This window comes from Mobula birostris, chromosome 12, assembly GCF_030028105.1.
Source record: "Mobula birostris isolate sMobBir1 chromosome 12, sMobBir1.hap1, whole genome shotgun sequence".
Classification (NCBI taxonomy): domain Eukaryota; kingdom Metazoa; phylum Chordata; class Chondrichthyes; order Myliobatiformes; family Myliobatidae; genus Mobula; species Mobula birostris.
The window spans coordinates 45,929,467-46,073,645 of record NC_092381.1 but is presented as its reverse complement, the minus strand read 5'-3'; the positions used below and the strand labels follow the sequence as shown (position 1 = coordinate 46,073,645).

The 144,179-nt window shown below is 40.8% G+C and overlaps 3 protein-coding genes and 1 long non-coding RNA gene across 7 annotated transcripts; 1 reads left to right on the top strand and 3 right to left on the bottom strand.

Moving 5' to 3' along the window:
* Window positions 1–23,005: 23,005 nt before the first annotated feature.
* LOC140206317 (uncharacterized) lies at window positions 23,006–26,546 on the bottom strand. Its single transcript, XR_011888113.1, has 3 exons — window positions 26,372–26,546; window positions 23,703–23,958; window positions 23,006–23,604 (listed from the first exon to the last, which is right to left on the bottom strand). It is a non-coding gene; the product is annotated as an uncharacterized lncRNA (long non-coding RNA).
* A 23,552-nt stretch (window positions 26,547–50,098) lies between these two features.
* coa7 (cytochrome c oxidase assembly factor 7) lies at window positions 50,099–56,193 on the bottom strand. The gene is made up of 3 exons (XM_072273732.1): window positions 55,832–56,193; window positions 52,111–52,251; window positions 50,099–50,622 (listed from the first exon to the last, which is right to left on the bottom strand). Exons 1-3 carry the CDS (start codon window positions 55,935–55,937, stop codon window positions 50,174–50,176), a joined length of 696 nt encoding a protein of 231 aa, XP_072129833.1. The 5' UTR covers window positions 55,938–56,193; the 3' UTR covers window positions 50,099–50,173.
* zyg11 (zyg-11 family member, cell cycle regulator) lies at window positions 56,145–107,022 on the top strand. Its single transcript, XM_072273730.1, has 15 exons — window positions 56,145–56,601; window positions 66,711–66,876; window positions 70,933–71,690; window positions 74,169–74,309; window positions 75,712–75,888; window positions 77,349–77,413; window positions 84,744–84,843; window positions 85,813–85,863; window positions 90,149–90,310; window positions 94,843–94,890; window positions 98,269–98,336; window positions 101,575–101,704; window positions 102,412–102,464; window positions 103,081–103,178; window positions 103,689–107,022. Exons 1-15 carry the CDS (start codon window positions 56,599–56,601, stop codon window positions 103,898–103,900), a joined length of 2,232 nt encoding a protein of 743 aa, XP_072129831.1. The 5' UTR covers window positions 56,145–56,598; the 3' UTR covers window positions 103,901–107,022.
* On the bottom strand, window positions 91,521–139,288 carry echdc2 (enoyl CoA hydratase domain containing 2). Of its 4 annotated transcripts, none has more exons than XR_011887991.1 (12): window positions 138,999–139,287; window positions 129,712–129,779; window positions 127,387–127,474; window positions 124,293–124,379; window positions 123,063–123,155; window positions 117,152–117,208; window positions 112,193–112,380; window positions 111,882–111,932; window positions 108,181–108,228; window positions 107,973–108,096; window positions 98,377–98,453; window positions 91,521–92,116 (listed from the first exon to the last, which is right to left on the bottom strand). XR_011887991.1 is itself a non-coding variant. In XM_072273731.1 (11 exons), exons 1-10 carry the CDS (start codon window positions 139,195–139,197, stop codon window positions 108,019–108,021), a joined length of 957 nt encoding a protein of 318 aa, XP_072129832.1. In that variant the 5' UTR covers window positions 139,198–139,284; the 3' UTR covers window positions 97,777–98,453; window positions 107,973–108,018. The 4 variants fall into 4 exon arrangements, 1 of the variants encoding a protein (XP_072129832.1); XR_011887990.1 differs by having other exon boundaries at window positions 91,521–92,113; XR_011887992.1 differs by lacking the exon at window positions 91,521–92,116 and adding an exon at window positions 99,555–99,672 and having other exon boundaries at window positions 97,771–98,453; window positions 138,999–139,288.
* Window positions 139,289–144,179: the final 4,891 nt, after the last annotated feature.

Sequence of the window (144,179 nt, the reverse complement as noted above, 5' to 3'; positions counted from 1 at the left end):
ACACTATAATCAGGGTTGATCATCTGAGGGTCTTTTGCACAAATGCAACGGTTTTTCATATGTTTGTTTTTAATTTTATAAATTATATGATTATATGATAGCCCAGTACCCACAAAATCAGTTGTCCTCAGACAAGAGATTATCATTTCAATTTGATAAAAAAGTGTGAAAAAAATCATTTAAAATGTATAATGTATATGCCAGATGACAGAGTAGAGTCAAAAACCTCTTTAAAACTAAAAGCAGTGAATTTTCAACAATATTTACTCTTATTTTGTGGTTGCTCAGTATGTGCCCCAAGTTTTTGTCAACACTGTCAGATATTTATATTAAAAAAAAGCAATAAAATCAGGCAACCACATGGTCAACTATATCCCTGAGGACCCCCTTTCCACCTTCCATATCTGCTAAATGCAGCAAGGTCAAACAAGCTCCTGTAAGTTTGCTATTTTTTCAATAACTTTTACATATTTATTGACATTGCTACTGTCACAACCATGACATGTCAACACTGTCTCTTTTGTATAGAAAGAATTATTTTAAATAATGACATAAATTTATGCATTTTAAGTAGAGGCCAGAGGCAGCCAGCAACAGAGGGAAAACAAGATGGCTCCTGTATACCACTCATGCATGTCATGTAGAAAAGTGTGTTTTGTCACCACCGTCAGACGTCAACACCGTCAGGTTTCCTGTCTGACCGTGGTGACACATAGTTTGACGGTTTGACAAAATCATCCAAATCATCCTCAGTGGAGGCTTGAATATAATTTATGATCACAATAAATAGTATATATGGCTTGCAACATTTCACTAACCTCTTTATTTATAATATACATAGTTTGCCCTTTATTTCTTCCGCACACAGGCCTACATTTCCTTACTATAAACAACAGAAGGGTCTCGGCCTGAAACGTCGACTGCACCTCTTCCTAGAGATGCTGCCTGGCCTGCTGCATTAACCAGCAACTTTTATGTGTGTTGCTTTCTTTACTATATGTATCCTTAATGACTAAAACCATAAACGAATTTAGTTGCACCATTTCATACTCATTTTATAAAATTTCACCAAATTAAACATAATTAAATTCATAGTAATTTTGCACAATTTCATAGTAATTCCATTAAATTCTGACCTTTTTATGTATTTTAGGAAGTTATAGCTAGGCAGCAGCTATCAGTGGAGGAGTGAAGGAGACGAAACAGGGAATACCAAAAAAAAAGCGGAGAGAGAAAATATATAGTGAGCCAGAGTTAAAGGAGGAATACCTGAGAAAGGAAGATCAAAGATAGAAGAAGAGAGGAGAGGATGGGAAGATAAAAACTATCAGTGATTTGAATGAAAGGGAAAAGAGGAGTAAGAGAAAGTTGTGGAAACGTGGACAACAGGAGTCAAGAGAGCATAACAGAAAGGGCCCAGAATGCCCAGAAACTCCCCCAGATAGTCCATTGGATCGGACTATACAGGAGCCAGCTCGCAGTAAGCAAGCTATAGCAGGGGAAAGGGAAACAAAGAAAGCAAGAGCAAGATACTTGAGAGAGATGAAAGCTTTGAAAAATAAACTTTAAGAGATAATAAAAGATAGGAACAAACTGAAAAAGCATTGGCAATGAGAGCAAACTAGAAATAAAAAAACACACCAAGAAAAAACACAGAGCAGATGCTACAGGGAAGCAAAATCTTCCATGAGATTATTGGGAGAAGCCTTTGTAGTACTTAGTTCTATCATATTGCTGAAGGTGACATGCAGACATATGATGCACTCCTTTCTCACCACTAAAACCTGTACCAGCAATGAGGAAAATCCATCAGGTCATACCTTACGGAAACAGCATCCATTGCAGATCATTGTCGTGTTCCTGCAGTGAGCTACAGATGTGCCAGTGTTTCAGCCCAACAACATTTCAGTTGACTGAAAATACACATGCCAGGGTACAGGCTGAGGAGAATGATGGCTCTACCACAATGGGAAAGAACAGAGGGCCTTTGGCAATGCTGATGGAGGAAATGGAGCAGGAACCCCGGAGTGGTCCTGAAGGGACTACGACAGATATATCTGCTGGTGTCATTAATTGTGGAGATTGGCTTGCAGTCATTTATAACCAAAATTGGTGGTTAGCAAAGGCTGTCACTGTAGATGCTCATCATCAAGATGTTCAAGTGGAGTTTTTGCACCCTCATGGGCCCAACACGCACTTCCATCCAAAAGCAGGTGGAAAGGATATGTGCTTCATGCCAGTTGAAGATATTCTGGTCAAACTGATGGAGCCATCATCACCGGGTCGTGCAAGCAGGACGAGGGAGATCTACCACCAGTCTGCTGAAGTCATGGACTTCATAGAGGAGGAGCATATTAATCGTCTACTTCCTGATAAAGATGACTGAACGTTTTCGAAGATTTTCAAGCCCAGAAATGGATAGAACTTTTTGTTAGTTCCTGGTGTGTTTTCTGATGTTCATGCTTAAACATTGCAGTTGTACTATAGTTTTCATTTTGCTGTTTACTGTTGTTAATATTTACAGAAGGATAAAATGTACATGACAAATTGTTAAACAGAGTTGTTGGGCGAGGAAGCATTGACTTGAGTGGTGAAAAGGCTGGAATTGTTTGTTGTAATTAGGCCACTGCCACCACCGTCAGGTCTCAGTCACCACCGTCAGACGGAACTTTGTTTTAAATTAATATGCTTACAATCTGTTCCTCCAAAACAGTTGATTTATTAAAGTAATTGTCTCTTTAAAATTAAAAATGTTTTTTATGTCCAAAATTGTTATTTTGTATATTTAATGCTAATGATAAAAGTTGCATGATGTAAGAGTTTTTAAAGGAGTACACATGAAATAGTATAAAAAATGAACAAAAGTGAATATTCAACATTTAATAGCGTATATGTGTACCTATGGTGTAGACACAATGATTTAAAAGCTCTAAATCTATATGACTAAATAAATAGGAATAATTAGCTTTTTATTGTGTCTGACTGTGTTGACAAAAACTAAGTAATGACAGGAAAAACACATATTTTATGAAAAAATTACAAAATCAGGAGGTTGCACCGAAATGTCACTTGATTGCTGAGACCTTGTTCTATAAACATATGTTTAGATTTCTTAACATTTAATTATTTTTCTTTTCAAAATTAAAACCTGTTTTATCCAAATTCTCAAGAATCAGTGCAATGATATCACTGGTTTAACAAAGACTGAGTTAAGAACTTTAAAATCACTTATCCCACAAAAATCTGTTAACTGAGCTGAAGCTGAACAGATGAACTAATGGATTAGCTCAAAAATGAAAATGGAGGCAAAATAGGAAAGATGAGCTATTCGCTGTCTAAATTTGCATACTTCTTCCTTCACTCCTTGCAGATTAGCTCTAAAGAAGGACAATTACCTCTCCAGAAGAATCTTGGTTGATTCATTGTCACAAACACTTGATCTTCAAGACACATTTTTTCCAATTGAATTGAATAAATGTGAACAATTTAATTATTCCTCAAAACCCTAATAATTAAATGTTAAGAAATCTAAACTTATATGTTTATAGAACAAGGTCTCAGCAATCAAGTGACATTTCGGTGCAACCTCCTGATTTTGTAATTTTTTCATAAAATATGTGTTTTTCCTGTCATTACTTAGTTTTTGTCAACACAGTCAGACAATTGAATAAAATGTTCCAAAAGGCTGCAGACTTGCAAGCACTTGTGCTTATTATTAAGTTCCTATATTGAGAAAAGGATAATATTAATATCACAGCAGAATTGTAGTCAATTCCCATTAGATTCTGATAACTGCCTCATTTGCATTATGAAAACATTTAATAACATTCGTGTACTTTGACTAGTAAAGCTGTCTGCCTACTGTTTGAGTATAAAACCAATCATATCACATGGATTTTACTGAGCTGTCTTACTTATGCAAAATAAAGCCTGAATTGAAGGAAATTAGGAAGGCATTATTTATCTTTATGTCCCTGTGAGGCACAAATATTGCACATTTCTCTATCTGAATTATTTTTAGGCCTGCTCCTGTTTTTGACAGGAAAATTGGCTCCTAAGTCAGTGATAGAACAGGAGGCCCTCCAGTAGTAAGCCAGCATTTATGGTGAGATTCTCATCCTGCTAATGCTTGGTATAGTGTAGGGACTCATGACAAGATGTAAAATGCAGAATGTAAGTCTCTCATTCTTTCATGAAGCAGAGAGATTCACCATCCCTTCAAGCAGAGGTTAATAATACATGCTAATATGTGTGATGATAGTGAAGTTATAATTGAAATGTTCCAGAAGGAAATGACTCCAAAACAACTCTGCCATACTTTAGCAACCTCGTGCATAATAATTGCACAACATTAGCATGAATGAGAATCCATTTAATAGACCTACTCATTTTTATTTCTTATTGTTATTGCAGAAAGTCACTGAGTCCATCTGAGAGGTATTATAAAGTACTGGTCGACCTTCACTAATCTGGCACCACCGGGACCTGAGGAGTGCTGGATTAGTGAAAATGCTGAATTACAGAAGGATCACATTAAACATAATGAGTGCTGGATTATCGAAGGAACTGGATTACAGGCAGTCGGATTAGCGCAGGTCGACTGTAGTAGCTAATTAACCTACCAGCACTTCTTTGCTGTGCAGGAGAAGAAAACCAGAGCACTCAGTGAAAACTCATGTGATTACAGAGAACATCAGAGGTCAAGATTGAATGTAAGTACATAGAATTGTGAGGTATTAATTATTGCTCCACTGATGACTGAACTAGAAATAGTTAGTCATGGAGTAATGGAGAAGTACAGCCCAGAAAAAGGCCCTTTGGCCTCTCTAGTCCGTGCTGAACCATTTAAACTGCCTACTTCCTTCAATCTGTATCAAAACCATGGCCCTCCATACCCCTACCATCCATGTACCAACCTAAACTCGTCTTAAGCATTGAAATCAAGCTTGCATGCTCCACTTGTGCTGACAGATTGTTTCACACTCTCTGACCCTCTGACTGAAGAAGTTTCCCATCCTGTTCCTCTTAAACTTTTCACCTTCCACCCTTAACCCATGACTTCTAGTTGTGGTCCCACCCATCCTCAGAGGAAATATGCTCAGATAGAGATAAACCATCTTTAAAATGGCCAGAAAAGAGAGAGGAGAGGAAAGAGCAAAAGTCCACGATTGAGTAGACGGAGAAATTAAATGATAAAAGGTTACAAAAGCCTAGAGGAGCTGAAAATGTTGAACAGGTATCTGTAATAATGAAAAGAATACTGATAATCAAAAATGCTTATCATCTGAAAAGGTTAAACGCATGTAATCCATCAATAGAAGGTGAGGTGTTGCTCCATCTTGTGTTCTGCTAATATGGAACAGTGTAGGGGATTGTAGATACAGGCGTCAGAACAGAGTGAGAGGAAGGATGAAAGTGAATAGTGAGCAGAAGGTGAGGGTATAACATGTGGACTAAGGTGGGTATTCTGCAAAGTGGCCATGCTATTTGCTTTTGGTCTCTTGATATGGAGAGATCACATCATGAATAATAAGAAAAGGTAACGGAAATAAACTACTGCCTTGTGTGAAGAAGAGTATTTAATGAGAAGATTTGCATTTTGATTTGGTTATATATCTATGATTATTTATACAGACTTCTTCGGCAAAGAGCAGACAGCTTCTTTGTAATATCTAAGATATAGCATATGTTCAGAACCACAGGTATTTAATGAGCAGAAACACAAATATAATTTCAAAAGGAAATATTCTAACACAACAGAAAATATCAAATGTATCAACAGCACAGTGTTATTTAACAGATATTTCCATCTAATATTTTATGTAAACTACACTATATACTGTTTAATACGTGTGGAATATAGGATTAATTTTCTTTCATGTTCTTCTATCTTGTTTAACTGATGATCAAAATAAAGTACTAGATAAGGTTTTGAATAAATAATTTTATTTAATAATTTTGAAATGAAATAGAATAAATCTAGAAAAATTTGAGATTTGTAAAACAGAAAAACGAAACTAAGAATTAATAGTTTAAAAATAGCATACCAGCAATTATAATAAACAAAATCTTTAAAATACCAGTATGCAATTACTTTGCATATCATCCTTCAGTCTACAGTTTTAATGGGCAGTAAATAGTCTCAGACATCCCACCCTGCAAAAACTCATTTCAGGGAGGTAGCACCATCAATTTGTGGGAGACTTCCGGGAGAGGTGGGATGTCTGCAATAGAGTAGCTCTTTAGCAGCTGGCCAGCTAGTTTAAATAACGTTAGCTATGCTAATGAATGAATGACACCTGTTAAACTCACCTCAACATGTCTTTTACATTTTAGCCCACCATGGGCGATAGAAAAGCCACTGTTGCAAACAGTGCAGCGAGCAACATTGTCATTATTTTTGACCCCTATTAGGCGGGGTACACTTTAGGGTAGTATGGGGTGACGTACGATTTATATTTTCTTTTTTTGGAACACTCTCCCATGGCGCGCTCTCGCTTGCTTTCCCTCTCGCTCGGTCTCTCTCGTGGTCGCTCTCACGCTTTCTCACTCGCTCGTGCTTTCTCCCTCTTTCGCTCTTTCTTGCTTGCTCACGCGCTCTCGCTTGCTTGCTCTCGCTCTCTCTCGTGCTCGCTCTCGCGCTCTCTCTCTCTCTCTCCCTCTCCCTCCCTCCCTCCCTCTCTCTCGCTTGCTTGCGCTTGCTCTCGCTCTCTCTCGTGGTCGCTCTTGGGCTTTCTCTTTTGCTTTCTCTCTCGCGCTGTCTCGCTGGCTCTCAAAAAAATTGATTTCCGTGACATTATATATAATTTGTGGGCATCAGGGAGCCACTATTAATATGTGGGAGATTCCCGGAATTTTCGGGAGAGGTGGGATGTCTGTAGTCTAATGTGAATAAGTCATTGTTTATGTTAATATTATAGGTATAACTTTTGAATGAACAGACTAGTAACGCTGTATATTTCTAAATACTGAAGAAGATATGTAGGGATATTATACTTTTCTTGGCTAAAATACTGTCTGGTAAAATAAATGTCCTGAACTTTTTTTTGGTCAGAAAGAATGAAAATAAACAAAATATGTTCTGTTAATCCTTTTCATCAACAGATGCCATTTCAGAGTAAAACTCCAGTCCAACACCACTTCACTTGACAGTAGAACAACAAGTAAGGATTTACACTTGCAAATTCAAGAGTAAATTTGCACACCCTGTAACTGTACTGAGAGAGCTACAGAAATACTGGGTAGAAAAAAATTGATATAATCTTTCATGGGGTTTCTATGATTCCCTGTCCAAACTTCCAGTAGGTGGGGGTGGAGCTCATGGAAATTATTATTTCTAGCAGACCAAGACATGACCACTTACAATTTCATGCAATGGGTTTTTGAAATTTTAAACCTCTCTTTTGAACATTAAATAGAGATTTTATTAGTTTGTAACAGCATAATACAGCTAATTACCACAACCTTACACCTTGCCTATGATTCTCAGTTATGGGTAAGAGGGTGACCAACAAGTATAGCTGAAAATATGGTTTGTCATTCCATTCTAAAAGCTTTTGGACATCTGAGCTCTGTCTTGACTTATGATCTTTGGTGCAGTAACTGGAAGCCAATTAATCAGTATAAATGCTGTAGTACCTCAATAAACTTCGACACTGCAGGAGAATTTGCCGAGTAAGTTTGGCACTTCTGAGTTGAAGTTGTAGTACTGAAAGTTGCAGGCATTTGGCAATATTTGAGAAATTCAGCAACCCAGCAAAATGCAGGCCAGTATATTCAATTGTGTTTCCAATCAACCACCTTGGGGCCCACATCAGATACAGAGTATTGTCAGATATAGTGCTTCTGTTCAAAAACATTGAGCAGCATTACCAAGTATTTTGTCCCATATACAGTATGTATCACTGTTGAAGCCTGTGATAGCTGCACAGTACAGTGGCCAGCACTGGTCCACTATATTTTCCAGGGGGACAAATGCAGACTCTATAGAACTGAGGCAAAACAGAAGTGAAGTCATGGACCGTATACTTTATACTTTATTGTCGCCAAACAATTGATACTAGAACGTACAATCATCACAGCAATTTTTGATTCTGCGCTTCCCAATCCCTGGATTACAAATATTAAATATTAAAAATAGTAAAAATTAGTAAATATTAAAAAATTAAATTATAAATCATAATTAGAAAATAGAAAAATGGAAAGTAAGGTAGTGCAAAAAAACCGAGAGGCAGGTCCGGATGTTTGGAGGTTATGGCCCAGATCCGGGTCAGGATCCATTTAGCAGTCTATCACAGTTGGAAAGAAGCTGTTCCCAACTCTGGCCGTACGAGTCTTCAAGCTCCTGAGCCTTCTCCCAGAGGGAAGAGGGATGAAAAGTGTGTTGGCTGGGTGGGTCGTGTCCTTGATTATCCTGGCAACACTGCTCCGACAGCGTGCGGTGTAAAGTGAGTCCAAGGACGGAAGATTGGTTTGTGTGATGTGCTGCACCGTGTTCACGATCTTCTGCAGCTTCTTTCGGTCTTGGACAGGACAACTTCCATACCAGGTTGTGATGCACCCTAGAAGAATGCTTTCTACGGTGCATCTATAAAAATTAGTGAGGGTTTTAGGGGACAGGCCAAATTTCTGAGAAATACAGATTACTGAGAAGGATGTGTTTGCTGTTGAAGCAAACTGGGATGGACAAATCCTCAGGGCCTGACAAGGTGTTCTCTTGGACCCTGTAGGAGGCTAGTGCAGAAATTGCTGGGGCCCTAGCAGAGATATTTAAAACATTCTTGACCATGGGTGAGGTGCTGGAGGATTGAAGGGTAGCTAATGTTATTCTCTTGTTTAAGCAAGGCTCTAAGAATAAGCTGGGATTTGTTTGCTGGTGAGCCTGATATCAGAAGGGAGTAAGTTATTGGAAAGTATTCTCAGTGACCAGATAGATAAGTATTTGAACAGAGAGGGACTGATTAGAGGTAGTCAACATGGCTATGTGTATGCAAGGTTGTATCTAACCAATCTTAGAGTCTTTCGAGGAAGTTTTTAGGAAAGTTGATGAGAGCAAGGCGGTGGACTTGAGCAAGGCCCTTGACAAGGTCTCTCATGAGAGGCTGGTCAAGAAGCTTCAGGGACCTGGCATTCAGGATGAGGTAGTAAACTGGATTAGACATTGGCTTTGGAGAAGACAGAGTGGAAGCAGATGGTGGCCTCTCTGACTGCAGGGCTGTAATTAGTGATGTGGTGCAGGGACTGATGTTGGGTCCGTTGTTGTTTGTCATCTATATTAACGATCTGGATGATTATGTGGTAAACTCGATAGGCAAGTTTGCAGATGACACCAAGATTGGGGGTGTAGTGGACAGCAAGGTAGGCTATGAAAGCTTGCTGATGGATCTGAACCACCTGGAAAAAATGGCAGCTAGGATTCTGTGTATGGAAGTATGATGTGTTGCACTTTGGGAGGCCAAACCAAGGTAGGACTTGAATGGTGAGCAGTAGAACAGAAAGATCTGGGAATACAGATCCATAATTCCTTGAAAGTGGTGTTATAGGTAGACGGAGTCTTAAAGAGTGCTTTTAACACATTAGCCTTTATAAACCAAAGTAACCGAGTACAGGAGTTGACGATATTATGTTGAAGTTGTATAAGATGTTCTTGAGGCATAGTTTGGAGTGTGGCGTGCGGCCAAGTGGTTAAGGCATTGGACTAGTGATCTGAAGATTGTGAGTTCGAGCCCCAGCCACTGCAGTGTGTTGTGTCCTTGAGCAAGGCACTTAACCACACACTGCTCCAGTCCACCCAGCTGAAAATGGGTACTGGCAAAATGTTGGGGTTTAACCTCGCGATAGACTGGCGTCCTATCTGTGGGGGAGTCTAGTACTCTCAGTCGCTTTATGCCATGGAAACCAGCATAAGCACCGGCCTGATGAACCTATAAGGCTCAAGACAGTCTTTAGCTTTTAACTAATTTGGAGTATTGTGTGCAGTTCTGGTCACCAACCTACAGGAAAGGTATCAATAAGTGCAGAGAAAATTTGCAAAGATGTTGCCAGGACTTCAGGACCTGAGTAATCTGGAAAGGTTGAACAGGTCAGGAATTTATTCCCTTGAGCAAAGGAGAATGAGGGGAGATTTGATTGAGGTATACAAAATTGAGGGGTATAGATAGGGTAAATGCAGGTGGGCTTTATCCACTGAGATTAGTTGAGATTAGAACTAGAGGTCATAGTTTAAGGGTGAAAGGTGAAATGTTTAAGGGGAACATGAGGGGGAACTTCTTCACTCAGAGGGTGAGCAAGTGTGAAACAAGCTAACAGCAGAAGTGATGGATGCGATTCAATTTCAACATTTAAGAGAAAGTTAGATAAGTACATGGATGGGAGGTATACGGAAGACTATGGTCTGGGTACAGGTCGATGAGACTAGGCAGAATAATAGCTCAACTTGGCTTAGATGGGCCAAAGGGCCTGTTTCCGTGCTGTAGTGTTCTATAAGAAGCAGTAAAATGAACCTGCTTCTCCTCCCACTGCTTTACAGCACCCGAAAGTCATAGAATGAAAAGCTTTGTCCTTATAATTTGTAACAGCCAATAGTAATCATATTAAGTTCAGTTTCTACCAAACTATTAGATGTACACGAGTGTATAAAAAAAATTGTCACAGGTTCTTTTGTTCAAAAATATTGAAAATATTTTAAATGGAAGATTCTTGTATCCTCGAAGCTTCGGAATAGTCAAGAGTGTAATGTTTTTATGAATATGTAACTCCAAAACATAATTCTTAAAGACTCTCTTGTGTTCTAAATTTAACTTGTTAATGAATGTTCCCTGTTACAATTGGTTTTATGAAGACAAGCTAATACTTACAATGCTCTTTAATCACCATAGAGCAAATTGAATGGAGTGTCACTCAGCGAGGCCATCATGGTTTGCATCTTGGTATGGATTGCTATCCCCGTTTCTCACTTCCTTTGCCTCCGCTGCAACTATTCCCAGGATGCAGCCTTCCAGGACGTCAGAGACGTCCTCCTTCTTCAAAGAACGGGACTTTCCTTCCTCCACTATTGATGCGTCCCTCACCTGCAGCTCCGCCATTTCCCCAACATCTCAGGCAACACTTGACCTGTGAATCTGCTGGGGTTGTCTACTATATCTCATGCTCCCATATGGCTTCTTCTACATTGCTGGGATCCGTCATAAACTGGGGAACCTCCACTCCATTCGCCAAAAGCGGACCTTCCCAGCAGCCAAACATTTCAATTCCGATTCCCATTCCTGTTCCAACGTGTCAGTCCATGGCTGCCTCTTGTGCCAAAATGAGGCCATCTTCAGGGTGGAGGAGCAACACGTTGTATTCCATCTGGGTAGCCTCCAATCTGGTGGCATGAATATTGGTTTCTTGTTCCAGAAAAATATTTTTCCTCCACCCCCCTTCTATTCCTCACTCCTGGCTTCTAGCCTCTTCTCATCTGCCTATCAACTCCCCATGGGTCCCCTCTCCCCTTTCCTTTCTCCTATGGTCCACTCTCTTCTCCCATCAGATTCCTTCCTCTCCAGGCCTTTTATCTTTCCCACCCACCTGGCTTCACCATCACCTTCTAGCTATCTTCCTTCCCCTCCCCCACCTTTTTATTCTGGCATCTTCCCTCCTCCTTTCCCATCCTGAAAAAGGATCTTAGTCCGAAATGTTGACTGTTTATTCATTTCCATAAATGCTGCCTGACCTGCTGAGTTCCTCCAGCATTTTATGGGTGTTGTTTTGAACAGGATCATGCTAAACTTTGTTATCAGTTTCCACTTAGAAGGATATATGTTGTGTACATTCCCTGAGCAGAAGGCCATATGGTCACAGTCATGTGATACTGAAATAAACATAAAAATACTGGAAAATGCCAGCAGCTTAACCAGCTTCTGTGTAAAGAGGAACTGAGTTCTTTCATCAATCTAATACTGTCTGACCTTCAGCAAATTTTATTTTCAATTCAAATTTCCACCATCTGCCATTTTATTTTTCATTATCTGCTATTACTTGAAACTGTTCAGTCAAATGAAATTGAAGATTAAGTTGACCCTATTTACCTGCTTTGATTGTGAGGTGGCGGTGGAGATTGACAGGGGTGATGGGGTTGGGAGGTGTGACAACTAGGGGAAAAAAGGTGGTTTTGGCTCTTTTAGGATGAGAACTTTTAAAGAGGTATGGACAGCACTGATTTATGTCCGTTGTAATTTGCACATTTGATGTTAAGACTTTTCAGGTGTTCAGTGCAAAGTGCCTGTCAGAATATAATGAGGAACTTTATATAAACTTTATATTTATTCCTTTCTGTGATAATAATATGGCAGTCTAATTGGGTGAATCTCGGGTGATGAGCCTCTCACATAGATGGATTAACTAATGTATTTATCTTCACAAGTATATTGTATAGGAAGGTCCTAATCATATATTATGTCATTTCTTCCAAAGGGAATAGAACCGGTGACAGAAAACTTTCATGGATTTTTACTTTGGATGTGAACACCAGTTGATTATTAGCATTCATTGTCTCTGATACTTTAATGAGCAGCTGAATTGTGTGACTGAAACTGATGATTATCCTTACAGAAATCGTGGTGTAAATATGACTGAGGAATGAAAATCAACGTCCTAGTTGACCCAAAAAAGGACATGGAACAGATCAAATTGTAGTACCGACCACAATCTCTATACTGCCAATCGATAGTTACAACATTCCTTTTGTGTGAAAGTCCACCTTAAGTGATGTCTGTGCCATGATATTTCTTTCTCCTGCTGAGCTAAAAGCCATTGAACACTCTTGAATTTGATTTTGGATGCATCAAATGTTTCAATCAAAGGACCAGAACTTACTGATTGTGAGTCTGTTTCTAAGGCGATCCACACAAGGTCAGCTTCACCCTGACTTCTGCACCTGTGCATCGTCACACAGAAATCTCACTCTATTGTTCAACTTGCCACTGTATCCAGGGACAGAACGGAAATGTATAAATGTCCTAAGCTGAGGGGCTGGGGAAATTTTGCTGCTGGCCCCTTGTCTGGAACAGCTGGCATACACGGCATGATCCCAACAATTCAAATGGAATTTCTACATTAATTGAAAAGTAAAACGCAAGCAGATGTCATCTCTTATTTTACTTAATATGTGGCAACTAAAGTGTTTTAAGTATATTATATGTATTTTAAAGTATTTTTTAATTGCTTAAATCCTTTTGACCAGTTTTTATACTTGCAAATCACCTAAAACTGAGCTGAAAAGCAACTTCTCATGGAGGGTGATGAATCTCTGGATTTTTTAACTCTGGAAGTTTACAGAGGCTAGATCTTAGGGGGATATTTATAGGGGAAGTAGACAATTTTTTGAAAGATCAAGAGGAGTATGTGAAATGGGATGAAAGAGGAGTTAGAGACCTGTTGGGTCAGCTACACCATACTGAGTGCTGAGTTTGGCTTGAGTGGCCTATTCCAGCCCCGATATTCTTTGGATCTTGTTTGTCAAAAGGTCATCAAGGAGTTGGGGTTGGAGCTTTAGGATCCCTGACCTGAAGTATGGTCGCCATTCCTGAATTGTTCAGTCAGGTCCCTGGGCTAATTGAAACTGTGGAGCCATAGAAAAGTAAATGGAATTACAAGAAAAGCAAGGGAGATGAATCTGGGTGGTAGGCCCAGACCAACCTCTTTCCTGAAGAAATATGGTGTGTTAAATTTGTGTCCCATTTGTTTTCAATTTGCCTGAAAACTGGGGCATTATTTTTGACATGTTTGAGAAACGTTTCTGATTTGGGGTAAATTTAAGTCCTCCATTTTTCTTTAAAGGCTTCCAAACTGGAAATATCAATTAAATGTGTAATACAAATTTCACACCATATAGAAATGGAAGTAACTTGAAATTCCATTGGCTGTTAGGTTAGAGATATGGGTGTGATTTCCATTTTGACTAAAACTTGTGCCACTCATAAAAGAAGAGATTAGCTGCCCCCGTCTGATACCACCAATGCCAACTTCCAACACATCCTGGAAGGATGCAAGACTGCGTTGTCCCTAGGGTGCTACATATAGCAGCACAACTAGCTCCTAAAGAAGCCAGCAGAGACCCTAGAGACCTGTGGGCGAGATGCAAGAAGCACCCTTTCCGCAGCAGGACGACAAATCATCCCATTTGTTAATGCTGGTAAGAGCGCTGAATGCACCTGCCCAAGATCTCCTTCAGGACTCCTCTCCACAGGCAAGGAGTGGAATATGAGGGCATATCTCAGCAGAGAGCTACAGTTCCCATGGAAATCACCACCACATCTCTCCACCCAGACATGATACTGTGGTCCAAGGCCACCAAGGGAGTCCTCCTCATTGAGTTACCCATCCCGTGGGAGGAAGGAACGACTACCCATGAGTGGAAGGTGCTAAAGTACTCAGACCTGGCTACTGAATGTAAGGAGCTGGCTGGAGGACCATCATCTACCCTGTGGAAGTAGGATGCTGGGGCTTCGTCAGCGCATTGACGACAAGGTTATTCTGTGATATGGCAGTGACTGGGGTGAGGCTCAGGAGATCCACCGGACAGTTGTCTGAAGAGGCAGGAAAGGGCAGCTTTTGGCTGTGGCTGAGGAGGAAGGATAGAAATTGGGGGACCGACTAACCCCACTGGAAGCTGCAGGGGGAGGCAGGAAGACGTCCCACCACCGGAAGATGTACCAGGGCTAAGAGGGTGAAACACCACTGAGTGGTGGTGCCTGGCTGATGACCCTTCTGCTGACATAAGGACACTGCTGGAGTTGTGGCAGGCAGCAATTCCAAGCAGGAAGCAACATCTTCCTGTAAATCACATCGAGAATTATGTTGCTGCTATAAAATAGCGATGGTTTGAAATCAATCTCTTTGAGCATTTTATTGGCTTATAAAAGAAAGTGCTATTGAGTTATGCAGATTAAATTTAAGATTTTGGTCATCTTTAAAATCAATGCAAAATTTACTGCAGCAAAGTTTCCTAAAAGTACCTTCTGATATTTTTATAATTGCCCTCTCAGTTTATGCCAACTAAATAATGAAATCATAAGTTCAGCAGACTGATAAAACATTCATTTTATCATGGAAGATAAAATGATGCTAGAGAAAGATTTCTATTTTTTTGTTGTTTTCAATGTTACGGGAAATTTTTGGCTTTCCTGAAAAAATCTTGGAAAATGCTTTGGCGCCAGATATCTGTGGGAAGCAATGTTTTTTCTTTGCTGTGTGCAGGTGCACTAAAGACTTTGGTTCATTGTAACATGTAACTGAGGGACTTGTACAAGCATTTGGAATGATACTTGAAATTAGACCATGCAATTTGTTACTTTTTCCTCACATTGTGCTTAGTTTTTTTTAAAAAATTAAAGCTGTCTAAATTAAATTAAAATTGGTTTTATTCCATCGGTGGCCTATTATCCTATTTTGTCATTTTAGCACAAAAATGTTTTCTCTTTAAGTAACGCGTTTGATGTTTTGGATGAGGCACATCCTTGGTACAGATAATGAGATGATCGCTGCCAACAGAACAAATGTATTGATCAATGATGCATGTAATGGCAGGATGTAGTGCCAATATTACAGTAATTATTCTTGTTCAATTTTCATGTAATGAATGAGACTTAAATAAAGTGCTGGTCTGATTTAGAACTGCATGAATATATTGTAGTTGTAGTCATTTAGGAGCTGACAGATGATGTGATTAGTAAGAATTTGGAACAAAGGCTTTAAGTAAGAACACCAGGGTAATACAGAATGTTCAAATTGCAGTGTGGGAAATGAGTGCATATACAGCTTTTAAAATTGTGAAGAATTTGGACAGAACTAATGAGGGGGAGTGAACCAAAAATTGTCAAGAGATCAAAATGAGAGGCCAGGATTAATTTTGAGATTTTGTTTTTGAACTGAGATTAACAGAATCCAAAAACTTTGCAACTGTTAAGAAGAACATGAATAAATTTCACCAACACTATGGTATTACTTCACGGATCAGGAGATCTACTGCCCTTGCGGTGCGTCTTTACACAGCTATGCAGCGAGTTAAACACCTTCTCAAAAATCACCCGAGATGGAAGCTTTCTTCAGGATTTTTAATGAGGTATTACTTATGAAGCTACAGAAAGTTAAGTAAAATACATATTAAATTCAAAACCGGATCGTCGCTCACTTGAATATACTAATACTGCTGATAATTCTCACAACCGGTGTTAACACATGTGCATTACTCCATAACTATTCCATGTCAACAAGAGTAAACTATGGCACAATAATATCTTAATAATGATAAACAATAAACATTCACTTCCTTCAAAATATATCTACTAAATGCTTACCAATATTAACAAAAACTTAAAGACACAGAGATATTGCTGTTCCAAGGGCAAATATAGAGAGGATGGAGATGAATGCTTTTCCACTGTATGCTTCAACTCAAATCAAAATTAACCCGCACAGGAAATGATGTAAAAAACAGATTACATACAAGAAGTGATGTTCATACAAAATGAACTGTGCCTCTAGAGGCCAGAACACTCCCTGCCTGGCATCCATAGGATGTCAAACTTAACTACTGAAACTAAAATCAAATGATCATTTCAATGTCTTCAGTAAAAGAAGAATGGTCTAAGAGTCTGGCCTTGAAAACAGTCTTACTACACAGTCTTTAACTATTCTCATGTTGAAAATACCAGCCTTGATGATGTTCCTAGTGGGGATCAGCTAGGAACTATGTTAACCGTGAGGAGAGGGTAATTTGATTAACTTGGAGCCCTCTTCTGGCATGATCAGTTCTATTGTCTCTCCTGGGATGATCACATGATACGTTGGATTCTATTATGTACATAAAAATAGAATCTCATTGTTTTATTAAATATATAACTAAGCACAACCTTGCTGTTGGTAAAGAACTTGATTTCATCTAGTTCTGTGTCCATCTCTTCAATTACCTCTGCCATCTCAACTGCTAGAACAGCAGCATTGAGTTCAAGTCTTGGCATGGTGAGATCTTGTTTGGGAGCAACCTTTGCCTTGCCTAGGATGTTTCCAGCTTCATTATATCCAGTAGTGTATGTGACTTTCAGATATACTGAAGTGCTCAAGGTCAACTTATTAACATGAAGCACCCCTGAGTACTGACTGGAGCAGCAAATCCAGGAGGGTCAAGTAGACTGTTGATAGCCGATAGCATGTCACGATGTCTTTCAATATCAGCGACCTGGAAAGTATGGGTGTCAGGAATGATGTCCCATCCAAGGCCCAAACTGCACTGCATCGGACGGAGGCCCTGCCCAAGAATATCTGGTCTTTGGCCAGATCTTCAGAAGGGAAAGTTGCATGACCTCAACACTGCTGGATGCAATCTTATGCAGGCTGAGATCAGACTGTACCAGCATATCTTGTGCTGCTTTCAGCACGCTGACTGCTTCTGCACTAGAAAATGATTTAAGATCATCATTGTGTATGTACAGTCCCGAATTCCTTCTCTCTCTTGATAGCTGTCCTCAAGGCCATAGATTGCCGCAGCTGGCAAGGGACAGTTACCAAACACAAACTCTCACGTGGTACTCTAGAATCTTGTTGCCATCTGAGGTAGTTGCGATGATCCTCTCTCACTAGGAAGCTGTGCAACATTTGCTCAATGTTTGTCATCACTGTGACAGACGCAGTTCTGAAGTGCATGATGAGCCTGAGCAGACTGTTATGGAGGTCTGGACCTCGCGAGAGCACATTGTTCAATGATAGGCCTTTGAACTGTGCACTTGATCAAAGACAATTTGTATTCATGCAGATTTCTGAGCATGGTAAACACAAAAGTTGGGCAAATGCCAGGTTCTTTGTGATCTACTGAGGGTGCTAAGTCAGCATGATTGTTCCTGAAGAGTCTCTCCATGAACTCCATGTAATGATCTTTCATTTCTGGCTGCCTTCTCTTTTTTTCATGCTTTTACACGGCGCGGAGCGAGAGAGAGAGACAGACAGACAGACGCACAGCCCGTGTGGCATGCCACTCCTCACACAGACATTTCGCAGTATTTTTCCCTTTTATTTTACAAGGTCGAGTTGCGATCTCAACACTCAACCCGGCACAGATGGAAAGCATACTCGGGAGTGGATCCGACTGGGTTCGAACCCGGGAACCTCCGTTCCAGAGTCGGGCGCTGATGTCGTTGCGCCACCAGCCGGCCCTCTGGCTTCCTTCTCAATGTGGGACTGAGGGACATGAGTTGACTAAGGGCCTGTGCTCTGTTGTTTGGTAGGAGTTGTTTCAGAGGGCAGAAAGGAAGGGAAGCTACACAACTGTTTGCCTTTGCTAAGATCTTTGTTCATGATTCGAAGGAAGACCTCATCTTCGATGGAAGGTGCCAGCTCATAGTTATCTCCTGAGTGACAGTAGAGCAACTTTTCTAAATGCGGTTGAGCAGAGGCAAGTATGTCAAGAAGCTTGGTTTTCTAACTTACAATCTTCTCTTCCATACAGATTCTACTCTCACAACGTCTGAAATAATTTGGGCACCTGTTCTCCAGGACGTTCATCTTAAATGTGCTAACAGTGGGCTGATGAGCACCATCAAGGCAGACTTCACCCACTATGACCCAACCTCGGTCCGGTTGTTGGGCATAAGGTACATTGTGCCAATCATTGTGTTGTACACCTATCTAATGTGCATGGATGTTCTCTGCGCAAAGCAACAGAATCTCAGCAGAAGGGTCAAGTGGAGAATCTTATCTGCTATGGCCTTAAATAGTGAATGATTGCCTGCAGCTTCGGGGGTTAGAATTTCATCCCTGTTGTTGGGCATATGGTCCCACTGAATGAGGGTTGGCAAGGGTAAGCAGATCTCCATTCCTATTGACTCCATGACAAATCCACTAACTCTTCTTCCAGCAACTTCTGATGTTCTAGAACATGTCTTTAGAGTGTATGGGGAAACAGAACTTGTTAAAGGATGTTGATTTTTCCGATGACACAACCAATATCACATATGCCTTTTATTTTTCTTCAGGATGTCTTTTCGAGTAGAAACAGACTAGACGTATTTTTGAGCAAGATTTACCTTGCAGGCCTTTCTTGTATATCTCTGTGCATGAGGAAGTAGCTACACCTGATGGGTGTTCAGCTGACTCCTGCCATGCTCTTCTGTGGGTGTGCTAGAACCAGTGCGAGCCCAGAATGAAGTGTTGAAATGTGTTGGTCACTGTTGCACTAGTGCAGGGTATGATAGCTTCACAGCCTTTTGCTTGGTGTATTGTTGAAGCACAACGTTCGAAACATATTGAGTGCTCTTTTAGAAAATGGTTTCGGTCTGTGAGCAGTTTTTCTACATTTCCTTAAAGGGTGAGGTTCTTACTGACAGGGCATTATTTATCGGGGTTCATGATAGTTTCCTACTTCAGTTCTGTTGACCGTGATAGAGGTTTTAGTTTTCCATGCTTTTGCTGGAGAACTCTCTTTGAATAACATGTTATTGGAAGTTAAGAGCATAAAGCTGGGTTATTTCGCTTTTTTATGTGGCAGCAGATGAATTCCACAAAGAATGAAAATGATGGATCGGAGGCATGAGGCTTCATTTTATAGTTGAACCACTCCATTGTTTACTATTCTTGCATATTGTTGTGTAGTTTCTCCACCACAGGGGTTATTCCTCTTACTATATCCAAGAAACTCAGCCCTGGTGGGTAACCCTTGTTTTTGGTGGCTTTCAGTTCCAACAGCAGGTCCTGAAGCTCCTGTAGCTTCCGTGGTTCTTTGTGTGAGAGTTTTGGAAAATTATGAATTCTACTGTGTACATACATCTATTGATGCTTCTGGACACATCTTCAGTGATGTTCCTGGAATCATCGGGTGTTTCGGGTCTATCGACATCATACAACCTCCTCCAGGTGACCCAGCCGGGGCTGATCAGACCCCAGCTTGTGTCCAGATGGCTAGCTACTTATGACTCCATGGCTCCCCTCTTTTGAGCCACAGCCATCTTGAGGCCCTCTCTGCTGCATCGGTGGTACTGCGGATGGCTCTCCTCTTCCTCTCTCCCTCGATGCCCAAAATGCTGAAGGCTCTAACTAAAGACTGGGCTACGAATCCCCTACAACCATCCTCCACTGGGAGACACCTCGCTCCCCATCCATCCTGCTGACAGTTGCTGACCAGTCCTGCGTACTTGGACAGCTTCCTTTCAAAGGCCTCTTCCAAGCTATCTTCCCATGGGACTGTCAGCTCCAGCAGCACCACTTGCTTAGTAGACTCAGACACTAGGACAATGTCTGGTCACAGGGTGGTGGCTGTGGTATGGTTGGGGAACTTCAGCTGCCCTTCGAGGTCCACCAACAGCTGCCAGTCCCTTGCAGAGGTCAGAATGCCTGCAGATGTTCTTTTGGCGGGTATTGGCTGCTCCCCAGCTCTGACAAAGGCAATGGTCTGCTTGGAGGGTCGGGACCGCTTCGCCCACTCAACTCCTGCGCTGACGACTTCAGCGCTGGTCTTCAGGACCTGATCGTGCCTCCATCTGTACTGTCCCTCACCAAGTGCCCTTGCGCAGCCGCTGAGGATGTGCTCCAGGGTTCCTCGGAAGAGATATTTTCAAATGCCTCTGGAGAGCCATTGCATTTGTCTAGCCTCTGCGACAGCATTTGTAAACCAGTGGCTGGATTATTAACGCGCAATGCCCGAACTCTTCTTGCATATTGCAGCTTCTCCCCACCATTCACTTACAGAGAAGGCCTAACTCTTCGCTAGGTTTGAGACATAGTCCTTCCATGGCATCGCGAAAGCTTGACTTCCAGGACAGACAACTGGCCGACTGATTGTTGAGCACTTTTAGTCCTGCTGTGACTAGGTCTCGATGACCCAGATACCAAGCCTAATCTGATACACCTGAACTCCAGAATGAGAGCACGTGGAGACTGTGTCCTGGGATGGATGGACACAGTATGTCCATGTCTGTGCAGAAGGAGTTGGCATCTATAGCAATTCTTGACTCATGTTCTTGCTGTGGTAGAACTGTAGAAGAGGGTGTTGTGGGTCTTTGCTGATGTAGACGTTGGTTGTTAATGACTGGACTGTGTGAAAGGCATGTTGGCCATGTGGTGTGGACAGCTTCTCCTTGCAGAGCTAGAGCATTCTCTCTTATAGCCAAAATATGTAAGGTTCGTTGGTTTGTTGTGACAGCAAAGTATGATTGACTCCTGTTATAGACTCACCACCACCTCAGTCAGCTGCTGCTTCACACAACTTTGCCTCTGTGGAGGCAGTCTCAACTTCACAATCCACCTTGCCCCACACTTAATATAGCCTCTACACACGCTCTCCCCGTGTCTATACCAGCTTTCTCTATTTGCATCTCAACTTCGCCTTCAGCATACACTCCTTTCATTCTTGCTGCTTCAGCTCCGGCCTGAGCTCATGCTGCAGCTATGCTAATAATGGTTTTGCCCCAGTATTGCAAGGATGCCATCGGTGAGCCCCATTCTGACCTAACTTCCAGGCATCAGCAATCGACGTTGTTCAGGTTGGAATCTGACATTATCATTTATGACATTCAGGTGCTTCTCCAGTCCGTGGGAGATGGTTTAAGGCCATAAGACATAGGAGCAGAATTAGGCTACTCCACCATTCCATCGTGGCTGCTACCGGATCTCACTCAACCTCATACACCTGCCCTCTCAGCATATCCTTTGATGCCCTGACTGATTGGGAGACTGAGTTTTGAAGCTGAGTTATCTTTTCACTCTACTGCCTTAGCTATGCGTCTCCACACAGCTATGTGGCAAGTTAAACACTTTCTCAAAAATCACCAGAGACAGAAGCTTTCTTCAGGGTTATTTTTGTGTAATATTACTTGTGAAATTACAATAAGTTAAGTAAACTATGTATTAAATTCAATACAGGATTGTCACTCGCCCAAATACTGTTTACCAATACTGCTGATTATTCTCAAAACCAGTGTTAACACATATGCAACACTCCACAACTGTGCCACATAAACAAGAGTAAATTTGTGGGTTAATGATATCTTAATAACAATAAATGATAAACATAACACTTCCTTTAAAATGTATCTAGTAAATGCTCACCAATATTAACAAAAACTTAGCGTACACAGACATTGCTGTTTCAAGGGCAAATAAAGAGAGGATGGAGATGGATGTTTTTCCACCGCGTGCTTCAAATCATATCAAAATTAACCCGTGCAAGAAATGACTTTAAGAGCAGCTTATCTACAGAAGTGATACTCGTACAAATTGAACTGTGCCTCAGGAGGCCAGAACAGGTGGCACCTGTAGAAAGAGACAGAATCGACGTTTCAGATTATCAGAACTGGAAAACTGAGGAATTATGTTCATTTTAAGTTGTGGAGTGGGTGAAGGAAGATGAGACCGACGGGAAAGCGGTTGGTGAATTATTTGTACACTGTTCATAATGTACAAGTTGAGTGGTAGAATCAGGGAAGGAAAAATTGGTGGTTGATGATCGACACACAGTGGGCAAAGGACTTGCTTCTATGGCCAGCCTCCTTATAACTCTCCCTGATGAGGGAGGGGGTAGTTGGGCAGGATTGCTGTGGCGACTTGTTACTAATGAAGTTTTGTAGATGATCCATTAATGAGAGATTTTAAAGAGAGAAAAAAACCAAAGGGACAAATAAAAGCTGTGAAATACAAATCAGAGCAGTTGCAGGGAACTGAAATCAAAAACAATGTTGTAAATATCCAGCAGCTCAGCTAGTGTCCATGGAGAGAGATAGAACTAGGTTGACATTAATATTGATTGTTTCCTTTCTACTGAGTTGCAGCAAAGTGGTAAAAATCAATATGTTTAGAGGGATTTGAGGCAAAACATTTTGATCAAGTGGATGAGATTAATGTAGATTGATATTTGATGGAGTGTCTATACAAAAAAAATTGTCTATTTATTTTCAATAATTGTAAGTTTTCGTCTTTAAAAAATCACAAATTAGTACATACTTAACAACTCTTAATGTTGAAAGGTTACATGAATGACCACATATACTTCAGACATAAAATGTCCTCCTCATTAGCAAAAGAGTACACGCTCAGAACAACAAAAACTTTTTCGGGTTTTAATTCCTTTATCTGTTTTTGATGTTTAAGTGCCAGCAGAGGGTCGCGAAACAAAACGAACGAATTTACAACCAGTCCTTGCCGTTACAATCTCAGTTTAACTTTTGATCCACACCTTTGTGTATGGACAGAACTGCGTATGCAGTATAAAAATACCAGAACTAATACGGTACAAGTACAGTACTAATATGGTAGTGGCAATCCTGAAGGAACACAATACAAACAACATTAGAATCCCACCCACCCTGCATCTTATACATAACAGCGAAAAATCTAAGCGAATACATCTCATCTAAGACGTACACTCGTGCTGAACTTCCGACCAGAGACTAAACATTCACGCTACGCGGTTACATGCACAATCAGTCCCGATACAATAATGCTAGACAAAAGGTACACTTTGGCACAACTTTTACAAGGTATTGCCTGGTAGTTAAATTACAGCAAGACTGACCTACTTGGTTGGTGAGGAACTTTGCCCAAGCCAAGCGATCCAACGTTGAGTCATTCACTTGAGAAAATCTAAAGCATCCACATATAAAACATGTCAAATTACCAATATTCTCAATCCGCCAACAAGCATGAACGAATTCACATGGATATTGTCAATTAATGCTCACCTTTCCTCACCATGCCCAGCACACTCTGGCGGAACTCAATTCCAACGCCCCAACGCGTCTTCAGCAGAAAGCAAGACGGTCTCCCCACTGTCCCGCGCGTGCGTAATGACATCACTGTCTCCCTTAAAGGCACAGGCACCTATTCTAGCATTACCCAGGTGGATGCGTAAGTACACTTTTAACGATGCTGAATAAGATATGACAGTCACCCGGTTACAGATGGGATTAATGTAGATTGATATTTGATGGTGAGTATCTACACAAAAGAAAATTGTCTATTTATTTTCAATAATTGTAAGTTTTCTCCTTTAAAAAATCACAAATTAGTACATACTTAACAACTCTTTCCTTAATGTTGGAAGGTTACATGACCGACCACATGTACCTGAGACATAAAATGTCCTCCTCATTAGCATATTTCCATGCTGATCAAATTCCTGACTTTCTGGACTCTGTCGAAGTTGCATTCTATTCACTTGTGTGATCGGCAGGATAACAAGTATTACCGCTAAAACATGACCAAAGCGTTTATGGAAAGATCATCATAGTAATAATTATATCTGTAGTATTTGATTAATGTTCTCCTTAATTTACACTGGAATGCGTTTACCTTAAGAGTCATATTTATATAGCATGCAAGTAAGACTTTTTTAGTGTATTATTATTATCATGTGTACAGAGTTGCAATGTAAAAAACTTTTGTCTGTGTGCCTTCCAGGCAAATCATAAGTGCATTGAGATAGTAAAAAGACAACAGAATGCAGAATAAAGTGTTGTAGCTATAGTGAACATGTTGTCCAGGTAAACTAATACCTCGCCACAATGAAGTAGATTTGGAAATTAAGAATTCATCTTTAGTGTATGGGAGGCCAATCCAGAATCTGATAATGCAATGGAAGCTGTCTTTGAATCTGGTGGTACGTGCTTTCAAGCTTTTATATGTTCTGGCTGACAGGAGGGAAGAGCTGAGAGAATGATTGGGTTGGGAGAGGTGTTTGATTATGTCAACAGGTTTCCGGGGCAGCAGAAAGTGTGGATACAGTCCATGGTAATGAGGCTGGTTTGTGTGATGATCTGAATTGCATTCAGAGTCTGAGCAATTTCTTGTGATCCTGGGCAGAATAGTTGTCAAACCAAGCTGTGTTGCATCCAAAAAGAATCCTTCCTATAGTACATCTGTAAAGGTTGGTAAGAGTCATTCAAAACAAAATCACAATTAAATACAGTATGTGAGGCACAATGGCATGCTGACTATCCCTATCAGTGCTTTGTTTTGAAATGCTTGTAGGTCCTGGCTCATAGAATCTCTTCCAGTAACCTTCCCACCTCTGATGTTCAGCTCACTGATGTGTAGTTCTATGGCCTGTCATCGCAATCCTAACCGACCATGTTAGCAACTCTCTATTCTCCTACTACCTCACCCGTGGCTACAGGTGATAGAAATTTCTCTACAAGGGCCCCTACAATTGCTTCCCACAATGTCCTATGATACACCTGGTCAGACCTTCAGGTTAATCCACGTTTATGTGCTTTAATACAACCAGCACCACCTCTGTTGTAGTGTGCATATGTTCATCACTATTCTCTTCCCTCAATTCTCTAGCTTCCTTTGTCATAAAACATTCATCTGCTATGTTACTTCTAAGCATTTGAGTCAAGTAAAGTCTGATCAAAGTGTTTTCTGGTGAAAAATTCTTCTTCTACTCTGTTAATTAGCTCCTTCAATTTATAATTTTCAAAGAATACTTGGGTCTTTTAGCCCTATTCTAGGAAATATCTTGCACTTATTAAGATGAAAGGGTAGTAAGTATGAATTTTCATCTTTTCCCACCTGAATTTCACATTCTTTGTTCTACTGTTCTATAGAGTAACCATGCCAAAGTCAATTGATTCCTGGAAGATCATTACTAATGCCTCCACAATCTCTTCAAGCCACCTCTTTCAGAACTCTGGGATGTACAACATCTGGTCCAGGTGACTTATCTAACTTCAGACTTTCAGTTTCTCAATCACCTCCGCAGTAATGGCAACTTCACACCCTTCTACCCCTTGCACTCCTGCACCTCCAGCATATTGCTAGTGCCTTCCACAGTGAAGACTGATGCAAAGTACTTATTCAGTTTGTCCGCCATTTCCTTGTCCCTCATTACTACATCTCCAGCATCGTTTTCAAAGGTTCAATTTAATGTCAGAGAAATGTATCCAATATACATCCTGAAATGCTTTTTCTTTACAAAAACATCCATGAAAACAAAGAAGTGCCCCAAAGAATGAACAACAGTTAAACGTGAGAACCCCAAAGTACCCCCCCAGCTTCCCCCTCCAGCGCATAAACGGCGGTGAGCAACAATCCCCACCGGCAAAACAAAAAGTGCACCCGCTACTGAGCACAAGCATGAGCTAAGCGATAGCAAAGACACAGGCCTTACAGTTACCCCAAAGACTATCACAATTCATCCAGCATTTGGCAACCCTAATAAGGGAGAGGGAAGTGTTCCCCATTTTCACAGCAAGTGGGAGACATAACAACAACGATGTTAAAAAGTCTGTTTCATCATTTTTTACGAGCTCTGTGCCCGAAGATCGCAAAGATCTCAGGCCTTCGGGTCCACAGTGAAAGATTTTCCAGCCTCCCTGATGACACACAAGAATCCAGCCATGACACCGACCCTCAATCCGCCCATCTCCAGAGCCCCGACGTCTTAGGCTTCCAAACACTAGGCCACCTCTCAGGCCAATCCCTTGGTGTGCTGAACATCGGCCGGTCCTGAAACTCCGAGAACAGGTCCCATTCCTGCAAAGAACCGAAGTCAGCGTGTAACTCCAGGTCCGGGTCTTTAAAAGAACCCTGAAAGGGAAAAATAAAGATATTAAAGATGGAGGTAGAGCTGTTTCCGAAGACGCAAGCAAAGGAGTCACCGTTTAGCGCCATCTTAACTCCACCTATGTCTCCAGCAGTCTAATATCCATTCTCACCTCTCTTTCACCCTTCAAAGAAGCTTTTGGTATCCTCTTTAATATTATTGGCTAGCTAACTTTCAAATTCCATGTTTTCCCTTTTTTTTTAAGTTGCCCTCTGGTATTTAAAAGCTTCCCAATAAATTCCCTCAAATTTTTGCTTTATTATATGCCCTCTCTTTGGCTTTTATGTTGGCTTTGGCTTCTCTTGTTAAACACAGTTGTATCATCCTGCCTTCAGAATACTTCCTTTTTGGGATGTGTACCCTTCTGAAATGCTCCCAGAAATTCCAGCCATTGCTGCTCTGCCGTCATCCCTGCCAATATTCTTTTCCAATAATTTCTGGCCAGCTCCTCCCTCATGCCTCTGTAATCCCCTTTACTCCACTGTAATAATGATGCATTTGATTTTAGCTTCTTCTCAAATTGCAGGCTAAACACTATCATATTATGATCACTTGTCCCTAAGAGTTCCTTTACAATAAAGTAAGCTCCGTAATCAATTCCAGTTCATTACACAACACCCAATCCATAATTGCTGATCCCCTAGTGGGCTCAACCATGAGCCCCTCTAAAAAGCCATCTTGCAGGCATTTTAGAAACCCACCCTGTCCTGGAATCCAGCATTTTCCCAATCTACCTGAATATTGAAATCCCCCATGATTATTGTAACATTGCCCTTTTGGCATGTATTTTCTATCTCCCATTGTAATTTGTAGATCTTCAGTCCTGTAGATTTTGACCGCCTTTTACATTGCATCTCAACCTGTTGACTGCAATTTTGTCCTATCATCAGTCCGTCCTTGCTGGCAGTCTCACTACACACTACATCTGTTTGTAAATCAACAAACCCATCCTCAGCACTATCATTCTGGTTCCCACCCCCCTGCCAAATTAATTTAAACCCTCCTGAACAGCTCTAGCAAACCTGCTTGCAAGGATAAGAAGGCATATGGTGTATTGGCCTTCATCAATCATGGAACTGAATTTAGGAGCCTAGAGGTAATGTTGCAGCTATATAGGACCCTGGTCAGACCCCATTTGGAGTACTGTGCTCAGTTCTGGTCGCCTCACTACAGGAAAGATGTGGAAACCATAGAAAGGGTGCAGAGGAGATTTACAAAGATGTTGCCCAGATTGGGAAGCATGCCTTATGAGAATAGGTTGAGTAAACTCAGCCTTTCCTTCTTGGAGTGACGGAAGATGAGAGGTGACCTGACAGAGGTGTATAAGATGATGAGAGGCATTGATCATGTGCATAGTCAGAGGCTTTTTCTCAGGGTTGAAATGGTTGACACAAGAGGACACAGGTTTAAGGTACTGGGGAGTAGGTACAGAGGAGAGGTCAGGGGTAAGTTTTTTACTCAGAGAGTGGTGAGTGCGTGGAATGGGCTGCCGGCAACGGTGGTGGAGGCAGATACGATAGGGTCTTTTAAGAGACTTCTGGATAGGTACATGGAGCTTAGCAAAATAGAGGACTATTGGTAAGCCTAGTAATTTCTAAGGTCGGGACATGTTTGGCACAACTTTGTGGGCTGAAGGGCCTGTTTTTCTATGATATTGGTCCCCCTCGGGTGTCCCTTTTGTATAATTCATAACTTTCCCAGAAGAGATCCCTATGATCCATAAATCTGAACCCCTGCACCCTGCACCAGTTCCTCAACCATGCATATAACTGCCAAATACTCCTATTCTTGCCCTCACTGGCACGTGGCACAGACAACAACCCAGAGATTTCTACTCTGTAGCTCCTGTTTTTCAGCTTTCTACCTACAGTGGGTCCCTAAAATCTCTCTTTAGGACCTCCTCATCCTTCCTACCCATAGCATTGGTGCTAATGTGTACCAATTCTCCTGGCTGCTCACCTTCCCCTTGAGAAATCCATGGGCCCAATCTGAGACATCCCTGACCCTGGCACCTGGGAGGAAACATCCCATCTGGGTGTCTCTAACGTGCTCACAGAATCTTGTCTCTGTAATGTAGGAATGGGGACTGCTCTGTCGACCAAAACTCTTGTTTGGACTTGTAGTTTGTGGTCTTCAAAGACTCCTTTCCCTAATGGTGCATAGGCACTACACAGGCGGTGGTCGATCTTTGAGCCGATATCTGCTTTTGACGAGACAATGCTGCCAAGCTATTCAGGTTTTTGGGTAACTTGATTAATCTGCCATTAAACCTACCCCTGCCCATGGATAAAGGTCCGTAAAGAAGCTAATCCCAAACATCCACAGCGTGAAGGTAAAAACAGGTATCTCTAGCTGGTTAGGCTAAAGTTTGGATGTTAATGGCTGTTTTTTTTTAATGTACTAATCGATATTAAGAATTTGCAGTTTTATTGGTTACGTTCAGTTTAGTAATCTTGCACATTCAATTTTATACCCAGCAGCTTCCTAAGATGCAACTTTTGTGCATTAAAAGAACTTAACTGGCGTGAGGATTTAAATCACATTCTGCAGATGGTGTACTCGTTTCCAGAGTAACACACGCAAATTGCTGGAGGAACTCAGCAAGTCAGGCAGCATCTATGGAGAGGAATAAACAGCCAACATTCTAAGCTGAGACCCTTCTCCAGGACAAGTTCCTCTTAAAGGGATCAAGTTTCTAATAGCTACTGTACATGAGGCATAGCTTCACTTCAAGCTTCTGACTTTACCTTGTTAAAGTGTTATACATGATAACTAAGAATAAATTTATTACTTAGAGAACAATTCCTTTCTGCTTGAGTGGAGAGGTTTATGGGATTACCAGTGTTATGAATTGGCGATCATTAATTTTCTGTCCACAACTCTTGGTTTAACTATGAGCAAAGTGGCGCATATGACACCTTGCCGTCTATGGGGTATTCTAAAGGTGGATCTGTTCCGACAAAAAAGAACAGAATTTTCCAAGTGCATTTTGACATGTGTGTTTCCATACAGCAGGTGGATCTGAACCTGTGCCTCCTGATCTCCCTACATGGTGGAGTCTGAGTCTGCTGAGTGCAGCAGATTTGATGTCATTATTATGCTGTTTGTTGACTTGTATTTTCAATTCCTCTTGCTATAAAACTCAATATTCCATTTGATTTCTTAATGGACAGTGCTGTGGACAATGGCTTTAATTTTTTTAAGTGAGTTATTTCTATAGAGTATTCATGAAATAAAGATCTTCTGTTCATCCATGCATTAGGCTCAGTGCACTAATGGGAACACTTGAAAAGCCTGACCCAGCTGGTAGGTATTATACAATCTCATTGGAAAACATTTGCTTTCCATTCATAGAGATGCTCTAATGCTATTTTCTCATGCCAGATCTTTGATATACAGGATGTATGTGACTCCAAGGATGAGAAGGCAAAATTAGGAACAAGAATAACCCATCCTCTGAATTGTACCTTCTGCTCCATTCAGTTGGAGTGTGGTTTATCAGCACATCAATCCATCTTTGTTTTGCCTTTAAATACTTCTTCCAGCATCTAAAGCTATTTGGGTGAGAGTTTCATTATCTGTTGTGTAATTCTCCACACCCACCCCTGACTTTATTTTGCTCCTGATTAGATTTCCTATAATCTTAAGATGATGCCTCTTTAGTTCTTGATTTCTGCTAGAGAGAAAAGATCATCTTTATAGGCAGCTGTGCACAATTTTCAGAAGGTAATGTAGTGCTACCACCTACTGGAAAAGAGTATCATGTTAAATCCTTGCAAACATAAGTGGAAATCGCTAAAATGCCAATTTCATTAAATTTAAGAACTCAAAATAGGGAAAAAATAATATTTTAAGTATTGATATCACTATCAATGCCAGCAATTAAATAAGAAAGAACAAATTAGTGTCAATAATGGTGACAACAAATCCACCTGATTGTTTTATAAATTTACGATTACTCCTGTCTAGCTTCCAATGTGACTTTTAACTACCCTCTGAAATGGTCAAGCAATCCCGTCACAACTGAGGGCAATGAGGAATGAACAACAAATCCTGAATGTATCTATGACATCTACATCCTGGAGAAGAACTTAAAAGTTTAATGCTAGTTTTTTGAATTATTTAGGCATGAAATTTGATTCCAATTTGCATCCTCACCTTCATATGCTTTTGGAGGCCAGGCTATTGCAGTCAATAAAATCAGAGCTGCATGTACCGGCAGATTCCATCATCAGACATAGGAGCTGGAGATTAGGGGATATGTTTCATGGAATGGACGCTGGTGGACTCGTGATGTGTGCAGGGGACGGAGTTGTGACTACAGTTATTTGTTATTTATATCAATGATTTGGATATGAATGCATCAGGCTAGATCAGTAAGTGTGCAGATGACATAAAATTAGGAAGCCTCGTTAAGAGTGAAGAAGGTTATCGCAGGTTACTTGATCAGTTAAGAACATGGGCCAAGGGATGTCAGGCAAATGGATTTCAATACAGATAGGTGTGAATTGATGCATCTTAAAAAGTCAAACAAGTGTAGCGCTCACTGTGAATGGTAGGGCACTAGGGAGTGTGGTGGCAAAGAGGGGCTGAGCATACAAGTGAAGTTTATTGAAAGCAGAGTCACAGGTGGATAGGGTGGTGAAAAGGGTGCTTAGCACACTGGCCTTTGTTATTTTGTAATCCAAAACGTAAAAATTAATTTAAAGAAAAACAAAGGAGCTGGGAGATGGGTGTTTTTCTTTTTACTTAAATCAAGGCGCACGCTTATGTTGTGGTATGCTATTCATATAACCCTGTAATGAATTATATAATCAACAAGGAATACTTAATCAAACAATACATTTACAATATTACTGAAATATTAAATACACACAAATATATATGGTATTCTATGTAATGCAACTACTATAAAGACATCTACAGCATAGTAAATCTTAAAGTGTCCCATTCAGACCTAAAGACTTAATCGCTGTGGAGGATTTCTTACTCTTGTGGGATAATGTCTTTCCTGACAAGGGAGACAGGGTCACTCCCAGGGATGGAGAGGCGCTGGTCTTGGCATCTTCTGGATGTGTTGACGTCCCGAACCGTGCATGACAAGCTGCTTGATCTGATCTATCCCAGGCCACCAGACAAAGCTTCAAGCCAATGTTTTCATTTTGACCATGCCTTGATGACTTGTGTAATCCTTGTGTGTCAATGGTGTGACATACAGTAAGTGATGTTTGGTTTAAAGAGCTCACACGTGTTGTGTTGTGCTCTGAGCCCATAATCTTCTAATCTTTTTAAAACGGTCTTGAGATTTTTGGGGCTGTTCCTTGCGTCCTTACTGGTAACAATGATGACATCTAAGTAACACTGAGAGCCTGGACATCCTTGCAACACCTGGTCCATAGGTTGCTGTCAGAGTGCAGGTGCAGATGCTACTCTAAAAATAAGCCTATTATAGCGATAAATCCCTTTGAGTTTTTTTTATGATGAGAAACACTTTGGACTCTTCTTCTTCCATCCGTAGGTAGGCTTCAGCTAAGTATACTTTGTGGAAGAGTTTCCCTCCAGAAAGCTTTGCAAAATATCCACTATCCTGGGTAGAGGATATTGATCTACTTTCAGTACTGGTTTGATGGTGACCTTTAAATCACCACAGATCCTGGCAGACCCATCTTGGCTACTGGGATCACTGGCAATGCCCATAGGCTCCACTCAACCTGCGAAAGAATTCCTTCAGCCTCCATGTGATCTAACTCACTGACGACTTTATTGTAGATTGTATAAGGAACTGAACTGGCTTTTTCATTTAACACTATTTTACCTTTGATATGTTTGACTTTTCCAATGCCATACCTGAACACTGCTGTGGCATCATCCAGTACCTTTCCTAATTCACTTTCAGTTGACACTGCAGGGATCAAGTTGTAGTTGTCTCAGCCAATCACATCCCCAAATGTTGGCCCTAGTGTTTTTACCACATGGTCAATGTGGCTCGTTGGTTATTGCATTTCACCGTTACGAATGTTATTGCCACAGGAGTTACCTTTTTTCCACTGTAAGTTCTTAGTTGGATATCTGCAGGCTCCAGTTCGGTTACTTTGAAATGCCATTCAGACTCATTTTGTAGAATGACTGAAACAGTCGAGCCAGTGTCCAATTCCATTTTAATTAATTTGCTGTTCACTTCTGGTGTAAGCCACATTGCTTGTCTCTTGTTAGTTTTCATGTTGTAACTCTCTAGGTTACTCAGTCCTGTGTCATTCTCATCATTATCAGATTTTGCATTAACAGCATGCAGATTAGTGCTCTTTATGAAACTGCAACTTGACATTTTATCTTTTTCTCTTCCCTGCGCAGTCCATTTAGTTTTGTCTGCTCAACATGCTCTTTGTATGTGCCCTTCTTTATGGCATGTTCTGCAAATTTTGCCATTAATCCTGCATTAGTGTAGTGTATGTGAGCCCCTGCCACAACTGTAATACAATTTGTTTCGCCAGGCAGGTTTCTGTTTAGATGTTGCAAGTTTGTTCTAGCTTAGTTTCATTCCTGAGTGCAACTCAATTGTGTCTCAGTCTGCTGTTTCCATTGATAGAGTGATTTCACCTGCTCTTTTAAATGTGAGTTCTGCTTTAGTTAGGAGCTGTTTTTGATCTTTTTTTAAAAGAAAAATTCCACAAAATAAACTACCTTTCAGTATATCATTAAGCCCAAAACTGAACTGACAATGCTCAGACAATCTCTTCAATTCTGCCATGTCTGCTGAAATGGACTTCCCTTCCTTTTAATTTCACTTATGAAACCTAATGTGTTCTGCTATCAACAATGGTTTTGGTTCTAAATATTCCTGCATTACTTTCATGATATCAGCAAGTCTCATTTCAGCTGGTTTGGTTGGAGGAATCAAACCTCTGAGCAAATTGTATGCTTTTCCACCTATTACACGCAGCAAAACTGGTACCCAGCTCTCATTGGCTATTTAATTTGCTTTAAAATACTGCTCAATTCACTCAGTAGACATCAGCCAGCTATTCTTTTTGTGTAATCTACAGCTATCTTTTGGATGCAGCCAGCCATTTCTGCTCTCTTTTTTTAATTGATTATCATCACCTGGTACTCGCTGTTTATGAACCTGTGAATTCATCTGTTTTCTGCCTTTTACTGAACTTGAATGACCCACTGTGTTTTAACAGGTAGGTAGCGGACTCTGGTTTATTTAGTACTTCCTCATCACCAACATAACTCCAAAATATAAAACTAATTGAAAGATGCGTGTTTTAGTGAGGCATGTACTCATGACATGGTGGCATAATGGCATATACCATTCAGGTACTTTTACATATAACGGTAATGAATTATGTAATCTACAAAGAATGCTTAATCCAACGATATATTTACAATATTACGGAAATATTAAATACACAACAGCCTTCAGTTGTCATGCACTGAGTACAGAGGTTTGACATTACGTTGCCGTTGCACAAGTTGTTGGTGAGGTTGTTCATGGAGTACTGTGTGCAGTTTTTGTCGCTATTATAGGAAAGATGATGTTAAACTGGAAAGAGTGCAGAACAGATTTACTGTACTAGGATGTTCCCAGAACTTGAGGGACTCACTTATAGGGAAAGGTTTGGCAAGCTAGGTCTTTATTCCTTGGAATGTAGGAGAACATGGGATGCTCTTATAGAACAGCTTAAAATTATGAGAGGGAATGATGGGGTGGATGCTAATAGTCTTTTCTCCGGGGATCCAGAACTTAAGGGGTATAGTGTAGATACAGGGTGAGAGGGGGAAGATTTAAAAGGGACCTGAGGGGCAACTTTTTCATGCAGAGAGTGGTGAGTATATGGAATGAGTGCCAGAAGTGGTTGAGGTATGTACAACAGTCTCACTTAAGAAGCACTTGCATAGTTACATGGAGGGCGAGACTAAGGAGGAGTATGGGCTGAATGCAAGAAATTGGAACTAACGGGGTGGGCACCATGATCGGCATGGATTCATTGGGCTGAAGGGCCTGTATCTGTGCTGTACTGCTAATGTTAGAAGCCTAAAACTTACTTGTGGATGATATCAGGTAACTGTAGTAATGTAATTCCTCATTTAATATTTTTTTGAAATCATCCTGCGTGTGCAGGTTCTGAGCTAATTGACCTAGTGTTTCTTCCTATGAGATTTGTCCAATGGTATGTAGGAGTTGGAAGGCTGCTGAACATCTGCTGAGGCACTTGAAGTGACCAGAGGGGGCGTTTCTGCAGAGTTCTGGGCTTTGAGAATCAGGTTGTAGGTTGCAGTGTTTGGGTATCAGCAAGCTTATTCAAGAACCTTCAAACCCAGCAAGATTGACTCCAAAAGTAGGGAGGCTTTCATAAGCCTGACCCATGAAGCTGGACCTCTGTACTAATTCCCCTGAGTAAAAAGCAAGTTTATGGGAGTACTTAAGATCTAGAGGCACCTGCCCATCTGGAAGCTGTCAAGCTGCCCAGTGTTCCTGAAAAGATGAAGCATGCACCAGACCTTTCTATGAAAGATCAAGAGATGTGGTGTGTTAGGTATTGCAGAGAGCTGGAGATGGAATCCAAACTGACGTAGGACTGTTACAAATTCACAGACATCCATTCAGGCCCAGAGATGTGTTCTGTTGTCATCCATTTGCTGAAAACTTTTATGGATTCCATACAATTTAGGGTGGGAATGAGGCCAAAGTACCTAAGATTGAAGCAGAAAGGCCAGGACTGGGGGGAGGACAGTAGGGGAATCCAGAAGGGACAAAGCTACAAGTCCCAGACCATCAGCCTAAATATAGACACACAAGAAATTAAGGTGATTTTTTTCTAAGTTATTAGCAAACAGATTAGAAAAAGTACTTCCTTTTATTATCTCGGAAGACCAAACGGGTTTTATTAAAGGTCATTACTCTTTTTATAACATTCGCACACTGTTAAATATTGTTTATACCCCCTCACAAAATGTTCCTGAGTGTGTTATCTCTTTAAATGCTGAGAAAGCTTTTGACAGAGTAGAATGGCCTTACTTATTTAAGGTGCTTGAAATGTTTAATTTTAGCTCGAAATTTATATCCTGGATCAAACTGTTATATCATTCTCCTGTGGCCTCGGTCCGTACCAACTCTCTAAGCTCACCTTTTTTCCCTCTTTTTTGAGGTACTCGACAAGGTTGTCCTCTTAGTCCTTTATTATTTGATATTGTATTAGAACCTCTTGCAATTGCCATTCGAGAATCTCCAAATATTACTGGGATAACTCGGGGCTTAAAGTCCCATAAAATATCACTCTATGCTGATGACTTACTTTTATATATTTCTAATCCTCAAAAATCCATCCCTGCTGTTTTAGAGCTATTAGCACAATTTAGTCTCTTTTCAGGTTATAAATTAAATCTTAGTAAGAGTGAATTTTTCCCGATTAATAAACAACTTCCCTTATATCATAACTTTCCATTTAAATTGATTAATAATTATTTTTCATATCTTGGGATTAAAATTACTTGTAAATACAAAGATTTATTTAAGATTAACTTTTTACCCTTAATTGACCATATTATTCAACTTTCATCTAAATGGTTTCCTTTATATTTAACTTTGATTGGTCGTATTAATGCAGTTAAGATGTTTTTTTTTGCCAAAATTTCTATATATATTTCAGGCATTACCAATCTTTGTTCCAAAATCTTTTTTTGATAAAGTTGACTCAAAAATTTCTTCATTTATTTGGCAAAATAAAAACCCGAGACTGGGTAAAATACATTTACAGAAAGCTAAGAGAGATGGAGGTTTAGCATTACCTAACTTTAGATTCTATTATTGGGCAATTAATATTCGACATATGAAATTTTGGTTACTTGACCAGGATATACTATCCATTCCTAAATGGGTAGCATTGGAATTACAATCTGTTCAGGGCTATACACTTGGCTCTATTTTAGGTTCCTCCCTTCCTTTTGATTTGAAACGCCTCAAACAGGTATCTAACCTGATAGTTAAATATACCTTATGTATTTGGTTTCAATTCAGAAAATGTTTTGATCTTAACCAATTTGGGCTAGCGATTCCTATTTTAGGTAACATATTTTTTCCTCCCTCTTTTACGGATCGTGCTTTTCAAATTTGGAAGACTAAGGGTATTTCACGGTTTTTGGATTTATTTTTAGATGGTTCTCTTATGTCTTTTGAACAATTATCTAATAGATATAATTTATCAAGAATACACTTTTTTAGATATCTACAAGTTAGAAATTTCCTAAGTACTATACTTTCTTCTTTTCCAATGCTTCCTCCTACATACATTTTAGATACTATAATTAACCTTAATCCATGTCAGAAAAGTGCATCGGCTATGATTTATAATATTATTATGAAACTTAGGAAAGCTCCATTTGATAAGATTAGGGTAGATTGGGAACAGGAATTGGGGTCTATCATTTCTGTGGATGACTGGGGGCAGATTTTACAATTAGTCAATATTTCCTCTATCTGTGCTAAACATTCCCTAATTCAATTTAAAGTTGTTCATAGAGCACATATGTCCAAAGATAAATTAGCTCGCTTTTATTCTCATATTAATCCTTTTTGTAATAGATGTCCGGGTCAGATAGCCTCTTTAACTCATATGTTTTGGTCTTGTCCTACCCTGGAAACTTTTTGGAGAGACATTTTTAATATTATCTCCAAGGTATTGAATATAGATATCTCTCCTCACCCTATTACTGCTATCTTTGGACTACCTAAAATTTCCAGTAATCTTTCTCCTTCAGCCCGTAGAATGATTGCATTTCTTACTTTAATGGCGAAAAGATGTATCTTACAACATTGGAAAGAGCTTAATGCTCCAACTACCTTTTTTTGGTTTTCTCAGACGATATTATGCTTGAATTTGGAGAAAATTAGAAGCAATCTTTACGATTCCTCACTTAAATTTGAACAGACCTGGAGATCTTTTATTCAATATTTTCATTTAATGTAATTTTTTTTTTCTTCTCTTTTTTTGCTCCATATTTATATACCCTTCTTGTTTTTTTTACTGTTTTTAATGGAGGTCAGGATTGAGGACGTGATTTTAAGTTTTTTAACTCTGCTTGGTTCCAAGTTAGCCCATTGCTTTGCTTTGCTTTTAGTTAGTTGCACGGTGGTTTTTTTGGGGTTTTTTTTTCCTTTTCTCTATTGATATATATATATATATATAAAAATTAGTATACTATTATGTTACCTTAGTATGTTATGTTTAAATTACATTGTTTGTATCATTTTTTTTGTATTAATATCTCCTGTAATTTTATTATATTCTAACAGTGTATTAGTGCTTATATGGCTTACCTTTTTGTATACTTATTCAATAAAAAGATTTAAAAAGAAAGAAAGAAATTAAGGTGAAATTATGTAAATTATAACTCGGACTGTTATATTTTGGTTGGAAATAAAGATGAGGAATGTGGAGGTGAAATTAGGTTTGTGAAAATTATTAATATAATCTACATGTGTGTAATGAATTTAGTGTCATTATTTCAAGATGAAAAGATCTTCTCCTGTATTAAATATCTAAACATAAGACATCTTTTCCACAGATTGTTTTTATGGACAAGGTTAAGGAAAGATTTAATACATAAAATTATGAGCAGCATTGATAGAGAAATTCTTCCTGCTGAGAGAGCACATAGACTTTGACAAAAAAAAACCTGAGCAGGGAATTTTCTTTTATTAAAAATTGCATTAAATTCTTTAAACCACCTGAAATGATAATGGAATCAAATTCAATAGCAACACTCAACTGAAAAAAAAATTGACACTTAGAAGAACTATTAAAACGAAATAGTTGGCTAGTTTTCTCAGAGCTCGCATATGCAAAATGAATCAATTGTTCAAAGTAAACTTATCAAATTAATATGTTACCTTGAGATTCATTTTCTTGCAGGAAAAAATAAATGCAATAAAATTTTACAAAAACAGACTGTAAACGACCAACATGCAAAAGAAGACAAACTGTGCAAATTTTAAAAAAATACTGAGAACATGAGTTTTAAAGAGTCAGGAACCTGATTTATTGTAGGGTAACAACTCTTCCTGCATCTGCTGCTATGGGCCCTGAAGTTTCCGTACCTCCAGCCTTATAGCAGCAAGAAAAAGGCATGGCCTCGATAACAGGGTGAATGATACCTGTTTGATTTTATGAATCACCAGTGATCTAGAATAAATATTAAATTAGGTGACAGACTGTATGTAGCCAGTGACTACGAGAAAAAGATGTTTCATTTATCTATTGTTTCTATGCATAACATGGTATCTTTTCACATTCCATGGCAGAGATATGTCAGCAATCTGTTTTCCAAGTGTTATCTTCCAATTATAAAAAACTGTTTAAGGAAGCCATCTTTGATTTGAACCTCCCTTATTATGGGAATTTTTCTGTCTCCAGGCGGAATCCTGTCCTTCACAATCCATACAATGTTGAACAGATGTTTTTCATTTTTCTAGTTTATCAAACAAAAAACTGACCTTCTGTGACGAAGGCCCATCACTAACTACAGACAGCACATGGCGCACTCAGTAAAACACTCATCCCCAGCAGTAATAGTCATTGGGTCTGAAACAGAGCTCCTGCATAGAGCTGTCTCATATAGAGGCAGCAGCAACCTGCACAGGTGTGCTGATGGTGGAGGATACCATCTTTAATTGGATAATTGAGTTAATTAGCTTTTGGTTGGTCTGGGGGAGGGGCTTAGCAGTTATAAGCCTCAGGTTACCAAGGCTTTGGGGTTGATGGAAAAGTATAGTGATTATACTCACATTTATACGGATGGTGTGAAGGAACTTGAAACAGGAGTGACAGGGTTTGGGGTGGAAATACCAGCAAAAGAAATTGGAATCAGCAGAAGAACATCTAATAAGTTAAGAGTGTTTACAGTGGAGATGCTGGCAGTGTTGGTTGCGTTGCAATGGGTGCAGAAAGCCAGACAAGCCAAAGCATTCATCCTCAGTTCTAGCAAGTTTAAGGTCTTTTCACACAAACAGTCGGCAAGATGTACTTTATGAAGTCCTTCAGTTAGTTACAAGAATTGCAAATCAGGGAGGTCAGGTAAAATTTCTATGGGTTCCAGCACATGTCGGAGTGAAGGGGAATGAGAGGGTGGATGAGTTGGCAAAGAGGGCGTTAAAGAAAGAAAAGGTGGAAATGCACATTAGTATCAGTAAAGCAGAGGTTAAGTGTGTAATCTGGGAAAAAGTCAACCGAATGTGGCAAGAAAGATGGGACAGGGAGGGGAAAGGGAGGCATTTATATCAAATACAAAAGAGTGTTGCAGTTACTAGGGTAGGTAATGGAAACAGAAGAGAGGAAATTGTGTGGACTAGGTTAAGGCTGGGGCATTGTGCATTAAACAAAACATTGAAAATGATAGGGAAACACCAGACAGGATTGTGTGAGGAATGTCAGGAAGAGGAGTCAGTAGAACATGTAGTTTTGTGTTGCAGGAAGTATGGGATACAGAGAGAGATGATGAGAAATAAATTAAGGGAGTTGGGGATGCAGGAATTCACATTAAAAGGGTTGCTGGGCATGGGTGAGAGAGCACAAGTCTGGGTATTTTTAGCGTTTTTAAGGGGTACAGGGGTTTTTTTTATAGAATATGACGAATAAACAGGAATAGGATACTAGGATGGTCAAAGATGGGAGGGTGAAGTGTAGGTTTGTGTATATATATATAATATGTGTGTGCGCGCGTGCGATTGGGTGAAGGGATTTAGAATGTATGTCTAGTGCACATTCTGGAGCAGAGGGTGGTGGTAATGCACCATTAAGCTGGATGCTAACCGCCGTAAAACAAGATACAGACAGACAGGCTTTGGGGTTAGTTTTCTTTGGTGTTGACCCACAGTTTTTTGTGTCATATGGTGGTAGTGGTGGGATTTGCCTGTTCTGTATGATCTCCTAAGCAGGGGTAAAAGTCTCTGTAATGCTCGTGAACCTGTGTCAGAACCGAAAATGCATGTCTCTTGTTTTGTCATGACATGGTCCCAGGCAAAAACCTAAGCTCAGTCTGGGATACAACCTTTGCCAGACTTGTGTGTAGTCTGTGCAATGCTGGAACCAAAGGGCCTAGAAAGCATGTTGGCAACGGCGGTTAGAGAAACATGCTGGTGCACCTTTATCTTGTGAAATGCCTGAAAATGCGGTGTCAGATGTTAAATGGGAAGTGCCAGAAAACATCACCATGTTACAACAGTCTGATCCTTTGTTAAATTCTCTGTTAACCAAGGTCTTAACCTCTGCTAATTACACTGCCCAGGTAGGTGGTTCAGTGTATGTCCTTCACAACGGCATCCTTTATCAGGGAGAGGAGCCAGGCAACAGGAGGTTAGTGGTGCCAAGTAGTTGCAGGTCCCTTGTACTACACCTTGCACATACTATTCCCTGGGCAGGACACTTGGGTCACCATAAGACATATCTCAGGCTGGCCTCTCGTCTTGTTTTTTGGCCTTCAGTGTACACTGATGCGCAAACATATTGCAAAACGTGCCCAGAATGTCAAAAAACCAGTGCTGCCCGTAAATCAGACCAAGCACCCCTCCAATCCATGCCAGTGATTACCACCCCATTTAAGCGGATTGCAATGGACGTTGTGGGGCCCCTGGAAAAAAGCTCAGCAGGATATCAGTACATTTTTGTTGTATGTGATTAAACATAGAAACACAGAAACATAGAAAATAGGTGCAGGAGTAGGCCATTCGGTCCTTCATGCCTGCACCGCCATTTATTATGATCATGGCTGATCATCCAACTCAGAACCCTGCACCAGCCTTCCCTCCATACCCCCTGATCCCCGTAGCCACAAGGGCCATATCTAACTCCCTCTTAAATATAGCCAATGAACTGGCCTCAACTGTTTCCTGTGGCAGAGAATTCCACAGATTCACCACTCTCTGTCTGAAGAAGTTTTTCCTAATCTCGGTCCTAAAAGGCTTCCCCCTTATCCTCAAACTGCGACCCCTCGTTCTGGACTTCCCCAACATCGGGAACAATCTTCCTGCATCTAGCCTGTCCAATCCCTTTAGGATTTTATACGTTTCAATCAGATCCCCCCTCAATCTTCTAAATTCCAACGAGTATAAGCCTAGATCATCTAATCTTTCTTCATATGAAAGTCCTGCCATCCCAGGAATCAATCTGGTGAACCTTCTTTGTACTCCCTCTATGGCAAGGATGTCTTTCCTCAGATTAGGGGACCAAAACTGCACACAATACTCCAGGTGTGGTCTCACCAAGGCTTTGTACAACTGCAGTAGTACCTCCCTGCTCCTGTACTCGAATCCTCTTGCTATAAATGCCAGCATACCATTCGCCTTTTTCACCGCCTGCTGTACCTGCATGCCCACTTTCAATGACTGGTGTATAATGACACCCAGGTCTCGTTGCACCTCCTCTTTTCCTAATTGGCCACCATTCAGATAATAATCTGTTTTCCTATTTTTGCCACCAAAGTGGATAACACATTTATCCACATTAAATTGCATCTGCCATGAATTTGCCCACTCACCCAACCTATCCAAGTCACCTTGCATCCTCCTCACAGCTAACACTGCCGCCCAGCTTCATGTCATCTACAAACTTGGAGATGCTGCATTTAATTCCCTCATCCAAGTCATTAATATATATTGTAAACAACTGGGGTCCCAGCACTGAGCCTTGTGGTACCCCACTAGTCACTGCCTGCCATTCTGAAAAGGTCCCGTTTATTCCCACTCTTTGCTTCCTGTCTGCTAACCAATTCTTTATCCACATCAATACCTTACCCCCCCATACCATGTCCTTTAAGTTTGCACACTAATCTCCTGTGTGGGACCTTGTCAAAAGCCTTTTGAAAATCCAAATATACCACATCCACTGGTTCTCCCCTATCCACTCTACTAGTTACATCCTCAAAAAATTCTATGAGATTCGTCAGACATGATTTTCCTTTCACAAATCCATGCTGACTTTGTCCGATAATTTCAGCGCTTTCCAAATGTGCTGTTATCACATCTTTGATAACTGACTCCAGCAGTTTCCCCACCACCGACGTTAGGCTAACCGGTCTATAATTCCCCGGTTTCTCTCTCCCTCCTTTTTTAAAAAGTGGGGTTACATTAGCCACCCTCCAATCCTCAGGAACTAGTCCAGAATCTAACGAGTTTTGAAAAATTATCACTGATGCATCCACTATTTCTTGGGCTACTTCCTTAAGCACTCTGGGATGCAGACCATCTGGCCCTGGGGATTTATCTGCCTTTAATCCCTTCAATTTACCTAACACCACTTCCCTACTAACATGTATTTCGCTCAGTTCCTCCATCTCACTGGACCCTCTGTCCCCTACTATTTCTGGAAGATTATTTATGTCCTCCTTAGTGAAGACAGAACCAAAGTAATTATTCAATTGGTCTGCCATGTCCTTGCTCCCCATAATCAATTCACCTGTTTCTGTCTGTAGGGGACCTACATTTGTCTTTACCAGTCTTTTCCTTTTTACATATCTATAAACGCTTTTACAGTCAGTTTTTATGTTCCCTGCCAGTTTTCTCTCATAATCTTTTTTCCCCTTCCTAATTAAGCCCTTTGTCCTCCTCTGCTGAACTCTGAATTTCTCCCAGTCCTCAGGTGAGCCACTTTTTCTGGCTAATTTGTATGCTTCTTCTTTGCCACACGATGCCATATTTGCCACATTATGCCACACGATTCCCTGAAGCTTTTCCTCTCCAGTCGGTAACCACTCCAAAACTGATCAGTGCTCTTGTCCAGCTCTTTTCTCGTGTAGGCATCCCGGAGGAAATCCTGACCGACGGGGGAACCAACTTTACATCTCACCTGATGAGCCAGCTGCATAAGGAGTTGGGCATAACCGCTATCAGGACATCTCCATATCACCCAGAGACAGATGGCCTGGTGGAGAGGTTTAACGAAACACTCAAGAGGATGCTCAGAAAGTTTGAATCTGATACAGAGAAGGATTGGGATAAGTGGTTACCCTTTCTGCTCTTTGCCTACAGGGAAGTGCCTCAGGCATCTACCGGATTCTCCCCTTTTGAGCTGCTCTATGGTTGGCCAGTCCAGGGGCCCCTGGATCTGCTGAAACAGAACTGGGAGGAGAAGGTGGCAGCTAATCCTGTAGAGGGGCAAGATATTGTATAATATGTCCTCCAGATGAGGGACCAGTTGGAGCAGTACCAAGAGGAGGCCAGACTCAACCTCCTGGAGGCCCAGAAGACTCAGAAGCAGTGGTAAGACCAGCAGGCATGCCAACGTGAGTTCAAACCAGGTCAAAAGGTCTTGTTGCTCCTGCCATCCTTATCCAGCAAGCTGCTGGCCAAGTGGCAGGGACCTTTTGAGGTTATAAGGAGGATGGGGCCTACAACATATGAGATGCTGCATCCAGAGAAGGGGAAACAAAAGCAAACTTACCATGTGAACCTCTTGAAAGCCTGGGAGGAAAGAAGCAGCCCTCCTTCCATCCCCTCACTACTGGCACGCCGGGTGATTGAGGAAGATGACTCTGAAGGTGTAGTGGAGGCCTGGAAACAGCCTGCCAAGGTGGATCTCTCTCACCTAGATGGTAAGAAGCCAGTTGAACTGCAAGTCATATTCGACATCTTCCCTCAATTGTTCACACAGAAACCAGGCCATACAGATGTGTTGCAGCGTGCTATCCGAGTCAAACCAGGTCAGAGTCCAGTACGGCAGGCATGCTACCGAGTACCAGAACGTCTGGTAAAGGCATTGAAGGAGGAGGTCTGCTTGATGTTGGAGCTTGGAGTCATCGAACCGTCTGAAAGTGAGTGGAGTAGCCCTATTGTCATTGTACTGAAGAAGGATGGAACTCTTTGCATTTGCATTGACTTTAGGAAACTGAATGCCATCTCATTTTTCCATGCCTACCCAATGCCCTGGATTGAGGACCTGCTGGAGAGGATTGGGAGAGCCAACTACATCACCACCTTGGACCTCTGCAAGGGGTATTGGCAGGTCCCCCTGGAGAGCCAGTCCTGGCCCCTCACTGCATTCAGGACCCCTCTAGGCCTCTTTCAGTTCACGGTGATGCCCTTTGGCTTACATGGTGCCCCAGCCACTTTCCAGAGGCTTATGGACAGAGTGCTGCAAGTTTGTGAGGACTGCAGTGCCACCTATTTGGATGATGTGGTCATTTTTAGCCTGACCTGGGAGGAACATCTGGAGCACTTTCATCGAGTCCTAGGTGCAATCAATGCGGCAGGACTTACACTCAACCTGCAGAAATGTGAGTGGGCCAGGCAGGAAACCCGGTACCTGGGGTATCAGTTGGGGAGAAGTGAAGTCCGGCCTCAGGTGGATAAAGTTGAGGCCATTCTGAACAGCCCCAGGCCCCGTACCAAGACCCAGGTCCAGTCTTTTCTTGGCCTAGTGGGCTGGTACCGACGGTTCATCCCTCACTTTTCAACGCTGGCAGCCCCATTGACCAACCTCACCTGCAAGTTGGCCTGTAATCCTGTGGAATGGAGTGAGGAGTGTGAAAGTGCTTTCCAGGGCCTGAGGGAGAAATTATGCTCTTCCCCTGTGTTGCAGAGTCCTGACTTTGAACACCGCTTCCTGGTGCAGGTGGATGCCTCAGGTGTAGGCATCGGGGGAGTACTGGCTCAGGGGGAGCCAGGTGAGGAACGTCCTGTGTTATATCTCAGCAGGGAACTTCTGCCCCGTGAAACCCGGTACTCCACAATCGAGAAGGAGTGTCTGGCAATCAAGTGGGCGTTGGACAGCCTCAGGTACTACCTTCTTGGGAGGGAGTTTGACCTCCAGACAGACCACAGAGCCCTGACCTGGATCCAGACAATAAAGGACCGGAATGCCAGGGTGACGAGGTGGTACCTGGAACTTCAACCTTTCAGGTTCTGTGTGCGGCACAAAGCAGGCACGGAGAACATCACAGCGGACTTCCTGTCAAGACTGCCAAACATTGCCACTGCAGGAGAGGAGGGTGGTAATGTGACGAAGGCCCATCACTAACTATGGACAGCACATGGTGCACTCAGTAAAACACTCATCCCCAGCAGTAATAGTGACTGGGTCTGAAACAGAGCTGCTGCATAGAGCTGTCTCAGATAGAGGCAGCAGCAACCTGCACAGGTGTGCTGATGGTGGAGGATACCATCTTTAATTGGATAATTGAGTTAATTAGCTTTTGGTTAGTCTGGGGGCGGGGCTTAGCAGTTATAAGCCTCAGGTTACCAAGGCTTTGGGGTTAGTTTTCTTTGGTGTTTAGTCTGAGAGTGGCTATATATATAGATAGGCTTTCCCCCCAGTTTTTGTCGTTTTGAGGTAAATAAAAGCACTTCAATTTATTTTTGCGACTTAAGCCATCTGGTTATTTTTCTTAAACAATTGACCCAGTTTTTTGTGACACCTTCCAATTTTTTAATATAAAAAATTGACTTCACTATTCATCTTCACTACAAAAACCTGAGAAGTTCTTCAAAATCATTGATTCTTTACTCACCACATGGCCACTTTAATTTTCCTTGTACCATCATCCCCTTGGCCATTTAGATTCTATTGCTATCCCTGATCTTTCTGGTTTTGTTTTGCCCCAGGTATCCCTATTCCACACCATTTGACTTGTTGGACTGTTGTTGCAACTTGTCATCACGTGAATAAAAGTAAAAGATAACAGTTTCTGTTTCCAATATTTAGAACTTTTCAGTTTTTACCCACGTTTGGTTAAAACCGCCACAAAATTTGTATATTTTCTCAAAATACAACACATTGAAAGGATGGCATAAATAGTTAAATATTTGCTGATCAGGTATTGTGAGGTCATGTAGTCAGCAGACAGCAATTTTCTTGCACATGCTTCATATGACTTAGTATAAACAGCAAGTGATATGAAATGTTAGCTGGAGCTTCAAAGTCTGAACTGAAGCCGTAACTTAAGCAGGTACTGTTCAGATACAAGATCATAATATTGTTTAGAATATGGGAGAATTTCATCGGTTGAATGAGATAACATGTTGCCATGCAATGCAAAGTAAATGCTTGGTTTTGTTTGAAGTAGTATTTCTAAAAAAAGTGGTGAAGTTGTAATTCCAAACCCTGAATAAAAGCATGATTAACTGTGGCTCAGTAGGTTTAAACTACTGGTGGAGGGATGGGAACCAGAGCAGCAGATTGCAGAATGTAGGGATGGAAAAGAAGATGGATGTCAGGGTCAGTAAAAACAGACAGGAGCAAAGTACAGTAATAGATAGGTTGATACGGATAGTTCAAAGTGTGTGTATTTTAATGTGAGGAGTATTATGGGTAAAGGGAATGAATTTGGAGCATGGATCAGTACGTGGAACTACAATGTGGTGGTCATTACAGGGATTTGGTTGAGTGGGACAGGAATGGGTGCTTAATGTCCCAGGTTTTTGATCTTTTAAGAAAGATAGAGAGGGAGGTTTAAGAGGTGGGGGAGTTACACCACTAATCAGGGTCAATTTCACAGCTGCACTTGGGACAAAATGGTGGGCTTGTCCACAGAGTCTGTATGGGTAGACCTCAATAATAGGAAGGGTGCAATCACTGTGATGGGATTGCACTATAACCACTCTTCCCATAGCCACTGAAGCATTGAGAAACAGATGCGCAGACAGACGAAAGAAAGGTGTAAAGACAATGGTTTTTTTGTTGTCAGGGACTACAACTTCTCTAATATAAACTGGGACCTTCTCACTGCAAGAGGTTCAGATGGGGCAGAATTTGTAAGGCTCATCCAAGAGAGCTTCTTAAATCAGTATGTCAACAGTCCAACGAGACAAGACTGTAAGATATAAGAACAGAATTCGGCTATTTGGCCCATGGACTCTGCCCCGCCATTTCATCATGGCTGATCCATTTTTCCTCTATGCCCCAATCTCCTACCTAATCATGTCCTGACTAATCAAGTATCTATCGACCTCTGCCTTAATTATACCCAAAAACTTGGCCTCCACATTCTTCTGTGGCAATGAATTCCACATATTCACCACTTTCTGGCTAAAGAAATTCCTCCTCATCTGTTCTAAAAGGATACCCCGCTATTCTGAGGCTGTGTCCTCTGGTCTTAGACTCCCCCGCCATATGAATGATCCTCTTCACATGCACTCTATCAAGGCTTTTCACCATTCGGTAAGTTTCACCCCTCATTCTTCTGAATTCCAGTGAGTAGAGGCTGATAGGGATCAAATGCTCCTCATATGACAAGCCTTTCAATCCCAGAATCATTTTCATGAGCCTCCTTTGAACCCTCTCCAATGTAAGTACGTCCTTTTTTTAGATAGGGGGCCCAAAACTGCTCACAATATTCCAAGACAGGTCTCACCATTGCTTTATAAAGCCTCAACATTACAGCCTTGCTTTTATACTTTAGTCCTCTTGAAATGAATACTAACATCGCATTTGCCTTCCTCACCACTGACTCAACCTGCAAATTAACCATTAGGGAATCCTGCACAAGAACTCCCAAGTCCCTTTGCACCTCATTTTCTCTCCACTTAGAGAAAAGCCTACCCTTTCATTTCTTCTACCAAAGTGCATGACTATACATTTCCCGACACTGTATTCCATCTGCCAATACTTTGCCCATTCCCCTAATCTAAGTCTCTTTGTAGCCTCTGTACTTCCTCAAAACTACCTGCCCCTCCACCCATTTCTGTATCATCCGCAAACTTTGCCACAAAGCTATCAATGTTGTATATAATGCAATAAGGAGGGGCTGTACTGTATGTTTTTTTTTAAAACACAAAGTGCAGGTGCCTGGAATGTGCTGCCTGAGTCAGTGGTAGAGGCATACACTTTAGGGACTTTCAATAGATGTTTAGGTAGTTACACAAATGTGAGGAAAATAATTAGGCTGTTAATGTTGAGCAGGCAGAAGAAATTAAGTTTACTAATTTGCTTGGCTTGGCCAAAGGACCTGTCCCTGTTCTATTCCACTGTCAAAGATACTTGGATCATAATCTTTTCCCCCTATTCTGGTATTTGGCCTGGACAGCAAGTGAACCCCTTGACCATGTCTGCATGCTTTTATGCATTGAGCTGCTGCCACATGATTGGCTGATTAGATATTTGCATTAACGAGGTGTACTAATAAAGTGCCTGCTGAATGTATGTTTTAACAGCAGCACCTTTCATATATCCTTCTCTGATTACAAGTTCCAGCAGCATCATGATAAACTTGCAATGCTTTCTTTCTTTCCATGAGAACACCAACAGGCCAAGCACTACAGTACCTGAACAGTGCCAGCTTTATCAGCAAATTTAACAGTCGGAAAACTGGTCGTCGAAGGAAGGAAATCTTTGAAATGGGATTTCAGGGTAACCAAAGCAACTATAGACTGAGAAACCACCCACGGTTTATTAAGGTAAAGTCTGTATATTCCAATTCCTTTCTATTCAATAGGTAGGACCAGATCTGACTATGAGAAGGTCCATCCTCCCTTTAGTTAGGCACAGGCCATCAGGATAAAAATAATATTGATTACGTGATAGTTCTAACACCTTTCCAAGGTACAGACTGAAGGGATGGAGCAGTTTCCTGTAATTATTGGAACTGCACTTAAGATTGAAGCTACATAGCAGGTATGTAAAGAGGAGATATCCCATGATTTCTGCAAGTGGAGATTAAAGAAGCCAAAACAAATGTTAATCTCTTGGTACTGCTGCAGCAAGAGTTTGGTTGCAAAGCTTAATGAGCAATTAACACAGCCTTTGAAGACCAAAGCATTCAAAGGCCTGTCCACTACTAACTCTGTCGTCCGGGGAGGATTGAAGGAGACCAAGGTCGAAGGAAGGGGTAGCAGTGCGTTTAGAACCTGGAGGCAGGAGCATTAAAGTGGGGGTTTGGGATCATGAACAGCTGCCCCTAGGAGCATGATGTGGGGAGGTGGGAAAGAAAAACCCAAGAATTAGCTCCCCTAAGGGTTTGTTTCCTTCAAAAAATAAAGTTTAAAAAGTTGCATATCTAAATTGTCCATTTAAAAAAAAATCAAGCCTCAGGAAAGCTATCTCTTTAAACAAACCCCTGGGCATGGTGCTCAGTGGTGTCAACATCTTAGCTCACCAGATGTAAGGAGGGCCCTAATGGAAGACTGAGCAGAGCATACCTTGCAGCAAATCTGAGGCTTCAAATATCATAATCCTTCGAAATCGGGATTTGTTGGTGGATATTGTTATGTATATCAAATCCTGAGTATGGAGCTTCAAGCACCGAGGCAGAAAAGTGAAGGGAGAGTTCCCTGGGTAATCCTCCATGACCCAAAGGTAACACTCATTGAAAGCTGCTGAAGTGGAGGAGCAGTGAACTGAGCCTGGAACAGCCCTTTCCTCAACTGCCCAGCTCTCCGACCACACTCCCCAGGACTCTACGTCAGGCCATCAAAAAACACTCAGCTTTTGGTCCAGTTTTAGTTTTATACCCAAACAGACCTCCACTCTTCAGGAGTGAATAATGCCAGAAAGTTCTAGAGGAATACATCACAGATAAGTCCAATTCTGCTTTTCTCATTCACATTTTTTTTATTTCAAGAAATGTGTTCCAGTAAAGTTTTTTTTTTAAAAAAAAACAAGTTTACACAAGAATTTAAAATCATTGTCCAAACCTTAACTGATGCGAGAATTCCTTTTGCTCCCTATGCAAATCCTGTGCTCTGTTTTTGAAAAGTTCTGCCTTTTCATTGTCTTTGGTTGTACCCTCTCCTAATTTGTACATTCGACTGGTGTTTGCACAAGCCCAGATGTGACCCAGATCACATGCTTTAAGAGAGTATTTCAGGGCCTGGGCCATATCCTTGGTAACACCTGGAGCTCCCTGGATATACAAAGTACTTAAATTAAAACAGCTAGCTGCAAAGTTCCCACTGCAGGCCCTTGTATAGTAATCCCTGGCTTTCACAGAATCTGGTTTATTATCAAATATTCGTCCATCATGCGCCAATAAAGCAGCATTATGACAGGCATCTACTGACTTCTTACCACCTTTTTCACATGATTTAACAAAGTATTCATATGCAGCCTTCAGATTTTGTTGTAATCCACCTGTTTAAAAACATAATCAAAGATTTAGTTATGTCAAAAACAATCCTCTTCAATTGCTTATCAATGCATTCCTCTATGAACAGAAAACATTAGTAATGCTTCAACTGGTACCTCTGCACAGTTACTAAGTCACAATCTTTATCAATGTGATCTGGGACATATTAACCTACCCAGAAGACCATAAGACAACAAGAGGCCATTTGGCCCATTGAGTCTGTTCCACCTTTTGATCATGGATGATTTATTTTCCCTCTCAACCCCATTCTCCTGCCATCTTCCCATAACCTTTGACACCCTTTCTAATCAAGAACCAATCAACCTATCAATGATTTGCCTCCAGAGCCATCTGTGGCATTGAATTCCACAGACTCACTATTCTCTGGCTAAAGAAATCCCTCCTTATCGCTGCTCTAAAGGGATGTCCTTGTATTCTGAGGCTCTGCCCTCTGCTTCTGGACTCCTGGAAAATCATCTCCACCTCCACTCTACATATCTAGGCCTTTCAATATTTGCAAACACGAGGAAATCTGCAGATGCTGGAAATTCAAGCAACACAGACAAAAAATGCTGGTGAACGCAGCAGGCCAGGCAGCATCTATAGGAAGAAGTACAGTCGACGTTTTGGGCCAAGACCCTTCGTCAGGACTAACTGAAAGAAGAGATCTCTTCTTTCAGTTAGACCTGATGAAGAGCCTCGGCCCGAAACGTCGACTGTACCTCTTCCTATAGATGCTGCCTAGCCTGCTGCGTTCACCAGCATTTTTTGTCTGTGTTGCTTTCAATATTCGATGGGTTTAATTAATAACTCACTTCAATTAGCTTTTTTTTTGGTCTACATTGTTAGATCTATGGATTTAACTAAAATACTAAGTACTGCAAGCAAATTGGACAAGATTTTTCGAAAAGTATGTGACATTGCTGTACTATATCAGACTATTAACTGTGAATTTATGTCAGATTGGAGATTTTTCAGTTGTAAGAAGTTGGTTCAGATGGCTATTTAAAAGGTACAGTTGTTTGGAAGTAAGGGGCATTATTTCAGAAACTGAAAAGAATGGCCAGTGTAGGTTCAAGTTTGATTATTTTTGCAATGCTATTTAATGCTACCCATATCAAATCAGCTTAGTGACTTGGTATTTGATGTTATAGATATGTTCAGAGAATGTTCTACTTGGTTCTTGTGTTACTGTAGGTAAAGTCTGTAGTTAAACTCCATTAGTGCAGTCTAACCCTCCGGATTGTACAAAAACCAGGAACCTGCTCAAATGGAAGTACACCAGGTTACCAATGCACCTAGCCTTCAGCTCCATACAACAGCCTCCCACCCATAACATCAGCATTTAATTTCCAATGACTAACACGAACTACCTCATCAGCTCTTTTAGATCTCTTGGAAATCTCGTCAGTTATTAGAGACCTGTCAACATTGACTCTGTTAGCAAAGAGTGTAATCAAACATATTTCAAAAGGCCAGAAGATAACTTGTACCTTTTCCAGTCACATAGTAAGAACCAAGCTTATAGCAGCTTTCTCCATGATTGTTTTCCTCGCAATTATGCTTCAATATCTTAGCAGCTGCCTCATAATTCTTCTTAATTCCTTCCAAATAATCAGCAAGCCGTTGACATCCTGCCAAGAAGGAAACGTTAAGATAATTTATCTGACATCTAACTAGGTGATTATCCACATAGTATAGCTTAGCTGCCCAATCAGTGTTTCAGCTATTAAACGAATCTGAAACCAAGAAAGAAAATGACTGGCGTAATAAAATACAGTGAAGACATAGATTGATTTTAGTGACACATCAAAGAACACTCGAGGCCAACCTCAAAAGTTTGATTAACCTACAAAATCGCATTGAACACTCAATGTTCCAGTCCAGAGCAAGTCCTCTGCTCGCACCGTTCTATGAACTGGCTTCTGTCACATTACCCAGAAACGTGAAATTAAATCAGGTGGCAACTGGCCTGCAACTATCTACAGTATTTCCGTTTTCCATCTTTGATTTCTGAACCCTCCCCACGCAAACCTTTGTACACATGTGGATATCACAAAGGTAATTCAATGTCACAACAAAGTTTTGAATACATGTGATCAGCCTCCAATCTCTGCCTAAGTCATTCCAGAACAGCTACTGGTATCTGCTTGATAGTACTGAAAAGATCCCAGGCAAGTCATGTCCACAGAAATCACATTTGTTCTCTTATATAGAAGCTGTGAACTTAGAGTCTATGTTGGTTCTTGCAGCAACCTGATCAATTCCTTTATCTCACATTTCTCTGTAATACCAAATGCCTATCTGCTGAATCATGATTTCTTAATAAATCACCTGTGCCAGGGCCAATTTACAGATTCCAAATCATTTACCAACCAAGATGGGGAAGGCAACATGAGAAACCCTAACCCTACCTGGTCAGAGGGGAAACTTACAAACTCCACTGACTGCTCTTAAAAGTCAAGATCAAACCCAAGCCACTGGAGTTTTGAGAAAGTAAAAAAAAGGAATAGGCCATTCAGCCCTTTGGATCTGGTCTCCGAGCCAATTGTGGTCAATCATCCATTTCAATTACCCTGTTCCCATATTTGCTGCACAATACTCATTTTTTCTTTCTTTTTAAATCTTTTTATTAAATTAGTACACAAAAAGTAAACCATGTAGACACTAATATACTGTTGCAATATAAATTTGCAAGAGATATTAATACACAAAAAAAGTTAGTACAAACAGTGCAGTTTAGATATAAAATAACAAGGTAATATAATAGTATACTAATTTTCCATACATATCAGTAAAGAGAAGGACCCCCCCCCAAAAAACCCCTCCACCGTGCAACTAATCTAAAAAGCAAAGCAAAGCGATGGGCTAACTAGGTAACAAGTAGACTTAAACAATTTAAAACAATCACGTCCTCAAACCCGATCTCCATTAAAAACAGTTAAAAAAGCAAGAAGGGAATGTAAATATGGGCAAAGAGAAAAAAAAATTACATTAAATGAAAATGTTGAATAAAAGGTCTCCAAGTCTGTTCAAATTTAACTGAAGTATCATAAAGATTACTTCTAATTTTCTCCAAATTTAAACATAGTATCGTCCGAGAAAACCAAAAGAATGTAGTTGAGGCATTAATCTCCTTCCAATATTGTAAAATACATCTTTTCGCCATTAAAGTAAGAAATACAATCATTCTACGGGCTGAAGGGGAAAGATTAGTGGAAATTTTAGGTAATCCAAAGATAGCGGTAATAGGATGGGGAGAAACTCTTAACCCGTGTCAGAAAGGTGTAACGGCTATTATTTATAATACTATCATGAAACTTAGGAAAGCTCCATTTGGTAAGATTAGGTCAGATTGGGAAAAGGAATTGGGCTTTATTATTTCGGCGGATGACTGGGCGTATATTTTACAACTAGTCAAAACTTCCTCTATCTGTTCCAAACATTCTCTAATTCAATTTAAAGTTGTTCATAGAGCACATATGTCTAAAGATAAATTAGCTCATTTTTATTCTCATATTAACCCTCTTTGTGATAGAGGTCATGGGGAGATAGCTTCCTTAACTCATATGTTTTGGTCCTGTCCTACTTTGGAAACTTTTTGGAAAGACATTTTTAATATTATTTCAAAGGTATTGAATACTCATTTTTTAAGCACTAAGGAACACATCTACTTCCTTCAACATATGAGGTGACAGACTACCCACCTTCAAGGAAGAGAATTCCACAGGTTCACCATTCTCTGGGTGAAGAAATCCTTTGATCTCAGTTCTAAATGGTGTAACTCTGAACCCAAATCTGTGACCACTGGCTGTGAACTCTCCAGCCATTGGTAACATCTTCCTTTTATTTAATTTGTCTAGTGCTGTTTAAAGGCTTGTGTTTCTATCAGGTCTCCTCCCATTCTTTCATACACCAGTGAGTTAGTGAATACTTTATTCGATCTCTCATCAGTCTTGCCATTTCAGGAATTAGTCTGGTAATTGGACTAATTCCTGAAATGGACTTCTCAGAAGACCAAAACTGCACACAAGCTCCAGATGAACTCAATAAGGGTACCACTGCTATGTCACTGTAGTCTTAAATGTAATCGAGCTGGTTATACATTCAACCATGCAAAACACTCTTAATCAGCAGTAAGTCACTAGTTCATGAACAATCTACTCCTTGATACCAACCAGGACCAGAATTCAACATAGCCTTATTCCAAACAGACAAAGGATCACCTGCAATGAAAGGAATTGACCTTGACATCACTGCTGCATTCATGGAGCTTCAGTAAAATTAAATCAGTGAGAATTAAATAGAAAGTTGTACATTGTGAATGCTGCCAATTTAGCACAAAATAGGGATAATTATGATTGATAGATACCATTCATCTCAGCCCCAGGATAGCCCAGTGGGACTCCTCAGGGCAAATAGACAAATCATCTTCAACTATGTTTTGCAATAACCTTCACAATTCTTCGGGTAACAAATAAGTCCCTGCAGCAAAACCTGAATGGTACTGAGACACAAACTAATGACATACCACTCAAGTGTTAGGTTATAACTATATTAAAGGAGTTGACCAATCTCCCTTTGACAGCTGAACTGGGCAACTATATAGGGATTACTATTAGCAAGAAACTTAGGGTCAGGTATATACCCTATGGCTACCAAAGCAGGCTACAAGTTGCACTGGATGACTGTTCCTGTTTCTTGTAAATATTTATACCATCTACAAGGGATACAGCAGGAGTACAATGGAATACTCCAAACTTACCTAGATGACCACAGCCCCCACTTCTTAAAACTTCAAAGCGACCTTTTTGACCAGCGTCCCATCCACCACTCTGAGAATTACTTCCACCTTCATGGTAATGATCTATAGTGCATACAAAACACACCTGCACCACCAGCCAAACGTACTACCATCTACAAAGGTAGGATCCACTACCTGGAAGAGCAGATGCAGAAGTCACACCTCACAAATCAAAATCACACACCACACGGGCATGGACATACACGCCAGTGCCGCCTTTAGCGACTGGTCAGTACTCCACATCTCCCTATCAATCTGCAAATTTCTACCACAAGAATTACATCAATCGAAGTGGGCTGCGGGCTTTCCACTCACTACTTGGAAGTGATTAGGAATGGGGATGATATACTGCCCCCCCCCCCCACCCCGCAGCACCATCGTGCGTATGTTGAATTTACAAAGACTTCTACCTTCCGGGTCCTTCTCCTTGCGGCACTGGTAACTATATTCGATGCCCAGGTTGTCCAGGTACTCCTTCACTTCTGTTTCATCCTGGAAATTAACAAGACCCGACATCGCCACCGCGGAGAAGCTTCGGGACAGCGCCGAGTCCCGAAACGAGAAATACCGGCGCCGCCTTTCTGACCTCTAACGTGGAGCAACCACGTTCGCAACCGCCCCGCCCGCACTTCCTGTACCCTGATCAGCATGCAGGGCAGGGCAGGGCAGGGAGAGCGGAAACGCGGGTCACCACTCCGCCGGTGTTCACCACCACCCCCCGCGCCGAGCGGGGACGCCGCAAGGCCGGCAGCGAGTTTGATTGACGTTAGTGGTAAACAAAGGAGGGGGCAGGAAGAGGCGGAAACGGCCAATGGCGGAACGCGGCGGTGCGGGGTGTAACCAATGGGAACGAAGGACCGGGTGGGCCGGGCTAAATGTCGCTGGGACCGGTTTGGTCTGTCACCCCGGAAATTGTTTCTGGGTGGTAGATCACCGGAGTTATTTACACGGAATGTGGTTGAGATGAACAAAAACCCTTTTGCATTCGAAGGAAGAAGTCATTTAATGTTCTTAAGCTGCAGAGTGGTCTGGTTCTGTCAGGCATCTTTCCTTGTGTGACCAGGTCCTTGCCCTTGTTTGTTTGCCGGTCATGTTTTTGCTTGCGTTGGCTCGGAAGCTCCGTTAGCCCGCCGGCCGCAGCCCGCCGGCCGCCGCCCGCCGCCCGCCACCCGCCGCGATGGTAAGAGAACGTTGTGTCGGTTTAAGCCCAAACCGTCGCGGGCGTTCGCGAGACACCGGGGCCCCGGGCCGGGCCGTGCTGGGCGTCAACCCCCACCGGCCTCCTTCATTTGCGTATGGCTGCAGTCAGTCGTTCATCGATGCAATTTGGTGACCTAAGGCCAGTGCGTTACTTTAGTCACTACTTCGGCCAATTAGTGATATAACACATTTTCCCCGTGTGATTATGTGACTAATAATCTCCTTTAGATCCACTTCTTTATGATGGTTCAAAGTAATATATTAACTGCATTGACTTCAGAGCTCAATGAAAGAATGGGCTAATTGCTTATAATTGGGAAGTTAATTCCGTTAAAATGTTTTTATTGCCGCAGATTTTTTGATCGGCTGCATCAGTAGGTATCTAGATTTGGGCAGCTGGTCTTGTTGAGGGCTCTCAGTTTCGTCTCGACTTGTTAAATGTTGCCATGTTTTGTAGTTAAAGGATGCTGTATCTGTAACTTTGATGGAACGCTCGATTTGTGGCGTGAATGCTGTTTGTAACAAATGGCTGGATTGAACAGAGCAGTTTCTTTCTTACCATTCTCAATGTAGGATAGAGACGACGATTATCATCTGCTTCATAGTTTGGGCTTTAGACAATGTTAGTACAGCTGGCGCATTTTCACTTGAGAAGGTAATAGTGAGGAACCCTCTTTACACTGTGACAATCTTTCTGGAGAGGGGATTCCCACAGCTGTTTTGTAGGAACTTCTGGGAGTTATTACCAGTGATTATAGGAGGAGTGATGATGTATTTCAAAGTCAGGGAAGCGTGAAATTTGAAGGTTCACATATGCTTATTTCCTCTTCAAGTTGGTAAGGGCTGTGGGCTTGGAAAGTGGTGTCAAGAAGTCTAGATGAATATTGAATATTGTGCTGGTAGGTTGTATATATCACAGACGTGCTACTGAAGGTAGAGACAATGAATGATGCAACACACATAAAAGTTGTTGGTTAACGCAGCAGGCCAGGCAGCATCTCTAGGAAGAGGTACAGTCGACGTTTCGGGCATGTTTACCAGCAACTTTTATGTGTGTTGCTTGAAATTCCAGCATCTGTAGATTTCCTCGTGTTTGCAATGAATGATGAATGGATTGCTATCAATCTCCATGGAATGTTTTACTTTTTGTCAACTGACGAGACAAAAAGGTTTGAATATCTTCACTCTTACTGTTGGTTTGGTGGGGAAATACTACTTTAGCCAAGCTTTCGCTTCTTAAACACAATGTGTGTGCTAAATGTGTGAAATTAGTGGGAACGTACCTCTTGATTGCTTTAACTTTTGTATTTCCTACGAGTTACTTTTTTTTTATTAATACTTCAGAAACATATTTAGATTGCAAGAATCAATTTTCTTGCATTGCTGTATTTTGTACTGCACATGTGTAAACAATGAGGGAGGTTTGGAAAATAAGCAGGAATGAACTAAAAGTTGAAATAAAAAAAAATCATGGGAATAATTTGTGATTGCTTTTCCTCCCCAAAAACTTCTTTATTTTATGGGGTGCTATGCAGTGACAAAGCCAGTGAAATTTCACCTGTCCTCAGTTGCTCTTGAAGAAGGTGGTGATCCACCACCTCGAGCAGCTATATTTCACATACGGGTCATAGTGCTGTAGAGGAGTTCCAGGATTTGGATGAGATAATGAAGAGGTGTTGATGTATTTGCAAGTCAAGATGTGTGACAGGAGGAAAAGCTTGCAGACAATAGTGTTCCCGTACACCTGATGCCCTGGTCCTCCTCGTTGCTAGAAATCAGGGTTTTGGGCATATTTCACTGTGTCGCTACGGTGTATTTTGCAGGTGATGCACATCATAGTTGTGGTGTGATGTACTGCAGTAGTAGGTAAATTGAAGGAAAATTTTTAATTGTTAACAGGAAGTTATAAACTTAAATAATTTTGCAGAGTGCCTTTGGACAAGAATGATATGATTTGAAAGGGTAAAAATGTTAAGGGGACAAGAGTGGCAATGCCACTTAGAGGGATTATGTGCCATGAGGGAAATAATGCGTACGGAAAGAATAAATAAGATTAGGGCTCAAAGGTTAAAGAAGCTAGTGGTATTTTAGGGATTACTGACCATGTGAGAGCAAAATGAAAGAAAATCTGTAGTCTTTTTGAATTTCAAAAGATGAATAGAAATGAGAGTTGTTATTTTGGGCGATTTTAGTCATTCACTTGGTATTTGAGGTGTGGTGAGAGGAAAAGTGGACAAATTCTTCATGTATATTCTGTTTTCTCCAAAACAGCTTGTAAGCCCTGCTTATGTTGCTAAATCTGGTTACCAGTAATATAATAGCTTGGTTCAGTGAGACATAAGATACAGGAGCAGAATTAGAACATAGTACAGGCTCTTCAGCCCACAGTGTTGTGCCGACCTCCAAGATCTATTTAACCCTTCCTTCCCACATATTCCTCCATAGAAACCATAGAAACTACAGCACAGAAACAGGCCTTTTGGCTCTTCTTGGCTGTGCCACACCATTTTCTGCCTAGTCTCACTGACCTGCAATAGAAACCATAGAAACATTTTCTTTTTATATATGTGCTTGTTTAAGAGTCTCTTAAATGTCCCTAGTGTATCTGCATTTGCCTCTACCAAGCCCTAGCAGTGCATTCCACCCCCTTACCACTGTGTGTGTGTGTGTGTGTGTGTGTGTGTGTGTGTGTCTGTGTGTGTGTTTTTCTTAAAACTACCTCTGACATCCCTCCCTATACTTTTCCCGATCACCTTAAATGTATGTCCTCTTGTATTAGCCATTGCCACCCTGAGGAAAAAGGCATTGGCTGTCTATTCAATGTATACCCCTTACAATCTTGTACACCTTTAACAAATATCCTCTTATCCTCATTTGCTTCAATTAAAAAAGCCCTAGTTCATTCAATCAACCTTTCTTCACAAGACTTTTGTGTGAAAAATTCAGTCATGCTGTGATCACCCATTCCCAGATGATCTATAACTACAAGGTCATTAATTTTACCTGTCTCATTGCACAGGACCAGAGCTAAGAGAACATTAGGTTCAGTTACACACTGTTCAAGAAAGCTATCACAGATGTATTTCCTGAAGTGCTCTTCAAGACTGCCTCGAGCAAGTTGATTCAAAATCAGGTTTATTATCTCTGATGTATGTCGCTCAATCTTTTCTCATAAGACATGTTCTCTAATCCAGACAGCATCCTTGTAAATCTCTGTATCCTCTCCAAAGCTTCTGCATCCTTCCTGTAATGAGGCAAGCAGAACTGAACACAACACTCCAAGTGTGATCTGACCAGAAGTTCTATAGAGCTGCAACATCACCTTGCAGCTCTTGAGCTCAATTTTCCGAAGGCCAGTACACCGTACACTGCCTTAACCACCCTATCAACCTGTGTGGCGGTTTTGGTCATTCTTTGCTTTTCCCTTGCACTGATGTGATGAAATGATTTATATGGATTGCATGCAGAGTTTTTCACTATACTTCAGTGCATGTAACAATAGTAAAACGATTTACCAATTATTTAGCAACATAGGACATTACAGCACAGGAACAGCCCCTTGGGCACGTTGCGGTTGTGCTGACCAAATATTGGGTGACTGCATACGAATCTTGGGGTTCCAGGCCTACAGCTCACTGAAAGCATCTGTACAAGTTTATTAGGATGGTATAGAAGGCACCCAGTATGTTCGCCTTCATTGGTGAGGGGCATTGAGTATAAGATTGAGGATATGCTGCAGATATATGAAACCTTAGTCAGACTGTACTTGGGAGAATTTTGTACAATTCTGATCACTCCATTACAGGAAGGGTATGGAAAGGGTGCAGAGAAGGTTCACTGCGACGCTGACTGGATTAGAGAGCATGAGCTCCAATGAGAGGGTGGACATACTTGGGTTGTTTCCTCTGGACTGGTGGAAGCTGAGGGGTAACCTGATGAGAAATTATTAGATCACAAGAGGCATAGAGACAGTAGACAACTGGTACCTTTTCCCACAGAGTGGAAATGTCTAATACTAGAGGGCATACATTTAAGGTGAGAAGTAGGGCATGTGTAAAGGAAATGTACAGGACAAGTCTTTTTACCCAGAGTGGTGGGGTGCTTGGAAAGTGTTGCCAGGTGCAGAAGCAGATATGACAGTATAGCAGATGGCCAAAGGATACAGTGGGATATAGGATCAGCTGCAGATATGAGCAGAGAAATGGCAGAAGGAGTTAAATCTGGTAGGCTGTTCAGCCCATGAAATCTACTCCATCTTTCAATCATGCCCACTTTTTTTTGCTCTCACCCCATTCTAGCACCACCTCCTCATAACCCTTAACTCAAACCTATCATAAATCTATCAATCTTCTACCTTAAATGAACTAGCTTACCACACCTCTGTAACAACAAACTCTGCAGATTCACCACACTGTGGCTGAGGAAATTCATCCTCATCTCACTTTTAAAGGGATGACCCTTTTCTATGGGGCTCTTTCCTCTGATCCTAGGTTCTCCCACTAAAGGGAATATCCTCTCCATGTTCACTTTACCCTGTCCTTTTCAGTATCTGGTAGGTTTTAATGAGATCCCTCCTCATCCTCTGAAAGCTGTCAAGTACAGGCCTGGAGACATCTGACACTTGCCATGTTTATCTACTTATGGGCGCTGGTCTTCATGAAACCAGTAACTGGAGGTACTCGCACTTCCTTGTACACCATACAACTGATGAGATCCCTGTAATTTGGAGGACAATAATGTTTTCACGATAATATTATCTTAAGGCTGGCATGATGTGATAAAGCTTGAGATCCAAACAGAAAAATGAAAAATTGATAGAAAATCTAGAACAAAAAACAGATTAGTGGAGGTAAAAGGTAATACAGGTGCACATTCCTTTATCCAAAATTCTGAAATCCAAAAAGCTCCAAAAACTGAAGTTTATTTCGCCAACAGCTGATGTCACTCAGGTGTGACGTGGCAGCACTAGCAGAGGCTGCCAGACATCAGTTGTGGCTCAGCGCTCGTACTGGTTACACGTGCATTTGCTGTTCACTGATATTTTGTGTTCACTGTTGACTTTGTGTTTAATTTCACTGTGAAAATGTCAGAAAGAGCTGCAGATACCCCAATGGGTAACAATGAGAAAAAGAGAAGGAATCTTCTCTATCAATAATGCAGAAAGTGGAGTTATTGCAGAAACTTGATCATGGTGTGTCTGTGCGGCGTCTTACTGAGGAAAATAGTGTTGGAACTACCACTGTATATGATTTAAATAAACAGAAAGACAAGTTACTGAAGTTTTTCAGTGACAGTGATATTGATGTTCTACATTTATTCCAATAAGTCATTTACCACGTGTTTGATTTGGTTCGTTTGAAGCTGTATATTTTGATGTTTTACTGAATGTTTTTGTTAGAAATATTTTTTCTTGTCATTATTCCCTAAACAATACAATACAGTATAACAATTACTTACATAGCATTTACATTGTATTAGGTATTATAAGTAATCCAGAGATGATTTAAAGTATATGGGAGGATGTGCGTAGGTTTGGTGCGCCGCTGGGTCTTAAAGTCCATCGCATTGGGACAGGTTAAATAAGGGACTTGAGCATACGTGATTTTTGGCGTCAGGTGGGGCGGGGGGGGGGTCTGAAATCTGAAAAATTCTGAATCCCGAAATGCAACTGGCCCCAAGGATTTCGGATAAGAGATTGCGGACCTGTAGTTGATATTTGGACACTTTATTGAATTTGGATGTAGGCCTAGGGAGAGCCTTATTTAAAATGTACAGATTCAAGAAAAAAAAAGGTGGAATAATTCTTTAGAAAACTAGATTTGTGAAGACAGATAAAATGGAAGCTGAGAGATGGAATTTGATTTTTTTTGTAAAGAAAATACAGTAATAGCAATTGTATTCAATGTTGCTAGCCTTGACTGTATAGGAAAACATAGATGCTGTAGATGTAGGTTCACAGGATAGTATTACAAACGTAGATACAACTACACACACACAATGCTGGAGGAACTCAGTAGGCCAGACAGCATCTAATTTTGGGGGGGGGGGGAATAAAAAGTAGTCGATATTTCAGGCTGCAACCCTTTGGCATGAAACTAATAAAGCTAATGTGGATCTACTGTTAAGTCACAAAAAATAGGGAATATGAGATCTGCAGTAATAATGAGTCAATGTGAAATCATGTGTTATTGGGTTGCTTACTTAAAGATAGTGTGGCTTATGGAATGTACTGCCTAAAAGAGCAAAATACAAAATTTGAAGAATGGCTAGATAAATTTCTTTTTAAATGTTGATTTGGTTTGATAGAAGGCCAAAACTATCTAAGAAAAATACCAATTAGTTGTAACACTTGAAGGGCCAAGGGTATTGATGGATCAAGAGGGCTACAATAGAAAATGGGAAATTTCAGCATATAGCATTCATGTTGAGTTAATGACTTTGGTGGGGATTTTTGTTAACAATCAAAACTAGAATGGATACGTAAAGAATGTAGAAGTATGATTAACTATCTGTGTAATGAATTGTTAACATGGTGGTAAATATCATATGGAGCTTGCTATGTGAGCAACAGTTTGCTCTCCATATGCCCAGGCTTGTGTATCTAGACAGCTAAGACGTAATATCCATGGTTAACTTGGACCGACAGAAGCCTCACTCACCCAAATGTTGTGTGACTGGGTCAAAATACTTGTTTTAATGTGACCTCTATGTATAAATATTTCATTTTATTTTGCCATTTGCTTCTTTTGGATCTGGCTACTTTACTGAAAAAAATAAAGAAATATTCTCCACTTGATTTTGTGGATTAGCAGAATGGGGAAGCCCCCTGTCTTTGTGCGTTGTGTTGAATGGGGAATGAGAGAAAGCAAGGTGTCAAGAGGACTGATGAAGATTTGAATAGGTTTATTTTTGGATATTTCATTTAGATTGGAATCAGTTAAGAATTTCTTTAGATCATAAGCAAACACGAATTGACATGTTAAATGGAACAAAATGAAATGCATGTGTGTTCAGAAAGGCTGATAATGTTTTAAAATTCATTTCAGTCATCTGCTACTTTTGTAGCGAAAGCAGTATGCAGATCTGTCTAGATATCCATTGTGCAAACAGATCTATATTCTGTCAAATACATTGCATCATAAATTTATTGAATGTTTTGAAATGTCAGTGCATTTCTGCATTCATACTTACATCAGACATCCCATGCTAATTGAATGGATTTTGAATGGGAAGCTGATACTGGTGAGTTGGTTTACATTTGACTTCCAGACTTCCTGGATTCCTGATGCAATTCCTCTACTTAAGAAAATAAGCTATTTTTAAATCCACAGATTTTTTTGGTATATCGTGTTTGGGGTTGTTATTTGATTCTCTAACATGAAAGCTGTTATCTAAGATCAGTGGGTTAGCTGTTGGTCTCTTTTAGAGTGATAAGGTCTTTCTGGTTACATTGCCTTTTGCTCCTGGTCATAATTGTTATTCTTGCAACTTCAAGCAAACAAAGGTTAGGCACTCAAACTTTCCTGGAAGTCCAGTTGGATGAGATTAGTACAAGTAAACAAATTGTTCTTGTTTTGTATTTTAACAAAACTGCTTTTTAAAATCTTGATTCTCGTAACATCAGTTAGAGCTTAGGCTGAGGTTTCCCAACCTGGGGTGTACAGACCCCTTAGTTAATGGTAAGGCTCCATGGCATAAAGGTTGAGAACCTCCGGCTCAGACCAATACATTTATCATTAGACCATTATTTCTAATTGTTTATGGCACTATGTCTCTTAGCAGTAGTGACGCACAGTAGAAGCAATTATTGTGTGTTAAAGTCATGGGGTTTGGAAATAGGTTCTGGTTTAACTCATCCATGCCAACCCTGGTGCCCACTGTTAATCCCATTTGTCTGTGTTTTGCCCATATCCTCTAAACCCCTCCTATCCATGTACTTAACCAAATATCTTTTAAATGCTGTTGTTGTACCTGACCCGACTACTTTCTCTGGCAGCTCATTCCATATATGCACAGTCTCGACATGAAGAAGTTGCCCATCGGGTGTCTTTTACATCTTTCCCCTCTCACACTGAACCTTTGCAGTCTAGTGTTCAGTTCCCTTCCTTGGGGAAAAAGACAATGTTCAGCTTGTCTGTACCCTTCACTTTATCTCTTGCGTTTTAAGAAATAATGTCCCCAGCTGCCCAACCTCTCCCTGTAACTTGAGTCTTAGCAGCATCCTTGTAAATTTTCTCTGCATGCTTTCCAGTTTAATGATCTCTTTCCTATCACAATAGACAATTCCGATCAATTGTTTATCTCTTTGATCCTAAAAAGTTCCCACTCAGGATCTTTATTCCTCTATTATCCAATATGTTTGGCTTTAACCAGTTGTTTCAAACCTGATTTCACAAGTGTCATTGCCTTGAAGATTCAGTGAACTCTGAAGCCACATTAACTATTTCACGATCTGCTTTTAATTCATTCTGCTTATTTGAGGTCCCCTCCTTAGCTCACTGCCTCACTTGCACATCAACAGCGACATTCCAGGACCACCTTACTGATACCATACAGTGCAAACTATCCTATATCTTTCACAAATAAAAACGCAAACTTCAGTCAAAAATAATTAATTATCTAATCTTAGCCATTATTAATGTAACTTTTAAATCTGATTAATATTCATTGGTAAATATAATTCTTGTTCACAGCTTCCCCTTCCTTAATTTGGTCTATTAACATGTTTCCAAGTGCTCTGGCCAAAGGCTCTTTCAGTCCATTTCCCAGAACCTATTCTCACTGTATACTCTTATTCAGGAACCTCAGTCTTGTCATGGCCCTCCTTAGCTTGTACAAATTTGATTCATTTTGTCAACTGCTGAGGTATGATTTCCCATTGGGTGGGTAATGGTCAGCTGGCTTGCATCAAGTATGAGAGCCCAAATAATGTGCCAGGTGTGCCATGTGCCGACTTGATGCGGAAAACGTCATTTGTAAAGCCAAATACTGTGGAACAAGAATCACCCACGCAGTCAGTTCTCAGGCAGTCAGTCCTTCATGTTGACAAGGACTTTTGCTGGAAAGAGAAGTCTGTGCTTTGCACACACTTTTATTAAAATGGTATGACTTCTCCACAAGTGCACAGACTTGGTCAAGAAATGACCACAAAGATGAGAAACTGTATGATCAGTGGCATCAGCTTGCATGTATGATCATCATCGATGTTAGAAACTTCTACCTCTGGTGGTCTTTTATCTAAGTTCTCACTTTTGTTCAGAGAAGACATTAGTTACCATGGTAATTGTATCAAGGACCCGAACTTTATACGTAATAACCAAATTCCTCCAGGAGCCACCTAATCTTTCTCATCTTGTGCTCTGTTAGTAAATCATCCTTGTGCCTGCTTTGCTTAAAATATGCAAGTCTTCGTCATTTCCTTGCAATATGTTGCATCTGTTAATGTACAGTAGTTCTACTCTAACTTAGGTCTCCATTTTACCATGATCCATTATCTCTTTACATTGTGTTGTGGTTTTGTAGGCTCCCAGGCTCATCCTGAAGAGATTGTTTTAGTTGTTTGCTTGTTAGTCCAGTTACAAAAACCAGGTCTGTCTTTTAAATATGTAAAAATTCCCATTGTTAATGTTCCTTATAATTGCCGTTAACCTTAGAGGCTACGTTTTGTGCCTGCCCTTTCACAATATTTTTTTAGGTTCATGCATTAGGTCGCTTTCAAGATATGCTGTGCTGTTCTAGAATAGTAACAGTGGCAAAGTTGATTGTTTTGTATGTGTGGAGATGTTTCTCTTTGTTTAAAAAACATAAGAAGAGTTGCTGCCTTGTTTTGCGAGGAGGGCTTGCATCTGGCAGCTGATGGTAAATAAACCTATAAATAAAACGTAAATAGTTTTTAAACTTCCCTTTTTATGCCACAAGGTTAGATTATGCAACTTTGCATTATAGCAGATCACTATGTGGACCATTGTCTAGGAATGCATCCTTTCTCTCCCCCCCCCACCCCCAATTACACAGCAGTCACCAAATACAAATATTTATAGTTGATTTAAGATATTTTATGCTGCTCTTTGTTTCTTTTTGTATCAACAGGAAGATTTCTCTCCTCTTTCATTAACCGATATCTGCTTAGACTATTTGAGGGTGAATTTAAGTAAGTTTTGTTGGGAAAGGACAGATGGCTCATTCTGTCTTAAGGAAGCTGTGGTGTTTCCACAAGAACTGGCAGATCGTTTACTGCAAAAAATGTCCTTGAATGGTAAGTTTCTTTTGAATCATGGAAACTGAAAAATATTCAGCTGTGGCTCCTGTGCGTGTTGTATCTCAATTTGCAAGTAATGTTTCACCTATTCTCTTCCCTGTACAAAACCGCTGTATCTACAAAATCCCATCACAAATAATGACATTTCTCTTTTGCTTTTAAACTACCAAAGGCTAGTGTGTATTAATTCCAGCATATGGTCTTTCAAACTTTCTCCCTAGACTTCTAAGTTGATGAATATGCTAGGAAGGGGTAGTGAAAGGATGTTTGCACAGAGGAATGCGCTCGATGGAGTGTTTTCTCCATCTCTCCTCTCTCCTCTCTCCTCACAAACAGTTGATTGGTGATCCTCGTAACATTTTCTTGGTGGTAATTGATTTATTTTTCACTTTTGTAAGCACACCAGCCTGGAGCTCAGGTGAGCCAAATTATAATGGTCACTGCAGTGAATTAAGTGATTGATTAGTTTCTGGCTGTTAACTTTAACCACTGCTTTTAATTCCAGTGCATTACTTTTATTGATTCCTTGTCCTTTTACATCTGTTTATTTGACTATTTTCTCAGAACAGAGTGAAAAGTTAAATCAAACTGGATGTTGTAGTCTTTTACCTAGTTACATTTAAAAAAATAGTTTCTGAAAGTTTACTTCTAAATATTATCTCCCCTCCCCTGCTGTATTTTGCTGGAAATAGTAATGTCCTGGAGGAAATAAGTCTTGGTTCTTATCAAATAATCACTTTTGAAGAGAATATAGAATTAATTTGTCCATAAATTGCTGATGTGGACAGTTCTTGGACTATTGATGTTGGCAATACTTACAGTGGTTGTCTCTTTCTCTGGTTGCTTAACATAATCTCATGGTGGAAAGATGCATGACATTACATCATGGTTAAATATTTCTTGGATTTTTTTCAATGAATCTGGTTAATAACACAATTAGATCAAGTTCAGAGTCATGCTCTTTCTTTTTTCCCCCTCCCTCCTCCCTTTGTAGAGTCAGCTTTATAAAAGATTAAATTTAGTACAAATACTACATAAAATAGATGATTCTACTGCGTCTCACAGGGGAAGCAAGAATTAAAGTGCCTAGTCACAAAAGAATGTATTAAAGAAAATGATCTTTGTTAAGGAGGTTTTCAGGGGAATTGGAGGCAAGAGACTTGATGAGCAAATTTTAGAGTTTGGGATCTTGACAGGTAGAGATACTAATGCCAATTAAATTTGGGGTGAACAAGAGCAGAATCTGAGGGTGTGCTTGGAATCTTGGACAATAGACAATAGGTGCAGGAGTAGGCCATTTGGCCCTTCGAGCCAGCACTGCCATTCACTGTGATCATGGCTGATCATCCACAATCAGTATCCAGTTCCTGCCTTATCCCCATAACCTTTGATTCCACTATCTTTAAGAGCTCTATCCATCCCTTTCTTGAAAACATCCAGAGACTTGGCCTCCACTGCCTTCTGAGGCAGAACATTCCACGTATCCACCACTCTCTGGGTGAAAAAGTTTTTCCTCTACTCCGTTCTAAATGGCCTACCCCTTATCCTTAAACTGTGGCCTCTGGTTCTGGACTCACCCATCAGCGGGAACATGCTTCCAGCCTCCAGCGTGTCTAATCCCATAATAATCTTATATGTTTCAATCAGATCCCCTCTCATCCTTCTAAATTCCAGTGTGTACAAGCCCATTTGCTCCAATCTTTCAACATTTGACAGTCCTGCCGTCCTGGGAATTAACCTTGTGAACCTACGCTGCACTCCCTCAATAGCAAGGATGTCCTTTCTCAAATTTGGAGACCAAAACTGCACACGATACTCCAGGTGTGGTCTCACCAGGGCCCTGTACAGCTGCAGAAGGACCTCTTTGCTCCTATATTCAATTCCCCTTGTTATGAAGGCCAGCATGCCATTAGCTTTCTTCACTGCCTGCTGTACCTGCATGCTTGCTTTCAGTGACTGATGTACAAGAACACCTGGGTCTCGTTGTACTTCCCCTTTTCCTAACTTGACTCCATTTAGATAATAATCTGCCTTCCTGTTCTTAACACCAAAGTGGATAACCTCACATTTATCTACATTAAACTGCATCTGCCATGCATCTGCTCACTCACCCAGCCTGTTCAAGTCACCCTGCATTCTCATAATATCCTCCTCACATTTCACACTACCACCCAGCTTTGTGTCATCTGCAAATTTGCTAATGTTACTTTTAATCCCTTCATATAAATCATTAATGTATATTGTAAACAGCGGCGGTCCCAGCACTGAACCCTGCGGTACCCCTCTGGTCACTGCCTGCCATTCTGAAAGGGACCTGTTAATTGCTACTCTTTGTTTCCTGTCAGCCAGCCAATTTTCAATCCATGTCAGTACTCTGCCCTGATACCATGTGCCCTAATTTTGCCCACTAATCTCCTGTGTGGGACTTTTATCAAAGGCTTTCTGCAAGTCCAGGTACTCTACATCCTCTGGCTCTCCCTTGTCCATTTTCATAGTTACATCCTCAAAAAATTCCAGAAGATTAGTCAAGCACGATTTCCCCTTTGTAAATCCATGCTGACTCGGACGGATCCTTTTACTGCCATCCAAATGTGTCGTAATTTCATCTTTTATAATTGACTCCAGCATCTTTCCCACCACTGACATCAGGCTAACCAGTCTATAATTCCCTGTTTTCTCTCTCCCTCCTTTCTCGAAAAGTGGGACAACATTAGCCACCCTCCAATCCACAGGAACTGATCCTGAATCTATAGAACATTGGAAAATGATTACCAATGCGTCCATGATTTCTAAAGCCACCTCCTTAAGTACCCTGGGATGCAGACCATCAGGTCCCGGGGACTTATCAGCCTTCAGACCCAACAGTCTATCCAACACCATTTCCTGCGTAATATAAGTTTCCTTCAGTTCATCCATTACCCTAGGTCCTTTGGCCACTATTATATCTGGGAGATTGTTTGTGTCTTCCCTAGTGAAGACAGATCCAAAGTACCTGTTCAGCTCATCTGCCATTTCCTTGTTCCCCATAATAAATTCACCCTTTTTTGTCTTCAAGGGCCCAATTTTGGTCTTAACTATTTTTTTCCTTTTCACATACCTAAAGAAGCTTTTGCTATCCACCTTTATATTCTTGGCTCGTTTACCTTCGTACCTCATTTTTTCTCCGTGTATTACCTTTTTAGTTATCTTCTGTTGCTCCTTAAAAGTTTTCCAATTCTCCGGCTTTCCACTCATCTTTGCTATGTTATACTTCTTCTCTTTTACCTTTATACTGTCCTTTACTTCCCTTGTCAGCCACTGCCTACCCTTAGGATCTTTCTTCCTCTTTGGAATGAACTGATCCTGCACCTTCTGCATTATTCCCAGAAATACCTGCCATTGTTGTTCCACTGTCATCCCTGCTAGGGTATTGTTCCATTGAACTTTGGCCAGCTCCTCCCTCATAGCACCGTAGTTCCCTTTGTTCAACTGTAATACTGACACTTCTGAGTTTCCCTTCTCCCTCTCAATTTGTAGATTAAAACTTATCGTATTATGGTCACTACCTCCTAATGGTTCCTTTACCTCAAGGTCCCTGATCAAATCCGGTTCATTGCACAACACTAAATCTAGAATTGCCTTCTCTCTGGTAGGCTCCAGTACAAGCTGTTCTTAGAATCCATCTCAGAGGCACTCCACAAACTCCCTGGAGTGCTGCAGGGTAGGGAAGATCAAAGATATTGAGGAGTGAGGCAGTGAAGAGATTTGAAAACGAGTAAGGACTCTAAATATTGCAAACATATCAATTCATGATAACCTTCATACCGATACTTTAGTTGGGACAAGAATTTCTGACGACATGGTTTCAGGACTCATCAGATTGAATTGTGTTGATATCTTTTATTGCGGGTATTGCTGGACAATTTAAATTTGTACTTGTCAGGTGACTTATGAAGGTTTATATTCTTTGTTCTTATGAGAGTTGTTTTCCTTTAGTGCTGACATAATAACGTAATTCATAAAACTTGAAGTTCACAATCCTCTGTTAATTCGTCACAATTTCTTTTGCAACAGGTGTGCTGAATGAAAAGACAGTGGGAATTTTCCGCAGGAATGATCTGCTGCGCTTGAAGCGAGCTTGTATTCGAAATGCTAAACTGTCAGCAGTAGCATTCAAGAAAGCATTCTGCCACCACAAGCTTATTGAACTGGATGCTTCTGGTGTAAATGCAGATATCACAATAACAGACATTGTAAATGCACTTGTGACAAACAAATGGAATCAACAGTTCTTGCAGTGCCTTGTGTTGAATTCATTAACGCTGTCTCTTGAAGACCCTTACGAGCGATGTTTCAGCCAGCTGACTGGCCTGCGTGTTTTAAGTGTTACCAATGTTCTCTTCTACAATGATGATCTTAGAGATGTTACTTCACTTCCAAAATTGGAAAGTTTAGATATTTCAAACACTTCTGTTACTGACATCACACCACTTCTGACCTGCAAAGACAGGCTTAAATCTTTGACCATGCACCACCTCAAATGCCTGAAAATGACAACTACTCAAATTTTAGAAATTATTAAGGAACTAAAGCTCCTGCAACACTTGGACATCTCTGACGATAAGCAATTTACCTCTGATATTGCACTTCGTTTACTAGGACAGAGTGGCATACTACTTAATCTTCGATCTCTGGATATTTCGGGCAGGAAGCACATCACAGATAAAGCTGTTCAGGCATTTGTTCAGCACCGGCCTACTATGCAGTTTATGGGATTGCTTGCTACTGATGCTGGCTACTCTGCGTTCCTCTCTGGAGAAGGAAGCTTAAAGGTTTGTTTCTTCATATTTTAAGAGCTCAACCTTGGTGTTTATGCTTGGAAAGTTATTGCTATCTGTAAAGCTTCATAAAATTGTTGCATTCAATTCTAGCAATTATTTTGTCTGCTCTAGTCTATTGCTTTGATCAGCTTTCCATGTTTAAATTGATGGCAAAGTAAAATAGTAAGGGCTGGCAGCATAATCTGTATTGATGAAATAAGGAGGCAGAAGTGGTGATTTTATTTCACTGGTATTCCAGATATTGTGATTTGAAATTAATGCAGTGACTTGGATTGTATTTTAGCTACCAAGTTCTTTTCTAGTATTCTCCCATGTTTATAGAAATAAGTGGGGGAGAATTGAACAACGTCATTCTTTTAACATTATCTGCATCTAGCTCATGTTTGGCTTGAGTTTGTTCTTGACACAGATTAAAACTCCCATCACTGTTTCTGGAATCCTTCCTTTTTTTTTGTTTTGAGGAATATTCTTGTGTAACTGAATTTGTGGCCTAAGTTGTAAATAAAGTTATGTTGCTCTTTATTCAGAGGCTGTTTAATATAGTGATGTATTGTCATTGAAACAGGGTGGAGAATTATCTATGATTTTTTTTACCAATGTCCATTTTTATCCATGAGAAGATTTTCATTTTGTAATTCTGGGTAAACATCTTTTCCAGAAAAGATAAGCAAGTGCATTTGGTCATTTAATATTGGCCACAACAAGTACTAGTATTGAAATCACAAATAAGAAAATCTACAAATGCTGGAAATCCAAGCAACACACACAAAATGTTGGAGGAATTCCAAAACTTTAACTGTACTTTTAGATGCTCCCTGGCCTGCTGAGTTCCTTCAGCATTTTGTGTGTGTTGCAAGTATTGATATTGTCTTTTTATAAACAACATTAAATATTTAATCTACAACTGAAACAGCTGTTCCCTTATGTTGCCATTAGATTTGTGTTGACTGCAATTTTTTAACCACACAAATAAATCTGAATAAATATGCACTGTTTATAGTTACTTGGGAATATCTACATGAACTTGGGAACAGTGCAAGTCCCTGATAAAGAAAAGGATGAATGATTACTAGGTGGTCAAGGGAGATCATGTTGCAGTAAAAGTTTTAATTAAAAAAACTGCAGTTGCTGGAATACCTGAAATAAAAATGAAATGTGCTGCAACAGGCAGTAGGTTGGGCAGGTTGTTAGTCTGAAGTGGTAACCTAGTTTATTTTTCTATTGGTGCTACCTGTGCTATTGAGAGTTTCTAGTGCTTTGTTTTCTTTTTCTTTTTACATAACTGGGTATCCTTGTCAAAAAAATACACATTCTGCAGATTTTTAAATAATTTGCATATCAATCAGCATTTACTCATGTGTTTAGAATCCTCCTTGTTCCTAAATTAGACATGATAGAAAACTAATCTTTAACACTCATTAAGTGGTAATGATACTTATTTTAGAATATTGTGATGATGAGAAACCCATCTCTTTCGAAGAATATTGATTTAATTTTTTGGTTTGGTTACCCATGGCTGCTATGAGTGGTTAACCATGCATTATATTATATGTTATGTGTCAAAAAGAGTTTCTCTGTAGGTAAAGACAGAAGCAATATCACATTAATGAAAGCAAAATTGGAATGCTTGAGGCCAGTGCAAATCGGCTTAATTGGCTTAAGATGGTGTGTGAGAGAGACAGTAAAGGATGAGCTGGTATTTGGAGAGGAGGGACAGCCAGCTAGGATAGTGTTGGAAAACACTGCTCCAGAATTGATACAGGCTGAGGATTTAATATTTATTTAATGATACAGTGTGGAATAGGCCCTTTGAGCCATGCTGCCCCAGCAACCCCCAACAAACCCAATTTACCCTAATTTAATCACGGGACAATTTACTGTTACCAGTTAATCTACATAGGACAGTTTACAATGACCAGTTAATCTACCCAACAAGTCTTTGAACTGTGGGAGGAAACCAGAGGATCAGGAGAAAACAGAGGTGGTGGACCCAGAGAAAATGTGTCAATACAAATGATTTTTATAACTGTTGTGGTGCACTTGGTGTCCAGTGAAATTCAATGGATGAAATGAGTCTATTTAACCCCTGTGAGTAAATCAAGACCAAATAGGATCTTTGTCCTGAAACATTAAAGCATTAACATTAGTTTTCAAATTGCTGGATTTTAATCAAAACTCTTTTTACAGCTCCATTTATAAAATGTTATAATGTCTCTTGTTGATTGATGAGAGGGAAGCCTAATAATTTATTAAATTCAATATTATTGAACAATCCCATGTGAAATCTGTATTGAATGCATGTAATTGCTCTAATAAAAATGTTTAGCATTCTAATGGTATTGCACAATTCTAATGAAAATTGATTTGGTAAAGAATGTAACTGCTGAATTTGTCATACAATAGAGAAGGGTAAATTTACTTGTAGAAATCAGAATCAATGAGCATTTCTCCTTGTTTTATATTTGAAAGGTTTCAGGAGAGGCAAATGAAGTGCAAATCTCTGAAGCTCTACGTCGATACAGCGAAAGAGCATTTTTTGTAAGAGAAGCATTATTCCACCTTTTTAGTCTCACACACAGTATGGAAAAGCCACAGCCTGAGCTACTCAAGGTAAATTTCCCTTTGGTAAAAGTATCATTGATGTATAAATCCTTCAGTTAATTGTACTATATATGAATGCATGATATGTGCACAGAGTCTTCGACTCTGCATTATATTGATTTCTGCATACTTGAAGTGCATTCCAGTGCAAGTGGCGAGGGAAGTAAAAATGGGAATTTCTAGATTCTTTGGGATGAGTCAGTGGTTTAATATCAATATCTTGGTTATGGCATCGACTGCAAGATTTCTGTGGTGGAAGCGTTAAGTTATATCTGTTATTGACTGGGCCAATTCTTGACTGGAAAGTTGTATCTTTATTAAATCATTTTCATTGGAGGCTAACATTGCCTGATGTTTGGCCAGGATTCTACCTCTTTTATATAAGCATTTGATTTTGTGAATGACAATAAAATTATCGCTGTATGACAGTTGTATTCCAAACCTGATAATTTCAGGTGTTTCATGATGTACTTTGGGATAAGGGACTAAGTAGCAACTACTTGTGCAGTTAAATATAAATCCAAAACCTCCTTTCAGTAATGTCCTGCTCCTTCACTGGGACTGCTGCTTTATATCATTAACTGAAATAATTGTGGGATATTTATCTGGTGCAAAATACCCTGAAAATGTTATCTATGTGTGAATAAGGTATTTGTGTCTAATCTGTAATTATTTTGGCCTAAACTTTTGCAGATTGTAATTCTCAAATATTTCAAAAATAGTTGGTTTTTAAAGAAAATTCTTGTAAATTTATATTTTGGCTTATATTTTTATTTTTAATTTTGGACATGCTATGCTTTCAAGCCATTTGTTTCAATACAGTTTTTTTAAAATGTTATTTTTCCTTCCTGGTTTGTTGTGAGATTCTCTAAATGTGTTGCCTACTCAACCAGCTTGATAACATTGCTGTTCCTATGCCGGGATCATTTTAGCACAATGAAGGGAACAGAACACTACAAATATCACTGGATCTTTCTGGAGGAACTCTGAGGTCAGAGGCCTTTGCTTTGTCATTTGCTGTAAAATCTGCACCAATTTCTTAGTGAATTTTTTGAGTTAGAGCAACACTGGCAAACCTGGAACAATTATCCATTAGTTGCTTAAAAGTTTTTGGTGATTAATATTTTTCCTGTGAAAACAGGTAAGTTGTTGATCTTGGCATGCGTAGCTGTGAATGTCTCTCTTTTTTCTGGTGTATCCTAGCATGGATATTAGCACATTCACTGAGGACTGAAAAGCTTCTGAAATTAACACCTTTTGATAGCAGGGAAGTTTGTTGGTTAAAGCTCTGTTTTAAAGGGTATTTTTCGCAAAATGTGAGATGCCTGAACTTATAAAGGAAGGAAATGGAGCCAAGCAATGTTTAGAAACAAAAATGCCTCCCATAACACAAGTTTCGTTTTTATTTCAGCTTGTGGTCACTGGAATGAAGAACCATTCTACAAATCTACCAGTGCAGCTAGCGGCAAGTGCATGTGTGTTCAATTTGACAAAACAAGACTTGGCTGCTGGCATGCCTGTACGACTTTTGACAGAGGTAACACGTCTCTTGCTGAAAGCCATGGAACATTTTCCAAACCATCAACAGGTAAAGAGCTGAAAAGGCTATGTTATACCCACAATCATTAACCATTACCAAACAGCTGATCATCTCAAACTTTCCCTTATTTTAGGCTACATAGCTTTAATCAGAAGTTTTCTATAATTCGTCAACTGAGGCAATACCTTTGATTCCTTTACACTGGTTGTAATATTTGAAGACACAAATGCATTTACCAGTACAACCTTAATAAATGTCTCTTAAGTATTTTATAACAAGCCAGAAATGTTTGAGATTTTTAAAAGTTGGATCATGTTGGTTTATTGATTTAGGGTCTTCAACACTGTATATCTGGAACTAAATAGAGGAAAAATGTTTGCACAGCATTTCTTTACATTGCTCTGCAATTGAAAATATGTGTGATTTACAATTTATAAAGAGTGTCATCATTTCTGGATCAAATTGTGAAACACTTGTGAAGTTTGATCAGGCCCTCGCTGTCGTGAGTCCACTTGGCAATATTTTTTCACCCCCTACTCTCATTTTCCTCCCTGCAACCTCCATTGTGGTTTGTGTCAGAGACGTTTGCATTATTCACTTTGGAGCCTTGTTTTGGAGGTGCCTTATAGTCAAATGCCCTTTCACACAAAGGGTAGTGGAATGATAGCTGCAAGAGATGCTGCAGATACTGAAAAATTGGACAGTCTTGAGCCACGCAAAATGCTGTGGCGCTCAACATGTCAGATACTATCTGTGGAGGGAAGTAAGCAGTCGATGTTTTAGGCAAAGGGCAAGATAAGAAGTACCTGGCTATAGAGACAGAGCGAACAGAAACGGGTCCTTCAATGACATGTGTGCCAACCATTTAGAACTAATCTTTACTTGTATTATTTCCCAGCATTTGCTTCATTGCCTTTTATGTCTTGGTGATTCAAGTGCTCATCCATGTGCTTCTTAAACTCCTTCACTAACTCTGGGTAGTGCATTTCAAATCGCAATCACCCTTTGGGTGAAAAATTTCTTCCTACGTGATTCCCCTACCCCTGACATTAGATTAACTGGTTTGTAGTTTCCTGGCTTATCCCTGCTGCCGTTGAACAAGGTATCATATTTGCCAGTCTAATTCATCCAACATCTTACCCGTGCCAGTTAAGATTTAAATATCTCAGTCGAGACCCTAAAAAAATCTTAACGTTTTTGCTTCACTCCACCTTCGATCTGTACCCCATGTCTGCATCCTAGCCGACTCAATTCGTTTCTTAAGTTTTTTTTTGTTCCTAATCCTCAGTTTACCCAATTGATGTCAGCGAGGATTCCAACTCTGAATTGTGTATATTACATTGCAATTAGAATGAGTTTGTACCTTGGAAGGAAAAAAAATATACTTTGTTACTTTCCTCAGTCACTTTTTTCCCCACGTGTTCAAAATGTAGTTTAGAGAATATGTGTGTGATATTTGCCAAATGATTTCTGATTGTGAAATCTTGTTCTTCATATTTTCATTTTAGCTTCAGAAGAATTGCCTGTTGTCTCTTTGTAGTGACCGTATCCTACAGGACGTCCCATTTAACAGGCAAGTAAAACGTTTTTATGGAAATACAAAAAAGGAAATTTCTCTTTAATGGATGAATGCAAGTCAAGCCATCTAGGATACTAATAGCATGATCCATGAGAACATTAGTAACACCATAAAATAAAAAAATAAGTCATCATGTCATTAACGTTGTTAGCCAAATTAATTATAATCTGAACTATTGCAACCTCATAAAGGAGAAAAAAACTGAGAAAACTAATCCATTTGGTATCCAATCTGAATGAGGATACTCCATGACTTCTTTCACAGGGTTAGAAAATTGTTGAGGAATGTACGTCCTTTATAGCTTCCTTTTGCTGCCTTAGTAGCACACGAATGCAGCTTTACCTATGTAATGAACTGGGACGACAAGAATTGGATTACAACAAATTTTAGGTAAACTTAAAGTTTGGAGACTAATGGAGAGATGGGAATATAGATAATGTGTATCCTTTTGATGTTAGCAAGTTGATCATAGGCCTCTGATTTCTAATAAAACCAGGGTTCTGAAGATGGTAGCTGAAGAGATTGTGGAGGCATTAGTAATGATCTTTCAAGAATCAATTGTTTCTGCCATGGTTTCAGAGGACTGGGAAACTGCAAATATCACTCCACTGTTTAAGAAAGGAGTGAAGCGAAGAAAGGTTATTATTAGCCAGACCTCAGTGGTTGGGAAGATGTTGGAGTCAATTGTTAAGGATGTGGTTTCAGGATATTTGGAGGCATGTGATAAAATAGACCAAAGTCAACAGCATGGTTTCCATGAGGGAAAATCTTGACCTTGACAAATCTATTGGAATTTTTTGAGGAAATAAGCAGGACAAGGAGAATCGGCAGATGCTGTGTACTTGGATCTACAGAAGGCCTTTTGAGAAGGTGCCGCTGCTTAACAAGTTAAGAGCCCATGGTATTACAGGAAAGATAATAGCATGAATAGAGCATCAGCTGAGTGGCAGGAGGCAAAGAGTGGGAATGAAGGGAGCCTTGTCTGAATGGTTGCCAGTGACTAGTTTTGTTCCGCAGAATTCGTTTTTAGGACCACTTCTTTTTATGATGTATATCAATGATTCGGATGACAGAATTGATAGTTTAGTAGCCAAGTTTGCAGATGATTCAAAGATGGGTGAGAGGCAGGTGGTGTTGAAGCAGGGAGGCTGCTGTAAGATTTGGATTAGGAGAATGGGCAAAAATGGCAGATGGAATACAGAGTTGGGAAGTGTTTGATAGAAGGAATAAAAGCATATACTATTTTCTAACGCAAACACAAGGAAATCTCCAGATGCTGGAAATTCAAGCAGCGCACAAAAAGTGCTAGTGAATGCAGCAGGCCAGGCAGCATCTATAGGAAGAGGTACAGTCGACGTTTCGGGCCAAGACCTTTTGTCAGGACTAACTGAAAGAAAAGATAGTAAGACATTTGAAAGTGGGAGGGGGAGGGGGAGATCCGAAATGATAGCAGAAGACAGGAGGGGGAGGGATAGAGCTAAGGGCTGGAAAGTTGATTGGAAAAAGGGATACGAGGCTGGAGAAGGGAGAGGATCACGGGACGGGAGGCCTAGGGAGAAAGAAAGGGGGAGGGGAGCCCAGGGGATGGGCAAGGAGTTATAGTGAGAGGGACAGAGGGAGAAAAAAGAGAGAAAAGAAAAAGAAGGGGAAAAAAATAATAAATAAATAAGGGATGGGGTACGAAGGGGAGGTGGGGCATTAACGGAAGTTAGAGAAGACAGTAGGTAGGCTTATTCAGAAAGTCAGAAGGCGTGGGATCCAGGGAAGTTTGGCCAGGTGGATTCAGAATTGGCTTGCCTGCAGAAGGCAGAGGGGTGTGGTGGAGGGAGTACATTCAGATTGGAGGGTTGTGACTAGTGGTGTTCCACAAGGATCTGTTCTGGGACCTCTACTCTTCGTGATTTTTATTAATGACCTGGATGTGGGGGGTAGAAGGATGGGTTGGCAAGTTTGCAGACGACACAAAGGTTGGTGGTGTTGTAGATAGTGCAGAGGATTGGCGAAGATTGCAGAGAGACATTGATGGGATGCAGAAGTGGGCTGAGAAGTGGCAGATGGAGTTCAACCCGGAGAACTGTGATGTGGTACACTTTGGAAGGACAAACTCCAAGGCAGACTACAAAGTAAGTGGCAGGATACTTGGTAGTGTGGAGAAGCAGAGGGATCTGGGGCTACATGTCCACAGATCACTGAAAGTTGCCTCACAGGTAGATAGGGTAGTTGGGAAAGCTTATGGGGTGTTAGCTTTCGTAAGTCGAGGGATAGAGTTTAAGAGTCGCGATGTAATGATGCAGCTCTATAAAACTCTAGTTAGGCCACACTTGGAGTACTGTGTTCAGTTCTGGTCACCTCACTATAGGAAGGATGTGGAAGCATTGGAAAGGGTACAGAAGAGATTTACCAGGATGCTGCCTGGTTTAGAGAGTATGGATTATGATCAGAGATTAAGAGAGCTAGGGCTTTACTCTTTGGAGAGAAGGAGGGTGAGAGGAGACATGATAGAGGTGTACAAGAGGAATAGATAGTGGATAGCCAGCACCTCTTCCCCAGGGCACCACTGCTGAATACATCAGGACATGGCTTTAAGGTAAGGGGTGGGAAGTAATATAAGATGTTGTTCCTCCAACTTGAGTGTGGCTTCATCTTGACAGTAGAGGAGGCCGTGGATAGACATACCAGAATGGGAATGGGACGTGGAATTAAAATATGTGGCCACTGGGAGATCCTGCTTTCTCTGGCGGACAGAGCGTAGGTGTTCAGCGAAACGGTCTCCCAGCCTGCGTCAGGTCTCGCCAATATATAGAAGGCCGTATTGGGAGCACCGGACGCAGTATATCACCCCAGCTGACTCACAGGTGAAGTGTCGCCTCACTTGGAAGGACTGTCTGGGACCCTGAATGGTGGTGAGGGAGGAAGTGTAAGGGCATGTGTAGTACTTGTTCCGCTTACAAGGATAAGTGTTGGGAGGGGGATCGGTGGGAAGGGATTGGGGGGTGGGGGTGCAGGAAACGAATGGACAAGGGAGTCGTGTAGGGAGCGATCCCTACGGAAAGCAGAAAGAGGGGTGGAGGGAAAGATGTGCTTAGTGGTGGGATCCTGTTGGAGGTGGCGTAAGTTACGGAGAATTATATGTTGGACCCGGAGGCTGGTGGGATGGTAGGTGAGGACAAGGAGAACCCTATCCCTAGTGGGGTGGCGGGAGAATGGGGTGAGAGCAGATGTGTGTGAAATGGGAGAGGTGCGTTTGAGAGTAGAGTTGATGGTGGAGGAAGGGAAGCCCCTTTCTTTTTTTTTAAAAAAAAAAGGACATCTTCATCCTGGAATGAAAAGCCTCATCCTGAGCAGATGTGGCGGAGATGGAGGAATTGCGAGAAGGGAATGTCATTTTTGCAAGATGCAGGGTGGGAAGAGGAATAGTCCAGGTAGCTGTGAGAGTCTGTAGACTTATAGTAGACATCAGTAGATAAGCTGTCTCCAGAGATAGAGACAGAAAGATCAAGAAAGGGGAGGGAGACGTCGGAAATGGATCAGGTAAACTTGAGGGCAGGGTGAAAGTGGAGGGATAGTTAATGAAGTCAATGAGCTCAGCAATAATGCAGGAAGCAGCGCCAATGCAGTCGTTGATGTAGCGAAGGAAAAGTGGGGGACAGATACCAGAATAGGCTTGGAACATGGATAGTCCCACAAAGCCAACAAAAAGGCAGGCATAGCTGGGACCCATACGGGTGCCCATGGCTACACCCTTAATTTGGAGGAAGTGGGAGGAGCCAAAGGAGAAATTAAGAGTAAGGACTAATTCCGCTAGACGGAGCAGAGTGGTGGTAGAGGGGAACTGATTAGGTCTGGAATCCAAAAAGAAGCGGAGAACTTTGAGACCTTTCTGATGGGGGATGGAAGTATAGAGGGACTGGACATCCATGGTGAAAATAAAGCGGTGGGGACCAGGGAACTTAAAATCATTGAAAAAAATTCAGAGTGTGAGAGGTGTCACAAACATAGGTGGGAAGGGATTGAATAAGGGGGGATAAAACAGTGTTGAGGTATGCAGAAATGAGTTCGGTGGGGCAGGAGCAAGCTGAGACAAAGGGTCTACCAGGACAGGCAGGTTTGTGGATCTTGGGTAGGAGGTAGAACGGGAAGTGCGGGGTGTGGGAACTGTAAGGTTGGTAGCAGTGGATGGGAGATCACTCTGCTCTCCACTCCCTCCTCACTAATCCTAACATTATAAAACCCGCCGATAAGGGGAGTGCTGTTGTAGTCTGGCGCATTGACCTCTACCTTGCCGAGGCACAGCGACAACTCGCAGATACCTCCTTTTATTTACCCCTCGATCATGACCCCACTAAAGAGCACCAGGTCATTGTCTCCCACACCATCACCAACTTTATCAGCTCAGGGGATCTCCCATCCACTGCCACCAACCTTATAATTCCCACACCCCACACTTCCCGTTTCTACCTCCTACCCAAGATCCACAAACCCGCCTGTCCTGGTAGACCCTTTGTCTCAGTTTGCTCCTGCCCCAACGAACTCATTTCTGCCTACCTCGACACTGTTTTCTCCTCCCTTGTTCAATTGGTTCCCACCTATGTTCGTGACACTTATCACGCTCTGAATTTTTTCAATGATTTTAAGTTCCCTGGCCCCCACCGCTTTATTTTCACCATGGATGTCCAGTCCCTATATACCTCCATCCCCCACCAGCAAGGTCTCAAAGCTCTCTGCTTCTTTTTGGATTCCAGACCTAACCAGTTCCCCTGTACCACCACTCTCCTCCGTCTAGTGGAATTTTAGTCCATACTCTTAATAATTTCTCCTTTGGTTCCTCCCACTTCCTCCAAACTAAAGGTGTAGCCATGGGCACCCGTATGGGTCCCAGCTATGCTTGCCTTTTTGTTGGCTTTGTGGAACAATCCATGTTCCAAACCTATACTGGTATCTGTCCCCCACTTTTCCTTCGCTACATCAACAACTGCATTGGCGCTGTTTCCTGCACGCATGCTGAGCTCATTGACTTCATTAACTTTGCCTCCAACTTTCACCCTGCCCTCAAGTTTACCTGGTCCATTTCTGACACCTCCCTCCCCTTTCTTGATCTTTCTGTCTCTATCTCTGGAGACAGCTTATCTACTGATGTTTACTATAAGCCTACGGACTCTCACAGCTTCCTGGACCATTCCTCTTCCCACTCTGTCTCTTACAAAAATGCCATCCCCTTCTTGCAATGCCTCCGTCTCCGCCGCATCTGCTCTCAGGATGAGGCTTTTCATTCCAGGATGAAGGAGATGTCCTCTTTTTTAAAGAAAGGGGCTTCCCTTCCTAAGCCATCAATTCTGCTCAAAAACGCATCTCTCCCATTTCACGCACATCTGCTCTCACCCCATCCTCCCGCCACCCCACTAGGAATAGGGTTCCCCTTGTCCTCACCTACCATCCCACCAGCCTCTGGGTCCAACATATAATTCTCTGTAACTTCCGCCACCTCCAAGGGGATCCCACCACTAAGCACATCTTTCCCTCCCCCCCCCCCCCCCCCGCTTTCCTCGGGGATCGCCCCCTACGTGACTCCCTTGTTCATTCGTCCCCCCCATCCCTTCCCACCGATCTCCCTCCCGGCACTTACCCTTGTAAGCGGAACAAGTGCTACACATGCCCTTATACTTCCTCCCTCACCACCATTCAGGGCCCCAGACAGTCCTTCCAGGTGAGGCGACACTTCACCTGTGAGTCGGCTGGGGTGATATACTGCGTTCGGTGCTCCCGATGTGGTCTTCTATATATTGGCGAGACCCGATGCATACTAGGAGATCGTTTCGCTGAACACCTATGCTCTGTCCGCCAGAGAAAGCAGGATCTCCCAGAGGCCACACATTTTAATCCCACATCCCATTCCCATTCTGATATGTCTATCCATGGCCTCCTCTACTGTCAAGATGAAGCCACACTCAAGTTGGAGGAACAACACCTTTCATTCCGTCTGGGTAGCCTCCAACCTGATGGCATGAACATTGACTTCTCTAACTTCCATTAATGCCCCACCTCCTCTCCATACCCCATCCCTTATTTATTTATTTATTTATTTATAATTATCATTTTTTTCTCCCTCTTGTCTCTTCTCACTATAACTCCTTGCCCATCCTCTGGGCTCCCTTCCTCCTTTCTTTCTTCCTAGGCCTCCCGTCTCATGATCCTCTCCCTTCTCCAGCCTTGTATCCCTTTTGCCAATCAACTTTCCGGCTCTTAGCTCTATCCCTCCCCCTCCTGTCTTCTATTATTTTGGATCTCCCCTCCCCCTCCCCCTCCCACTTTCAAATCTCTTACTATCTCTTCTTTCAGTTAGTCCTGATGAAGGGTCTTGGCCCGAAACGTCGACTGTACCTCTTCCTATAGATGCTGCCTGGCCTGCTGCGTTCACCAGCATTTTTTGTGTGTGTTACTATTTTCTAAGCGGGGAGAAATTTCAAAAGTCTGAGGTGCAAAGGGACTTGATAGGTTGAGTTAGTGTTGAAGGCAAATGCAATGTTTGCATTCGTTTCGGGAGGAGTAGAATATAAAAGCCGGGATGTAATGCTGAGACTTTATAAGATGCAGCCTCACTTGGGGGTATTGTGAGCAATTTTGGGCTCCTTATTTAAGAAAGGATGTACTGATATTGGAGAGGGTTTAGAGGAGGTTCATGAGAATGAAAGGCTTATCTTATGAGGAGCGATGATGTCTCTGGGCCTTTTCTTGCTGAAATTTAGAATAATCGGAGGGTGGGGGGTGGAGTCTCATTGAACATTGATGTGGAGAGAATGTTTCCTACAGTGGAGCAGTCTAAGACCAGATGACATACCTTCAGAATAGAAGGACGTCCATTTAGAATAGAGATGAGAACTAATTTCTTCAGCCAGAGGGTAGTGAATCTATGGAATTCGTTGCCACAGGTAGCCTTGTGGAGACCAGATTATTGAGTGTATTTAAGACAGAGGTTGATAGGTTCTTGATTAGTCAGGGCATAAGAGGTCTCAAGCATAAGGCAGGAGAGTGGGGTTGAGAGGGAAATGGACCAGCCACGATGAAATAGCAGAATAGATTCGATGGGCATATAGCCTAATTCTGCTCCTACGTCTTGTGGTCTTATGAAAAATTGGAGACTCAGAAATCACTTGCACAGGAAATAAGGGATAGTGATGAAACTGAGTGATAAAAGCAATGCAAGTGCTTGAAACACAAATATTTTTATTATTGGCATTGTGGTCACATACGATTGCAGTTTGTGCACTTTTCTTGAAGCATTTTTTAAAACTAATTCCAAATGTATTAACATTTTTTTTCTTCCCAGGTTTGAGGCAGCAAAATTGGTAATGCAGTGGCTTTGTAACCATGAAGATCAGAACATGCAGAGAATGGCAGTGGCCATCATCTCTATTTTAGCAGCAAAGGTATACATGTTTGTGTGCACGTTGTTTTGAATGATTTCTAATTTGATGTCTCATTCTATAATGTGATTGTTGGTCAGGCAAATCAGTTTACATCAAAATCTGCATCAAACAAGATGCGAACTGAATTGCTGTATTCTTTGCCCCTGAAAAACAAGCATTCCCTTAGTGTAGCATCAAACTGTCTACTTTTCTCATGCCTTTTTGTTCCCCTCTTTCTGAGTGAGTGAGTCTTAATTTGTATTGATTGTGGGTGATATTACGTTTAACACTTTTACCCATCAACAACTTTGCCAACAGTCTGAATTTGAAGTACTTCTGGCAATCGGTGAAAGGGAAAACTTATCCATCATTTTGAGCTAATTTTGAACTTTGTAAAATGTTGGTGTCTTAGTGTAACTTGCTACAAAGTCTCCACTAATGTTTTGAATATACTGAAACTGAAATTATTCTTTAATTGGAAAGCAAATTATGACATGGTGGATTTCTTTAAAAAATCCAGAAAATGGTGGAAATCAAACATGTTTTGAATTGCTGTAAAGAGGGAAGGAAGAGTGAATAAAGGGATTATCTGTGATGAATGAAGAGCAAGAAAGTTTGAATAGCATAAATGTAGTAGTGCTTTCTGAGAAAGGCTGATAAGGGCCTGGTACTTGCAAGTTATCTGTCTGGAAGATTTGTAAACAGAGGATATGAATGTGAACAGAGGAGAGTGAAGTACACACTGAATGCAAAATGAAAGAATGCTGAGAATAGGGGTGGGGGAAAGCGAAACGGGGATCATCAACCTGTTAAATGAGCTTCATCAAAACCTGATCAATTCTGATGCAGTTGGAAAGGGCATGTTGTCTGAAATTATTGAGTCCTGTAGTGCTTACTTTGAGTCAAGTTGGGCCTCATTGAAATAATCCAAGATACCAGAGTGGCAGAGAATGGAGAATTTATTTAATTTTTATGTAACATACTTTACAGCTTTCAACAGAACAGACTGCCCAACTTGGTACCGAACTCTTCATTGTCAAGGTAATATTTTTTTCTTTTGCTGCTACTATTTGGATCAAGTATTCATGGGAGAAGTATTTCCAATTGTTTATGTTGGAAATGAGCACTCTGACATGTGTGTTTAGTTCATTGTTACTTTAGTGAGGCATACATATGACCTGGTTTGATCATGTATTCCTTTAAATACTTTCACATAACCATGTAAACAAACAAAGATGCTTAATCAAACAATATATTTACATTATTACTCAAATATTACTGAAATATTAAATGCACAACACTCCTCCCTGCTTAGCTATAAACTCCAGCTCAATATAGAATGCATATCAACTTTTATATATACCATGTGTGCGTACCTACAGATAGAGATGGATAGTTTGGTGTTACTTTAGTGAGGCGCTCACATATGACGTGGTGGCATAATGACGTATGCCATTCATGTACTTTTATTTATACAGGTTTCCCCCGCCATCCGAAGGTAGAGCACTCCTATGAAACAGTTCGTAAGCTGAAATGTTGTAAAGCGAAGAAGCAATTACCATTTATTTATATGGGAAAATTTTGTGAGCGTTCGCATATCCAAAAATAACCTACCAAATCATGCCAAATAACACATAAAACCTAAAATAACAGTAACATATAGTAAAAGCAGGAATGATATGATAAATACACAGCCTATATAAAGTAGAAATACTTCTCTACAACGATTGCCTGCACAAATCCCCGTAGCAAAAATCTCACGCAAGCGCTCTCGGCAGAAAATCTCACGCAAGTGCCATCGGCAGAAACACTCTCTCCAGTAACCTTTAAGCTATGAAGCTGCCAAATCATACCAAATAACACATAAAAATACACAGCAGATATAAAGTAGAAATAATGAATGTACAGTGTAGTATCACTTACCCGAATCGGGACAGCGCAGAGCACACTGATGATGGTGTGTTAGGCTGAGTAGTCGCAGGTTGGCTGGTGCAGTGACCCCCACCCTCCAGGCCACCAACCGATACATTGCCGTGAAGCACGCAGCGGTAGCTGGGGGACATCCAGCACATCTTTAAGAAAAAAGCTGAAATAAACATGCTAGTTAATTACATGCTGCCTGACACGTAATTGTCGGCCCAGATCAGTGCCGATTGCATCGCCTCTGATCTGGGCCGACAATCACGTGTGGGGCGGCACCTAATTAATTAGCATGTTTATTTCAGCTTTTTTCTTAAAGATGTGCTGTGTGCCTTCCGGCTACTGCTGCATTCTCCGCAAATTGGTACAGTATCTGTCCGCGGCCTGGGTTTTGGGGTGGTGGGACACGGGTGTCATCTTGTCTGTTTCCATTAGAGAAGGCAGCTCATCTTCTATGACTGCCTGCTTCGATGTCGAAGGTCGAGGTTTGTCGTCTGCTGTGGCTGATGTGGAAGGCTTGCTTGACTGCTGAGACTCGCGCATTTTTCTATCATACAGTTCTTTGTAAGGACTCAAAGAATCTTGCAAATATCCCCTAAACCTACGTACTCTTTAAAAATTAAAGTCATACTTTATCATCGATTGTTATCCTTTCCTCTTCCAATTGCATCAGCTCTTCATCTATCAGTTCTTGGTCATGGGATACCAAAACCTCTTCAACATCATCTTCGTCAGCTTCCACAAGCCAAACTCACTTTGTCCTTGCTTCGTTCACCACCATCGAAACGCTTAATTATGTCTAGTTTTACGCTAAGTGTAACACCCTTACGAGCTCTTTCAGGCTTTTCTGATACCATAGAACTCATCTTGCAAACGACTGCTGACAGGCTCGTGTTAAAGCAATGTTGGCGAGAATGCCGTTCCGAATCCGGGGAGAGCAGCTGCTCGGGGCGTGCGCTGCTTTTTATCGCGCGCTGATTTTTTTCGCGTGCTGAATTTTTTTTGTAACAGTGAAAACACCTGAAAGCGAAAACAGGGTACTAATGTAGGCCTTTCGTAACAGTGAGGTTTCGTAAAGCGAATGTTCGAAAAGCGGGGGACACCTGTAACCCATAATGAATTATATTAACAAATGTTTAATCAAGCAATAAATTTACAATATTACTGAAGTATTAAATACACAACAGTGACACATGAATTTTCTTTTGTGTATCAGAAATGTTTTCATTAGCCACAAAACTAACCAATGAAAAAGTTTAGTACAAACAGAAAATAGTCAGGAAATTTGGCAGCATCTGTTGGGAAGGAAGCTTTCTAGTTAATGGTCTTTTTCATTTTGATGAAGGGTCAGTGATCTGAAATGTTAATTTTTTCCCCTCTCTAGAGCTACAGCTTAATCTGTGAAATTCTGGTGCTTTCTATTCTTCAACATTTCAAGCACCTGTTGTGCCTTTCTATTTAAATTATTGAATACGGTAGTTCCTATTTGCATTTTTTGTTGTTTTTCTTAATTGGATTACTCCACTTGGTCAAGTGGATGCGCTTGTTAGAAATGCTTATTTTTGTTGTTGCACTCGTATTCAGATGTACATTAGGAAAACACAATGTAAGTTAATCAAATCCTGTTTTGACGGTTAAAATACGAGGGGTGATTGATATGTTAGTGGTCTAAGGTAGAAGGAGTCAATTTTAGAAAACCTAGCACATTTATTTTTCAACATATTCCCCTCCTACATGTAAACACTTAGTCCAGCGGTTGTGGAGCATAGGGATCCCTTCTTTGTAGAAGTGGTCCACAGCAGGGGTGATTGATATATTCATGGCCTAGGGTAGAAGGAGGTGAGTTATTAACTTCAAACTTGCTGCATTATCACTCAAAGAGTTGAACTGCACGTGCATGCAACGAGAGCGTCTTGGACCTCCAGGTGATCCACAGCAGGGATGATTGATAAGTTCGTAGCCTAAGGTAGAAGGACATGAGTTATACAGCTCTTGTTACATGCATGTGCAGTTTAACTCTAAGTGAAAATGCAGAAAGTTTGAAGTTAATAACTCATCTCCTTGTACTGTAGGCCACAAACTTATCAATCACCCCTGCTGTGGACCACCTCTGGAGGTCCAAGATGCCGACTTCTACAAAGAAGGGATCCATATGCTCCACGACCGTTGGACTAAGTGTGTAAATGTAGGAAAAATAAATGTGCTAGGTTTTCTAAAATGGACTCCTCCTATCTTAGGCCACAAACTTATCAATCACCCCTCATAAGGTAGAATTTTATTTTGATGCCTTTGGAGTAACTGAATGCCTATTCTCAGAAGGCAGTGAAACCAAGTGATATCCCAGTGAGCTCAAGCGTTGACATATCAAGCAATGGTTCACTGTTGCCTTGACATACTTTAGAAAGAACATGGGCTTTATCAGAGCCTGTTTAGCATCTTAAATACAATATTGGTTTGCCTCAAATATTTTTATCTCAAATACTTGGAAAGAGCAAATAGTTCAGTCTAGACTGTGCAGCTTCCTGATGGTCCTAATTTACCTCTCATCTAGAAAAATGTAGCAAGTTAGTTTTGGATCCTGTTTAGTATCCTCTAACTTAAAGAATATACATTTAGTGTATCTCTTCCTGTTTTCAGTATTTTTTAGGTATTTTGTATGAGGCACAAACATTTTATGAGAAGCCAGTATTGTATTTCAGATGCTAAATGGGATTGGATACACTACTGCAATCTGACCTTTGCTCCTTTCTAATCTATACCAAGACAAGAATTGAGCCATTAGTTGATTTGTCAACTGTTGTGCTGCTGTTGAATATCATTCATTCGAACAGTCTTCTGAGGTTGAATATTCAATTACTCCAAAGGCATGATCACAAAATTAAAGATGAAATTTCCATCACCCTAAAGTGCCAATGCCTTGGATGTGCGATTTTTGACTATTAAACCTAAAAGCTGAGGGTACATATTTTTTGACATTGCTCCAAAGAAGAGCTGTGCGGTTACCCTTGCTTAGTCAAAATTTATCCCCAATCTGTTTTCGGGATTGTCAGTGTTACATTGAAGTTGTGGTAGCTTATTCATAGAAATTTACTTCTGTGTGTTCTACATTGCAATTGCTACTACAGAAGTACTTTATTGGCAATAAAATATATTGAGATATCCAGGTGATTATTAAAGATGCTATGTAAAGAAAAGACTTAAAAGTAATTTCATCTTGACAAATACACAGTTGAAGACTTCCAGCTGTAGTATTGTTGGATCTGAGCAAGTTAGTTCTCATATAAACTTTTGGCAATGTCTTTGTGCTCAACATCTCATCTATCTCGCATAGATTACTTGTGACCTAGTTACTTGCGATAACTGTGTAAAACATTACATATTTTCTGTGCTCTGTTCTGCTTCACAGAAACTGCTGCATATAGTAGAGCAGAAGACAAGTCAGTCATTGGTGGACACCACTTTAAAGTTTACACTTAGTGCACTTTGGAACCTGACAGATGAATCTCCAACCACCTGCAAGCACTTTATAGAAAATCAGGGTTTAGAATTATTCATGAAAGTACTTGAGGTAATTTTATTTAAATTGCTAATAGTGCTCTTCGTTTTATTTCTTTCCTGTTAACTTGATTACAGAATTTGGGCAGATGATTTATCCTGCACTTTTCCTGTTCTCCTCACTCTTCCATTGCGGGGTGACATTCATCTAACCAGGGTAGTATATGTGGAGGGAGAAAGAAACTGAAACAGTGCTTTGGTTGGTGACTCCTCACTGGTAAGCCTAAGACTTGAGGGAATTTTGGGAAATGCCAAGGAACAATCAGATAAAGAATATACTTGGAAAGAAGTATTTAAAACAAAACCAAAAAAATTGCAAGAACTTCAAGTATGTAAAAAGGGAGTGGCAAAAATAATTGAGTGTCTTAAAAAATTCTTCGTACCTGGGAAATAAAGAAATGACTGAGGCATTGAAAAAAAATATCATCTATCTTGATTGTAGTAAATGTTGCAGAAATGTAAGGAATCCTAAGTTTAAGGATAGTGATAAATTATGATAGTGAGCCTGCAGCCCAGCAGACATTTGGACACTGATACTGATCTACCTCAATCTTAAATTCTCCATGTCTCAGTGATTGGAACCAACAATTGTAACACATTGTTCTTTAGGAGGAAAGTAAATCTCTTGACCCAAAAAAACCAAGAATGTGACCATGGAGATTTATAAAATCAGGACATACTTAGGCAAAATCAACATAATGTTGTGAAAAGAAAATTTGCCTGGGAAATCTAACTGAGACCTTTTTATTTGTAACTGTAACAGGCAGGGTGGTTAAAGGAGGGAAAACCAGCAGATGTGGTATATACAAGACCTTTAAGATGTCATACAAAAAATGGGACTCAGAGGATTAGTGATAGCATGTTAGCATGGATGTAGCATTGGTTAAAGGACAGAAAACTATGGAATAAAGTTTGCTTTTTAATCTTGTTGGACTATTGGAATCAAGAGGCTGTAACATGTCCAGATTTTCTGATTAAAATGTATCTATATAGGTGGGAAAATGAGCAGTGAAGATTGTACTTAAAATTTAGTAAAGAGGTAATATAGTTTAAGTAAGTAAACAGTGAGAAACCAATCATCTCTATTGCAAGAAGTGGAGTACAATAGTAAGGATATCTTACTGGGATCTCAGTTCTGGTACTGTTTAGTCTCTGTACTAAGGAAAGGATATCTTTGTATTGGAATTGGCACATCATAGACTCACAAGATTTATTCAAAAAAAAATTCAATTTCCAAGTACATTTATTATGTGTGCATTATACAACCCTCAGATTCGTCTTCCCACAGCCAGCCACAAAACAAAGAAAACCATGGAACCCCTTCAAAGAAAAATATCAAACCCCCAATGTACAACAAAAAAAGGCACAAAAGAGCAGAAAAACATAATGTAAAACGTCAAATCACAACCAAGAATGTTCAGTTTCAGCTCAGTTCAGTTCAATCTAGTGCAGTGTTGTTTGTTGACCGCACGTCACAGAGCCAGTCTGCCCCAGTCAAATTAGCAGCAAAGAAAAGGAACAACCAGAAACACACAACAGGAACTACAGAGTCCATTTCACAAGCTGTGTTGATTAAACCTTGCCCAAGACAGAAGACTCTGGCAGCAATGAGCGAGAGGGAGTGAGACTGATTGAACATAGGCACCTTTCTCCAGGAGCAGTGAGCAAGAAGCCAGTCACTTGTAGGCTGAATACCAACTTGCCTTTGGCTCTCATCCTCGTTGATTTCAATCTTCCTCGATGCTTTAATTGGCGAGATGACTTCTGTTTTGTTTGGCAGTAATTGATCATTTCTCTTTTTCAACTCGATTTCTTGCTGCTTTTGTTGGGACAGGAAAAGATTAAGTAAGGCTGATTTATATGCAATGGAGTATAATGGACTGACAGATGATTTGATTATTTGAAGATAGGGTAAATGTTAAAAGAATTGAGAATGATAGAGCAATGCACAAAATTTTTTGGGAGAATTTAGTGGGTCAGACAGTGTGCTGATAAGACAGTATCTCAAAAAGGATGTGTTATTGGAGAGTCCAAAGGAGGTTCACGAGGATGATTCCAAGAATGAAGGGGCTAACATATGAGGAGCATTTGGCAGCTTTGGGCCTGTACTCACTGGAACTTAGAAGAACGTGGGGTGGGGTGGGGTGGGGGGGGCTCATTGAAACCTACTGAATGTTGAAAGGCCTAGATAAGGTGAATATGGAGCGGATGTTTCCTATGATGGGGGTATCCAGAACTCGAGGGCACAGCCTCAAAATTGAGGGGAACCTTTTAGAACAGAGGTAAGGAGGATTTTTATTTTTAGCCAAAGAGTAGTGAATCTGTGGAATGTTCTACCACAAACTGTGGTGGAGGCCAAGTCCATGGATATATTTACAGCATAAGTTGATCGTTTCCTGATCGGTCAGGGCATCAAAGGATATGATGAGAAGGCAGGTGTATGGGGTTGTGGATCCGGAATCAGCCATGCTGCTCTGTTTTACGGCCTGGAGTGTGGAGGGAAGTGGACAATTAACGTTTCTGATCAAGACTCTTCGTCAGGAGTTAGAATGATGGAGTTAGCTTGAGTAGCTAAATATTTCCTGACCTAATTGCTTTTGAGGTGATGGAGAACTGTCCTGAACCTATACACTTCATCTGGTGAAGGTTGTCTTGTAATGCTGTGGTGTTCTAGGATCAATTATGGTCAGAGTAGTATACTATTTGGAGGAAAAATAACTCGTAGGACTGCAGGAGGAGGGTGGAGAATGAGACTGATATGGTTCTCTATAAAGAACCATATGAACTCAGTGGCTAAATGGCCATCCTCTATGCCTAAATTCTCAAGGACATTGCATGTTCACGAAACAGAATTCATTCAGACAAGTGGAGAATTTCCCATTATATGCTCACGTGAACACTGTAATTGGTGGAACAATTTTGTGAAGTTTGGTGAGCCATTCATTATAGCCTTTGGTTTTCTTCTCAGACCGTTCCATATAAGAGTGTTCCAAGTGGCAGGTAATGTGCCCCTCCCACAATTCCCAGTTTTTGAAGTTCAAGAACTTGGAAATGGTAATGACACTGAATATATTCCAGATGATTATCGTGTGGTATAAAGGTTATTTGTTACTTGTGCCTGGATAAGTGGGGGTAGGGAAAAGTCTAAATTTTAGTTTTCAAGCTCTCTGTGTATAGAATTGGACACAGTCAGAATGAGTTAATATTCTCACTACTGACTTGCAAAAGGAGGGCTGCCCTTGCCCTTGCCTTTCTTCTGGTAAGATGATGGCATGCTCAGTCACAGCAGCCTCTCCAGATCCAACAAATAGTGTCATAATTTGTTCTTTACCATCGCAAGACACTGCTGCATATTAAGAACACCATGTACTGCAGGTCGACCCCTCTAGCGAGTTGTTGATTAGTGGTAGAGCTGGACTTGTTGCATGTTGTGTCGTTGCTTGATGCAGCCGCCCAAGGAAGGCGGTGTCAGAAATTGTGCGTGGGGGGGGGGTGCTACAGGTGGTACAAATGATTGTCTTAGATGTTTTTCTTGTGATCGGAAGACCATGCTGGACATTGGTAATCAGAATACTGTAAGTCTGGTTCACTAGGGAGCTGCATGGCCTTGGCTGTTGTGCTGATCAGGCCATTGTGCGGTGGCGTTGCCTGGTGCAGCCACCCGGGGAGGAGTGTGGGAGAATGTGCTATATGCTGTTTGTGACTGTTGGTACTGTCTTTGGCACCTTGGCCCTGGAGGAACACTGTTTCATCTGGCTGCATTATGCGTATGGTTAAATGCCACTGAAACCTGAACTTGTCATTCATGAGGCAGCAGAGATGGTTGGGTCTGGGATACTTGCCTTAAGAGGTCCTGAGAAAATCGAATAATGAAATGCTAGTTAAAATGAAATCCAGCAAAAGTGGAGAGGGACTTTTTTTTGGAGGGAAATGAGGTTGATGTACATCTAAAGTGGCTAAAATATTTGGAATACTCTGCATTAATGTAGAAAACACTGATGAAATATTGATCCAAGTGGAGAAGGTAAAACTATAATATAAATTAGCCCTTCCAGTAAGGAAGGGATAGTTAACAATTAGAGTGATTCAGTTGTTTGGTCTGGACAATTGCATCCAGGGTTGCTATGGGGCAATGTGTGCTATAATCTTTTAACCATCACTAGCTATGGAGGAGGTACTGAAGGAATTGAACAGTTGCCAATGTGGTAGTCTTTTATGGAAAGACATTTCTAATAATTCCAGGCCTGAGAATTTAACTTTATTGGAGGGTAAACTTTTTGAAACTATGATCAGAGGGGGGAGAAAAAAACAGGTCCTTGGACAGGTTTGAATTGGTGAAACCAGACTAGAAATAGTAGTCTAACCCAAGTTGAACTGTTTGACATGAGAGGTTAACCCTTCAATACCTGTCACACATTTAGTACGAATGATGCTGACTAAATTACTACTTCCTTCTCTAAAATAATCTTTTTTTAAAAAAATCATTTCATATCATGTTTCTATATAGACAGTACATCTTGATGACTCCTATTCCTGTTTTAACAGTCCTTTCCATGTGAGCCATCCATCCAGCAGAAGGTTCTTGGATTGTTGGTAAGTATGCTTAATATTATGAAAAAGATAACCCATCCAGACTAAATGTTTGCAACACACATCAAAGTTGCTGGTGAACGCAGCAGGCCAGGCAGCATCTGTAGGAAGAGGTGCAGTCGACGTTTCAGGCCGAGACCCTTCGTCAGGACTAACTGAAGGAAGAGTGAGTAAGGGATTTGAAAGTTGGAGGGGGAGGGGGAAGATCCAAAATGATAGGAGAAGACAGGAGGGGGAGGGATAGAGCCAAGAGCTGGACAGGTGATAGGCAAAAGGGGCTCCTGCCCCACCGAACTTATTTCTGCATACCTCGACACTGTTTTATCACCCCTTGTTCAATCCCTTCCGACCTATGTTCGTGACACTTCTCACGCTCTTAAACTTTTCGATGATACTTCACCGCACCTTGTCCCATTTCCAACCTCACTCCTTCCTAACGCTCTGCTCTCCACTCCCTCTGCACTAGTCCTAACCTTATTATTAAACCGGCCGATAAGGGGGGCGCTGTTGTAGTCTGGCGTACTGACCTCTACCTTGCCGAGGCACAGCAACAACTCGCGGATACCTCCTCTTATTTACCCCTCGATCGTGACCCCACTAAGGAGCACCAGGCCATTGTCTCCCACACCATCACCGACTTTATCCGCTCAGGGGATCTCCCATCCACTGCTACCAACCTTATAGTTCCCACACCCCGCACTTCCCGTTTCTACCTCCCACCCAAGATCCACAAACCTGCCTGTCCTGGCCGACCTATTGTCTCAGCTTGCTCCTGCCCCACCGGACTCATTTCTGCATACCTCAACACTGTTTTATCACCCCTTGTTCAATCCCTTCCGACCTATGTTCGTGACACTTCTCACGCTCTTAAACTCTTCGATGATTTTAAGTTCCCTGGCCCCTACCGCTTTATTTTCACCATGGATGTCCAGTCCTTATATACTTCCATCCCCCATCAGGAAGGTCTTAAAGCTCTACGCTTCTTTTTGGATTCCAGACCTAATCAGTTCCCCTCTACCACCACTCTGCTCCGTCTAGCGGAATTAGTCCTTACTCTTAATAATTTCTCCTTTGGCTCCTCCCACTTCCTCCAAACTAAAGGTGTAGCTATGGGCACCCGTATGGGTCCTAGCTATGCCTGCCTTTTTGTTGGGTTTGTGGAACAATCTATGTTCCGTGCCTATTCTGGTATCTGTCCCCCACTTTTCCTTCGCTACATCGATGACTGCATTGGCGCTGCTTCCTGCATGCATGCAGAACTCGTTGACTTTATTAACTTTGCCTCCAACTTTCACCCTGCCCTCAAGTTTACCTGGTCCATTTCCGACACCTCCCTCCCCTTTCTAGATCTTTCTGTCTCTATCTCTGGAGACAGCTTATCCACTGATGTCTACTATAAGCCTACTGACTCTCACAGCTATCTGGACTATTCCTCTTCTCACCCTGTCTCTTGCAAAAACGCCATCCCCTTCTCGCAATTCCTCCGTCTCCGCCGCATCTGCTCTCAGAATGAGGCTTTTCATTCTAGGACGAGGGAGATGCCTTCCTTTTTTAAAGAAAGGGGCTTCCCTTCCTCCACTATCAACTCTGCTCTTAAACGCATCTCCCCCATTTCACGTACATTTGCTCTCACTCCATCGTCTCGCCACCCCACTGGGAATAGGGTTCCCCTGGTCCTCACCTACCACCCCACCAGCCTCCGGGTCCAACATATTATTCGCCGTAACTTCCGCCACCTCCAACGGGATCCCACCACTAAGCACATCTTTCCCTCCCCCCCTCTCTCTGCATTCCGCAGGGATCGCTCCCTACACAACTCCCTTGTCCATTCGTCCCCCCCATCCCTCCCCACTGATCTCCCTCCTGGCACTTATCCGTGTAAGCGGAACAAGTGCTACACATGCCCTTACACTTCCTCTCTTACCACCATTCAGGGCCCCAAACAGTCCTTCCAGGTGAGGCGACACTTCACCTGTGAGTCGACTGGGGTGATATACTGCGTCCGGTGCTCCCGATGTGGCCTTTTATATATTGGCGAGACCCGACGCAGACTGGGAGACCGCTTTGCTGAACATCTACGCTCTGTCCGCCAGAGAAAGCAGGATCTCCCAGTGGCCACACATTTTAATTCCACATCCCATTCCCATTCTGACATGTCCATCCACGGCCTCCTCTACTGTAAAGATGAAGCCACACTCAGGTTGGAGGAACAACACCTTATATTCCGTCTGGGTAGCCTCCAACCTGATGGCATGAACATTGACTTCTCTAACTTCCACTAAGGCCCCACCTCCCCCTCGTACCCCATCTGTTACTCATTTTTATGCACACATTCTTTCTCTCACTCTCCTTTTTCTCCCTCTGTCCCTCTGAATATACCTCTTGCCCATCCTCTGGGTCCCCCCCCCCCCTTGTCTTTCTTCCCGGACCTCCTGTCCCATGATCCTCTCGTATCCCCTTTTGCCTATCACCTGTCCAGCTCTTGGCTCTATCCCTCCCCCTCCTGTCTTCTCCTATCATTTTGGATCTCCCCCTCCCCCTCCAACTTTCAAGTCCCTTACTCACTCTTCCTTCAGTTAGTCCTGACGAAGGGTCTCGGCCTGAAACGTCGACTGCACCTCTTCCTACAGATGCTGCCTGGCCTGCTGCGTTCACCAGCAACTTTGATGTGTGTTGCTTGAATTTCCAGCATCTGCAGAATTCCTGTTGTTTGCAGACTAAATGTTTGTATGTTTCTGTATATGGAAGAGGGAAGTAGTCCGGGATCCAATTTCTCTCTACAACTACGATTATTAGGGGAAACTGAGTCTAAAAACCAGTGACTCATTTAATGTAGTTTGAGAGATGTTTCATTCATATTTTATATCAATCTCCTAAATAATTGTTACAAAGTATGATTTCTGAAAACTCACTATTTAATTTACAAATTTGAATTCACAGAGATAATACAAGTGATTTTTCAGTTTTTGTCTTTACTTTTCACTCTGCTTCTCAGATGCACATTTTTATAACAATCTGTGATTGGGACATACTTTTGATAAGCTCATCAAAAAAGCTTAAGACTTCATAAAATTATGAACATAAGTATGAACCCATGGTTTTTCTAAAATGCTTTTCACGTTTTGTTACAATTGCATTTGCCATAAACTTTGTCATAGTACAAAGATGAGATTGCTCCAAAAGAGAAAATTGCAAGCAATATTCTTGCACTCTGAAGTAATCTAGAAAACTGGAAATATTTTGACTCCAACTATGCTCAGAGCTATATTTTGTTGAAGGAATTAATGCTGGAGGTGAACAGAAAATGAGTTTTTGTGAACGATAAAACATCCTTTTGATGCAGTGTCCAATACTTAATCAAATAACATTTTTTTATTTTAGAACAACATAGCGGAAGTAAAAGAACTCCATCCTCATCTAATGAAGAAGAGCTTCATTGAGCACATTAGGTAACAATTATTTTGCCATTTTGAGTTTCAGGATATTTGCCTTTTTTAAGAACTTTTTTGTTTCCTCCAGTTACTGCAATAGGTTTTTCATTGCGTCCAAGCAGCAAGTGCTAAAACCTGAAATAGAAAGCAGAATATTTTCCCTCAAGAAATGTACAAAAAAATTATTATATAGCAATCATGATTGGTTGGAATTTTTTTAATAGTTTGAATACACAACTTTTTACTGGGATGGGTGATCAACATTTTCAAATCAGTTTGTATAGTGTACAAGATATTAGGAAACATTTGTTTCATATGAAATTTAAAAATAGAGCAGTGCAATGCATAAACAGGCCCTGTGGCCCACCATATTTGCTCTGACCATGATGCCAAGCCAACTTAATCCCACCTGCCTATGCATGTGGTCTGTATCCCTCTATTTTCTGCCTTTTGATGTGTGTTAAAATGTCTCATCAAATGTTGTGTTACCTCTGCTTCTACCTGGCAGTACATTCCAGGTTCCTACCATTCTGTATTTTTTTAAAAACTTTGCATTGTATGTCTCCTTTCAACTTCCCCCTCTTAAACCTGTGCCCTCTCTGGGAATCTCTGCTTCTCAGTCCCATGCGTGACTCTCATTATCTCATACAAAAAACAGAAATACTGTATTTTTTTTTTTTAAATAAGTGAGGTAGTATCCAAAGATTCAATGTCCATTTAGAAGATGGATGGCAGAGGGGAAGAAGCTGTTCCTGAATCGCTGAGTGTGTGCCTTCAGGCTTCTGTACCTCCTTCCTGATGGTAACAGTGAGAAAAGGGCATGTCCTGGGTGCTGGAGGTCCTTAATAATGGACGCTGCCTTTCTGAGACACTGCTCCCTGAAGATGTCCTGGATACTTTTTAGGCTAGTAGCCAAGATGGAGTTGACTAAATTTACAACCCTCTGTAGCTTCTTTCAGTCCTGTGCTGTAGTTCCTCCATACCAGACACTGATGCAGCCTGTCAGAATGCTTTCCACTGTACAACTATGCAAGTTTTTGAGTGTATTTGTTGACATGCCAAATCTCTTCAAACTCCTAATGAAGTATAGCCGCTGTCTTGCCTACTTTATGACTACATCGATATGTTGGGACCAGGTTAGATCCTCAGAAATCTTGACACCCAGGAACTTGAAATTGCTCACTCTCTCCACTTCTGATCCCTCTATGAGAATTGGTATGTGTTCCTTCGCCTTACCCTTCCTGAAGTCCACAATCAGCTCTTTCATCTGATGAGTGCCAGGTTGTTGCTGCAGTACCACTCCACTAGTTGGCATATCTCACTCCTGTACGCTCTCTTGTCACCACCTGAGATTCTACCAACAATGGTTGTATCGTCAGCAAATTTATGGATGGTATTTGAGCTATACCTAACCACACAGTCATGTGTATATAAAGAGTAGAATAGTGGGCTAAGCACACACCCCTGGGGTGTGCCAGTGTTGATTGTCAGCGAGGACAATATGTTATCACCAATTTGCACAAATTGTGGTCTTCCAGTTAGGAAGTCGTGAATCCAATTGCAGAGGGAGATACAAAGGCCCAGGTTCTGCAACTTCTCAATCAGGATTGTGGGAGTGATGGTATTAAATGCTGAGTTATGATCGATGAACAGCATCCTGACATAGCTGTTTGCGTCGTCCAGGTGGTCTAAAGCAGTGTGGAGAGCCACTGAGATTGTGTCTACTATTGAGATTTACGAGTAAGATTACTTGTAAATTTTGTAACTTCCAATGTAAAGTGCTAATCGTATGTCCAGGTACGAGTGAACCATCATTCCCTTTGGAGTTCCAGTATCCACAGATATCTGATACAAATGTCCTACTACCAGAGCAATACTCATTAAATACTGGAGGATCAGGTCAGGCTGCCTTATTTACAGTGTATGCTATTAATTTAACTTGGCATGAAGGAGAACAAAATAAAGCTTTTTGTGTAACATATAAAAATCCAAACATTAATAGCATGATTTATTAAATTGGCACTCAGTCACATACTGCATAACTTGAGAGAATTTCAGACTTGTTTGATGCTTCCCAGGAAAAATGTCTGAGATAAATCCTTCATTAGCAAAGTCTTCCACGACATGCCAAAGTGAACAGACCATACCAACAAACAAAACCAATTTGAAAAAGCCAAGTATTTCCTGGCTTAGGCCACTGTCAAATTCATTAAATCATAAATATTCAAAAATTATTAAAATATAATTGAAATATATTGTAGGAATGTGAGAAGAATTAAAAGCCTTATAAATGAAACTTGAAAAATCTTGATTAGTAGATAGATCTGGGCCATTAATACAGAAGCACAAATTTGAATCCTACCATGACAGCTCGGTAAATTAAATCCATGGAATTAACCCTGGCCCTAATGGCAGCATTGAAACTACAGGGCTGCAGTAAAATCCATCTGATTCACTGGTAAGGAAGGCAAATCCACCTTACTTGGCCGGACCTTTGTGTATTTCCAGATGCAACAACATGCTTACACTCCTGCATAACTATCTATGCAGTACACAGGCAGTTAAGCATTGGCAATAAATGAAATAGAATCTTAATTAATACTTGCATTGTCTCCTTGGAGCTAGAAATAATATCTGAGCTTAAAACTTTATATGGTTGAATAGCAATTGTATTTTGAAGAGGTGATGTTGAAATCCATTTAACCTTGCATAATTAATAGTAAAATGACAATCACAGTATTTTACATATTGATGGATTTTATTCCCTCCACCTGAGATGCTGAGAAATAAGTGTTTCATGGAATCTTAAGGAAAACCAGCATTAAGCAAGTTTGGCCTGGAGGTAGTTGGGATGTTTTTAAAGAAAGAACCTTGAGTGGAAGATTTGAGAGAACAGGGGTCAGTTAAAGTAGGCACTACTCAGTAAAAGAGCAAGAATAGAGATACCATGCTAAGAAAAATTGAATATTTGGGTGTATAGTTTAGTGGGGAAGAGAAGGGTGGTGAAGAGATGTGGTGTGGCATTGTGAGAACAGACGTTTGAATAAGACTGCAAATACCAAAGAGGCCATGTTTAAGAGGGTGGGAAGCCAGTATGTTCTAGTTTGATCAAGAATAATTATTGCAGAAGAATTATTAGGAAGATTTACTCAGTTAATTTTTTTTCTGCTTGGAGCAATGTTTGAGAGACCTGTTCTGATCCAGTATATTTTTTGGATTAAGTACTATCCTAATGCACATGGTGTTCTGTTTTTAGTGTTTTATTACATAACAAAGAAGTGGAAGTCAGTTACTTCGCTGCAGGAATAATTGCTCATTTGATATCCCGGGGGCTACATATCTGGACACTGGATCTTGACCTCCGGGCTTCTCTTCTGGAACAATTGGTATGTTTGTAAGCATTGCTTGTTTGATTTCCATGAGGATTTCTAAAGTATAACATTTATTTACAACAAAATTAAATGACTTGCATTTTCTTTGCTTGTATCTCTCCGAGTTAATAAATTACTGTAAACCTCTGAATCCCTAATTTGTGTAGTATATGGCACCACATTGAAATCCATAATTCCTGCCCATCCACCATGTTAGCGACGTTATTAAAATTTGCTAAACATTTATTTCCCTTTCCAGTTATTCTGAAGTAGGGGTGTTTGTTTTTTCTGTAAATAGAAATAATGCTACATACAGTAGTTCAGTGCTGAGAGAAAAATCTTCATCTGCTAGTGATAAACAGTAAGCTGGCAGTTGTACAATTTATTTGATGTTGGGATTTTACTTAAACGAATTCACTCTAATGTTTGCACTGAAGTATAACACTCTTTAGGCTGCAAAGTGCAAAGTATTGTTTATGTTCTTCTAGAAGTCTTAGTTATTTAATTCATTTTACATAATGGCACATGGAGATTGTTAAAGATGATTGAAGTTTGTAAGTCATGAAACAGTGACTTAAATTACATAAATCTGAATTAAAAGTTTGTTAGTGATATTTGTGATCACCTACCATAATAGCATCTTTTTTAGTTTATTTCTAAAGAATAATACTTGATTATCTGCTGATAGATTAATCTACATTTTTTTTTCTTCTTCCTTTCAGCATTCAGTTATTTTAAATTGGCCAACACCAGATTGTGAAATGGTAGCTTATAGGTATGTTATATTTTATTATTAGACTTGGAGATTTGTCTTTATCTGTCATTATACATATATCTCATCCTCACTCCAACTAGGCCAGCTAACTGGAGGGGATGTAAAGAGGGGTGGGTCAGCGAGGGGTTAAGGATGGCTTATAAAATATGTTCATGAACTCCACAATTCTTAAAGAATGATTTCAAACAAAAATATCCAAATTTCTTTCATAATTGTATTTGTGCGGATTATATGTTTGCTCTGTGCCTCTTGATTAAGAGATTGGCGAGTTTGGGTTGAAACTTCAAAGTAGTATTGAGTGCTGTACAGCTACATTGCCTTTTAGATGTACTGTATTTCTAATTTTCCAATTTATCTAGTCTTACCGCAGCAGTTATATGAATTAGTAATTAAGAATAAATTGAATTCAGAAGTCTACGTATATCAATCAGGATGTAAATGTTAAATGGTTGTTGAGTTTATTTAGAAAGGAATGAAACAGTTGATGAATATTCCTTGATCTCTAAATTTTGATGCAACTTATCTCAATGAACTTGCTTCACTTTTTAATGTAACAATGCTTCAACTGGAAAATGTTGTTTTCCTTTCAACTAAATGAAGTATTTTTATTTTCCAGGTCATTCAGTCCATTTTTCCCATTGTTAGAGTGTTCTGACACACCAGGAGTACAGATTTGGGCTGTCTGGGCAATGCAGCATGTCTGCAGTAAAAATGGTGAGTTTGTGTGTGCACAGCCAAGATTAGTTAAGATATGTTGTCCATTTGGGTTACTAATTGTTAAAAGACAGATCCAATATTCTGGATTCTTGATCCCTGTAAGAAATTGTTCACATTATGTTAATTGGAGTTTACAGTTTTTAATTAACTTTGCCCTGACTTATTCATTCATGTAACACTTTTTGCATGCCAGTAACTCTTAACATTTGAGCCAGGAATACATATTAATTAACTTAAATTTCAGGTTTCACTGTTCAGTTGTCTAACAAAAGAAAAAAATTGCAAATGTTGATCAGGAATGATTAATATTTTGGGTGTGATATAAAATTGGCAAATCTGATCCTGAGTTACCTCTAGGTGGGCTTAATTAGGCATCAGAATTACTATTAATATTATGGTTTTGATTTATGGTTCATTGATATTCATTGTGACTTGTATTATAGCAGTGATTACTGATAAATCATGTAAATTTCAAGAGTGGCTTCCAATATATTTTCTCTTCTACAGCACCTAGATACTGCAGCATGCTCATTGAAGAAGGTGGAATGCAACAACTGTACAGTATTAAGAACCATCCGCAGATTTCACCAGATGTTTTGCAGATTGTTATTAGCATTATTGAAAGTTTAGAGGCATACATGATGCGCCATGGAAATGTCTCTTCCTGCCACAAAAAGCCACAAACTAAGCAGTGTGATCTAAAGAATAACCAGGATTAATTATATTGAGAGATTGTACCAGTAATTTACAAAGAAAACACTCATTTCATAAATTAGGCTCCTCTCAAAATGTTCAGGATTGCTCATAATGTAGCTTTGTTATCCCATTCCCATTGGGAAGGGAAAGGAGATCAGATCTCAGATCAAATACTACACTAGCCCAGTATAGCCAAGTAGCAGAAGAAATGTGAAACTCTGACCTATTTCTGTATGACTCAAAACTATACTGTTCCTGAAGAATTTTAAAAATCATTAACTTGTGTGGCAAAATTTATTGTCTTGAGTTCTATTGTACAATAGTACAACACAAAAGATTAGCCCTTTAATTCATTGTGGGGTTTTTTTTGGTAAAACTATCCAAAGTGATCTCACTTTCCTTGCATTTTCCTTTACAACTTTTGAAGTGAATGCTGGTTAAGATGATGCTCCCTTTCTTTGTTGCTCTTAGCTGCACACCTTTGCTACACATTTCCACAACCATCTACAGCCCTTTAGCCTTCTCTGCTTCAGTTGTAATTTTTTTATATTATTAAAAACTTGTCTGTATTTTCCACCTAAGAACCAATGTCATTTTCTATAACTTTATTCTTTCTATAATGGATTAAAGCAGCACATTTTTTGGTTCAGCTATAGATATACTGTACAATGTCTGAATTCTTGCATGTCTGTTTCAATTTCTACTTCAATTCCATTTAAACATTATTTTATTCAGACCTTCAAAAAATACAGTATCCTTATTTATAAATTCTTATTCCTCAAAACATTTTAACAGTATTGCAGCCTTCATGCCTGGTCCAATTCGACAAGGGGAACCAAGTTTTTAAGGTTGGGGATTTCCTGGAATCAGCAGTAAAGATTTTTGCTTAAGTTACTTTAAAGGAAAGTTCTTTGAAACCATACCTTCGTGTCCAATCTCTCCAAAAAGAAAAAAATAAAATTAATTCTTTTTTCACTATGATTGAAATATTGCATATGGAGTTCTTGGATTTCTCATGTGTTTTAGTATCAAGGGGTGTTTGCTTATTATTCCTAACTTGTAGAAGGAACAGATGATAAGTTTAAACTACTTTGGGTCCTACAGATGCAGATTATGTGCTTGTGGTGCTGCGGCTGTAATATTGCAGCATGATTTGATTTCAGTTTGACTCAGACCACTTCAATAGGATAATACTCTGGAACCTCCTGCTAATTGCAATTTGGGATGAAATTTTAGGGCTGAGTTAATCTGATGTTCTTTTCACCTGGCAATGAAAATACTTGCAAATTCAGTTCGTGGTGATTGATGTTTTTCTCATGCCTTTGACTTCTGAATACAGCCTTGAAATAAATTTCTCTAGTACTTCTCAAACCCAATATTGTAGAAATACTAGGAATGAATGAAATACTGAAACCATGCACGGGATTGTTGAAAGTCCCAAAATATCTCAGTAAAACAAATGGACAATGATTAATTCACAGATATCCAATATGACTTTTGAATTTGAGTGGAATTACCATAATTGCAATGGTGTTTGCTGTTAAATATTTCTACAAGTTATCTAGATGCAGTTGACGTTGATCACAGTGGAACGTTGGTTTTGGTGCTGTCTTTGCAAATGTTCATTCTACAAGCAGCAGCTTTTATTTGAGTAAATGTTGCTGATGAAATGTTTACTTAATCTAGATGCCACTCATATGCCAACCATTTTATAAAAGAAAGAATGGAAATGTTGAACTGTATTGAGCTTATTTTTTGATCTTTGTCCTGACATCTTTTGTTCCCTTTTTAAAACAATTTTGTACAACATGTTACCTCCCTCAAAGAAATATGCTTTTGAAAAACCTGAAATGGCTTTGTATTAGTGTATTATGTTTTTCGTATTGCTTGCATATGTTTATATTACTGGTTTTATGATTTTCTGCTCTGACTCTTCCCTTCAATACCTCATTTTTAAAAAAATGCATTCTATTAAAAATATTTGATTTAGCATTGCTATTTATTGAAAATGTTAATTCTTTAGGGGAACTGGTTTGGGGCAACTACCTTGTTTTTCTGGGTTTTTTTCTTCTCTCCTCCATTGGTAATGAATGTGCACAATCTGACAAGACGATCAGTGAATACAGCTAGTTGTCTGTCTTGTTCATCTATGCTGGATGGTGTGTTTACTGCTTCTGTGGAAGGATTATTTTTTTAATTTATCTGCAGAAATGTGGTCTGAATATTACTTTTGTCAGGGAGTAATATTTATGGCCTCCTGGATCTCTCTACAGATTATTTAGACAGACTAGGGGTTCCCAACATTTTATGCCATGGATCCCTACCATTAACCAAGGGGGCCAAGTTGGGAACCCCTGATTTAGACCATGCACAAGTCAGTAATTGTGCACGACATAGATCATCAGAGTGCTAACCTTGCATGGTATGGAATGGAGATGCTATCCTTGAGTAGTATGCAGCAAAAAAATTATTGTGGAATAATTAGATCACAGAGGCTGTGAATCCAAGATAGCACTTGTGTACAAGTACAACGCTCCTTTGGTCAATGTCTTCTGGATAGATTATGAAACCATTTTTTCATTTCTTTTATGTTTGTTGCTTGTCTTGAATGTGATTCTGTAACTGGTTTGGGTGCTTCAGTACCCTTGCAGTCTCTGGCAGGGTCTTGGGAGGCAGAGGCAGTATGAATGAACCTTGCGGCAAGGAGGCTGCAAGACAGCAGAAGCCAACGTTTGGCCCCATTTTGCCATTTAAAGCTCCCATTGTTCACCTATGAAACTGACAAGGGAGATTGAAGCATCGAAGCAAGTGCAGAGGGTGAACATTGGCTGCTTGTCTTTTTGATTGGTTACTCTGTACCAGAGAAGGAAAGGCCTGCTGCTGCAGAGAGTGTTGACTAGGGTTGTCTTCTTTTCTGTGTTTTGGATTTGAACTTTAGATGAAACACCTTTTTTCTCAGTCTTGTAGTTTTTATTTTTTTTTGCCTGATCAAGGTGCCTGATCCATTTTGTTTGTTTTTTTTGTGGGGAGATGGGATTAGGGGGTTTGATTATGCTGACTTTCTTTTCTTTCTTGGTTTCATGGCTACTCGGAGAATTGAAGAATTTCAGAGTTGTATACTTTGATAATAAATGAAAGTTTGAAATATGTCCCTTTTTTTTTACTCTGCCCTGGAGCCCTGCAAGTTTATATCAACTGTTTGCAATTGAAATCATTGTTCAAGGATTAGTGTTGGATCAACACCCGTGCTCTGTCCTCCAGCTTGGATAAATAACCAGAACGCTACTTGAACCCAAAGGGTTAAATTGTAAAGAGGTTTTGTACAAAGTACAGTTGTAATTCAGAACATTAGGTTAAGGATTGGGTTATAGTTTAAGGGGCTTGGATAAAAGATGGGAGGGTGGTGTATAGAAATGAGTATCAGGGTTAACTAGTCTGTAGCAATACATGAGCAAAACTACTGAAAACTGACCACCAACACAATATGTTGGGATTAAAGTAGCTTTCATATAGACCAAATGGATGCATGGTTCCTCCATCCTGCTTTGTAATATTTTAATTAAGTATCTGAATGACAACAAATTTGCATTTAAATTAACCATTACAACGAAAGGTAAGTCAATCTTAACAAAATCCTGTTGGCCATGCAATTTAAAAAAACTGATTTGATACACCCAGAAAATTTAACCTTCCCACATACCACTTATTGAAGGTCCTGGCAAATCACTAATAGCATTTATTATTACAGATTGAAACTCTCTCTCCATGTTCACTTTCCTCTGTGCAGGAAAATTGTTAAAATAAATACACCCGAGTGATGTAACTGTTCTGAGAACGCTGTAAAGTGAAAGTCTATAAAGTTGTCTAAAATCACAAAAGTTGCACTAGTATGCTATTTAGCTATAGATTAGTATAGGTCTTAGAATTACAGTAGTTATTTGGTACAGATCTGCACTTGTGATTCTACACATGTGGGACCATGGGAGTTGACAGTTTCAACTACTACTGCAGTTCCCACATGCTATTGTGTAGAAACGCTGAAAATCAATGATATGTAAATGTGCATTCAGGAAAAAAAAATCTGAAGTACTTAACTGTGATTGTAATTAAAATTTTTGACAGTTTGGACATGTATTTCATTTCATTCTCCCGTAAAGTGGGGTAGTCGTTTTTCCTTAAATGCTGCCATCCCCTCCAGTCGGTCTTTTGTAGGTATGACCTGTATTAGCAACAGGCACAAATGTCAAAATATTAATTATTCTAAGTCACCTTTATCTGAAACAGCACGAGGCTTTCTTCATACCTGAGCATAGCACATTTCCTCAACTGACATTCCTGATGTTATATCGACCTACAGAGAATTAAAAATAGATTTAAGATAAAATAAAATTGTGTTACCTAAAGGAAAAAATTTTGCTCCTGTTGCTAGGAATGCATTCTTTTCACAACAAGTAGTACTGTTGGGAAATTGGTGTTTAATTTTACTCTGAAATTGAAACAGTGCCAATATTCTTCTGATTAAGGAATAAAGAAAGGACTTCCATATTTCAGTCCAAACAAATTAAGGCAGGAGTTCCAACATGGTGTCTTGGTGAAAAGTAGGGAGGGGTCTACGGCATTAAAAAGGTTCAGAACCCCTGAACTAAGGTGATTAAATTTCAAGACTAAAAACTAAGAAAGACCACAGTATATAGAACATGGTTATACTTAGTTCCAGGAAAGCTCAGTCCTTAGTCTTGCAACTGTCCTCGGCTGTGGGTTACATGCATTTAGAACATCAATCAATGGGAAACTTGAATTTCATATTGAGGGGAAAGGAAACATTAACTATGATTTATACTGTTGATTACTACCAATCTCTGCTCAAGAACAACTCACTTTGGTAGTCTGCCTACTATAAGTAACCCCTCATGGCTTATGAAGGCTCACAAATTTAAAAAAAAATGTTGAGACTCAGAACTACTATGGAGGGTTATGTTGAAGGAAAAACTTAGAATGATTTTGGTGTAGGTTAAAAGGTCAGTACAATATTGTGGGCTGAATTTTGCAGTGACATGCTCAACAATCCCTGAACAATCAAAACCAAAACAAATAGTCTATTTGTAGGTTGTTGTTAGTGAGTTGTTAGATTGTGATTAAACTCCAAAAAGTGATTTGTTTATCAGAGAACATTGTTGCTTCCTATTTTGCCAAACATGCTGATGACCTAAATAAGGAATTAGTCTGTGTTTCATGATCAACTTTATCATTTGCTTGTTCCTTTCTGGAAGGTGTTACGTCAGAATGTATGAATTAAGATGCATCTTGTAGCACAGTTAGAAACTGGCAGGTATGATGTGGTTGTCAGAGTCAAGGTTCAAAGAAGATCACAGCTGGGAGCTTAAAATCCTAGGAATACACATCATGACTGGTGTTTCTGGGAGTAATTTGGAAGAAACAGGATCAGTTCATCTCAATGAAGCAGCAGCATTCTAAAGGGCCGCTGAGACAGCCATGGCTAACAAAGGAAGTCAAAGCTAGCATAAAAGCAAAAGGGAGCATATAACACAGCAAAGATTTCAAAAACCAACAGAAAGCAACTAAAAATGCAGTAAGATGAGAAGATGAAATATAATAGCAAAAGAACTGAATAAGTATTTTATGTCAGTCTTCACTATGGAAGACACCAGCAGCTGCTAAACAAGATGAGAGCTCTTGGTATTACAGAAAATATATTAACATGGTCAGAGATTAACTGGCAGAAGACAGAGTGGGAATAAAGGGGGCTTTTTCTGGTCTGTGAGTAGTGATTTTCTACAGGAATTGGTGTTGTGTCCACCACTTTTCCCGTCATAAGTTAATGATCTGGATGACGGCGATATCAGGGGTAAGTTTTTTTTACGCAGAGAGTGGTGAGTGCGTGGAATGAGCTGCCGGTGGTGGAGGTAGAAACGTTAGGGTCTTTTAAGAGACTCCTGGATGGCTACATGGAGCTTAGAAGAATAGAGGGCTATGGGTAAAGCCTAAGTAGTTCTAAGTTAGGGACATGTTCGGCACAGCTTTGTGGGCTGAAGGGGCTGTATTGTGCTGTATGTTTCTGTTCCCATGTTTCTGTTCTTGAAGGCTTTGTGGCCAAGATAGCAGATGATACGAAGATGGGGCAGGAAGTGTTGAGGAAGCAGAGAGGCTGCAGAAGGACTTGGGCAGATTAGGAGAACAGGTGAAGAAGTGGAAGATGAATGCAGTGTAGAGATGCGCATTTAGATAGAAGGAATATGTCTATGAAGGTTCTCAGTCATCCAAATCATTGTAGATCAAGCAGTAGCAACGGGACTTGCTGTGTGTTGTCTAGAAGATGTTTCGCCACTCATCCGAGAGGCGGCTTTAGTTCCAATCCATGGTGGGTAATTTTCCAGTTTATAAACTGATTTGTTTAAAGATATAGGAATTACATGAGGGTCATTAAGAGTCAGGGTAATGAGAGGGTCATTAGTATTTGCATGAATGGATGTGTGAACTGTTGTGGAGTTGCTGGTTTGAAAGAGGGGTTAAAGAAACCATCCTTGTCAAAGTGGAAAATCCATCCCTGAACAGGGGGGTGGAGTACACCACCACCTATCGCTACTGATAATACAGTCCTAACACCTCTACCCCAGTGCCTCCACAACAGTTCACGCCTCTATTCATGCAAAGACTAATGATCTTCTCACTACCTCTACGTCTTTTAATTCTCACTGGAGTTTATATGAATGAGGGGTGGGGGAATCCCACTGAAATGTACCAAATATTGAAAGGCCTATATAAAGTGTACATGGAGAGGATATTTCCATCAATGGGAGAGTCTTAGACCAGAGGGCACAGCTTCAGAATAGAAGGACATTACTTTAAAGCAGGAGTTCCCAACCTTTTCTATGTCAAGGACCAATACCATTAAGGAAAGGATCTGTCAACCCCAGGTTGGGAAACACTGCTTTAGAACAATCAGTCAGAGGGGCAGTAAATCTGGAATTCATTGCTACAGCCAGATAGGCCAAATCATTGGGTATATTTAAAACAGAGGCTGCTAGGTGGTTGAACAGTAGGGGTGTCAAGTTTTACAAGGCGAAAAAAGCAGCAGAATGGGTTTATGGGGCGGGGGTGGGGCGGGAAGAGAATCAATCAGAATGGCCTGATTCTGCTCGTATCTTATCCTCTTCTCCAAAATATTAATCTCAATATGTGCCTCAAAGAGACCATCATTGCTCAATACAAACTTTTGCTTGTGGGGAAAGTTACTTTAATGATTAATTCAACTACTTTAGTCAACACCATCCTTAAAACCTGCTATAACCTTTAAATCTACTCAAGTCAATGTAGAATTTACTCTTTTTAATAAGAACTTTTTCCACCCTGGACAAAACTTGGAAGTCTAAAATAAAAAGTTTGTACTATTGATTAGACGTATATAACTAAGGAATGTTTAATATAGAGCATACTGCATTAATCAAAAATATGGAAAGCATCACATATTAGAGGTAAAATTGTGAAGTTATCCCATTTTTATTTAAGTGACTGACTCAAAGCACGTAGAAGGTCATGTCATTTCAGTCGGCCTCCCGGACCCAAGACCATTTAGCAGTGTAGTTCGTAGGGTTCAGTACATTTCAGTCACTTTAAAATAAAGCTTCATCATGCACAAGTTCCTGTTTCTGGTGCCATGGAAAGCTGCTAACTTTAAAAAAAAAGTTTGATCACCTTAACCAGGGCACAAAGAAATATTATAAATTTACTAATCAGTAAATTATTAAATTAGTAAATCAGTCAAGATCATAAAGATGCATGAATCACAGCTACAGTACATTTTCCCTGTTTTAGATGCTTAACTCTTAAGAGGGGGCATATTCTGATAAAATGTTGAGGTGGCACTTGGTAATGCTGCTGAGGGTTGGTTATTTGCCTAGTTTTGGGCAGTAACAGGTGAAAGGAAGGTTTCAACTAAGTTGGATAGAGTAGCAAATTTGTTACAATGTACAACATAAACATTACCTCAATGCCTCTGTTTATTGCTTGCTTTGCCATCTTGAGAGCCACTGGCCCCTTTAAATAAGATTACACAAAGATTATTTTTCTAATTGAAGTACATTACTCAGATATCTACTACATTTTTACACAACTACACATATATCTATTGTCATTTTAACTTAAACAGCTGTAAAATGCTCAAGGTTTTTGATTGGGGATGATAACAGCTCAAAATAGACATGAGAATGCATTTATCTCGTTACGGCTTAGTTACAAGCTTTAAAGCTATTGCAGGCTGTATTGATTTATTTCAATGCAATCAGTCTACTACAAACCTGTGGAAGTATCTCTCTGGCCAGATTGAGAGCTTTTTGATAAGCTGCATCTCCCAAGTCATTCTGAGTCACAACATCATTCACTAGACCTATGGACTCTGCTTGCTCACCGTCTACCTGTCGGCCGGTGAAAATAAGTTCTTTTGCCTTGCCGATTCCCACAGTACGAGGCAGCCGCTGGCTGCCACCTTGACAGAAAAGAAAGATAATTTGATTAAGTAAGGCAATTTTGATCTGTATTTACATTCAAATTTAATTTACTAGTATTTATAGTTTTCTACAGTATAATAACTTGGGTATTGTACTACCAATGTTAAAACTTTGCACACTTGATTTTTAATCCATTGTACAATACTCAAAACCCCATCTGCAAGGCCCGTTTCTCTTTGCAAAGCTGCAACTGTTCATTTCATTTATTACTTACAACTCCATACCCACTGTTACCCTGGTCAACTTCCTGCCTTTCTTGGGTGGCACGGTAGCATAGCGGTTAGCACAATACAGTGCCAGCGACCCAGGTTCAATTCCCACAGGTGCCTGTAAGGAGTTTGTACGTCTCCCCATAACCATGTGGGTTTCCTCTTGATAGGTCAATTGGTCATTGTAAATTGTCCCGTGATTAGACTAGGTTACTGGACATTGTGGCTGAAAGGGCCAGAATGGCCTATTCCACACACTATTTCAATAAAATAAAATTTGAAAATCTGGAATCCCTGCTGAAGAGTAGGGGCAGCATAGCAGCCTTGCTTCACAGATCCAGGTCTGAGCCTGACTTCCAGTGCTGTGTGCAGTTTGCACATTCTCCCTTGACCAGTGTGGGTTTCCTTCCTTCCTCATTTCCAAACTGGCCAACTAATTAACTCGTCTCAAATATGCAGATGAGTGTTGTAATCTGGAGGGGAGCTGACAGGAAATTGTGAAGAATACAAACTGATCAGTATCGGCTATATAAAAATGAACACTTGATTCTTGGGCCTGTTTTTGTGCTGTATGACTCTGACTATTCACTCAATGAAAAGCAGGACCGGGAAAAGGTGAAAAATACACAAAAGTAGGGAAGTGATGTTACAAGTTCATCTACCTTATTCTAATGCTGCAAGTAGTGAGGAAGGACTAAAAGCAGGAAAGATCATTTTGAACAACAAAAGCAATAAGGTTATCACTCAGGTCTAGTAGGTTATCTATAAGAAAAATTAAAAACAACAATAGATGGGGGACTGTGATAGCAAACAGCATAACAAAATTGGAGTGTGGCCACTTTAAATCCCTCATTATATCTAGTGGCCCTGCAAACTACAATCCTACAGACAATAGTGAGACATGCCAGCTTTTTTTCCTCTTTTCAATCCAATTTTGAGTTGAATTTAATCTCCACAGAGAAAATTAAGGATAAAGCAAGAGATAGAATCATTTGAACCGAGAGCAGATATGGGCAGCTTAGCCTCTTCACAGTGCTCCACCATTCTATAATTAATTCCACAATCCCAAGCCCACAGCAATGCCTATTCCTGGCCATGTTTCATACACTTGCTTTATCAAGAATCTATTCAACTATGCCTTCACTACGTTATGAGAATGACAGAGAATTTTGTCTCATTCTTGTCTTAGATGGCTAACCTTTTAATTTCAAACTTTAACCCTATAATTGTAGATTCTCTCACAAAACCACTCCACTCTTTAAAAGAGGAGGAAGGCAGCAGAAAAGAGATTATAGACCAGTTAGCCTGACAGTTAGAGTCAATTGTTAAGGATGAGGTTATGGAGTACTTAGTGACATAGAACAAGATAGGGCAAAGTCAGCATGGTTTCCTTAAGGAAAATCTTGCCTGACGAACCTGTTGGAATTCTTTGAGGAGATTACAAGTAAGATAGATAAAGCAGATTCAGAGGATGTTGTATATTAGGACTTTTAGCTCACTGTATTACAGGAAAGTTACTGGCATGGTTTGAGCATTGGCTGGAGGGAGCGAGTGGGAATAAAAGGATCCTTTTCCACTTGACTGTCAGTGACTAGTGGTGGTCTGCAAGGGTTGGTGTTGGTACTGCTTCTAAGGCACTGATGAGGCCTCACCTTGAGTATTGTGAACAGTTTTGGGCTCCACATCTTAGAAGTTACATGCTGGCATTGGAGAGGGTCTAGAGGTTCACAAGGATGATTCCGGGAATGAAAGGGTTATCATACGAGGAACATTTGATGGCTCTGGGTTTGTACTCACTGGAATTTAGAAGGATGAGGTGAGATCTCTTTGAAACCTTTTGAATGTTGAAAGGCAAAGTCAGAAAATGTCTTATTTCTCATCGTGGGGGAATCTAGGACAAGAGGGCACAGCCTCAGGATAGAGGGGCATCCATTTAAAACAGATGCAGAAAATTTTCTTTAGCCAGAGGGTATTGAATTTGTGAAATTTGTTACCACAAGCAGCTGTGGGGGCCAGGTTGTTGGGTGTATTTAAGGCAGAGATTAATAGGTCCTTGATTGGACACGGCATGAAAGGTTATGGGGAGATGGCTGGGGAGTGGGTCTGAGGACAGAAAAAAAGGATCAGCCATGATTGAATAGCACAGCAGACACTGCATAGGCAGCAACAAACAATATATTAAGGTTGGTGTTGAAAATTGATAATTCGTCCATTTTCTCTTGCCCACTTATCTTGTGGCTGATATGGTGCCTACGCTGGGAGTATAAACTCAAAGACTCAAAGTATATTTTTTATTAAAGAATGTATGCAGGATACAGCCCAGAGAGTCATCTTCCCCACAGACAGCCACATCGGAACTTAATTCTGCTTTATGTCTTATGTCTAAAACAGATTATCCTCTCTACACCTATCCTGTCGAGATCAGCAGCGTGAGAAACTATTGCTGGAGGTGTTCTGCCTACCACTGAATCAATAAAGAGTAGAACCAAGCAAGAGCATTTGTGCATGGTGCGAACCCGACACAGAAACAAGCATTTGAAAGCATATGGGATAATTCACATATAGTTAAAGCTGAGATGTGAAAGGAATGGAGTGCAATTCTACTGCCACACATAAACTTCAGAGCAATTCACAATTCTGCCCTGAATGGACTTTGAATCAGGGCAGCCCGTAAATAACGAACACTGAGCTGAACTCAATTATGCCTTGTCACTTTTGATTTTGTGTTTTACACCTTTTTTGTTGTCATTTGCATTTTTTTGCACTGGGGGGGGCTTGATGTTTTTCTTTGAATGGGTTCCATTCAGGGATGAATCTCAGGGCTGTATACTGCATACATACTTTGAACCTTTGAGTTTATACTCCCAGCATAGGCACTGTATCAGCCACAAGGTAGGCTGGCAAGAGAAAGTGGACCAGTTATCAGTTTTCAACATGACAACATGCAAATTTAGTAAACATACTGGACTGGCATGAGATCAGCTGTACTGATTTCCTGAGGTGGACCTAACTTCTCAGTGTTTTCCTCTGATTTAGATTTTAAATGTTTGGAAAGTATGATGCCATCAAATGCAAAGTACACATTATCAACTACCTGCACAGACAAACTTCAATGAGCACGTAAGCTATTGATGCAAGTAATATCCCAGGCATAGAGATTGGGTTTCTCTCATTCTTGGGTATGTTATATGAAAAGAAACTGGCACAGGGTAAATGGTCAACAACTGAATGATACAGCCTATGATCACACTAACAAAGGAGATAACCTCAGCAGAGTTGGTGGAGTGAACAGCCAGATAGTTTACAAAACAAAATGCTGCTGGAGTTTTACAGGAACTCTTGAGAATGGAGGCTCTGAACAACAGGTAAAATTGGGGGAGTCAAGGAGCTATCACAGTTACCTCAATTATAAATAAAAACATTTTGATTTGTAACTGAGGAAAGATATGGAAGGTACGGTGTTTTTACAGAAATGCAGTTAGTAGGGTTGTTGACTCAGGCAACTCAAATTCATACCTGGCCTCCAGTACCGCCTATGTGGCATTTACACATTCTCCCTATGACTGACCCGATTTCTCTCCACTGTTTCCGTTTTCTTCCATATGTCAAAGATGGCGGTTGGTAGCTTTATTGGGCATCATATACTGACCCTTGTAGATGACAAGTAGAATTTGGGGGGAGCTTGGTGGGGATAAAAGGATTAGATTATGGTAGGATCGTGATGCAGCTGTGTAAAACACTGGACTGGACCACACTTGGAGCACTGCGTGCAGTTCTAGTCACTGCATTGCATGAAGGATTTGGAGTCTCTGGAAAGAGTGCAGAAAAGGCGGACCAGCATATTGTTTGGGTTAGCGAGTGCTAGAGATAGGAGAGAAAATAGAACACAGAACAGTGCAGGCCCTGAGAAGCTGAACTTGGATTGTTTTTGCTGGAGTGGCAGAAACTGAGGGCTACCTGATAGAAGTATTTATAATTGTGAGAAGCACTGACATGGTAAGGTGGTCTTTACTCCAGGGGAAATGTCAAATACTAAGGGTATACAGTGGTTAAAACAGTAGTTTTAAGTTGACTGTACAAAACTTTAAAGGAGATTTGTGAAATAAATGTTCTTATTACACAGGCGCCCAGAATGCATTAGCGGGGGAGGTGGTCAAACCAATTTTAACAGTAATGTTTAAGAAGCAGGGGTGCAGACCACAGGCAGACAGATGGCACTAGTTTAAAATGGCATCAGGGTCTGCACAGCCGTCATGGGATGAAGAGCCTCTCCTTGTGCTGTCCTGTTCTACTGTAAAAGGGTGCTGGATGGTCAACACAGAGTCTTGGAAGAATCCGTTTTCGTCCCGTTGTCCATATGATTTTATATGTTGTAGAGTTTAGGAGATCCAATGTTCTTGTTTTATGGAATGTAATCAGTAGAATTAAAGTTCAGTCATTGCTTTTTTTTTATTACTTGCACTGTAAAAATACTCAGTCTCTCAATATGATTAACTGCACTGCAAATCTTGCACTTCATATCATGAAGAAAATAACTTACCAGCACCAGGCAGGAGGCCTCTGGTGACTTCAATAAGACCCATCTTGGCAGAAGATGCTAAAGTTAAGAAAACAAGACAGATGAATTTTAAAAGGAAAAAGATGTCTAATCTTACACAACGTGTTTGTAGAAAAGGACAGGCAGGTTTATATCTGCAACAACAGAGTACTGACATTGGGACTACACAGAAAGCTGGAATGCCTTTTGTATTTGTACACAATGGCACTGAGAAAGAAAAGGAAAAACCACATGCAAGAGGAAAAAATGCAATATGAACTGCAAAAAAAACCCAGCAAAGACAAGTGAAGGTGAAAGAGTAGTGACATCAAGACAGCAAAAACTAAAGAGGTATACAGTGGGAACACCAAGGGAAGGACCAAGAGAGCGTGAGACAAGCAGAACACTCATTAATAGAAAACAACATTTTGTTAACAGTATTTCAGTACATAAGTAATAGTTTTGACTGTTGATCCTCATTTCTACATTTTAGTCATAAGATGGATTCCATGGGGATCACGTGAGCAAGCAATGGGGTAAGGCGTGTTTGGCTGGGCTCCTGACTAATCTTTACTTTATTGTATATTTAGAATAGCGCTTTCTTTCAAATTTTATCAAAATAAGTCAGTCGTCTAAGTACATTTAGTGAGTTACTTTGTTCTCTGACATGCGGTAATGGCATCTAAGCTTCGAAAATATAAATACATTGGGCTCACTAACACCAAGACGACCGACTCCCCGGTGCAAAGTTTAAGTGCTGACTGCAAACGCGCAAGTACCCTACCCCACACAAACTCAGGCGAAATGGACACAGAAGACCTAAAGGTTCAGCTCCTCTCAGAGCTAAAAACGGACATCTCTGCGGTGATAAGAGCAGAGCTGAAAAACGCCCTTGCTGAAGATTTCAACTACCTGAAAAATGAGATGAAGAACACCTTGCCGAAAATTCAAACTACCTGAGAAACGAGTTGCAGGTAGCAAGAACCAAGGTAGCAAACAACGCGGCACGGACCCAAGTTGAGATTGACCAAGTAAAGGCTAATGTTAAAGACATGGAAGACGACATATCATCATGGTCAGATGAAATGGTATCGCTTCAAACCATCATAAATGCCATGAAGTCGGAGCTGAAGGACTTAAGAGATAAATGTGAACACACGGAAGGAAGAATGCGGAGGTGCAATATCCTTATTTTGGAGGTTGCTGGGGGGCCCAGGTCAAGTTCCGCAGAGTCCATTTCTAAATTACCGTCAGAGGTGCTTAAACTGAACAAAAACACTCTCATCGACTGCTCGCACCGGAGTCTCACACCAAACAAACCCAGCAGTAAACCGCCTGCAATTGTAGTTAAACTAGATTATTATCCAGACTGTGTCGATGTTTTACGTTGAGCTCGAAACCAGACTCCGCTTAACTACAATGGGAAACCCATCGCTATTTTTCCAGACTACACCACAAGGGTCGCCAAAGCTCAAGCTGCGTTCACGGACGTCAGGGAACTGCTGCGTGACCAGCCGGATATCCGATGTTCCCTGCTCAACTCCGCATTACACACAACGGGACGGAGAAAGAATTTCTGGACCGGGAAAAGGCCATGGCTTATGTAACAGGGCATATCGTCACGGCAGCAAAACACAGAACATGATCACGGACCCATAATGCATTTTTCACATGTGGAACTCCGGTGGGCTATTCATAAACAGTTGCAGAATCAATAGTTTCCTGCAGTGCCCAGAAAAAGTATTATGATTATCCTAGTATTTTGTCGTGGAAATATGTTTTCTTTGTGGTCACTGTCATTGAGATGTTAAAGCTTTTTTTTGGGTGGGGGGGGTAATTTTTTCAAGATTAGTTAATAACCCATCAGGGGTGATTGATAAGTTCGTGGCCTACAGTAGAAGGAGATGAGTTATTAATTTCAAACTTTCTGCATAATCACTCAAAGAGTTGAACTGCATGTGCATGTAACGAGAGCTGTATAACTCATCTCCTTCTACCTTGGACCACGAACTTATCAATCACCCCTGCTATGGACTCTTTCTGGAGGTCCAAGATCCGTATGCTCCACGACCGCTGGACTAAGTGTGTACATGTAGGAGGGGACTATGTTGAAAAATAAATGTGCTAGGTTTTCTAAAATTGCTCCTTCTACCTTAGGCCATGAACTTATCAATCACCCCTTGTATGTTCTGCTATTTTTCTTTGTTGATAAAAATACTTTGATTAAAAAAAAATGGATTCCATGATGTGGCCTTTCTTGATTATTCCACGTAGAAAAGCTCTAACTGCCTAATTTTAGCACTGTTCAATTTGTTTATAAATATTATTAGTAATTTCTTGTCTGTGGCTGTCTATTAGTCAATTCCATATGCTGATGGATTGACAAATAGACAGTCACTGACAAGAAAAATCATTCATGAATTATTCATAAATGTTTCACTAATTAGAGCACATGGTCTCTCCTCCATTCAATTTTTAGATTTGTTTTTAACTTTGTATGTCTTTATTGAGTGAATTTGAAAGCATGATTGTTCCTCACATTGAACATGGAACAGTAGAACAAGCCCTTTAGCCCACAATGTGCTGACCTTTTAACCTATGCCAAGATCAATTTAACCTTTCCCTCCATAAAGCCTTCCATTTTTTTTGTCATCCATGTGCTTATCTATGAGCATCTTATTTTAGCAAATGAGGGTTTGGTGGTGGAAGGCAGGTGGTAATGGAGAGTTGTTTCTCACATTGGAGGGCTGTGGAAGGTGGTATGCCATAGGGATCAGTGCTGGGTCCCTTGTTCTTTGTCACCTATAACAACAATTTGGACAAGGATCACATTCATCTTTGCCCAATGATATCCCTCCTGGCACTTATCCCTGCAACTGGAACAAGTGCTACACCTGCCCATTCACTTCTTCCATCACCACCTTTCAGAGCCCTAAACAGTCCTTCCTGGTGAGGCAATACTTCATCTACAAGTCTGCTGGAGTCATCTACTGTATCCAATGTTCCCAATGCAGTGTTGTCTACATCAGTGAGGCACGACATAGATTAGGGGACAACTTTGTCGAGCATCTTTGCTCCATCTGCATCAGGGAGTATTTCCCAGTGGCCAACCATTTTAATTCCAATCCCCATTCACATTCCACCATGTTGGTCCATGGCCTCCTCTACTGCCAATGATGAGGCTACTCAAGTTGGAGGAGCAATACCTCATATTCCATCTCGGGAGCCTCCAACCTAACAGCACGAACATCGATTTCTTTCCCCTCCCCCCCCATCTACTTTTCCATTCCCTATTCTGGCTCCCCCATCCCTTTTCCTCACCTGCCTATCACCTCCCTCTGGTGCACCTCCATTTTCTCCCGTGGTCCACTCTCCCCTCCTATTAGATTCTTTATTCTTCAACTCTTTACCTTTTCCATCTGCCACCTCCCAGCTCCTCATTTCATTCCCCCTCCCCACCACCTACCTTCTCCCTCATCTGGCTTCACCTATCAACTTCCATCTTGTACTCCTCCCCCTCCCCCACCCTCATTCTGGCTTCTTCGCCCTTTCTTTCCAGTCCTGATAAAGGGTCTTGGCCCAAAACGTCAACTCTTTATTCCTCCTGAACCGCTGAGTCCATCCAGCATTTTGTGTGTGTTGCTCAGGATGAGGATTAGGTAGCACGTTTAGTATGTTTGCAGATGACACCAAAATTAGTGGTTTGGTGAACAATGAAGGAAGTTATCTAGGTTACAACAGGATATGTATCAACTGCGTAAGTGGGCATGGGAATAGCGGATTGAATTTAATTACGACAAATGCAAAGTGATACTATTTGTGAAGGGAAGGGCAGGACATACAGTACACAGTGAATGAAAGGGTCTTAGGGAATGTTGTTGAATAAACAGACCTAGAGGAACAAAAGCAGTTCCCTGAAGAGGAACACAAATAGACAGGGGAGTGAGGAAGGTGTTTGGAATGCTTATCTTTGTCAGATACTGCATTGAGAAAAAGAGATGGGATAATGTACCAAATATTGTCAGACCAAATTATGAGAGGCATAGATGTGGTAGTCAGTCAATGTCTGTTTCCAATGTAGGGATATCTAGGTGGCATTGGTTTAAAGTGAGAGGAAGAAGTTTCAAAGTGGATCTGAGAGACTTTTTTTAAAATCACACAAAGAGTAAATAGTATCTGGAATGAGTTGCCACAGGAGGTGAAGGTATGGACAATAACATTTAAGAAGCATCTTGAATGAGCAGGGCATAAAGAGATATAGAATCTACACAGGCAAGTGAGGTGAGTGTTGATAGACATGATGGTCAGCATAATACACTGGGCAAAAGACTGTTTCTGTGCTGTACAACTCTGACTATTACCTTTGCCACCTTTTTCTGCATTTTCTCCTTTATTTCCAGGTGAATAAAATAGGTCACACCACCTCTAAAATGTTGTGCAAGTAGAAAACTGTATAATATGATCACAATTTTCTCTGACATGAGAAATGCTGGAAATCCAAGGCAAAACATACAAATGCCGGAGGAATTCAGAGGGTCAGGCAACATCTGCCCTCCCCCACCTCCTTGCTCTGATTTCTCATCTTTTTCCAGTCCTGTTGAAAGGCCTCGGCCCGAAACGTTGACTTTATTTATTTCCATAGATGCTGCCTGACCTGTTTCTCTGATCTATATTCTTGATTTGTCTACATAGTTCAATTGATTGACCAAGGTCAAATTGATCATTCACGTTTGGTATTTGTTAGATTTTCTGAATATGGTCTCAATTCTAAATGTTTTAGATCTCAGTTTTTTTCAAAACTATTTCATACGGTAGATGGTTGAATGGAGAAATGCAAAATACTAGAGGACACATATTGAATTTGAGAAGGAGAAGATTAAAGGAGATGTGCAAGGTAAGTTTTTATTCCCCATAAGAGCGGTGGTTGCCTGGGATGCCCTGCCAGGGTCGTAGTGGGGGAAGCAGACGTGCTGGTGACAATTAAGAGCATTTGGACAGGCACATGACCATGCAGGGAATGGAGGGATAGGGATCATGTTCGGGCAGATGTGTTTAGTTTAAATTTACCATCATGGTAGGCTGACGGCCTGGTCCTGTTCTATTTATTACCATTAATGGAAATGTACAGTCATTTATTGATTTAATCATTAAATCAATTATCATACTCATGATAATCATCATTAATTATTAGTCTGAACAATTGAGTATTATTGAGTCACAAGTCCAAATATAATATGGATCAAATAAGTAACAAATCCTGGAACTCCCAAATGAATATTCCCCAACCCCTTTAATGAAAACACACTGGTTTCTACCTTTTTTGGATTTTTTTTTGTGAGGTTTACCTTGAATTCTCATAGGTTTGAATTTTAGCTGTGTCTTTCAGGAACAATGTCCAATGTCTCCTGGAAGTCCAACACAACATGTTTTACAGAGTTCACGGGTTGTTAACTTGCTGTAAGAAATTGTACTCAGGATCTTCTCAATCCACGAGACTGCAACTGTATGCATTCAATTAGTTGTGCATGCATCCAGCTTTTCATTAATTATGACAAAGGTTAAACAATATAAATAATGAGAAGCTTTTTAATATTATCTGCATATTCTCATGTAATTAATAAATTCTGCAGACAAAGACACAATGTAAATAAAGGTGATAATTTTCTGCCTTTGCCTCTTTCTCAACTGAATAGGTATGAAAAGCTGGGGAAGGAGGAATGAAGATACTCATTCAAAAGATTTATTATACATTTAATAAAAGTCATTCCATAGTTTAAGTATTGAAAGCTCAAACCTTCCTGTCCTGTCATCAAAACTCGACAATTGTAAACCAAACTACATACTGAACACCACTTTTCTACTTGTCTCTATGTTCTATAGATACATTTAATGTAGCAATTGTGTTTGTCCATACCCGCAACACGAAGATCACATGCCAATGCCAGTTCCAGACCACCACCAAGCGCGTAGCCATCTATTGCAGCAATTGTGGGCATGGGCAGGGATGCTTTCAAAGAAAGTACACACCACATTAACACTTCAAAAAGTAAAAACTGATCAAGATATAAATAGCAAAGTGATCTGAGACCATCCTTTGAATTACGTTACCTAGCTGGAGGTTGCTGGTAAATTCAGAGTATTATACAAAAAGCACATTTCTATCATATGTGCATCTTTAGACTGCAAAGCTTGAAACACTGGAAAATAACTTCATACACTGCACTTAAAGCACCAAAAATGATTTCATAGTGGAAAAATGAGTACTACATAGTATTAGAGGACTTAAACAAAAATGGTATCTACAGCAGAAAGGGAGATTAGTACAGTACTTGGAGCAACATTGTCCCATCTTCAAATCTCTTTTCATATCTCTCAATACATGGCTAATTCATCATGAAAAAGGAGTAACTGCTAGAAAACCACTAGATTATTGCTAAAAATCCAATTAGTAAAGTAGCATCCTGCAGAGAAGGCTATAAAATACCACATATCTTCAAGGGGTGTTGGCTTTCCACCAAATCCGACAACAAAAGGAAACCAGTGCGGGAGTTTTTAAAGTGTAAAAACTGTTGCACTGGGACAGTTCCACTCTCTCGACCTCAGGACTCTGGGTCCAGTGGTACGAGTAGTCATAACAACCGGGGTCTTCCTTGGTTGCAGTTGAGGACCACGACTTCTTCTGTGCCTCGTCATGCCCTTCGCTCTCACAGAGTGTCACAGATTCACCTTCCTGCCCATTGGATCCCACTGTAGATCTCATCCACCCAGCCTGCCGGAGGTGAATTCAGATGCTGGAACTGGCATGTCACTGTATCACCTGGGTATGAGGCCCACCCACTACCCTCACCTGGTTTAGCCTGCCCGTTGAAGCGGTGTGCCGGGGTGTGGCTGCTGGTGCACATAAACAGCTATTTGGAGCCACAGGTGAGAGCTGAGTCTCCGATGGGGCCAAAGTTGAGTGAGTTGTCCCAGATTGGACAACACAAGCCCCTTAACTAGAGGTGCTACCCCTCCCTGAACACCTCGTACACTTCAAGGGGTGTACACACAAAAACTCACGGGTTTGAAACAACTTACACCCACTTCATTTCAAACAAAAACTGCTTAAAAGTACTACCATAGCAAAGCAGTTCTTCGTACTTGCCTATATTGCTCATTAAACTTCGCAGCTTGTGAACAAATTGGCCAACTTCTGCATTGCTCATTTGAGCACGTTCTTTCAAATCAGCACCTAGAAAATAAATTGGGGTGAGAGAGAAAAAAAAATCTGAAAATCAACTTTACTAATAATATAAATATGTTAACACTGCCTAAATGGTACAATCATCAGAAAGATGCTTTTAACTACTGGTCAGTAGCAGATAAACACAACTCCTTTGAGATGCACACAATACATGTATTAACAAGATACTGTTTAGTGCAAATTAATACTGTTAACACAGGATCAGTAACAGATCTAACAGTTAAAACTGGAACAATTAATGTTTTAATTTTTTTTAATTTGCAGGTTTTCAATTGCCCTTTTTCAAATGTCAATTCACCTTCTATTTATATATCTAGCTTTGTTTCAAAGGGAGCATTGTAATTTTGACAATGAATCATAAGCTGCAATAAAGTACTTGTGCTTCTAGACTGCCTGTGACACTGCATCACCTGATAGACAGGATTCACAGCAACATAGAAAACCTACAGCACAATACAGGCCCCTTGGCTCACAACACTGTGCCGAACATGTACTTACTTTAGAAATTACCTAGGGTTACCCATAGCACTCTATTTTTCTAAACTCCATGTACCTATCCAAAAGTCTCTTAAAAGACCATATGGTATCTGCCTCCAACACCATTGCCGGCAGCCCATTTCACACACTCACCACTCACTGCGTAAAAACTTATCCCTGATATCTCCTTGGTACCTGCTCCCAAGCACCTTAAAAATGTGCCCTTTCGTGCTAGCCGTTCCAGCCCAAAGGAAAAAGCCTTTGACTATCCACACGATCAACGCCTCTCATCATCTTATACACTTCTATCAGGTCACCTCTCATCCTCCGCCGTTCCAAGGAGAAAAGGCCGAGTTCACTCAACCTGTTCTCATAAGACATTCTCCCCAATCCAGGCATCATCCTTGTAAATCTCCTCTGCACCCTTTCTATAGTTTCCACATCCTTCCTGTAGTGAGGTGACCAGAACTGAGCACAGCACTCCAAGTGGGATCTGACCAGGGTCCTATAAAGCTGCAACACTACCTCTCGGCTCTTAAACTCAATCCCACGGTTGATGAAGGCCAATGCACTGTATGCCTTCTTAACCACGCAGTCAACCTGCATAGCAGCTTTGAGTGTCCTGTGGACTTGGACCCCAAGATCCCTCTGATCCTCCACACCGCCAAGAGTCTTACCATTAATGCTATATTCTGCCATCATATTTAACCTAAAATGAACCACCTCACACTTATCTGGGTTGAACTCCATCTGCCACTTCTCAGCCCAGTTTGACATCCTATCGATGTCCTACTGTAACCTCTAACAGCCCTCCACGCTATCCATAATAACCCCAACCTTTGTATCATCTTTGTGCAAACTTACTAACCCATCCCTCCATTTCCTCATCCAGGTCATTTATAAGAATAACAAAGAGTAGGGGTCCCAGAACAGATCCCTGAGGCACACCACTGGTCACCAACCTCCATGCAGAATATGACCCATCCACAAGCACTCTTTGCCTTATGTGGGCAAGCCAGTTCTGGATCCACAAAGCAATGTCCCCTTGGACCCCATGCCTCCTTACTTTCTCAATAAGCCTAGCATGGAGTACCTTATCAAATACCTTGCTGAAATCCATATACACTACATCTACTGCTCTACCCTCATCAATATGCTTGGTCACATCCTCAAAAAATACAATCAGGCTTATAAGGCACGACCTGCCTTTGACAAAATCATGCTGACTATTCCTAATCATATTATGCCTCTTCAAATGTTCATAAATCCTGCCTCTTAGGATCTTTTCCATCAACTTACCAACCACTGAAGTAAGACTCACTGGTCTATATTTTCCTGGGCTATCTCTACTCCCTTTCATGGATAAGGAACAACATCTTCAACCTTCCAATCCTCTGGAAGCTCTCCCATCCCCATTGATGATGCTAAGATCACTGTCAGAAGCTCAGCAATGTCCTCCCTCTCCTCCCATACTAGTCAGTGGTACATCTCGTCTGGACTCAGAGACTTATCCAACTTGATGCTTTCCAAAAGCTCCAGCACATCCTCTTTCTTAATGTCTATATGCTCAAGCTTTTCAATCCGCTGTAATTCATCCCAACAATCGCCAGGATCCTTTTCTGTAGTAAATACTGATGCAAGGTATTCATTAAGTATCTCTGTTACCTCTTCCAGTTCCATACACACTTTTCCACTGTCACACTTGATTGTTCCATTCTCTCACGTCTTATCCTCTTGCTCTTCACATACTTGTAGAATACTTTTGGGTTTTCCTTAATTCTGCTCGCCAAGGCCTTCTCGTAGCCCCTTCTGGCTCTCCTAATTTCATTCTTAAGCTCCTTCCTGCTAGCCTTATATTTTTCTAGATCTCTATCATTACCTAGTTTTTTGAACCTTGCGTAAGCTTTTCTTTTTGACTAGATTTTCAACAGCCTTTGTACACCACGGTTCCTGTACCCAACCATCCTTTCCCTGTCTCACTGGAATATACCTATGCAGAATGCCACACAAATATTCCCAGAACATTTGCCACATTTCTGCCGTACATTTTCCTGAGAACATCTGTTCCCAATTTATGCTTCCAAGTTCCTGCCTGAGAGCTTCATATTTCCCCTTATTCCAATTAAACGGTCTCCTAACCTGTCTGTTCCTATTTCTCTCCAATGCTATGGTAAACGAGATAGAATTGTGATCACTATCTCTAAAATGCTCTCACACTGAGAGATCTGACACCTGACCAGGTCAAATTCCCAATACCAGATCAAGTACAGCCTCTCCCCTTGTAGGCTTAAAGCGTAGAAATAACACGGGGTTGAATCGACAACGGATCAAACACAATGTGGTGCACTGTTTGCTAATACGCTGTTTTAAACAGCAATGTCTCACCTAGTGATTCCTTGGAGGTAAGTTCCACAGAAATCACTGAGGTATTACCAGTTACTATAAAACTTGGGGCAGCAGGTTCATCACTTCACTTGAGTCGAACAGGACAATAGGTTGTACAAATCCTGGAACCTACCAGCACAGAAAACTCCTTTGACTTGGCTCTTAAACAGTACGACACGTACACTTTTGTCCTTTTGCAGATTTTCAACGACTTCTTCAAGCTGAAAATAGTAAGGTATTCTGCTTTTTTTTAAACTTTTTTTTCAAACTAGTCATTGATAAATACAACAATGAAACTATGACCACATGTAACAAGTAGAGAGAAGCCTTACGATATTATAAGTAATAAAACAGAAAAAGAAATTGATAAGGAAGGGGCAAAATATAGCACACATCCATTAAAAATATAGTTATAGCAGTCATCCTTATCACAAATATATAGCTACTTTAACATGCAATGCTGACTCCAGTCTCAATCTCTAACTTCTAGTTCTGTTATAACAGGTTATCAAGCTGAAACATTAACCCACTTAATGTACAGCTGTCACGTGACCTGCTGAATAAAATTTCTGTTTTTGTTTTGGATTCCATGCGTCTGCGTTTTTTCTAATTTTCATTTATTAGACTGATACCAGGAATGGGCATGTTTCCTTACAGGGCAGGCGGTGAGCATTTGAATGACCTTCCCTACAAAAGCCCTACCCGGAATTAACTTCATAAAATGCAACATCTCAGACTTACTTGTATTAAACTCCATTTGTATTCCTTGATCCACACTCATGGCTGATCAAGATCCCCCTGTAATCTTCACTGCCCACTATACCACCTATTTTAGTGTCATAAGAAAACTTACTAACCGCGCCTTGTTAACAAAATTGTTGATAGAGATGACAAACAATAGGCCCAGCACTAAACCCTGAGCCACAGCATGAGTCTTGGGCCTCCATTATGAGAAAGAACCTTCCTCTTCTTCCTAACATCAAGCTAATTGTCTATCCAACTGGCCAACTCTCTCCCTCAAATGGCAAAGAATAATTTGAGGACAGGTTCAGCTGTACAGATTGTCCCCAGGTTATGGCGTTGTGCATCTTTGCAAACTGCTCAATCTGAACAGTGTAGAGGATGGAAATATGACAGTGAACCAAGTTAGCAGGTGGTGGAAGATTCTTGCAGCCAAGCAGCTGCGGGAAAATCCATTCTGTTGATCTGCCAAACACTCATTTGTATTTTGAATAATGTTTAAAAATTGATCAGAAGTTGTAAGGGGAAAGATTAAGGTTGATCTTTTAAATGGCAGCTGAAAAGAATGAGAGATCTTTGCCCGCAGTGAGATGTACAGGCCGTCCTTGCGTTAAGGATGTCAGACACATAGACACCTCTACACAAGAATGAGCTCCCATTATAACATTACATTTAAAAGTCTGATGTATATTGATTCCTATCAACAGCAGAGCTAATTTCCTCTCTTCCCACTTTCAGTGATTATTCTTTCTTATTTGTCCCATGTGCCTTTGATGTCATTCAGTATAATGAAGAAGAAGAAAGCCCTTAACTCCAATTGGAGTCATCGGGACGCCGTGATGACGGCTTTTTTAATTTTTACGAGGCCGAGTTGTGAGCTTGACGCTCAACCCAGCATGGATGGAAAGCGTGCAAGGGAGCCGGCTGGATTCGAACTCCGGAGCCTTCGCTCCGAAGTCCGGCGCTGATGCCACTACGCCACCAGCTGACACATTCAGTATAATCCTATGGAGTTATGGTTACTAGAGAGATTTTTATGTATTTTCTGACCGATGGGCAGAATTTACACTCAGGCATCTGTGAAAACAGACATCCATTACCCAGAGATCTGTGCAAGTCTCTGAGAGGGATCAACACCCTAGGAGATGGTATTTCCTTGAGCTACAGAGTCTAGAATCAAGGGCAACTTCTTAGGGCAAGGAGTAAGACGAGGAAAAGTTTCTTCATCTGGAAGCTTGTAACTCCCTGCAAAACATTATTAAGCAAATACAAAGCAAGATTCCTTCTCTATGAATTATTTTTTGAGTATGCCACTGGCAAGGTAGATGAGGAAACAGACAGTTTATTACAAATGAATTTATAAAAGCTACTTGAGCAGGTGGGAAAGTGGACGTCATCTTATTGAATTGCAGAACAGGCTCGAAGGCCTGTACACTTCCTTCCATTTGCTGTGCTACCTCAGATGATTGTGGCTGTGTATTCAAGGCTGAGATCCATAATAGCTTTTACACAAAGAGCATCCAAGGATTTGGGGATTGAGCCTTAGATGCAATTGAGACACAAAATCAGTCATAACTTCGGTGAATGGTGGAGCAGGGTCCAACTTCTACAAGATTATGTCACTTGCTGATGAAGGAGCAAACTCTGAACATACCCAATAGAAAGAAACTCACTTTCAAATCAGGTGACTACTTAGTAATAAACTTCACATACCCACCTGCATAACAAACACTTTTCCGAGGGAATTTCTTGCATGAGGTCTGTTCATTAAAACTGTTGCAATTCCTACAACAAATGATACAGCAAATGTTTTAACGACTCAAGTTTAATTTTGGTGATATTAAAACACAAGGAAGATATTGAAGTAAGGGTAAGTCACAACATGCCTGAAATCTCTTTGCCTTTCAATAGTAACTGATCCGATCATTAGTGCTAAATCTACGTTCCTGCCTCATCTAACACCATCTGCTAAACTTACTGCTTCGATCACCAAGGACAAGAAATTCATGGAAGTCCACCACCCACAGATTCCCCTCCTAGTCACATGCTACCCTGACCTGGTAATATATCACTGGGTCCTTCAGTGTTTCTGGATCCAAATTCTGGGATTCCCTCCCCAACAGCAGGTGGGAGTATCTTCACCACAAGAACTATAGTGTTTCAAGGTGTCTGGTCACCTCCACCTTCTTGGGCATTTTGGCACTGGCAATAACTGCTGGCCCTGCCAGTGATCACGACATCCCAAAAATTATTTTTAAAATTTTGTCATTGCTTTCCTCCATTCCCTAAAACTAATGTCTTGGGTTCTACACTGTCTGAGGTAGAGAATTTAAAACATTCAAAGTACTCAGATGAAATTCCTCTTCAGGGTTGCGAATACTGCATTCTGATGATTCTTTCAACTGCGTGGCTGCAAATGGAAAAGCTGGTTGTGAGGAGGACAGAGTCTGGAAGGGATGCAGACAGGATAAACAAGTGCTCAAAAACTTCAGCAGCTGGAATATAATGAAAGGAATTGTGAGGTCATCCACCTTGGTTGCTCAGGTAACGAAAGACTATAGATGGTAAATATGAGTGTTAAAGTCTGTCCTGAGCCTTGGGCAAGCCGTAGCACCTGCTTATTTTCCCCCCGATCAGGGTTATGTGAAGCCAGGGGAGAAGGTGGTGAATGGTCGTATGAGCAGCTGGTGTATATCACAAGTCCTGGTTATATGACCACTGTCGCCAGGCAGACAATCTCTGAACAGTATTGATAATGGCTGGGGTCACTCATCTTGTAACAACAGTGCCCAGAAGACAACAATGGCAAGCCACTCCTCTCGAAAAATTTGCCAAGAACAACCATGGTCATAGAAAGACCATGAATTGCTGATGTCATACGACACAGCACATAACAAAATAGTGAACTCTTTGGAGCCATGAGAACACTTAAGAATCCAATCCTTTTGCAACTGATTAGACAAGAACAGGTCTTTATTCCATGTTGGAAGCCATTTATGATACGTGAAAGGGGTAGAAGATGGGAGTTACTGCATTAATGAAAATTTCTGATTTTAGAACAAAAACCTCTATACCTTTCCCATCCCAATGTGCTTTGGACCCTGTAAATTACTAATAATGTTGCAGTCACTGTTGTAATTTGAGCAGATGCAGGAGATGTTTGAAGGTACAATGCAAGGAAGGGCAAAAGTCAAATATGATGTACTGGAAATACGAAATAAAACTGGAAATGCTGGAGTACTCAACAGGCCAGGCACCATTTGTGGGGAGTAAAACAGCGCTGTGCTTGGTTAGGTACATGGATGCGAGAAGTATGGAGGGCTACGGTCCAGATGCAGGTAGAGGGCAGTAGGCAGAAGACCAGACTGGCATAGACTAGATGGACAGAAGGGTCTGCTTCTGTGCTTGTAGTGCTCAATGGCTCATGGTGGCATAGTGGTTAGCGCAATACCATTACAGCTGCAGCTGTAAGATCAGGGTTCGATGCCCGCTGCCATCTGTAAGGAGTTTGTACATTCTCCCTGTCACTGTGTGGGTTTTGTCTGGGTGCTCCAGTTTCCTCCCACATTTCTAAAGATGTACGGTTAAGGTCAGTGAGTTCTGAGCATGGTGTGTTGTTGGAAGCACAGTGACATTTGTGGGCTGCTCAATATAACCCTCACTGATTTGATTTGATACAAGCAATGCATTTCACTTTTTGTTTCAATGTTCATGGGACAGATAAAGCTAATCTTTAAATCATCTTTAGAGTTTTCATAAAGAAGGTCAAAGACTGAGAACAGTACAGCATAGGGACTATGGCCCACAATGTTTGCGCAAAACCAATTCAATTAGTAATCAAATACCCAACTGAAACATCAATTCTGTTTCCCATCTCCAATCCCGACCAGATGGATATTTCCAGAATTTTCCATCTATTATTTTCCTGAGGCAAATGACTCATTTGCATGTTTTTGTTGATAAGGGGGCGAGTGAAAGGTTTTGGCCGATTATGGAGGGACAGCCCCAGTTTTCTGGGTGTGTTCCTCCCCTCAGTAGTGTTTATTTACACAGCCTGCCTGTTGACACTGCTCCATTAGTCTAAATGTTGCAATGCTGCCAGAATTGGATGTGGATCAGGACTCACACCAAGCAGCCTCTTTTCACAGGAAAGTAAGTCTGTTTACTCAGAAATCCAGGCCTATTTAAACAAAGTGATACAGCAGCCTGCAGAGTCTATTTGAAGATTCGCATGTAAGAACATGCTGAAACCACATCCTAATAAAGAAGAGAGATTTTTTTCCAGCAAAGTATGGAGAGCAGAGAATCGTCAAACACACGTTACCTGGGTGAGGTCAATCACAGTTGTACACAAGAAGTACGTTTGTTGGCAGCCACCCAGTCACTTTAGTTTCTGGCTGGAAACAGTGACGTCACTATAGGTAGTCTCCTTTAAATCAGTGTTGACGGTGTCCCCGACTACCCAAGACTCTGGTGATGAACATAAACACCAGGCAAGCAGTTGGCTTGCCATTTGTTTACTCTTCTCTGGACATGGGCAGTGTACCATGCACACCGTCTACCTTGAGCAAGGAATTTCATTGCACCCTGGTTTATATGACAATAGACTGAGTCTCAACCACCTCTGTTGATATTCCCAAAGCAAAGGCAGTGGACTTGGAGAGAAAATCTAAGACAAGATACTAAGTAAATAAAATAAATAAATACTAAATAAATAAAAGTAGTTGGATTCTGGTCATTATTCATCCCTCAGCCAACCTTGCTGAAACAGATTATAAGGTCATCATCATGCTGCTGCTTTTTGCAGATTAATGCACACGAATTAGCTACTGTGTTTGCCTCAACATAACAGTGACTAAAATACAAAAAGTCCTTTTGAGATTTCCTCAAAGGGATGTGAAAGTTGCAGTCAAAATGCAAGCTTTCCTTCGTCCAACAGCAGCATGAAATAAAGGTATCTTGTTTTCAGGGCAAATTATCTGGGATCTCATTCCTTATGTTGTTTTGACACCAATCTGACCAGGTTGTACAATCACATCTTCCTTCGTCAGTTTGTTGTCAATCTGACCTTATTTTTTTAATCCCTGTTGATTCCAGTTTTGTCCAATAAATACTTGAATTGTATATCACCTGTGCAGTGTAATGTGCCGTGGAACATAGCTTTCTTGGTTTAAAGAGCAGAGCTGAGGTGCCATCTTAGCAGCACCTGAACCTAAAAACCCTGTGAAGCTTGTTGGAGCTCAAACATTGCGACTGGAGTGTAGGATTGGTCATTCTCCCTCTGCCGACGGATGCTTGAGGTTGTTTCCCAATCCTCAGAAGCTGGCTGGGAGTGAGCTCCAAGAGTGCCACCAGGCTTGGGAATATGCATGATACCTGTCCATCATAACACTATTCAAAGATGATGTGCCTTGATGATCCTTGGGGTCAAAGTAAGGTGCTCCTACTATTAAATAAACCTGCTTTTATAACCATCCTTTGAACAAATTCTCCTCTCTCCTTCCTAAATCCATTTTATTTTATTGTATCCCTACGCTGCACTTTATATATTGTGAACAGGAAGTATTTTGTACCCTGTTTTACAGATGGAATCAGGTCCTTTGACCCAACTTGCCAACCAAGTTGTCAACTTGAGCAAACCCCATTTCCCATCGTTTGACACATATCCTTCCAAATCTTTCTTATCCAGGTACCTGTCCAACTGTCTTTTAATCATTGTAATTGCACCCTCATCTACCACTTCCACACACCTGCCACCCGCGGTGCGGAAAAAGTTGCCAGCAGGTCACTTTTAACTCTTTTGCCTTCTCACATTAAACCCATGTCTTCTAGTTTTAGGCTCAACTACCTTAATAAAAACTGTGACCATTCATCTCATGATTTTATAAACCCCTCTATGGTCGGCCTTCAGTATTCCAGGGAACAGGTCCCAGCCTATCCAATTTATTGTATTTAAGATACAGTTAGATAGATTTTTACATAGTAGGGGAATTAAGGGTTATGGGAGAAAAGGCAGGTAGGTGGACCTGAGTTTACGGACAGATCAGCCGTGATCTTATTGAATGGCGGAGCAGGTTCGATGGGCCAGATGGCCTACTCCTGCTCCTATTTCTTATGTTTTTCTTACATTCTTATGTCTTTCCTCATGAAACACAGAAATTCAGCATGCAGGTTCAATAAATAATTAGGAAGGCAAATGGAATGTGAATATATGAGAAAGAGGTATTCTTAAAAGCAAACAGGGATTTACTGAGATCTGAAGTACTGAAGAAAGTTTTGGTCTCTTTATTTGAGGAGATAGATTTGCAATGAAAGGAATTTAGAGAGCACTCATTAAATAAGAATACAGGCCTGAAGGAGTTGCGTTATGAGGAAGTGTTGGGCCTACATCCCCAGGAGTTTATAAGAATAAGAAGAGTAATCTATTAATACCAGAATCTTAGTGCAGTTGGTGGAATAGGTGCCAAGGGAATGTTTCACTCATGGCCCTCATCAGAGGATTAGAGGTGGAGAGGGTCAGCAACTTTATATCCGTCAGTGTAATTATTTTGGAGGACCTGTCCTCGGCCCGGCACGCAACTGCAATTATGAAGAAAGCACGGTAACGCCTCTGCTACCTCAGGAGTTTGAGAAGATTCAGCATGACATCTAAAACTTTGACAAACTTCTATAGAAGTGTGGTGGAGAGTGTATTGACTCGTTGACTCACAGACTGGTATGGCTTGAACAGAAAATCCCACAAAAAGTGGTGGATGCAGCCCAGTCCATCATGCGTAAAGCCCTCCCCACTGTTGAGCACATCCACACAAAACACTGTTGCAGGAAAGCAGCATCCAATATCAGGTACCCCTACTGCCCCTACCACCCAAGAAATGCTCTTCTCACTGCTGCCATCAGAAAGAAGATAAAGGAGCCGCAGAACTCACACTACCAGGTTCAGGAACAGTTACAGGCTCAACATTCAGGCTCTTGATCCAAAGAGGATAACTTCACTCAACTTCACGTGCCCCAGCATCGAAATGTTCCCACAGGCCAAGGACTCTTCATCTTATTGTTTGTTTATTTATTATTTTTTTTTCCTATTTGAACACTGGTTGAGTGCCTAAGTTGGTGAGGTCTTTCGTTAATTCTGTTATGGTTGCTATTGTTATCTTGTCCATAAGACATAGGAACAGAATTAGGCCATTCAGCCCATCAGGTCTGCTCTGCCATTCAATCACAGCTAACTTATTATCCCTCACAACCCCATCCCCCTGTCTCCTCCCCATAATTTTTGACATCTTGACTAATCAAGAACCTATCAACCTCTGCTTTAAATATACCCAATGTCTTGGCCTCCACAGCCACCCTTGGCAATGAATTCTGTAGATTCACCACAGTCTGGCTAAAGAAATTCATCTTCATCTCTGTTCTAAATGGACATCCTTCTATTCTGAGGCTGGCTCTCTGATCCTAGACTTTCCTACGACAGGAAACATCCTCTCCACATCCATTCCATCTAGGCCTTTCAATATTCAATAGGTTTCAATGAGATCTCCCCTCATCCCTCTAAATTCTCACAAGTACAGGCCCTGAGCTACCGAACACTCCTCCTGTAACCCTTTCATTCCTGGAATCATTCTCATGAACCTCCTTTGAACCCTCTCCAATGCCAGCACATCATTTATTTGAAAAGGAGCCAGAAACTGTTCACAATACTCCAAGTACAGTCTGACCAATGCCTTATAAAGCCTCAGCATTACATTCTTGCTCCCGTATTCTAGTTCCTTCAAAATGGCGCGGTGGAGAGTCTTATGAGTTCCTGATAGTGATGCCATCTGGAGTTTAGCTCCTGGTAGGGTTAACCATGGTAACAAGGTCGGGGGGGGGGGGGAATTCCTGACAAAGAGTGATTCAACCAATACCTCAACGGTGGATCCAGTGGAAGATGATGACATATTACAACAGAAGTGAAAGCAGAGGAAGTCTACAGTATTGAAGGGTTCCCAATTGTCTTGGATGCCATGCCACTGGACTCTGACCCCTTGGTCAAGGACCATGCGGTTGCTGCCCGTGCATCAGACTCCTCACGTCAAAGTCACACCCAGGCATTCTCCATTAAGGGAATTCACCCTAACCCACCAATAGACCACCCCACAGGTGAACATCATACTTGACTCGTACTGCCCTTATCAATCCTCCACCTTCTTCTCAGGCCGTCCCTCAGGACTTGCTGCCACTCCCAGTGCAGTGGATCCACAGATTTTATCAGAATTGATAAAATATGGTAATGCCACAGCCGCGCTTGGTGCCAGTCTACAGTAAGACTGATTCAATTGTGAACTCTTGCAATACAATCACGACTTAAGGTCATGTGGTTAATGTACATAATGAATCTTCTCCAAGAATTGTCACCTTGCCACGGTGGAAAGGATCATGGGGTCCTGAGATCCCAAGAGCGCTGCCTGAAAGAGTCACCAATGACGGTAAGGTCAAGGGGGAGGTTCCAGACAAGGAGCGGCCCTATCAGGACCAGGATCGTGGAGCTGGTGGAAGATGATGACACATCACAATGTCAGTGAAGGCGGAGGAAGGCTGCGGCAGTGAATGGTCTCCAGTCATCTTGCATTCCATGTCACTGGGCCCTGACCCTGACCCTGTAATGGCTGCCTGTGCATTAGCCTCCCTACGTTAAACAAGATCATGCACAGGCATTCTCCAGTAAGGAGAAAATCACACTCGGCTTGAGTGACTTCACTACCATACTTTATATGCGCAACTCTGCAAAAATGCGCTGGTAGAGCTGAACTCTTTCAATGATAACCAAGGCTGGAAAAATAAAATTGTGAAAGGAAATCATTTCAGAATGTTATGGAGGTCTGACAACTCCCACACCATGGGGAAGTTTAAAATTATCCATCCGTTCTTTCATAACATTGCCTGGTTTCAGCAGGCATGGAGAGATGAGTCAGTCTCAGTAAGTGCAAGAAGTCTCTCTACATTTCAACATCCCACAGTACTCCATGGTAATGTAGTGGTTAGCACGATGATATTACATCTCGGAGCGTCAGAGTTCAGAGTTCAAACCTGACGCCATCAGTACGTCCTCCTCATGGATTTCCTCCAGGTGCTCTGGTTTCCTCCCACAATCCAAAGACGTACCAGTTAGTAGATTAATTTGTCATTGTAAATTGTTCGTCCCGTGATTAGGCTAGGGTCAAATCGCGAGTCGCTGCGCAGCGCAGCTTGAAGGGCCAGAAAGGCCTATTCTGCACTGCATCTCTAAACAAATAAAAACTTTAACAACCTCCAAAAATTATCGCAAACTATTCGCAAGAAAACAGGGGAGAGTGGTTCTCCCACGTTGGAATAACACAGGTTCATCAACATGAGATGGGCGGCAGGGTGGAAATGCGTCTCTACCAAAGGAGGTGGAAGGCGCTCCTTCCCTCTGTGAGCCTGCAGGTCACCCTTGGGCAAGTTGCAGCACCTGCTTAACCCCCGATCAGGGTCACGTGAAGCCATGGAAGCAGGTGGTGGATATCACAAGTCCTGGTTATGACCACTGACACCAGGCAGACAATCTCTGCAGAGTATCGATAATGACTGGGGTCACCTGTCTTATAAAGAAACCGCCCAGAGGTAATGGCAAACATTACCAAGAACACTGGATTTATTTTGAGTATGCCCACAAGACAATGAATCTCAGGGTTGTATATGATGACATACAGCATATATACTTTGATAATAAATTTACTTTGAACTTTGAAATAAATAGATTTTGATAAAGTTCTCTGCATTTCCTTTCTCCCTGTCATTAATTCCCCTGACCCAACTAATTTATCTCTTTGTGACTTATTATTTTTTCATGCTTGTAGAAGCTCCTATAATCCAAGATATCATCCTTCATTAGTTTACTCCAATGCTGTTTATTAATTTTAATCATTCCTTTCCATGTACTAAAATTCTCACAATCACAAGGCCCACAGTTATTTTCTCCAAAACACAAGCTTTTTCTTTTACTCCAATTCCCTTTTTCACTAGATGGAATTCCTTTCCTTTCCATCTTCGTTCTCACAGGGGTAAGCCATGAAGAATAATTAAATATTTCTGCACTTATTTTAATTTTCCGAAAAAGGATGATCTAAGCCTTAACAAACTTGACTAGTGGAGCTTAAGCAGTTTGGTGCAGAATGCTTCACAAATGTAAAACTTTCCCAAGATTTTTTAAATTGAGCTGCCATTTTATTAAAGTGAAAAGACGCAATTTGAATACCAGTAACGGAGCCAGCTTGTCAATGACGACCTAGTTAATCAGTCTTGCTGTTCATAATGCTTACATCAGCTTGCCTTTTGTGGATTTTTTTTTACAGCGAGTGTGCAGCTGTAACTGTGCACCAGCGCCTGCAGGTAATCTGAGTCCCAGCAACAGGGGAGAACAAATTGTCTTGCCCTGGTCTTTTTCGAGGTGTGGAGAGTCTAACCGAGAGAGATATAATTACGTAGAGCAGTTCTTGCTCAAGTACCCACCATAATCTGACAACCATTCAAACTCACCGCCGCAAAGGGCCGTTTTTAAGTGTTTCTTATCGTTAGAGACTATTAATTTTAGTATTTGTAGAAGTGTAATTAACATTTGGAGTAAAGAAGCCAATGGAAATGAATGGAGTGCGGTAAAAGATCAAATATGCCAACAGTAAACTGAAAGCCGAGATGGTCTGAGCCGAAGGCTGGCGGCTGGCTCAATTTGATCCAATTAGCCTAAACCTGAAGGCGAAAGGTGAGTAATTGTTCGACCTGTTGTGGGACCTGGCCGTTTACAAACTTGTTCCAGCTATTCAGAGGTGCAGCACTGGCTGTGAAGCCAAGGCACAAGAATCGCAAATGCTTTCACTGATGTATTGGAATTAGTCTTGACGGTCTGACAAGAAAACCCGCGAATGGAGATCCTGCAAAGAATATTTTCGGAGAAAAAGTCATGCATATTCAGAAAAACCAGCTAACCGCCAATAGCCACTCCCTTACCCGAGTTGCTGCCGTCGAAACGCTGCAGATGGATTTCGGGGGGCGCCCGGGCCTCCGAGTATTGCCGTGTGCGACCACCCAGAACGGCCCAGGCACCAAGCGGCCGGGCGCCACCGGAGTAACTGGCAGCAGTTAGAGCGTTCGTGACTCTAACGGCGGCCAGAGGTCCCGCGGAGACCATCCTCCTCAACACCCACATCTGTCGTCTCTTCCCAGCCACCCCCACCGGCACAACTCTGGAAGTGAAATGGTCAGATCGGCCTGTGTCGAGCGGAAATCCTGCCTCTGCACCGACCACATTCGGTTTATGACACTTTCACTGACCCACCCCTTTAACCGAACTATTAGTAATCTGCTCTTACAGTGCTTCACCTTGGTCTATCAACAGGTAGTGTTTTTTCAAAGGAGAGTCACCCAAATCAAATGTTTACCACAGGGCTCATTGAAACCAGGCAGCGGAAAGAAGCAAAGCCCAACTTAGAAATAAAGCTCAAACAGCACTTGCTACAGGCCAGTAGGCATCTGGTTGTCAGCACCCATATAAATATGGGTCAGTTAGAACGCACTGTACTTCAATGGAGAATATAGAACCTGAAAGTGAAAATATTAATCTCCGACTGTTAGCGGAAGTAAAAATGCGGTACTGACAGCAAAATACACAAAAACAGACCGTGCTGGCTACATTCTGGAGACCGAACAGCACTTGTGGGAAGAGAAGTAGATTATCTACAACTCAGTATTATTTATTTTTTATTTACACAAATTGTCTTTTGCAGATTGCTTGTTTATCAGTCTTTGTTTGGATAGTTTTTTTTAATCTATCATATTTCTTTACTTTCCGGTAAATGTCTGCAAGAAAATGAATCTCAAGGTGGTTAATGATAACAAATTTTACTTTGACTTAACTAACCAAACCTTGCCCTTATAAGAATATTTACCTTCTCTGGTAGGAAAACAGTGGAATTCACCGGAATTCAGAAGAAAGAGAAAAGATCTCATAGAAAATGATACAAATCGTACAGAACTAGGCTACATGATATATGAAAATGTCCCTGATGACTAAAGAGTCCAGAACTAAGGTCGCAGTCTCAGGGCAGAGGGTGATGCCTACGGTGTCGAGTTGACGCACAAGTATAAATCAGCCTTTACTGATGAAACAAGTGCTACATACATAGTTCTCAAAACAACCAAATACAATCCGAATATACTGTATAATAATTACGAACAGAATAGCAACAGAAGTCTCATTGGGAGTAAAGTGTATTTATGTTCCTGTCTTTAGTGGATCTGTATATATACAGTATAAAAGATGAAAGCTTATAATTTCACATTCGCATTTATGTTATACAGTACATGAGGTACAATAACAATTATGGTTAGAAATGCTGTTTTTCCTTTTTTTTAAAGGAAGGTATTAATTTTTGGACGGGTTTTCTAGGATGCTTCATGCATTTCAATCTGTCTCTGTTATACTTTTATTAATAGCAAAACAATAAATGCACATAAATAAGCAACAGGACTCATCCATTTTCCTTAAAGCCTTCCAGTTTAAGATGGCACTGGTGATGCTCAGCAGCTACTAGTCGGCGGTCAAAGAAACAAAACAAAGAGAATTACTAAATACCTTATTAATAACAATCCCTAACAATGGAGCGGTGAGTAGTAGCAGTGGCAAGAGGCAAGCAAAAGTGGAGGCGGGGTTGAAGTGGAGTTGTGGGGTCCCCGAGAGTAAGGAAAGTCCTGGGGTCTGATTGATTCAAGCACTGGGCCAAATTGGAGAGGTTGGGTATGGACCGAATTGTGGCTGCGGGATTCAGGCCCCAGAATAGTCTGAGAGCAAGGTATGACCCAGTGTTTGGACACTTTAAGTGCCAGGCCAGATTGAAAAGGTCAGGGAATTGGGGCCGGAGGTGAGACAAGGGCCGATTCTACCCTGTTCTACTCGCTGCCCTGCGATGCTTACTGAGCACTGAGCTCTGAGCTGAACTAAGGCCGTGGCCTGCTCCAGCTCCAGCAAAAACCTGGCTTCACATCTGCGGTCTCACAAACTTTATTCGACTTTGTGATGAACTGAGGCTGTAGTCTGCTCCAGCTCCAGTGATGCCTGGCTTCGTGTCTTTTGTAAAACTTCAGTTCTGAAGCTATTTGCTTACTTTTATTGTTGCACAATTTGTTTTTTTTTTCTCTCTCTCTGCATTGGTTGTTTGATGGCCTTTTTTAAAATGAGTTCTTTTGAAGTTTCTTTGTTTTGTGGCTGCCTGTAAAGTGATGAATCTCAAGGTTGTATAATATATTCATACTTAGATAATAAATGTACTTTGAACTTTGATTATTATAAGCTACTCGTTAACATAGGACAACAAAGATTTTGCTTCCTGAATACTTTTCAGTGTCTCTTATGCTGATCATGAAAGTCACCATGAAATTTTCCTGTCATGCACTTTTTTTTTGAAATAGCTTATGTTTGTTATTTCTATTCATAATTCAAGTCAGAATAACTGATGCCAAGATTAAGGAGGCATTTTTGTTGGTCCAGAAATTAACAGGTCATCAATGACAGGCAATTCAAAGAACTTCTAGTGGGTCCAGAGAAAATCACATGGAAAGCATTCAAGGATGTTGTTGAAAAGTTTCTTGACAACTACAGAGCACAAAACTACGTGAAGCTGGTTGACAACATGCTTCAAGCATACAAAACAATAAAGTGAATAGCAATGAAACACAAAAGATTCATTTTCGGCATTCCTGCATCTTGGCACTATCAGTCATGAGCATGGTGAAAGGTTTCACCAGGACATTGCGGTCATGGAGAAACGGTATCAGGGCAACTGGAATCCTTCAATGCTGGCTGATTATTGTTGGACACTTAAGTGAGACGCCTCAGACACCAAGTACAAATGAAAATCATCAGCAAAACATTCTTAGTTTAGTTGAACTATTGCAAAGCATTAGTAGTATTGCACAATTAAACACATTATATTGAATAAAAGTTAATTTATTGTTTCCCCAAATTTCTACATGATACAAGTAGTCTGAAGTTATATTTGTGTTCAGCTCTAAGTGGTCTATCATGAACAAAATGAAAATTCTGAGGAAGCAACACTTTTGGAAAAAAAAATGTAGTACTGTGTAATTGATGATAATCTATGCTCAAAATTATCATGGCACATGAGAGAATTTTTAAAGAAAATTATCGCTAATTTGGCTACATGCTGTCAAGAAGGTTCACTACCTCTGCTTTAGGGAATCCTGCACTAGATCTCCTTGGTCCCTTGGGAGTCCTAGAGTGCAGTATGATCAGCCATGGATGTGTTGAATGGTGGAACAGCCCCAAAGGACTGAAAGGCATACTGTATTTATGTTCCTACTTTCTGTTTCTATGTTAATATTTCAAATTGAAAGCCCTTTATTAGATCTAGAGTAGAAAAATAAGTTTGTTTGAAGTTGGAGAGAGGGTGAGGTTAGATGAAGGAGCATCTCCATTAGTGTAGGATAGGGTGGTTGTGATAACGTTTACCAATCTGTCTAGTTGATAGGTTAATGAAGTGAGGAAAAAAGCAGACAGATAGAAGCTGTGAACTACTGATGAGAGCCACAGCAGAACATTGAAACCATTACTTCCACCCTTCCCTTTCTCATTCCCTATTCTAGTTACCCTCTCACCTCTTCTATTCTCCTCACCTCTCTCTGATTCTCCTCTTTCCCTTTCTTTCCCTGTCCCTTACCATTATATTCTTTCTTCTGCAGCCCTTTACCTCTTCCATCTATCACCTCCATCTTCTTATTTCACCTCTCCTCCCCCACTCACCCACCCACCTTCCCTCTCATCTAATCTCACCTGTCACCTGCCAACTTGTACTCCCTCCCCACCTTTTTATTCTGGCTTCTGGCTTCAGGCTTCTGCCCCCTCTTGATGAAGGATCTCAGCCTGTGATGTCAACTGTTAATTCTCGTCCATAGATGCTGCCTGACCTGTTGAGTCCCTCCAGCATTTTGTGTTTGTTGTTCATGATTTCCAGCATCTACAGAAACTCTTGCTTCAACAAGTCTCATCTACTTCCTGTGCCTATATTCTTGCTCCCGCTGCTCCCAGGCAGAGCAAGGATAGAGTTCTCTGGTCCTCATTTTCCAACGCAGTAATGTACAAATTCTTCAGACCATCCTTCACGATTTCTGCAAGCTTCAATGAGTTTCAGTACTAGGCACACCTACTCCAGCCTACCCCTTTCAATATTCCCACTGACCTTGTCTTTTTTTTTTAATTTTATTTTTATTTTTATTTGGATAAGGAGTTCACAAATATCATGTACTTTTTTCACCCATATAACCTTTTCCATTTTTTTATATGTATAAAACTACAATTATTTATACATTCTTAAGTACACATTGAGATGATATAAAAGGAAAATAAACATTTAAATAGATAATTATGTACTGTGGTAAATCTAACCTATTAGGCTAAGTAAGACCTTCTCTTTTCAACTCTGGTATATTTTTCTATGTGTCAAGTCTAGCCGCCTTAAGGCATTTTCCATGAAAATGCAGATAGTGCCACAACTATGCTTTCACCTATTCCCTTCCCATCATCTAGGGTTGTAAATAGTCCTTTCTGTTAAAGCAGCAATTAATTTGCACTTCTTCCATTCTAATGTATGCATTGAATGTTCATGGTGCTTCTACATTAGAGAAGGCAATTACAGATTGGGTGACTGCATTGATCAATTTGAAATGGTGTCTCCTGAGTTATGCATTACAAAATTCTGCAGGGATAGGGAGTTTAGCACATACAGTTACAATCTTAGGGCATGATATTTCTATTTATTTAGTATTGAGAGACAATCCAGAATAGGCCTGTCTGGCCCTTTCAGCCATAGCACTCAGTAATTTCCCCCGATTTAATCCTAGCCTAATCACAGGACAATTTACAATGACCAATTAACCTACCAACTGGTCTTTGGACTTGGAGGAAACCGGAGCACCCGGAGGAAACCCACGCGGTCATGGGGAGAAGATGCAAAGTCCTTATAGGCAGCGGCGGGAATTGAACCTGGGTCAACCTGTACTGTAAAGCATTGTGCTAACTACTACGCTAGCTCTGCCACCTTGTTTATAACTGAAACAAGGAGAAATATCTTCACTCAGAGTTTGAACCTGCTTCAGAAGGTGGTGGATGCCAAATCA

Coding starts and splice junctions, on each gene's coding strand:
- coa7 (XM_072273732.1), bottom strand. CDS start 55,937: ATGTCGGGTCTTGTTAATTTCCAGGATGAAACAGAAGTGAAGGAGTAC. Junction 52,252..55,831: donor CAAGGAGAAGGACCCGGAAG/GTAGAAGTCTTT, acceptor CCTTCTTGGCAG/GATGTCAACGGCTTGCTGAT. Junction 50,623..52,110: donor TTACTATGTGACTGGAAAAG/GTACAAGTTATC, acceptor GTTTTTAAACAG/GTGGATTACAACAAAATCTG.
- zyg11 (XM_072273730.1), top strand. Junction 75,889..77,348: donor ATTTTCCAAACCATCAACAG/GTAAAGAGCTGA, acceptor TTTTCATTTTAG/CTTCAGAAGAATTGCCTGTT. Junction 98,337..101,574: donor AGCTTCATTGAGCACATTAG/GTAACAATTATT, acceptor TTCTGTTTTTAG/TGTTTTATTACATAACAAAG.
- echdc2 (XM_072273731.1), bottom strand. CDS start 139,197: ATGTGGGTGTTGAGGAGGATGGTCTCCGCGGGACCTCTGGCCGCCGTT. Junction 111,933..112,192: donor CCAGAGAGATACTTCCACAG/GTTTGTAGTAGA, acceptor TCTTATTTAAAG/GGGCCAGTGGCTCTCAAGAT. Junction 108,229..111,881: donor CAATAAACAGAGGCATTGAG/GTAATGTTTATG, acceptor AATTCTCTGTAG/GTCGATATAACATCAGGAAT.